Genomic DNA, 115,680 nt, shown 5'->3' with positions numbered 1-115,680 from the left:
AGGAGAGCAGAGTAATGAAGCCAATTCATAGATGGGGATTATTAGGAGGCCATGACTGGTAAGGGCCAATGGGAAATTTGGCCAGGACGCCAGGGTAACACCCCTACTCTTTTCGAGAAACACCCTGGGATTTTTATTGACCACAGAGAGTCAGGACCTCAGTTTTACGTCTCATCCAAAGGACGGCACCTGTTTACAGTATAGTATCCCCATCACTATACTGGGGCATTAGGACCCACACAGCCTACAGGGTGAGCGCCCCCTGCTGGCCCCACTAACACCTCTTCCAGCAGCAACCTTAGTTTTTCCCAGGAGTCTCCCATCCAGCTACTGACCAGGCTCACTCCTGCTGAGCTTCAGTGGGCTGCCAGTCGTGAGTTGCAGGGTGAGATGGCTGCTGGCCATATAAAGTATATATAGTAGTAAAACAAAATGTACTTCATGGGGTTACCTTACGTTACAAGTACAACATAAGTAGGTAAAAGTGATGCACCCAAATGTACATTAAAAGTAGCACATTTTTGTATGATTTCAAAATTATTAAACAGCCAGTTGTTTGCCACCGCCTGGAGAATCCTAAGACTGAGAAAGAACAAAGGGACAAGCAGAGCTGGTATCTCTCTGGAGGTTTTTCATGCATTTGCATGAGACGGGGGGAGCGATAGTTTCATTTAGGAGAAACTGCGGAAAGTTTTCGGAAGACATGGGATACCTGATATAATACATGAGATTTTAACCGGGGATTTTAACCTCGTCGCGTCCCAGGATGGATAACTCGCTGATGGACTCCTGGACTGTGCCCTGATCTGCCTTTGGACCCGTTTGGATTTGGATGTCATTCTTTGTCTCCCCAGTTCACCGTCTCACGGACTGTCACTATTATTCTGTGCACTATTAAACCCCTGTGTGTTTCCTTTTACCACGCCTCCTGTTTTCTCCAGCTCTTACTGCATCGCATAGGGTCTACTACAAGACCCGACACGGATCTCAGTCCGTGTTCGTGACAAAGACTGCCCCAAAACTAAAAACCAATGCAAGAGATAAACAGTTACAGGAAACATCTAGTTGAAGACAACCGACTGGCTCTTTATTACAGGACATCATATATTGGACTCATTATGACTCCTGCAGTGATGAACTGCCCATTTTAATGCCTCTTACTCTAACAAGCAAGAGGGAGAGACATTTGGACGTGAACCACTGATGGAGTTCACCTGTCGTAAATCCAGAGTAATCGTGAGTGAACACGCCGGAGCACCTGGGGAAAATCCACACGGACACAGGGACAACATGCAAACTCCACACAGACAGCTCCGCAGGTCCAGAATTGAACCCAGGACCCCTGCCCTGCGAGGCAACAATTTTGATCAGTGCTCCACCATTCCGCCCAAATTATGCTGTCATTTTAAAGAAATGTCTGAGAAAGATCAGTATTTAGTCACCTGTCCAACATATTGATGTCAAGCAATTGTATGTGAGAAAACTGTGAGACTGATTCATGCGCTTGGCCACAGAAACAAGTGTATAAGCCAATATATTTTAACACCATTTTTAGAATCCCTATAATTCCTGTATAATTGATCTGCCATTTGTGTGTACCATGGCCAAAGGATTCTTATGCATGCCCTATGTATTCACCCTTGTGGTGGTTTATTCTGCACGTTTTTTTTATTTCCAGTTTCTAATGGTTCAGGCGAATTAAAACCATCAAAAACACAATATGGGCTTAGTTCCAATCAGTATCCCAAGTGATTCTTTTCCTAGACATATACTTGAACTTGAACTTTATTGCCATATGTAACTGGTCCATGTACTGGTACAATGGAATTCTTACTGACAGAAAGTCTCTCGATTGTAAAACAAGTGTAAAAACTAAAACAAAGTGCAAACAGTGCATCAAGACAATATACAAAAAAACAATAGACAATGTGCAAGTAAACATGTAGACAGTTTGAATGTAAACAATACAGATGTGTAAACAGTGACTGGAGATGTGCAATAGACAAGAAATCATAATGAGGTAGATGGTGATGGTGTAGGTGTGGTCCGAGGGGGATGGCTAAATGTGTTCGCCAGTCTCACTGCTTGTGGATAGAAGCTATTGAAGAATCTAGTGGTAAGTGTCCGTATGCTCTTATATCTCTTGCCTGAGGGCAGTGGGGTGAAGAGCTCATGCCCGGGGTGGTGACTGTCCTCTGTGATGGCCAGAATTCTACCACGGCAGCGGTCCTCATAGAGCTGTTTAATCTCGGTGAGACCACAGCCGATGATCTTCTGGGCCACATTGACCATTCCCTGCAGTGCCTTTCTCTCTCGAGAAGAGGTGCTGCCGTACCACACGGTGATCCCGTTGGTGAGGACGCTCTCGATGGTGCAGCGATAGAAGTTCACCAACACAGGTACTGGCATCCCCCATCGCTTGAGGCACCTCAGGAAATAAAGGCGGATATAGAGGTATGACTGGAAATAATGCAAACACTGTATAAAAGCAGAAGGCTGTTTTACATTTCATCCTTTTTCTACCCAATTCAGGGTTGCGATGGAGTCAATCCCAGCATGCAACAGGCACAAAGTGTGTCCACGCCGGACACACACAAGCACAATCACACACTCACACCAGAGCCAGTTTTCACAGAAGCCAGTTAACCCACCAGCATATCTTTGGACTGTGAGAGCACATACAGTACGAACTCCCACACACACCCCAGGTCTGACTGAATAGGATGCATTTCCATGCTTATATACCATATTTCCATTGTATTATTGGTCATGTATACAGGGTTGGTGGTAGGATAAATAATAACAATGTAACTTTGTTTTGCCTCATTGTCAAGATGATCATTTAAACAGCAACTTCATTACTAACTGTATTGTTCTAATTATGTATCAAAAACACAAACCATACATCTACTGCGAGTTAGCAGGTGAACCAGGTGCCAGGATATTAATATTACTATATCATAATTTGTGAGATTCTACGTGGCTTCCTGGCTTTCAGTGTTCATTGTGCCAAACTGGCATTTTATTTCAGCTCAAACCAGCCTGTTTAATGTAAGATGAACTCTGTTGTCTTAATTCCTCACCTTCAGTCTGTACCCCAGCTAAAGGCATACAGAAACAACACAAATTTATTAATCTTAACATGTTTTAAACACTGTCCTCATATGCAATTCCAAACCTTTCTCTCTTAATCATTTTGTTTTAGCATAAGGTGTTTATAATATTAGGTGAAGTATTCAGTCAACTATATTGAAAGCCTGGTACAGTGGAGCCTTTGATAAATTGTACTGCGAGGAATATTTTTAACATCAGGATTTTGTTCTGGATATGTAATAAAGCTTATCCATTTTATGTTCTTTGCATTTTTAGTTATTATTTTTTTAACACACTGTGTTCATGTCTTTTGCCTCTTAATTTGAATGGTACTGATCCGTGAAGTACCTATTTTAATTTTCAACCTGATAAATTAAAATTTTCTTAACCTAGTAACACTGACAGCTTTTTACAGATACACTATATTCCTGAATACCCTCATGAGATATTGGTCTTTTTAATCTAGACCTGCATGTAAATGGCACACAGGTGAGATCGTATAAGCACACAATAATTTGAATTAGAAATGTGACCCATTGTCATATTTCGTTTTTATGACACGGCATATATGAATGTGCAGTTTTACACATATAAGCAGAGTATTTTCTGCTTCAACAAGACCCCCTTAGAATATCTTAATTGTTTCATCTCTGACTGTGGATTCTTGCTTGCTTGTCAGCCAAAAAAAACAACAGACAATTTGGCAAGAAAGCATGACCATACTGCAGGCTTCAGAGTAGTCCTGACTTAACTTGACTTAACTTAACTTAATGATTCCTTCAGCGATCAAAAACCTAAATTAGTTTTTTTTTTCTGAAGCAATGAATTTCACTGGTGATCTATAATGCCTGACAGTTTATGTGCTAAGCTGCAAAACACATCTTAGGTATTAAATATGGTTACTTGTTTCCTCACTTAAAATGCTTATGTTGCTATCCAGATAGCCTACAAGCATTGAGTCAGTAACAGCAGTAAACTGCTTCAGGTGCACTTCAGTTGTAGTTGGTGATGTACAGCATATATGGGTTGTATACCTGGTTGTTGATCTTGAATTGCTATAGTGCAGAGTGCCTATAGCAGTGGGGACTTCAGGAATGATGTCATTGAGATGTGCCAAGGCAGAATAAAGAGAGACTGAATGTGAACTGAATATAAACATGTGAAAAGCTGTATCACTCATGTTGCAGTTTTACAGGTTAAAGAGAACTAGTGGCAGCACAGGTCCTTGATTCATGGTAGTCTGTGATATTGGCTTTGGAAGAGCAGCAGTATCTGCTGAAGTAACAATGAAACTAAAAATAATAAAATCATTACTAAGGAGAAAGAACTGATATTTGGACATAAGTTCAAATCAACCACTTTCAGACTACAGCTTGTGCAATGGGAACTTTATCTATCCATACACTTTCACCTACACAACTATATCTCACACTGCCCACCTAAACAGTCAACGCGTGCCTGTCCGGCCATGGGAGATCTGCCTTTCAAAAAACTGTTTAAGCCTCAATGATGATGAAATCATCTTCAGAAGGAAACTTTAAAATTCCTCCTGTTTAACAAAAATTTGATCTTCAGTGTGTGAGAGGGGTGTGAGCCACCTGTGTTAGGAAGAGGACTATAGAGGAGGTGTGAGCTCTTCGACCCAGCCCTGCTGATCATCATGCAAATTTCAATCAGGCTACAGGTCGTGTAGAGAGACCCTCTGTATTTATACGGGCTGAGGGACGAGCCCGTGCTCAGACCTCACCAGCCACAGCAGTGAGACCGCCAGCCAGTTTCCCAGAGAGGCGACGCCAGCTCACCAGGTGAGTCTAACCTTTTTTCCCAGGAAAGAAAACTGAACAAGAAGACTGTTCAATTAATCGCATGGGACATTTTTAAAGAGGAGCAAGTAATGGGTTTATTCCCTGCTGAAAAGAGAAGAAAGAAAACACAACGTTTTGGCCGTGGAGCCTTCTTCAGGTGTGGCCGAAACGTTGTGTTTTCTTTCTTCTCTTTTCAGCAGGGAATAAACCCATTACTTGCAGCCCATGCATGCTGACGCAGCTACCCACCTGAACATTTTTAAAGAGGATGCAATCAGCAATCATTTATAAAAATACAAGTAATAGGTTTATTTCCTGATGAAATGAGAAGAAAGAAAACACAAGGTTTCGGCCAAAACGTTATGTTTGCATCCTACACATGCTTCCTTTGCAGCCTACACATGCTGATGCAGCTACCCACCTGAACTACATTTGTAAAAATTTATGGCTAACAATTTTACAATAGATTTTAATGCTCTTGTTGGTACACATAGCATAAACCTTCAAGTGTTTTACTTCCTACGTTTTTACGATTTACTTGACAGATCGTCACAAAGGTATAGATGCACTTCTCCAGTGTTACCTTCTCCTTAATTACGCTTTTCATTCAACATTTGAATGTTAATTACTACAGGTTAGCTTGGGTGAGTAGAAACCAAACGTATTACTGAGCAATATTTAATTCACATTGATCAGCTAATCCATCACATTTACCAATCAAATTTAATTCACTCGTTATTAGAAATTCCTTGTTTTTAACACCATTTTGTCCTCTGTACACCTCCACATAGTTAAAAAGCTACTGTTGTACCATCAATTTACAGATCAATTTACAGATTTATCACGATTAATCTTAGAACAAAATAGCACAAACATTTAAACAATATTTTTCTATAAAACTGTTTCTGTATAAAGAAGGAAAGCATAAAATGATGAAAAGCAAAACAAAGCAAAAAGCACAGCAGTACGCATGATAGTTGATCATATTTCAAGACTGTAAGTCTATTGTTATGTCATTTTATACAGATCACTGTTTCAGCTGGCATGTGCACAGGCAAAAATAAAATTAGCAGTTTTAATTTTAATGCATTTAAGAATTAATTATTCTATTAGGTGCCATTTGGAATTTAAAATATAAATATGTAAAGATAGGTCCTAATAAATTCAACAACAACAATTATTATTAATATAGTGGACATCGGGCCAACAACCCTACTCTTTTCAAGACACCCTGGGATTTTTAATGACCACATACAGTAGAGTCAGGACCTCAATTTTACATCTCATCCGAAGGGTGGTGCCTTTATACAGTTTAGTCCTGTCACTATATGGGGGCATTAGGATCCACCACAGGGTGAGCACCCCCTGCTGGCCCCACTAACACCTCTTCCAGCAGCAACTATAGTTTTTCCAGGAGTCTCCCATCCAGCTACTGACCAGGCTCACACCTGCTGAGCTCCAGCAGGCTGCCAGCTGTGAGCTTCAGGGTGATATGACTGCTGGCATTCACTGGCATACTTAGTTGTTTGTACATCGCATTACATTAGTCATTACAGTGACTAGAGAGCAGGAGGGGCCCAATTACGTCACACTCCGTGGGAACTCTCGCTCTTGCCCACAGCAAGACCAGGGTTTTTTGATAACACAGGAACTTACGGTACTTTCACAAAGTGCACCATTTTGTGCTAAATTCAGAAGTTTTCTATACCGTCAATTAATTTAATTTGTCACGGAAATCTCATAACTTGTCTGAGAAACTGGGACTGCAGTTCCCTTTTAGTGAAAGGTAAGTTTCTAACCCCAGTTAAATTCTTCTACCACCAGTTTCAATTCCTTGTTACCTTCAGCCCAGTGAAGCCCTTCGCAGACCAGGAGGAAATGATCATGAGACCCAAATCATCGATCATCTGGAGTCCCAAGAAAATCCCGCTGGATGTCTGCCTGCTCCTCTTGTGAGTATGAATGCTGCAAAAAGCTCTTCTTTTTGAGTCTGCACACTGAAGAACTGTATTAAGAATTGTGCTTCCACTTGGGATCAAAATCGTGTGCTTTATGCACCACATTAAACAGCTAGTGTGTACCCAGAAACCTTTCAAAATCGTATTCCAGGCTGAAAAGAAAGGAAAAGAGACACTACGTTTTGGCCATGGAGCCATCTTCAGTTGTGAAAATGTATTTTTGCCTCGTTCTGCTGACGCAGCTACTTGAACTTCTTTTAAAACCTTCATGATAATTCTGAAAATCATTTGCATCACAAAAGCAGGACTTAGGGGAATATTAAGCATCCTAACGTAAAGTCTTCTGATTTGCAAGGTTCAAGTGCCCCCAAAATATTTATTTCAACACCATGCAGATACAGTAGCTACCATTTTCATCTGTCGGAGAAATTTGTCATCAGGTAGCGTACATGTGGGTCAAGTCCACCAGTAGGTAGAAACTAGGACCCCAGGAACCTAGGGGTGGGAGTGAGGGGCTGAAGAGAGAGGGAGTATCCAGTAACCAAAATGGAGGGCAAAGATCCATTATCTTAAAGGTCAATTAGCACTGAAAGAACAAACGAAGAGACGAGTTGAGCTCTGCGAGTAATCCTCACTAGTGAGCATGGAGAGGTGTGATTGAAAGGCTTAACTAGGGAGGAAAGAGGAAAACGGTTGGATAATCGATTCATTCTGTGAGCAGTGCACATTGGAACAGGGCAGCGAGTGCGTGGTGACTCTGACAATGTGACAAACATTTAACTGAACTTTTTTAAGACTCTTAATTCATTTTGTGAAGAATGTAATGCAAAGATCAATATGACGACTCTTCAATGATAATTCCAAAATAAGTAAGGCATTCTGCTGTAGGAAACCTTCAACAGGGTATGACAAGATGTGGATAGATTAAGTTTTATGTTTGAAAAAATCTGGTAATTTGAGAATTTTCATGAAATAAGGTGCAACAATCCACAAAATTGCAAATAATAAATCTGTAAAAATGCATAATAATTAAAGGGTGCAATTTACTTCCAGACTCCTTGCCATCAATTGCTCTGGGAACAGGAACTTCTTTGATGACACAGAAGCACCTGAGTTTAACAATGAGGACTGGATGAAAGAGATTCCAGACAACACTCTTCTTTCGGCAGTCAATATCCCCGGCACCCATGACTCCCTGTCTTTATACTGCACACGGCTGGCTATATGCCAAAGCTGGACATTAGACAAACAGCTACAGGCAGGAATCCGTTTCCTGGATGTTAGAATACAGTGTTTTCCTCTATGTGGTGACCCAGTTATCTGCCATGGAATAACTCCCCAGTTCGACTGGTTTAGCAATGTGGTGAAAGTAGTCATGAACTTCTTGCAGGCTCATAAGAAAGAGACTGTTGTGATGAGGCTGAAGGCAGAGCTTTGTGAAACTGGTGTCAATACTCTTGTGAAGGTAAAGAACATGCTGAATAACAATGGGGCAGCAGGGGCTTTGTGGGAGAGCACAGATGTGCCGAAAATGAGACAAGTTAGAGGAAAGCTGGTGATACTGCAGGAGTTCAGCGGTGAGACACAGTGGATCAAGTATGACTCACTGGACATTGGCGATGACTACCAGGTGCAGAACATCAACGAGAAGTGGACAAGCGTCCAAAACCACCTAAACTCGGCCATTCAGGGGGACAAAGAAAAACTCTTCCTGACCTTCAGCAGCGGCACGGGCATTTCTGCTACACAGATAATCTGTGCACTGTGTCCCCACCATGTGGCACAAACAATTAATAACAAATTATTTGATTATTTGCCAACTTTAGCCAGTAACAAAAATCGTCTGGGGATAATCGCCATGGACTTCCCATCTGCCCAGCTGATCCAAAAGATCATCGAGCTGAACCAGCAGACAAACTGAGGCAGATCGAACAGCCTTCCCTCTTGAACTATTTCCTTTAAGCATGTTTCAGAAAGCCAGGTCTTCAGAGAGCTCTTCAAGCTTCTCCTTGTCAGCTTCAGACACAGCAGGTTATAAACACGCCAATGAGCTTTGAACCATCATTCAAGCTGAATCGCAAGCCTTAATTAATCTTAAAAAGAAAGCCTCTTTGTGTAGCCTCTAAAAGTGTGAAACGATTTCTCAAATTCAACAAAATTAAGCTTTTGCTATTATTATTTGATTAATAAAATGGGGGTGGGAAGAATCATAAAAATGCTATTGTTGCATGCCAAGCTGAATGTGCTACTTTTGAATGCTTACATGAAATAAAGATTTAAAGCATTCTTGTTTGAATCATTCTTCACTGCCAAGTATCTGGGTGGAGCTGTTCCTTTTTATACCAGAAGATGGAAGTGTGGGTCTCTCTTAATTGTAACACAGTAAGAGCAGTGCAGGAAGTCCAGTAAAAGCCCACACAATATTTACAGTACAGACAGCGCTGGACTCACCCGTAGCATGAGTACAGGACTGAAAATGAGATCGATCCAGTTTTTATGCTGTAGAGGAGCAGTGAAAATTTCCAGTTTCTCATTTGTATCATTGCTAGAAGCAATGTTGATATTGATATCAAATCAAAAGTAATGGGAAATCTATTGATCTAAACGTTATATACTGTATATACTGTACCTATATCTTTCTTTGACAGGAAACATGGCACATGTGAGGTCAGAGTTCAATTACTCCATGAAGGATAAATAGAGCATGTATAGTATACCACAGCATTTTATATAAAGTGGAGCCCATGGACATCAGAACTGCACACAATTTATGAAAACCAGGGACCTGATTTTATCCCTCCAAAATATTGTGAAAAGTGTTTTTTCATCACTTTATTCTTGGTGTCTTTTTATTTACTACCCATGCAAGAAATTATGCTGTAAGTCTACCACCAAATTAAATGTACACAACACACAAAACATTCTAGAGTTTTCTATCTAAGCATTACATCTTCTATATAAGGGGAAAACTAAGGCTGCTGCTGGAAGAGGTGTTAGTAGGGCCACCAGGGGGCGCTCACCCTGTGGGTCCTAATGCCCCAGTATAGTGATGGGGACACTATACTGTAAACAGGCGCCGTCCTTTGGATGAGACGTAAAACCGAGGTCCTGACTCTCTGTGGTCATTAAAAATCCCAGGATGTTTCTCGAAAAGAGTAGGGGTGTTACCCCGGCGTCCTGGCCAAATTTCCCATTGGCCCTTACCAATCATGGCCTCCTAATAATCCCCCTATATGAATTGGCTTCATTACTCTGCTCTCCTCCCCCACTGAGAGTTGATGTGTGGTGAGCGTTATGGCGCACTATGGCTGCCGTCGCATCATCCAGGTGGGGCTGCACACTGGTGGTGGTGGAGGGGAGACCCCATTACCTGTAAAGTGCTTTGAGTGGAGTGTCCAGAAAAGCACTATATAAGTGTAAGCAATTATTATTAATTATTCAGAAATGAGCTTTTTAGGGCATCTTTGCTCAGTGAAACACTTGATGGCCCTTTGCTCATTATTTCTTAAACTAAGCAACATTGTCCAATAATCCCGAAAAAACAGAATAGTATTAATCCTGCTTTAGAAATTAAGCTTGGATTATAAAACAGGTACACTGCACATTGATACTTGACACAAAAGCTTTTTCTCATGGGTGTGACAATTGTAGCAAACTTGGAAAAAATGTAGAAAGTTGTAGCACCTCCTAAACCACTGAAAAATGTTTGACATTTTGAATTATTACTGATTTACATGAGCCAAACTCTGTAAATGTTAGCCCAGTGTCCTTGTGGGTTTTCTCTGGTTTCCTCCCACAGTCCAGAGATGCTGTGGGTCGTTTTGTGGTTAGTGAAGGCCTAGGTTCAAATCCAGTCCAGAGACATGTTGGTGGGTTAATTGGTGGAAAATTAGCCCTGGTGTGAGTGTGTACCCCGCCTTGAGCCTGTGGCTTGGTGGGGGTAGACTCTAACTCCCCCGGGACCCTCAGCTGCATTAAGCAGTTAGAAAATGTTTAGATAAGCCAAATAATCTGTAAATTCAAAATAGTGCACGCACTAAACTGACAAAAACAAAAACACATTTTTACGCAAGACTTTTCTATCCGATGACAATTTCAAAGTGCACGAGGGAGGACCTGACTTAATTTTTAAAGTAAACCAAACTTCATTTTCGAGCTCCAGGTAAACTGATTTAAATTTCACCTACAATCAAAAACACACTGAATGCAAACATGGGTATATCAACATTTTACCACAGACTGCAAACACTGTTGTAGTGAGATTAGCCAGCTTCTGTATATTAGAGATATAAAATCAGGTCAAGGTGAAGCATGGTCTGTTCATGTTAAACACAGAGAAAAGGTATAGAATACAACAGCAGTACAACAGATAAAACAACAGATAAAATGTGTTATATTGTAGTAATACAAAAAGTGGTTAAGTATAATATTATGTAAAATATGTAAAACTCAATATATAGAATCTGCTTTTATGGTATTATTAGAATATTAATTGATAGAATATGTTGTCAAGATCTAAATTTGTTCACAAGTGACTCAATGGTGAAATCACACGCCGCGTTGCGGGCCGCTGCGGTCATCTGCAGCCGAGAAATGGGGTGACTCGCGCCCACAATCGGCAGCAGTTCTTGAGACCCTCACTTCCATTAAAGGTCTGTCTACATCTGGAATTTTAATATGGATGGAGAACTGAGAAGGAATTATGAGGGCTATATTCCCAGTTAAAAAAGTATTGAGCCAGTGAAGCATTCGTCTAGTGAGCGGTAAGATACTTTTTTTTGGACACCAAGTAGATTACAAATATAATGTACTGTATCTGGTATGTAAACGGATAAACCAGTAGCGGGGGAGGAAGACACTGAAATTCGCCTCTCTTTCACCCCGGCTCAGACCGCCCGGGCCGAGGGGCAGGTGCGGCCTTCAATGACGTCACCCAGCCCCGCCGGAGTGACGTCAGCAGTTCGGCTGCCATGTCGGACCTGGGTTCGGCGATCTCGGCGCTGGTGTTCGGGGCGGTTTTCCTCCTTTTCCTCGAGGTGCTCAGGCTCCGGTTCCCCAGGCACCGCAGGCCCCCCGGCCCCACGCCCTGCCCCTTCATCGGGAACCTGCCGCAGCTTCTCCTACAGCCGCTGGAGACTTTCACACAGGTAGGATCCGCGGACAGGACCTGTCGCCGGCTCGCACACGGACCGCACCTGCATGCTTCGCTGGAGGATTATGAACGATTCGCTGTAAACCACATCTAAAGCGACTACACGTGCGATTCCTAAAAATCTTCTTCTTGTACAGCAACACCTCGGTGAACACAGGGGTAGCGCAATTATACAAGAGCTGTCGGCGGTTTTAAGAGCTTTTCACAGTTTGTGCGGAACTCCGGATGATCGTGCGCTGTCCGATCCTGGTGTATTTACAGTCCAGGCTCCGGAGACTGAACAGGGGCTTAAATAAACCGAACTAAATGTGCCACTTAAGAGCTACAGCTCTGCTAAACTGCTGCTTAATTCCAGTGCGCAACCTGACAACGAGGTAATTCATCAGGAGTTATACTCCTGAGTGAATTATAGATTTCCAGTTTATTGCTAGGAATTCGTTCAGCTCTCTGACTCCTTCATGCAAGAGCACAAAGGTTATTTTAAAATTAAAATTTCTAACATAGTGCTTACTCCACAGTTCTCCGTACCTTTGACACTTGAAATCTCTTGAAAGTTGATTTCAGAGAGGAAAAACCCACTTCACACTGTTTTGTGGTTAAATGAAAACATGAACGGTATATTGAAAAACACAGATTTTCGTCTTTGTCTTTTTGTTAAAAGTGGATTTGCCAGTTATTTGTGTTAAACTCAACCTGTTTTGCTCGCTCGGTACGTGTTGACGCACGTCGGAGGGGGAGGCAGTAGGGGCGGAGTCCTATCCGAGCTGACTTTCAGCTCCGTACGGACGGGACAGTCCTGGACTGCAGGGTCGCGCCCGTCACCTGCAGCACAACAACCTGCAAGCGCACATGAGGCCACCAGGGGGCGCTGTGTCACCAGAACCCAAGAGATCTCTGGCCGACTAATCTTGACAGCGCTCTGCTAACTTATAATAATAATAAACTTTATTTTATATAGCGGCTTTAAAGGTGGCTTCTCAAAGCGCTTTACAGGATGACAATAACAATAAATAAGAATACTACAACAATAAATAAAAAGATTTCACAAGATAAGACACAATTACAATTACAACAATAACAATAGAGGAGACCGTGGATGGTGGTACTAAGAAGAGCAGAGGGGTGAAGAATGGAACCAGTTCAGTAAAGGCTTTTCTGAAGAAGAGGGTTTTGAGTCTGGATTTGAAGGAGTTTAGAGAAGGTGACTCTCGGATATCCTTGGGCAAAGAATTCCAGAGTTTGGGGGCATAACAGGAGAAGGCCCTGTCGCCCATACAATGTAGACGGGCTTGGGGGACAGTAAGGAGGGCAGAATTTGAAGAGCGAAGGTTGCGAGGTGGGGAGTAGGGCGATAAAAGTTCAGACAGGTATTGAGGTGCCAAGCCATGTAAAGCCTTATAGGTGAGCATGAGGATTTTAAAGTCTACGCGGAATTTGACCGGAAGCCAGTGCAAGGACTCCAGGATAGGTGTAATGTGAACACTTGCACTAGACCTGGTCAGGATTCTGGCTGCTGAATTTTGGACATACTGCAGTTTGATCAGAGTAGATTTAGATACCCCAGGGAGTAGAGCATTGCAGTAGTCAATTCGAGAGAATACAAATATGTTGATCAGCTTTTTAGCCACAGTTAATGATAGCATAGGGCGTAGTCTTGCGATATTTCTAAGGTGAAAAAAAGATGTTTTGACAGTATGCTGTACATGTGGGTCGAATGTTAAGCCAGAATCGAATATAACCCCAAAGTTTTTCAATTTTGATTGAAGCTCAAGTACAGAGCCATCTACAGACAGGGTTACAGGACTGGCTTTACGAAGTTGATGGGGGTACCAATAAGCATGACTTCAGTCTTGTCACAGTTAAGATGAAGGAAGTTTTGAGTCATCCAAATTTTTATGTCAGAGATGCAATTAGATAGAATAGAGACAGCCACATCAGTGTCAGGTTTGGTATGGATGTATATTTGAGTATCGTCAGCATAAAAATGAAAGCTGAGGCCATGTGATCTTAAAAGCTGACCAAGTGGGAACATGTAAATGCTGAAGAGCAAGGGGCCCAGTATTGAGCCCTGGGGGACACCAGACTTGACAAGACCAATTTCAGACCTGTACCCATTGAGAGAGACAAAGTGACAGCGATCAGTGAGGTAAGATTTAAACCATTTGAGGGCAGTGTCAGAGACTCCAAACACAGTCTCGAGACGAGAAAGTAAGATGTTATGGTCAACAGTGTCAATGGCAGCACTGAGATCAAGAAGGATGAGTATGGAAAGAGAACCAGAATCAGAAGCTATTAGGAGATCGTTGGTGACTTTGACCAGGGCGGTTTCTGTGCTGTGAAGTTGACGGAAGCCAGATTGGAGGGGTTTGAAAAGGTTGTTTGTTATGAGGTGGTTAACTGAACTGTAACTGAAGTGTGACAGCACGTTCTAGAATTTTAGAGAGAAAGGGTAAGCTGGAGATGGGAAATTCTCGTGTGGGGAGTCCCAGTCACAGCTAGTGAAAAGACCGGGGTTCGAACCTGAGACATCTTGATCAGAGAACTCAACTGATAAGACAGGGTAACTTTTCCATCATTTGCTTAATATATGCAGCAGATACAGGCTGCACACTTGCATTGTCTTGTGCTAATGCCAGATTTACTATATGAAGAGTTTGAATTGGGGTGACATGGTGGTGCTGTGGTTAGCATGTGGTCAGTGGGTCTCACCTGGGTGATCTGGTTTCCTCCCTCAGTCCAAAGACATACTGGGAGGTTAATTGGCTTCTGGGAAAACTGGCTCTTGTGTGAGTGTGTGTCTGTCTGTGTTTCCTGTGATGGACTGGTGTGCTGTCCAGGGTGTCTGTGTCCTGTGATGGACTAGCATGCTGTCCAGGGTGAGTGTCTGTGTCCTGTGATGGACTGGCGTGCTGTCCAGGGTGTGTGTGTGTGTGTGTGTGTGTGTGTGTGTGTGTCTGTGTGTGTGTCCTGTGATGGACTGGCGTGCTGTCCAGGGTGTGTGTGTCCTGTGATGGACTGGTGTGTCCTGTCTAGGGTGAGCGTGTGTGTCCTGTGATGGACTGGCGTCCTGTCCAGGGTGCCTTGTGCCCACTGCTTGCTGGGATACACTCTGGCTCCCCGCCTCCCTGCTGGGTAAAGCAGTTACAAAATGAATGGATGGAAGAGTATAAATAAACTTGGAGTTGCTCGCAATATTACTCAGAAATGCATGCATTTTAACTTTGTTTATTCAAATATGTTAATCTTTTTAACACTTATTCTTCCCAGCTATTAGAGATTAGGGGTCAGATTTAGAGAAGTGGAGGTCTGGATGGAAGACGGACTTCCTTCAAGTCTCCCAGGGTCCTGTGAGCGCAGTCCAGAGCGGACTCGGCCGGGCGGACACTCCGGCCGCTGTCCCGCGGTCTTTCCGACTCTCGGTGCTCTTGTCTGGGCAGATGAAGGACCGGTATGGAGACCTGAGCACGATCTACCTGGGCCGGACGCCCGCGGTCCTCCTCAACGGGATCGGCGTGACCAAGGAGGCGCTGGTGCACAGGGGGGCGGAGTTCGCCGGGAGGCCGAGTATCCCTGTGCTGGACTGGATCATCAACGGGCTGGGTGAGCCGCAGGCAGGGATCTGGAATAGCTGACACACGTCCGGGAGCTAGCGCGCGAGAGGGTGGGGTAAACACTCCCAAACACACATTTCACAATGCATCCTCTATTCCTTCCTTCCCCAGAGCCGGATTCTTTCAGGGTAAGATCTGGGTTGCAGATACCAAGGGGGTGTGTGTGTGTTTCCTGTGATGGACTGGCTGTAATGAACAGTTCTTTCCAGACCCTATGCGGACGACACAATCCGAAGAAGTGAGGAAACACTAGGAAAACGTCATGCAGGAATACGGGGCTGAAAACAGGGGGGCGTGTCCAAAGTGCGCTGGTGCACGGGGGAGGTGTGGCCGAGGCAAACAATCCAAAAGAGTAATCCATAGAGGGAATCCAAAAACACAAGAGTAAGTCCAGAGCCAGGAGATCCATCCAAACAAGGAATTAAAAACACGAACCGGGTCGGAACCGGCGGACTAGGAACGGGAACAGAGGTTAAAACCTTAAAGGGACCAGGCGCTTCCAGGTCCCGGACTCGCACGGTGCAGAAACCAGATGCAGAGCCAGGATGAGCGTCAGCGCCTGGCTTTTAAGGTGGGCTGGGAAAAGGGGTCAGGTGCACAGAATTAAATCTAAAGTGAAAGGGCTGGAGCACCCTTAAGGAGGGGGAACTATAATTGTGACACTGGCATCCTGTCCAGGGTGTGTGTGTGTCCTGTGATGCACTGGCACCCTGTCCAGGGTGTGTGTGTGTGTCCTGTGATGGACTGGCACCCTGTCCAGGGTGTGTGTGTGTCCTGTGATGCACTGGCACTCTGTCCAGGGTGTGTGTGTGTGTGTGTGTCCTGTGATGCACTGGCGCCCTGTCCAGGGTGTGTGTGTGTGTGTCCTGTGATGGACTGGCACCCTGTCCAGGGTGTGTGTGTGTGTCCTGTGATGGACTGGCACCCTGTCCAGGGTGTGTGTGTGTGTGTGTCCTGTGATGCACTGGCGCCCTGTCCAGGGTGTGTGTGTGTGTGTCCTGTGATGGACTGGCGCCCTGTCCAGGGTGAGTGTGTGTGTTCTGTGATGGACTGGTATCCCACCCTGTACCAAATGCTTCCTGGGTGAGATCTGGGATGGTTTCATGGTTTTGGATGCATTATGAAGTAACATTCAATGCAGATAGAGATTAAAATAAAACTAGAAGAAAAATAAAGAAGAAAAACATAAGTAATCATGGCTGTTTGTCTGTAGAATACCTATGAATCAATACAGCTATGCAGCATTCAAATGGTTCTCAGTTCCCACCCAGCTCTGAGAGAGACATTTTATAGATACAGGAAAACCCACAAGACTTTAGATGGGAAAACACTCAGCAGTCTGGGGTCCTACCCTGAGCGATACCATTCTGTGGGTCAATGGTATGGCTAGAGCCAATGGAAGACCCTTCACCGGCTGTGCAGCCACAGATCTTTCCCACACTGGAAGAGAGTGAGGATTGAGGTGGGCCGTGGTCACAGGGTTTCTCAGAGGCCTTGTGGGCTGGCTGGAGGGACAGAAGGACTGGCTGACATTGTGGGTGGAGGGGTAAATAAAGTCACATCTGTGATGGAGACGGTCAGGAGCAATCCGGACCCGTCTGTGCAATGCAGTATTACGTACGTATGAGCAAGTTGAAAATGGCCCGGCTGGTGTGTTTAAAGGTTTAGAAGAAGACCCATATTTCCCAAACTGCATCCCTCTTAGGTCTGCTCCCCAGGCATCTCCAGATCTCTGACTCATCTTGAGATTTTCCGATTGCTCAGGCTCTTCTCCAGGAAGAAATACCACCCATCATCTCATGCAAAAGTCAACTCTCCGGTTCCAACCCAGTACAGACTGGTACAGAATTCTTACCAGTACAGAATTCTTACCAGAGTGATTCTGGAATTCCAGTGCAATGCGATTAGTTACAACTGGTGAAATGAGAGGTCGTCAGTCTAAATTGCACAAGAGTGTTGGCCAACAGGTTCCCTTTCTCCACCCAAGGCATCCTCATGGCTCCCTATGGGGACTCCTGGAAGCAGCAGAGGAGGTTCTCCCTCGTCACACTGCGCAACTTCGGTCTGGGCAAGAGGTCCCTGGAGGAGCGGATTGCAGAAGAAGCCAAGTGCCTCATCCAGGAGCTCGAGGAGCAAGGAGGTAGGCTGTCGGCACAGGGGGGCTCATGTGGAAAGCAGAGGAGGTGGGTATAGACCTGAGGGAAGGACATGGCCCAGGGTCTGAGGGAACGGGGTGCAGTCTGGGAGGATGAGGAGACACAGGGAACAGGGTGCAGTCTGGGAGGATGGGGAGACACAGGGAACAGGGTGCAGTCTGGGAGGATGGGGAGACCCAGGGAACAGGGTGCAGTCTGGGAGGATGGGGAGACACAGGGAACAGGGTGCAGTCTGGGAGGATGGGGAGACCCAGGGAACAGGGTGCAGTCTGGGAGGATGGGGAGACACAGGGAACAGGGTGCAGTCTGGGAGGATGAGGAGACACAGGGAACAGGGTGCAGTCTGGGAGGATGGGGAGACACAGGGAACAGGGTGCAGTCTGGGAGGATGGGGAGACCCAGGGAACAGGGTGCAGTCTGGGAGGATGGGGGGACACAGGGAACAGGGTGCAGTCTGGGAGGATGAGGAGACACAGGGAACAGGGTGCAGTCTGGGAGGAAGGGGAGACACAGGGAACAGGGTGCAGTCTGGGAGGATGGGGAGACCCAGGGAACAGGGTGCAGTCTGGGAGGAAGGGGAGACCCAGGGAACGGGGTGCAGTCTGGGAGGAAGGGGAGACACAGGGAACGGGGTGCAGTCTGGGAGGATGGGGAGACTGAGAGAATGGGGTGCAGTCTGGGAGGTAGGGGAGACACAGGGAACGGGGTGCAGCCTGGGAGGATGAGGAGACACAGGGAACAGGGTGCAGTCTGGGAGGATGGGGAGACACAGGGAACGGGGTGCAGTCTGGGAGGAAGGGGAGACACAGGGAACGGGGTGCAGTCTGGGAGGATGGGGAGACTGAGAGAATGGGGTGCAGTCTGGGAGGTAGGGGAGACACAGGGAACGGGGTGCAGCCTGGGAGGATGAGGAGACACAGGGAACAGGGTGCAGTCTGGGAGGAAGGGGAGACCCAGGGAACGGGGTGCAGTCTGGGAGGAAGGGGAGACACAGGGAACAGGGTGCAGTCTGGGAGGATGGGGAGACCCAGGGAATGGGGTGCAGTCTGGGAGGATGGGGAGACACAGGGAACGGGGTGCAGTCTGGGAGGATGGGGAGACACAGGGAACGGGGTGCAGTCTGGGAGGATGGGGAGACTGAGAGAATGGGGTGCAGTCTGGGAGGTAGGGGAGACACAGGGAACGGGGTGCAGTCTGGGAGGAAGGGGAGACACAGGGAACAGGGTGCAGTCTGGGAGGAAGGGGAGACACAGGGAACGGGGTGCAGTCTGGGAGGATGGGGAGACTGAGAGAATGGGGTGCAGTCTGGGAGGTAGGGGAGACACAGGGAACGGGGTGCAGTCTGGGAGGATGGGGAGACACAGGGAACAGGGTGCAGTCTGGGAGGAAGGGGAGACACAGGGAACGGGGTGCAGTCTGGGAGGATGGGGAGACACAGGGAACAGGGTGCAGTCTGGGAGGAAGGGGAGACACAGGGAACGGGGTGCAGTCTGGGAGGATGGGGAGACTGAGAGAATGGGGTGCAGTCTGGGAGGTAGGGGAGACACAGGGAACGGGGTGCAGCCTGGGAGGATGAGGAGACACAGGGAACGGGGTGCAGTCTGGGAGGATGGGGAGACCCAGGGACTGGGGTGCAGTCTGGGAGGATGGGGAGACACAGGGAAAGGGGTACAGTTTGGGAGGATGGGGAGACTGAGAAAACGGGGTGCAGTCTGGGAGGATGGGGAGACCCGTGAGAATGGGGTGCAGGATGGAGAACAGAGCCCAGGGACCTTCAGGGCAGGATGTTGTGAGGGACTGAGTAAATCTGACCAGCTGGTATAGAGCTCAGTACGATGGGGCAGTGGTTAGGGATGAGCTGGTCCTAACCAATGCTTTCAGCCACAGCTGGCAAAGAATAAGAAGGGAATAGGAGACGCTAATCAAAGCGGAGTTTCGAGACCCTTCCAGAGCCTGTCGTATCTTCTCAGGACAGCCTTACAATCCCCAGTTCCTCTTCCACAACGCGGCCTCCAACATCATCTGCTCCATTGTGTTTGGCAACCGCTTCGATTACAGCGACGAGGCGTTTGTGCGTTTGCTGCGCATCATGAATAACAACGCCTACCTGACGGGATCACCCATAGCCCAGGTACAGTACACAGTAGTTACCTGTCCATAATCACAGGACCCTACACTGCGGTGTGGTTTCTAGTTGTCATACACCTACAGCTACTGCATAAATCAAGTTGTCTGTTTCGTGTATTTTTCTGTCTGTATAACCAAAATGAGGTTTTGAATCATGTCATAATCACATATGATATTTGTGTAAGATTCCAGTCTTGGGTTAGAATCTTTACACAAGACAACTACACTTCAACGCTGATATAAATAAAAGGTTCAGATCTTATTCACGCTTTGTTGAATAAACCAGAAAGTCTACTCAGATGTTCCTGTAGCGCTCTCCCCAGTTGTCTCCCTCTCTCTCTGTGACACATCCTTTAATACAAAGCAAACCTGAGCGGAAATCCACTCGCACTGCTGAGTCTTCATGGGTCTTCTGTATTCACCAGCTGAGCGCTGTGTGCAAATGCGTTGCTTGAGGCGGCCTCTAGTGGCAGCCCATGTGCATTGCAGTCACTATGCATGTAGCCTGGAAGTTTAAGTCAGAAATGGAGCAAGTAAAAGTTTTGCTTGAGTCAGTGTGTGAACTACCTGAGTCAGAAAGGTTTGACAAGGTTGCTGAACCAACATGACGCTGGTGCCGCCGTATGTCCCATGCTGTCATGCTCATGGACAGTGCATGGATTTGGTTCTTAGTGGTTTTCTGATGGGTGGATTCTGACCGGAGCCGTTTCTGTGTCCCAGCTCTTCAACTTGGCTCCCTTCATCAAGCACTTTCCCGGACCCCATCAGAAGATCCAGCAGAACGCCAGGGAGGTGCTGGAGTTCGTGGGGGAGGCTGTGAAGCAGCACCGTGACACCCTGGACAGGGACAACCTGCGAGACTTCATCGACGCCTACATCGTGGAGATGGAGAGGGTACAGGCTGGCTGGGGCTCTCTGACCAAATCAATAGCTTCACTTTTGTTTTTCTTAATTGCTGGGTCCTAGCAGCTCTTCCTGTAGCCTGATGGTTGACAATCAGGGGTCACGAGGGGCACCGGGCTTCTGTAGTCCACTGCAGGACTTGGGTTTATACTGATTGCATGAAGACCCGTAGCTGGTGCTGTGAATGTGACAGTCAGCTGTGGTGCATTGGTGCACCGAACACGTCCAGACAGCACATGGTGTTACTGGACAGACGTTCAGGTGGAGTCAGGGTCTAGTATCGCACTTCCACTTCTTCGTGCAGAAAAGCCCCCAGCTCAAACCCGCCTCAGCCACACTGCATCCTCTCGAGCACCCCTCCCTGCACCCCAAAATCACCATTGCAGCAGCTCCCCCTGGCTGAGACCCCCCTAAGTGGGTGGGGGATGTGAGGGCGCTGGTCTTTGCCCAGAGGAATCCAGGGCACTATGCATGTGGCTCTCTGTACCTTCAGCTCGATTGGTCACTACTAGAATTTGACAGAATAGCAGCAGTGGAACAGGGTGTGCAGGCAACCATCACATCTCACTGATACACTGCAACTTCTCCCAGTCCCTCGCCCACAAGGGAATGAAAAACACAGCCAGCACGGAATGACAGAGGAAGGGTTTAAAATGCGGGACACTCCAATGAAGAGGAACGGGACAGCCTTGATACAGAAAGCGAAACAGTGGTTTTTACAGATACTAACTCTAGATAAAGTGCTACACCGGCTGAGAAGTTGGGTGACTTTTTGCAGCAGCACAAATTAAACTAAAGGGCAAAGGGAGAAAACCACAAAAGCACTTGAAGCATCCTACACAGTTAAGTACCTAATAGCTAAATCTGAAGAGCCACTGTCAATCTGAGAAATGCTTGTTCTTCCTACAGAAGTAGCATTGTGTCCTATTTCACTTGGAGATCAATTTGCAGTGTTGCATGTTTCTTTGTGCACTCACTGGTTGCAGGAAGCATTGACATGATTTCTACTGATCTAAAGTCCGGCAGAGCCCCAGATCTGCTTTGCAAATGGACAGCTCCTCAGACATATCTGGTTCAGCTCCGGTGTTTGTTTGTAAGATTTGCAATGCGGGCAGAACTCCACCAGGATTTAGAATTGGGCAACGTGAGCCGTAGTTCAAGCGTCTCGCTTTTAAAAACCCGTTTCTGGACATTGCTTTCAACGCAGTTTTTTTTTAATCGAGCAGCAAAGGTCCAACCCAGAGTCCACGTTCTTCGAGGAGAACCTGATCATGACCATCGCGGACCTGTTCATCGCAGGAACGGACACCACGTCCACCACTCTGAGATGGGGCCTGGTGTACCTGATGGAGTTCCCTGATATTCAAGGTCCAGGCGCTTTCACTGTCTCGTCAGACACACAGCTCCTTCTTACATTGTTCTGGAACATTACTTCTGTGCTGGAACTGCTGTACTGGCTTCCACTTGAGATTCACATTAATTTAAAAAGTCTTCAGGGTGGACGTTGCTGCCTCCCAGCACTGGGGCACTTGGTTCAACTCTGGTCGTGGGGTGCTATCCGTGTGGAGTTTGTATGTTCCCCCTGTGTTCACAGGGGTTTTGTTTCCTCTGGGTGCACCAGTTTCCCACCACACTCCAAAGACATGCCGGCAGGTTATTTGGCTTCTGGGAAATCGGGCCCTGGTGTGCGTGTCTACACCTGTTCCCTGCAGTGGACTGGCGTCCCATTCAGGGTGTATCCTGCCTCGTGCCCACTGCTTGCTGGGATAGGTTCCGGCTCCCCCACGACCCTGCATTGACTGAAAATGGAGGGATGGATCGTTAGTTTAAATTAAAAAGACATTCAGAATTTCTGCATGTTTTCTGAGTATCTTTCCAATATCTGTGAATCATGATATATTGGTTATGGCACAGTTTGCTTAAAAATGATACAACTTGGAAGGAGTGGACCACCAAAGACTTCTATGGATTTAGGGGGTCCATGGCTGTAATGGGTGAGTGTCTTGAGTTGACATGCCCTTTCGCCTCCTGCCTCTGTGTAGAAAGATGCCACCAGGAGATTGTGAGGGTCGCTGGTTACGACAGGCTGCCCTCGGTGGAGGACAGAGCTAAGATGCCGTACGTGGAAGCCACCATCAGCGAGATCCAGCGCTGTGCCAACATCGCCGCCTTTGGCATGCCACACGCCGTCACCAGAGACACCAGCCTGCACGGGTACTTCCTCCCCAAGGTAACCACCAGCACACTGCACTGAGGAGCACCGAGCGGCACTGATGAGGAATGAGCAGGTATTGAGCGGTATTGATGAGGAATGAGTGGGTATTGAGCGGTATTGATGAGGAATGAGCAGGTATTGAGCAGCACTGATGAAGCATGAGGAGGTATTAAGCAGTATTGATGAGGAATGAGCAGGTATTGGGCAGTATTGATGAGGAATGAGCAGGTATTGAGCAGTACTGATGAGGAATGAGTGGGTATTGAGCAGTATTGATGAGGAATGAGCAGGTATTGAGCAGTATTGATGAGGAATGAGCAGGTATTGAGCAGCACTGATGAAGCATGAGGAGGTATTAAGCAGTATTGATGAGGAATGAGCAGGTATTGGGCAGTATTGATGAGGAATGAGCAGGTATTGAGCAGTACTGATGAGGAATGAGTGGGTATTGGGCAGTACTGATGAGGAATGAGGAGGTATTGAGCAGTATTGATGAGGAATGAGCGGTATTGGGCAGTATTGATGAGGAATGAGGAGGCATTGAGCAGTATTGATGAGGAATGAGCAGGTATTGAGCAGTATTGATGAGGAATGAGCAGGTATTGAGCAGTATGGATGAGGCATGAGGAGGTATTGAGCAGCATAGATGAGGAATGAGTGGGTATTGAGCAGTATTGATGAGGAATGAGTGGGTATTGAGCAGTATTGATGAGGAATGAGTGGGTAATGAGGAGTGTTGATGAGGAATGGACAGGTATTGAGGTGTGTTGAGTAAGTGCTGCCTCATTCCTCAGATCTGAACCTGAATCTGCAATGAGAGTAGAGAGTAGAGGAGTTTCTTTCCATATGTACATGAACACTGGAATTCATATTTGCGCTGATCTCTTGGAACAACAGTCCAGCAGACAACACCACACAATGTAGACAGTACATTACAACATAATAAATGATAATAACAACACAATACATGTGTTGTGGAGAATGATAAACATGAGAAAAAAAGTACATGGTAGATCGTGCAAAAAGTGCAGAGTGCAGATGTGCATTGAGTCTGAGGCTCTGCAGGTAGCTGTTGAGGATGTGTACTGCAGTGGGATAGAAGCTGTTCCTAAGTCTAGTGGTCTGTGCTTTAATAGTGCGGTAGAGAGCAGAGGGCAGGTGGGAGAACAGTTTGTGGCTGGGATGGTTGGGATCCTGAATGGGCTTTATGGGGACAGCGGATGGTGTAAATCTCACAGACTGATGGTCAAACACATCCTATAACCCTCTGTGCTGTTGCCACGAGCCTTTGTAGTGTGTCTCTGTCATGTGTGGTGGTATTGCTGTACCACACAGTGATGCCATTAGTGAGGACACTTTCTAAAGTGCTGCGGTAAAAGTTAATGAGGAGCTGCTTCCCTGAACTGTCTTTAAGCACCACAGAGAGGGCAGGCCTTTTTCAGACTGGCTACAGTGTTGTGCATGAGTGCCCCTTTCACAGATCACCCCTGAAATAAACTGGCCTTGATTTCAAACACGAAAAACCCATCACCAGGATCTCTCTGCCATGGGCAATATTGAAATGCTGAGGAATGCTTCATTCCGCATTCAGTAGCATCTCCTACGAACTTGCTCCTGCTCTGTGTGGTCTGACCTGTGCTGCTGTTTCTCCTCCCATAGGGTACCCATGTGATCCCCAACATGAGCTCCATCCTCAGCGACAAGGCGCAGTGGAAATTTCCCCATCACTTCAATCCGGACAACTTCCTGGATGCCGAAGGACATTTTGAACGACCAGAAGCCTTCATCCCCTTCTCTGCGGGTAAACAGACCACATGACCTCAAATAGTCTCTGGTGCGTTTCCCTGCGGGGCCCCAGGTGTATTTGAAAGGGGTTTTCAGAAGAACGTTAGAGCAGATTCAAAGAAGAGTTGGCCAGTTTGTTCCGGGAGCCGGGTCGCTCTCCCGTGGAGGGTGGTCTTTAGACCCTGTGCAAGGTGGCGAATCCAGAAACAGGACCACAGACAGGGTCCAGGGAAGACACACAAGGTTTATTGTGAAGGGGTTACAGTTCATGATCCGGTGGGCAGGGGAAAGTAGGGGAAAGTAGCCTTAGGCATCCAAGTCCAGACAGGTCCAGGCGGGTAGTCAGGGCATAGTCCAAGATCCAATAGGCCAGGTAATCCATCTGGGACAAACACAGGATAAAATCCCTGGAAGCGGGGAAGCAGGACACAGACACAGAACAGGAACGGGCCTGGGGACGCCGAGCCCCGGACTCAGTGGACGGGACGCCGTGTTGAAGCCTGTGCCGGCGGGCCACTCCTGGACCCGCTGGTAGGTGGGCTTCCAGGCGTCCGTCTTCCAAATGCTGAGCCCCAAAACGCCCGAGGCCCAGCGTTAAATAACACGAAAACAAGACACATCAGATGATAATAAAGTCCGAAGGCTAGTCTTCGAGAGTTAGAGCGCCCACTAGGGGAGGGATGCCGACCGTGACACATTTGGCCCATCTCGCCTGTTGGATAGGAGTTCATGAATACAAGGATCTCCTTCAGTGATTTCTTGAGAGAAGGCAGCGTATCGGCTTCAGGAGCATGGCTGTGCAGCTTGTTCCACACTCCCCTTTGCTGTGTAATTCCAAGCTCAAATGTATTAGATGTGAGCATAGCCTAAAATCCTTTGAGAGTTTGTGCTTCAAGCTTCAATGATTGACCAGCAATCACAATATTGTTCACAAATTAATTATTGTGTTTTAATGCAATGTTATCTTGCATAAGCGCAAAAAGTATCTCCTTTGAACGCAACACTATCTTGTTTAAATGCAAAAAATATTTTTTTCTCTGTTGTGCCGATAAGCTTCTGTACGGAACGTTATTTTGAGGCAATAAATCAGGTCTCTGTTCTTTGATCCTATTCTGAAGCAGCAGCTTAACTGTACTGTGGAGCCCTTCAGTGTTTTATACATCCTGCTCATTCAGTGGGCGTGTCTGTGACGGGCTGTGTCATTGGCCGGTCAGAGGGCGTGTCTGTGACGGGATGTGTCATTGGCCGGTCAGAGGGCGTGTCTGTGACGGGCTGTGTCATTGGCCGGTCAGAGGGCGTGTCTGTGACGGGATGTGTCATTGGCCGGTCAGAGGGCGTGTCTATGACGGGCTGTGTCATTGGCAGGTCAGAGGGCGTGTCTCGGCGAGAAGCTGGCCAGAATGGAGCTCTTCCTCTTCTTCACCTCTCTGCTGCAGCGCCTCAAGTTCATGTGGCCCCCTGGGGCCGGACCTGCGGATTTAAAGGGGACTGTGGGGTTTGTCCGCTCTCCACACCCCTTTCACATGATCTGCCAGAGTCGGGACCCCGCCAGCCCCTCCACCTGAGTCCTGTTTAGGCTTGTTTGAACAGCAGAGCAGAGTCTGTCAAAAATAAGAACATACGCACACAAGAACACAATGAAGTGCATAAAGAGCCAAAGAAAGTTTTAACAACCCTCATGTAATGTTCACGGTGCCATTATTATAGTTGATGAACATAAGAAACATTCTAAACAAGAGGAGGCTATTCTGGCCATTTGGTAATTAGTAGTTAATTGATCCATGGATCTTGTCCTGCCGTTCCCTAAAAGGTTTCAGTAACATGACTGGGTAGCTTGTTCCACACTCCCACAATACTTTGTGTAAAGAAGTCAGGTGAGTCTTGTCCAGCTGTTTCCTGAAAGACGCCACAGTTCGACAGCTTGTTCCACACCCCAGCAATAACATTTCCATGTACTGGGACAGTTTCTTGAGAGACTCCTGTAGCTTCCTTTCCATTTTTAACACGCTGGCAATTCATGTTTGTAGTGAAAGGCTCGTCCCATTCAGGGAGATTTGAGTTGTATTTGTTTCTCCTGGGACCACTGTTCAGGATCCTATTTGAAATCTTCTTGCCTCATCTCTAATGATGTTGACACTTCATAAACTTTATTACATCGGACATGATTATGCTGAATCAGGTGTTTTGTTCATTGATTGTTTTTTCAGTTGTTTTGGAAAATGAGTACCAGGATTAAAATAAATGGTATGCAGTTTATTACCCCGTGTGAAATCAATAGCTGTGATTTGAAATCAGGTATAGAATCAGGTCATTATGTGAGAAGGCTAACTCCACATTCAACACAAAATGAAGCCCCTGTCAACCTCTATCAATAAAACTTAATATTTTGGAAGAATCCAGTGTGCTTTCTAATATATACAGTTGCTCAGAAACGTTCCATTCACTGCAGGGCGGCTCAGTTGTTTTTCACTTCATCTAGAAAGCTGATTTGAAGTCTTATGTCTCCAGTCGTATCAAAGCAGGTCTTTCATGGTCAGCCCACACTGGAACAGACGTTCCACCACCACAAGCTTGAAGATCTTCTCTTGAACACCTGCAGCACAGAACCGAAACTCACAAGTGAGGCCAGATCAGTAAATCAAGATCTGTGAGATCTACTCAGATCAGTAAATCGAGATCCACCACAGACTGTAAATCTGGCACAGTCCTGTATGAGCTCCAGATTGAACCTCAGATACTCGTCTCTTTTAAATCTGGACTGGCACGCTAATGTTGAGAGAATCACTGGGATGTCTTGCGTAAGACACAGGTGACCTGATGCATGAGGTGATGGAGGGGTTCTCACCTGCAAGAACATGCCTGTAAACTACATTGACATTGTTAGGATGCCCCAGTGGAACAGTGTCAGGCAGCGTGTGGGTGAGCAGTCCCCAGGAGTAGATCCTGGTGAGAATGACGGAACTAGCAGGACGAGCAGTTCAGTCCCTCTGACCGGTACAATACCTTGGCTGAGTGTTTTCCTCCTGGAAGAATCTGGTGCAGCACAGCTCCTGTCCCTCTGTGTGTTATTGGTGCACAAATGATAAGAATCGTGTGAATGGGAAGAGCTCTTTTCAGCTGCCTCACATTTTCAGCAAGCGCTTCACAGGAAGGGTGGGGCCCAGTGCTGCCACCAGGGACTGGAGACCAGCCTGAGAGACACACAGCAGCCAAACAGGGGCACCAAGGGGAACGCGCCCACCCTTGCGATCAGTGCCAGTGAGATTTCTCACACCCACACAGTCAGTGTCTCAGCTTGATGTCTCAGCTGAGGATGTTCATTATATCTGGAGGTGAGGACAGCTTCTCTACCAGAGTATTTCCTCTCTCTCGGACCCGTGTCAAATTGCCCTGGAATTTGAGCTGTAAATTAAATAATCAGGTCAGTTTGGTTGTATAAAACACATTGGATTGTCACTAAATCTGATACCAGATTGCTCAGATTGATGTTTCAAGAGCCCATCATTGACATGAATCTGTTTCTGGTATGAGCACTACACATTAATGTTGCTCATGTCTCGTTAGCTGTGAGGAAAGATCTTTTTTTAAGGCGTTTGTTGTCATTGATGAGCTGTGGAGCTTAACCAGACTGTGTAAATACTGTCTGCAGCACAGCTCCCTGGATACAGATACAGGTGAGTACTGTGTGCGCAGGTGTGAGGATGTACATTTACCTTTACTGTTCAAAATGCTTAAATAATTTTAGATTAAACATGAGCTTTGCTGCCTCACAGTGCTGGGGCCCTGGGTTCAACTCTGGAGCTGTGGTCTGTGTGGAGTTTGCATGTTCTCCTGGTGTTTGTGTGGGTTTCCTCAAGGTGCTCCATTCCCACCCCCCACCCCCCCACAGACCTAAAACGTACAGGTAGGGTAATTGGCTTCTGGGAAAATTGTCTGTGACGTATTTGAGTGTGTGCGTGTCTCTGTGTGTGATTGTGAGTGTGTGTGTGTCTGTGAGTGTGTGTTTGAGGGTGTGTGTGTCTGTGTGTGATTGTGAGTGTGTGTTTGAGTGTGTGTGTCTCTGTGAGTGTGTGAGCGTGTGTGTGTCTGTGTGTGATTGTGAGTGTGTGTTTGAGTGTGTGTGTGTCTGTGAGTGTGTGTTTGAGCGTGTGCGTGTCTGTGATTGTGAGTGTGTCTGTGAGTGTGTTTGAGTGTGTGCGTGTCTGTATTTGATTGTGAGTGTGTGTTTGACTGTGTGCGTGTCTGTGTTTGTGTTTGTGTGAGTCTGCCCTGCAGTGGACTAGTGTCCTGTCCAGGGTGTATCCCGACAAGCATCTTGCTTGCTGGGACAGGTTCAAGCTCCCTGTGACCCTAATTTGGATTAAGTGAAAATGGACAGATGTTTCCATAATCAGAGTTTCCTAAAATAACGGAACTGCAAGCTCTCTTACAACATTGATATAACAAACAATCAAGTTTCTCAGCCACAATCTGGTCCCCAAAACTGATCAGGACAAAATCTACCTGCCTTTCACTGCTTCTCTCTGTCTGTCTTTGTTCTTCCGTTTGGTGTTTTACTCCCCTTTTCAGGTGCTTAAAGGGCTGTAGATGTTCGATCGAAGAGCTAACTTGGAGTCTCAGCTGATCAGCTCAGCAAACGACTCCATCGATACACTAAGAGCTCAGCAGGAATGAAAGCCTGTGACCAGGGTCCCCACTCCTGTGTGTCTGCAGGATTTCAGTCCAGCTGGACTTTCAGTGACCTCAATTAGCTCATTATTGACTTAATTGGACCAGTTTTACAGCTTCTTCCAGCTCTTCAGGAGCTGCTGCTTCGAAGACCCCTGGAAACCTCACCGACACCTTGTGTATCCAGGAGCAGGACTGGGGCTGAGCTACAGCAGGGCCCACCAGAAGCAGGCCTGGAGAGCCTCACCTGCAGCTCACAGTGTGAGGCTGGCCTCAGCTTCACTCACGGTCTCCTTCGCTTTGTCTCCAGATGCTTTTGCAGGGACTGGATATCGGTCTGATAGTGTTTGCGGATCTCCAGCTGCGTGTGACCGTCAGTGTGTCTGTTCTGGGCTTGAGGGCTCTGAGCCAGACCGAGGCCAAGTTAAGGAATCAGCCCAGCACACAGCTGCTCTGCTGCCAAACTCGAGTCACCACCCGTCCCACAGGAGACTCCGATCAGGACAGTCTGGGGGTGTCTCACAGAAACTGGGACCTAAACTGGCCACGATCTGGTTTCACCCCTGGGTTCTGGTAGGAGGTATCGCAGTGTCAGAACACTGACCAATAGATTCAAAAACAATTTCTTCCCCAGGGCAGTCCGCATCATAAACAGCTCAAATTAGCACCTGCACTTTAAGGTACTGCACTGTTTAAACTATGTCCTGTCTTGGCTGTGTTATAACGCCTATTGTCTTAATTTGTCATTTGTGCCAATTTTTTTCCTCCACTGTTACTGGGTACAGCTGAACGAGTAGGCATTCCAACACACTTGTTGTATATGGCCAATAAAAAATCTTGAATATTGAAAGTGATGCCTGCAGGAAAGCTTACTTTGCCTGTTCAGCAGTAGGTTAAACTGACGAATTCTGACAAAAATGCTCATTTTATGTGCAGCCGATTTTTGATACTACTCTTCTGGTGAAATGAATGTACTGAAAAGGAAAATTCTCAGAGTTCAGTTGGTTTTAGAAGCAGAAGGAAAATGATCACTTAGGAGAAACAAATGTTGCACATCCTGCTGTTAAACCTCCAGCCATTTGGGTTTCAATCAAATGAGGAAAAATACATTTAAACTTCATTTTTTTTCATTTCAAACAGAATGTCTTGGACCAGTGGTCATGAAGACAGGAAACAAGCTGTTTCACACAGAAATGGCTCCAGCTGAAATGAGGTGTATCTGACAAGCATTTTCACAGGCAACTGTTTAATTATTATATTAATTACTAGTATAAAATATTCCTACAGTAGCATTGTTTTCATTCAGGCCCCGCCCCCTGCTGATCGCGGCTTCTGATTGGCTGAGTCGCAGCCCCGAGCGCTCGGCGTCTCCGCCTCCTCCGGCTCCGGCTCGCGGCTGCCCGCTCCGCTGAGGGCGCGAGAGGAGCGCAGCCGTTATTTGTGAGCGGCTGTGTGTCGGAGGAGCGATCGTCTCCCTGCGGCTGATCCCTGTGGAGGCGTGTGGGGCTCCTGAGGCGCGGCTCTCTCTGCCTCCTGTCACTGCGGAGAAGAGCCGAGGGCAGACCTGCAGCCCCGCTCCGCCGCTATGAGAACCAGCGGGTCTGCAGGACCGTCAGTCTCGGACCTCCTGCGGCCCAGCGACGGGTCTCTGCTGCTCCCGGCCGCAGGGCTTCACACACCGTGGCGCTGCTGCAGGGCGCTGCAAGACGAGCTGCTTCAAGACCAGATGTGTCGCTGCGGACTGGTTAGAGCACAAGGTCTGTGCGTGAGCGAGCGGAGTGACCATGAGGAGGAGCCGGAGAGCAGATCTGCAGGGCGAGTCTGGGTCACAGGAGGACTAATGAGCAGGTAGGCCTGTGACCGATGATGGGCCTTTAGGTGTACAGGTTGTGGATTGCGAGGTCCGTTTCTTTTAGAAAATTGATTTTGATTCCTTAAATTGTTGATCCAAACAAGCACTAGTAGCACTTTCCCAGTGCCCCTTTGTCCACAAGCTCCAGTGATGTGCTGGTGAGGCCCAGTGCAGAAGAGGATTATGGTCTGTGGTGCCCCATGTGATTGTGGAAGGGTGTGAACAAGATGGATCTGCCAGGGGTAGAGTCCAGGGGAGGCGTTATCCTGCTCTGTCAGATTTTTGTGTGTGATCAAACTACCAAAATCCTAATGCTAACGTGTTATTGCATACACTGAGAGAGTGAGGCCTCTTGAGGAAGCAGCAGTGCCTCTCCAGATTGACTCCAACGTGCTCTTCTTTCAGAGTCTGAGTGTGCTTGTGGGGGCAGCAGTGCCGAAGGCCAGACCAGTGCTGGAATCCCAGCTGGAGCAGCTGCTGACCATGGTCCACGCCCAGGTAATGGGGACAGCAGCCCGCTCACCTGCACAGACAGACGTCACAGTAGCCAGTAAATGATTAATGTCTGTTTTGAGGAAGTGCCCGAAGTATTAGATATTGCCATGTCCAGTTACTGTCCCAACTGAAAGCACTTCTATATTAATAGTACCCAGTTTGTCAGCACGTGCAGAAGATGTGGCTGGGTTATATAGTAAATGTGCTTTGGAAATCCTCTGTCTCTCTCAGGTTTGTGCTTCTTTCAAATGTCCTGGGAAACCAGAGGAGGAGAGAAGCGCATCCTTAGTGCTGAGGTTCTGCGTCTTAGGTGAGGGCTAAGGGCTTTGTTTTTATGTGTCAGACATACAAAGATGATTCCTTCAGACCGGGACAAAGATAGCTTTACGTGAGGGTATTGTCTCCGTAAGAGAAATTCCCAGTTCATTAAAGGTGGAAACCTTTTCAACACCAGTGTGACTTGGATCACTAGATGCCACATCCAACAGTCACAAGCCAGGGAGCTCAGTTGTGTCCCTGTGGTAGAGCAGCTTCAGTCAGTGGCTCTACTCTTCTGTGCTCAAGATGTCCAAGATGAACCACTTCACTAAGAATGAAGGCACCAGTCGTTAAAGGGGAACTTTTTATATTTTAGGGTTAGAAGGAATCTACATTGATGGGTACATTTCAAACCCCAATGAATATAAAATGTATACAGTAACGTGTTATAGCTCCAATTGACATCACAAAAGAGATGGCATTTCCAGGTTTGCGCAGCGCCATGCAGGTGATATTGTCTGTGATTCCGAACGAGGCAACAGAACGTCCGGTGAGGTTAAGGGGCCCTGTTATATTGTGAACAGGCAGGCTTGTGAAGACTGTTAAATATTGCTCTTCATTTGGAGACAGTTGTGCCGACCAATACAATTTGCTTGCAGATTACGGTGGAACATTTCTGTGGTGAAATGTCTGCTGCACAACCTGAACTTAGTCGCTTGTACGTTGCATGACTTAGTCATTACAGTGTCTAGTGAGCAGGAAGGGCTGCTTCATGCGATGTCACCAGCTGATGAAATGTTGTTCTGTTTTGATGTGTGTCCTCCGAGCTGGGTGTACAGATGAGATGATGAAGATTATTTGTAGGAAGGGGCTGTAGGTTCTAGGTGCAGGTTGATGGGGAGAGTGTGTGCTGTCCTGAGTGCCATGATTTCCTTCTGCTCTGTTGCTTTTTTGTAGCTGGGGAGTTTCCAGGGAGGGTGCTGGAATTCTGCATGTCCCAGCTGGAAAATCTGGAGGAGCATAACCAACTAGGCAGCCTGACCATCCTTGCGAGGCTTGACTGTCTTTTCCCAAATTGGAAACTCATCCTTCCTAACAGGAGTGTCGATTTTATTTAGGAACGGTTGAGAATTATTCATCAGAGTTGATAGGGTGTGAGACTGTAGTCCTCCGTAGCCATGAGATGAACCCCGATTCCTTGTCACTTCTTAGTCCTCTTCATCTGCTGCGTCTGGTCAAGCTGCTTGGACCAGGGCTGCACTCACAGGGTTGTGTGTTTTTTCAGTCTGTGTCAAGGAGACCCTGAAGGAGTATGTCCTCATGAGCTTTGTGGCATCCCTTCACAACCCCAGCAATCAGGTACAGTCAGAGCTGCAGTGATCTGGCCTCGCTCTGCTGTCATGTGTCAGTGCTCTGTATTCTGCTGCGCCTGGGAATGTGTGAAGTACTCCTGAGGTGTGTGGAAGGTGTGAGGGTGTTTGTGTGTCTCAGCGTGTGCAGACTGGTCCTCTGTGACGATGTGCTGTGATTCCTGTCCTCAGGTGAAGTATCTGGAGTCGCAGGTCCTGATTGAAATGGGGCAGAAGGGCTACCTGGGGCTGGGGTGCAGAGTCTTAGCTCTGGAGTACACAGTAAAGAACTGTGCCCTTGCAGATGACACCACCCAGGTATGGAGCTGCAGTTTCCGGTTCTTTGTCAGTAATGTTCCTGAATGAACATGAAATAAAACCTTGGACTTCCTGTTGAGCAGCGCCCTGAGAACTGTCAGTTCATCCCAAGTGTTTGGCTTTACCTCTTCTTGCACAGGATGAGCATGTCCCTGCTCCACACCGAGTGGAATAATGTGTGTGTTTCTGTGTGTTCAGGCCGAGCAGAGTGTGAGCAGCAGCACTGTGAGGCAGAGCTTTGAGGCTGTGCTGGCCTGCTGGTGTGCCGATGAGAGTGTGACTGAAGTAAGTGCCTCTGTCTACAGTCTCTGCCACCTGAGACTGGAAACCTCTTCCAGCTCGATGCTCAGGCAGACTGTTGTCAAGCCTGTCTATTATCTCTTCCTGTATCCTTTCTTCCTCTTTCACTGTGTTTCTTTAGAAGGTGGTGCTGCTTTTTAGCAATTGTGTTGAGGAGCTGGAGGTTGGAGTGGCCTGTGTTTTGTTGTGCTCTTGCCAGATGCTGTGGCCTGTGTACCTGCTGAGGTTCCTCACCTGGAGGAGTTATAGCAACGCTCTGCCCACACTGTGCCAGAACCTCAGTGTGCTGCACAGGAGGCTGAGGGAGAACAGCCCCTCCTTCCTGTGCGACTTTGATGAGCTTGGTTAGTATCGAGGATCCGATGGAGTGTCTCAAATTTGTCATATTTGCTCCTTGGTTCTGGGACTGTGTGGAGCCACATGGGAGAGGGTGCCCCCACTGTATTGAATTCTAAAATTGATAGCAGAAAGGCCAAGTTAATGAAAAGCTTTAAGTATTTAAAAATTCCATGTTTTGAATTTTGACATCATTTTGCATAAGCATTTTCCATCCTTAACTGTGATTAAGGATATGGGAAACTGGGCCAGTGGGGGTGATTCCTTTCTTGATCCAGTGTGAACTGGGGGAAAAAGTGCATCAGTGAAGCCAGTGATTCAGTATTCAGTGTAGACAGCAGCTAGAGAGCCGTGCACACTAATACCCAGCAGTGATGTGCAGGCCCGAGCTGAAGTTCTGTGCTGACATCTGCTTGCCAGCTTGGAGCATCCCAGCCGCACAGAGGTGGGACTGAGTGCCTGAGCCTCCTGCAGTCCCTGGGCTCAGTGATCCATCCCCAGCTGCCCAGTGTCTGGGAGCCGCTCATCCCACCTCTGGCCAGGTGTACCTCACAGCACAACAGGACAGATCTGCAAAGAGATATGTCTGAGAGAGCACTCAGCTGCTCCCGAGAGTACACCACGATAAGTGTAGAAGTCTGTAGCAGAATTATATGATTTCTCTCTGGGAGTTTTAGGTGCGTTTTGAGGATTAATCAGATTTGGAATCTTTCAGTGTTGCATTAGAATCAGTGTCATATCTTCTGCTGAGCACAGGTTTTGTCCTTATGGCAGCATTACCTGAGCAGATCTCCATCCCACTGTCCAGAACTGTACAGGATACAGCATATCAGATGGGAGATTTACATTTATCGACACCACCATGTCCATAATGTCACTCATCTGTGTTTTCTTATGTTCAGTTACAGCTATTCTCCCTCAATAAGCTCTGAGCTGCTACAGGCCCTATCTAAGTGCTGAGTTTTTTGTGTGTTGTGTTTCAGAATTTCCAGCAGTGGCAGGATGGGCTGATTGTGGTATGTAGTGAGAGAGGGGATTGTTAACACACACAGTGAGAGGGAGGGGGCACACACAGGGAAAGTGATCTTCTTCCTCTGTTAGGTAATGTCATGTCATTCAAATGCAGTGACAGATGTCTTGAACTTCCTCTCCTGGCTTGCTGTGGATTCAAGAGAATAATCTATCTTCTCTTGTTTTGGATAATTTGCTAAATATTATTGTTAAACATTTAAAGGTAAATGTTAAATTTAGAGATTTTGATATTATTTTATATTTTGTTACACCTGATTTGGAAAGGTTTTTTTATTTAAATTCTAGTAATTTAAAGAATCAAAAGGCAAGACATACAATGGAAATATGTAAAAAGCACAATTGTTATTGTGAATTCCTCTGGCTGTGAAGTGTGTCTATTTCTGTATCTCTTTTAATATTTTGTCTCCTTTTTTGTATTTCTGATGTTTAAATAAAATCTTTAAAAAAAACATTCCTGGCTCCCGCTCGGCTCTGAAATGCGCTTCCCTGTAGCTTCCTGTAGTGTAGTGGTGTTTCTCTGTGCATCCTGAAGCAGCGCCCCGGGAGCAGCAGAGACCCGTCGCTGGGCTGCAGGAGGTCCGAGACTGACGGCCCTGCAGACCCGCTGGCTCAGCTGGTGCCATTTCTGTGTGAAACAGCTTGTTTCCAGCTCCTCCTGTCTGAACACTTACAGACTGAAGACAGGAAAGCGCTTCATACACTTCAGTGTTGGTTCAGCACCATTCATACATTCTGGAACGAAAACCAGCTTCTGTACACGTTGTGTAATTAATTTAAACACAAATGTGTGTGTGGAGGAGAGAGAGAGGTGTGCTGTGCGGTCCAGAGTGAGCTGGGGTGCCCAGGTGTCTCTGCAGTGGCTGGGGAGGGACGCCATCGTCATTCATACAGTCTGGAATGAGTTCCCGTGGTCTGGTGGTCTGTGTGACTGTCGCTTTCCTGGTGGTCTCCCTCACCAGTGTCCTGTTCAGTGGGGAGGAACAGTCCAGCCTAGGACTTACCTTCTAAAGTCTGTCTTAAAGATCAGCTTCACAGACACGAAGACATGCTTTGTACTCTTCTGATCAGCGCCTTCATACATACAAACCACTTAGGTCCTTGATATATGCACACATCTGTGCTTGAAATTCACTTCCTGACGCTGAGGGAGGAATATTAACTCTTATTATCAGTCATATACAATTTCTTGCATTAGGAATTTGTCTTTTTGTATTCTCCAACTTGCACTCCATGAGACATTTGCATGCAGAGAAGCTGGGGGTCAGCCATTTATACTGCACCCCTGGAGTAGTTGGGGTGAAGGGCCTTGCTCAGGGGCCCAACAGAGTAGGATTCCTCTGCCGGCCATGGGATTCGAACCGGCAACCTTATGGCCACAGGAGAAGATCCTGAGCCACAGAGCCATCCTGAGCTCCACTCTTATTGGGCACCGATTCGGCACTCGTTCTGTAATCTGTGTTGTATAGAATTCCCACAAGGGCTAGGCTTCTAAAATCATGACTTTTCCATTTTCAAAACGTAATTACTGGCAGTTTTAAAGCACTGATGACTGGAATGAAGGGAGAACTGCAAGTTGCCTGTCTATTTCCGTCAGGCACTGTACACAATCCAAACATTTTACCTCCCAGAATTAAAAACAAAGGACATGTCAGTGAATTGATTTTTTTTTTTTTTTGCGGTGGGGGGTGTTAATAAGGACAGCTCACTTTTTGATGTGCGGGAGGAAAGTCCCAATCATCGTCGCCAGACCGCTTCGGGGAAGGAAGGAGTTAAAGGTGAACCGTGAACTTCAGCCCAGCCCCGCCTCAGCGGAGCGGCCTGGTAGCCGTGCATCCGTAAACCGCGGACATCTCGCGTAGCAGCGCCCGTCCGCAGCCCGCTGTCCGGATACAGAGCGGAGACAGGCCAGTACTGCGTGCGAGTGACTGCTGAGGACACTGCAAACATTATTATTATAGTTCAGGTGGGTAGCTGCGTCAGCATGTGTAGTCTGCAAAGGAACAAGTAACAGGTTTATTCCCTGCTGGAAAGAGAAGAGAGAAAACAACGTGTCGGATGTGAAGCCTTCTTCAGGTGTGAGGAAGAATAATCATCATCTTTGTTGTTGTTATTATTATTATTATTATTATTATTATAGAATGCCTATTTACGGATCACAATGTTAACGTTTTTTATTTTTTCCCCAGCTGTGAATACTGTAGGAAGAAGTCGTATGGTTTAACACTGGTTCCCCGATACACTTCTACTTATAGCGATCTGTGTGGGGGGGAACCTCCGTTTAGCTCACCCGACTTACCGGGAGCCTCTCCCCGTTAGCCGGTGGAGCAGAGCAGGACAACGGGGCTGTTCAGTTCGACTGTGGCGCTGTGTGCCTCCGTTTTACCGCACAATCATTTTTTAATGCCTTTCCTCGCTGCCAATCGTTTTAACAGTGGCCTGAAGTGAATTCAAGCGACGTTTTAGACAATTCCGCGTATCCTGCTCTCGTTCACACGCTCCAGGGAAGTTCCTCTGGTCAATTTTAGCTGCGCTTGTTTTTACGTTCAGCATCTGCGTTACCGCTGGCGTTTCGCTTGTAACCGCAGAGCCCCCTGTGTTGCAATCCGTCGATGTAGCCAGACGCCCAGCTGTGAGAGTAATGATCAGACAGAGAACTGAGGAGCTGGTTGCGCTGAGATACGGGACTGCTAGGAGTTTTCAGACGTTTAGACGCACAGCATGGCCACCCTGAGTAGCGCTCGCATATCCCACCCTTCTACATGTTTAACGGCTGCATGTTTTATACAGTGTAAGCCAAAGTGAATTTGTGTGCAGACATCAGAAAGTACGACCTGCATGGTGAAAGCTAGCTGGGCAGTCTTCCTCCGAACTAGGGGGTTCTGATAAGCAGACGCCTTTCTTACTATCACATTTGGAATGGTTATCGGCCCACTCGGAAATCCGTAGATGTGCTTTCGTGGGACTAACTTTAGATTTCTGTGGGTATAAAGCGACGCGGTGCAGTTTTCACCCCTGTGGAATAAGGAGAGGGCGGGAAGTGGGAGATGGCCGCTGTTTGCTCTTCGGCAGGAGGGTATGAGCCCCTCCCCCAGGAGAACACGCAGACGCAAAGTGATTCTTTCAGTAAGATAAGGGGAGTTATAAATGTGTTTGTTCCACTACTAGCTTACTGAGCTGAAGATGTCACCCTGCTGTTTCCTGATGGGGAGTTTCCCAGTGAGATTACCGCATGCCTGGGTCATTTGGTTACACGCACCCACAGCTCTTTGTGTAAAAAGGCGCTTCCTGTTTTTGTAGTTGGCTGGTGACATGCCCTGGTCTCAAACCCGTGACAGCTGTGTGATGACGCTGGCGCGCTCGGCAAACACGACGCCTCCGATCTCCCATTTTAAGAGGACTGTCCATGTCTTTCAGCCCCCCTCTGGGACCCTAAATCTAACACGTTGGTTCCCTTCAAGGAAAGTCTGTGAAGTCGTCCTCGGTTGCTTTTGCAGGTGGTTCTGCTAAGAACTAGCCAAAGCTGATGATATTCCCAGCTACTCCCTGGAGTAACACTCCCTGGGAGTGTCTTATACACTTTAGCCTAACTCTTCAATCATCTGTCTCTTCTGCAGCAGCACTGAAGAACTCAGCTCCAGCACATTATCCACTGAAAGCATCATTAATGCACTAAAACTCAGCTTCACCCCTGACACTCAGTTCTCAAACTTCACTTCAATAAACACTGTAACATCTTTCTCACTTTTCACCAAGCGCCGGGTCGTTGTCAATGCCGAATTCTTCTGGTCACGGACTCTGGCGGCTGATCCTGTTTGGCCAGGCACTCGAGGGACTCGCGCCCCCGATACGGCGGCAGCCGGTTCGCCGTCTTCTCTCCCATCTCGCGCTCGGAGACCGCCGGTTTCTCTGCCGATGTTGAGACAAAGGGAGTGTACAGGACTCAACCACAGCTAGACTCCTCTCTCTGGTCTACGGGAGGAAAGTACCCAACACCAGACCCCCTTCTGTTCCTCCACAGCACTTTCTACCTCCCTGAGTCTGACAAATAATCGAGCCAATGGCCATCTATTCAGCTACTGTGACAACCCTCAAAAAGTGACAGAAGCTGTATTTTCTCAGGTACCCTTAACCTTGTCCTTAGAATGTCACTGGCTTGTAGGACAGCTCAAGCTGTTCCACACACACACACACACACACACACACACACACACACACACAGTACTGCTCTTGTTCGCCCTTTTATTGAAAGGTATAGACAGATTCAACCTAGTGGGCTTCTTCAGAATAAACATTGAAACAGAAATCTGATGGCACAGGTAGAAGCCAAGGGTAAGGACATTCCAAACCGAAGAAACTCTTTACACAAAAAGTGTTGGGCGTCTGGATCAAGCTACCCAGCCACGTTTTTAAGGTGTGACCCTTGCATCTTTCAAGGAAGGGCTGGATGAGATCCCCTGATCGATAAGTTAGTCGTTGTGAACTCTGGACTTTGCAGGCTACTTGCGATCTTGCAGCGGCGTCAGCTGAGAGATGAGTCTCTCCTCCAATCAGGGCTCTCCCGTAGGGTGTGGCTCTGCTGTGTGTGCTGCAGAGGTCGCCCTGGGGACGCGCTTGACAAACCACATCTTGGAGACACGGTCCCCAACCTGCGTGTGTTGATGAGAGGCTTAAGAGCACTGCTGTTCCAAATTCAAGGGGTGTGAAACGATACTCCCAGCTGTCGGAGTGCATCTGGATCTTACCTACAGTATCTGTTATTTCAGGCGGGTCTTTGAGGTGAGAGTTTCTGGGAATTTGTAAGTAATGTGATCCTGGACTTGACCATGCAGTTTAGACGCACAGTTTCTCATTGATGACGTCTAGCTTGCTGTGAATCTCCACAAGGTGCGAACTCTGTGAGTGGGTCTAATTGCAGCTTATAACAAGAGGCTTTTTAACATAAAACTTCAATGAGATGCGAGTCTTCATTCGTTGGATTAACCCTTGTGGAAAGATGCCCCACTGGGTTCTGTTTTACAAAAGCCAAACCCGGGACACTGTGGGCAAGGGCTGGTATTTGGTCTTGAAAATGTGTTGAATTGGCTCTCCTCTAATTTCAGTCAACGGTCTCCCATTTTGTGAATGTGCCCATTCGAGCATTTCATGTTGCATTTCTGGAAAATAATTGTTTAAAAACAAACAAACATCCCCCAACGTTCAAGAAACAGTGTTCAGAAACGGGGAATATAGTGCACCCAGGGTTGTGTGGCTACAGGGGTGTAGGCTGCATGAAATGTATTCATTTTTTCATGTTTGCTCTAGTTTCAGCTGAACCTCTGAAGGGGAAAAAATATCAAAACCCCGTTCTTTCTTCAGTTTTGTCCTGTGAGCTGAGCTATATTTCCAGGTGTAAGCTGAGGAGTGTAGATTCGAAACCTTACAGGGAAATCACCTTGGGCGAGTCTTAAGTAAAGCCTAGTAAAAGCCCAGCGCTGTTAATAATTCATAACTGCTTACACTTATATAGCGCTTTTCCGGACACTCCACTCAAAGCGCTTTACAGGTAATGGGGATCCCCTCCACCACCACCAGTGTGCAGCCCCACCTGGATGATGCGACGGCAGCCATAGGGCGCCAGAACGATCCCCACACACCAGCTCTCAGTGAGGAGGAGAGCAGAGTGTTGTAGCCAATTCATAGAGGGGGATTATTAGGAGGCCATGATTGGTGAGGGCCAAGGGGAAATTTGGCCAGGACGCCTGTTGTCTGGCTCTGTCAAGCACTAGCTAGTCTAAAGAAGATGGTAGATAATCCGATGGGTGTGATGATCTCTTTCCAGGCCCCCGAGCGAGCGGCGCTGGCAGCATGTCCATGTCCATGACTAGGGGCGAGGGGGTGACGGTGTTCACCCTGACCTCGGACACCAGCAGCAACTGGCCCCTGGTTTGCCAGCTCCTGCGGCAGCTGTGCTGCAGCCCGGTGTGCGTGGTGTCCCATCAGCTGAAGCAGCTCTTCACCGGCACACAGACAGCACTGGGGGTGAGCGAGCACGGCGCTCAGCACTGGGGGTGACCTTCACGAGCTGTTTACATCTCGATTTGGATCGATTCATGGTATTTGAAACAGCTCAGTAGGGTTACTAATGATAATTGCTAGGCGTTTTGGATCCCCAGTGGATCTCTTACTTGGGAATCTTGCTGAATAAAGAGGAGGCTTGTCCGTATTTCCCCTACGCCTCTTAGGACTTGACTGATTTGTCCCCTGACGACCTCACTGACCTGTTATCTCTCTACACACCTGTACGTTAAGGGTGCCAGACAGTGCAGGAGGTTTTACTTTAGAGCTTTTAATAGGTCTTTCAACAAAGAGGACTCTTGAACAGCCTATCCCAGACCGCTACTAAAATCTCACACCTCAGCAATCAGTGAAATAATCAGACCCTTCATAATGTTTAATTTTAACTTTTTATTTTCATACATTTAGTAATTATTTCCTAAACATATTGGAGGTCTGCCTTTAATCTGTTATGTTCCAGAAGTAATTTAAGGTCTCCAACCCTCCCAACTCCTAGCCCTCACTTCTTTATCTCCACTATGTGAAGTCTAACCGTAATCCACTAATAGAATTAACATACAACCAGTGAGATTATTTTCAATTGTCTCCTGAGGCTGCATGGTGTAGTGGTTAGCATTGGTAAGCACTGGGTTCAGTTCCTGTCTGTGTGGGGTTTGTATGTACTCCCCTTGCTTTCCAGAATAGGTGATCCTCAGTTGGATGAAACAGAAATAGAAACAGATACAGGCCTCCTATGATGCCCTCTAGTGTCAGTTTTATGGTCTGTGCTGTCCCTTCATAGAGTTGGCCTGCGACAGAATATCCTAACATCTGTGTCATCTGCTTGTTAGGAAATCTATTTGTTCGAATTTCTCCTTCACAAACTTGTGGTTTATTTATTTCAGACCATGCAGATTATAGTGGGGCTGTTCAACATCGCATTTGGTGTGATCCTTGGACGGACTTCATACTTCATAATGAACTCAGACGCACCCTTTTGGCTGGGAGGTCTAGTAAGTCTTCAGAGCTTAGAACAACAGTCCTTTTTTCTCAGTGAAAACTGAGAACTTTGAGTCTCCTGCTGAAGTGAAATGTTGCTTCTCACCTCAGGGTTAATCAAAAACAGAACTCGGAGTAGCAGAAACCACTTCCAAGAACATACAGTAGTTTTCACAGAAGAGAGGTTGTAGTCAGATCTGTAGCATTGAATAATGCCTGGTTTTGTTCCATGTTCATCCATCCAGTCCTAAGAGTCATGGCTGAAAAACAGCATGTAGAAAGTTGAATATCAGAAGTATATGCTTCCTCAGTGCTGGTTGAGTTTGGGCCATGTTACTAGCCCACTGTGACTGTGATTCCCCAAGGGGCTCAGCTGGAGGGAGGATGGGATTAGTCAGACGGGCGCTTGCAGGATCGCAGGGCTGTTGGTGAGAGACGCTGAACCTCCTGCGTGAGTGTCATGATCGTCATCCCTCCTCTAGGGGGCGCTCCGACCCTTTTTGTGTTTTAGTTTCAGTATCACGTACGCCACATCACTCTGCAACTCCCAGCTGGCAGCCCCACTGGAGCTCAGCAGGTGTGAGCCTGGTCAGTACCTGGATGAGAGACCTCCTGGGAAAAACTAAGGTTGCTGCTGGAAGAGGTGTTAGTGGGGCCAGCAGGGGGCGCTCACCCTGTGGTCCATGTGGGTCCTAATGCCCCAGTATAGTGACGGGGACCCTATACTGTAAACAGGCGCCGTCCTTTGGACGAGACGTAAAACTGAGGTCCTGACTCTCTGTGGTCATTAAAACCACCAGAGAAAGGGATAGCACATAGATCTTGTTATACCCTTCACAGCTGTTCCACAGAGTCCATTTTGTCATTTCTCCCGGAATAATAAGTATAAAGTTAGAGAGTGACGAGTTCCTGTGCTCTTATCTCCCAGTTCATCGCCGCTGGTGTGATGTGCATCCTTGGCGAGATGTTCCCCAGTCCCTGCTTGGTAAGTCGCCTGTTACTCCCTTGAGGTGAGGTGTCGGTGTTGGGCGGGTCCCCCCTGAGGGAGCTGGGAGACTGAGCGCTTGGCTCGGGGGAACGTGGCCCTGATGATGAGCCGTCTCTGGACCCGATGGGGAGGTGTGGGCTGGGTGCTCCTGAGAACTGGGGGCTGTGGTGCCTCTCTGCCCTTTGCCTTGAAACGCTTGTGATCATGTGTTTTCCTCTTATGGGAAACATGCACATTGGATTTCACCCAGGTTACTGCTATTATGTACAGTATTGTGTGTCGATTGATGGTAAAAAAGAATCAATTCAATTTGAAATAAGTCTACAGCACAACAAAGTGTGGAAAAATTAGAGGGGTCTGAACACTTTCTGAAGGCACTGTAATCCGCTTCTGTCTTTTCCTTGATTGCCACCAGGCTTGACTTTCAACAGGTAGAATCAATTCAATTCAATTTATTTTCATATAGCGCCTTTCACAACACGTTTGCCCCAAGGCGCTTGACAATACAATTGACGATACACGTTGTCAATACAGAACAGAAGACCAGAAGACAACGGAGGAGAGGACCCAAAAACTCCTTAGTAAGGAGGAAAAAAACCTCTAGGGGTCCAAGGTCAACTGGCTGTCCAGCACCTTTGGGCATGCTAACATTATATAATTAAAAAAAGGAAACGATTAGGGTATTAATCCATCCAGCCATCATGTCTTCTGTGTGCAGATCTCTGTAGACCAGTAAATTGCTCCTAAACAATAGCTATATCCACAATGTCCCCCTTGGATCCATGGCAGTGATGCAGGATCCAACTCGGATGGAACCCAGCCCGGGCGCCATCCGGACACGTGGGGAGGAGATCACCTCGTGATCTGTGACCAAGTTCTCTATGATAATGTGAATTTTGCCTTGTGCCAACAGTCCATCGGGGAATGAAACGTTAATCAAAACGTTGAATCGGTATCCATTAAACCAAGGATCTTTCTGCTTCTGCCCTGCAGGTGTTTCTCACCATCTGTATGAACCTGGTGAGCTCTGGGCTGGGACTCACAGCCATTGTGTTGTACTCGGTGGATGTGGCCCAGCTCACGCACAACTCCTGGATGTACTATTGCTCAGATGATAAATACAGGTCTTGGACGACAGCCCCTCCTGACCCGGAGAAACAGCGCATCATGCAGCACAACTTAGCTGAGTGCAGGAGCAGCCGCCGGGTCCTGGTGGTAGGTCTCCTTCATTCCTTACAGTAGGCGGAAGGTGGGGGGAAATATAGCTGGTCCCAGGCTGTGGTGAGGTGGGCAACACCGCACCCAAACAAACAAGGTAAGAAGAGCTCAAAAAGTAAAACCAACACTCAGTAAGGAACAGGGCAAGCACTGAAATAAGTAAACAAGCACACAAAGGTAGAGAAGAAAAGCAAACTGGCATAAAGAAACTACGAGGTAGCTAAGCTAATGAGCCCTGAGTGAAGGTCGCAGGAACTAGTTACGGGAAATGAAACTAATAAAGAAAGGATAATGAAATAATAGATGAATTGGCCGCCCACTGTGAAGGTCTGCCTGAGCGTGTTCTGACGTCTCCGGGAGGTGTGCTGTCCCACGAGTGCCTGCGGGATCGATTACCGTGAGGTTGAACTAGTCCGATACCAGGGACAGGATTGACATCGTTTACGCAAAAGACAATAAAATCTCTCAGTCATTTCCATCTTGTGAGATTGGTGCCTACAATGGAGCTTACTTACACTTGGGAGTTCGCAATGTCCAGTTTTCATCATCACAATGTTGCCAGTGTCGCCAGATGATCTGTGGCACGCGGTGTCGCATCAGCAACATGTACACGACTCTCGGTTACTCAGTCCACACTACGCTATGAATCTGAGCAAGGTATTGCACGAAACAGTTGTGAAATTAAGTGATGCCAGCAGCCATGTCACCCTGCAACTTACAATTGGCAACCCACTGGAGCTAAGCAAACCTCCTGGGAAAAACTAAGGCTTCTGCTGGAAGAGGTGTTAGTGGGGCCAGCAGGGGGCGCTCACCCTGCGGTCCATGTGGGTCCTAATGCCCCAGTATAGTGACGGGGACACTATACTGTAAACAGGCGTCGTCCTTCAGATGAGATGTAAAACCGAGGTCCTGACTCTCTGTGGTCATTAAAAATCCCAGGGCGTTTCTTGAAAAGAGTAGGGGTGTTACCCCGGTGTCTTGGCTAAATTTCCCATTGGCCCTTACCAATCATGGCCTCCTAATAATCCCCATCTATGAATTGGCTTCATTACTTTGTTCTCCCCCCCCCCCGACGGCAGGTGGAGCGATGCCAGTTGGAGTATTCTCGGTCGCATTTAATGGCAACGTCAGCTCAAAGATTTGGTTCAAACCACCAAATGGAGACGGGCATGCCGCCAAGCGGACCTTGTTGATGTGGGATTAACGCTAGGATGAGAGAGAGTTGTGATATTAAGTACAACGCATTGTGAGGCAATTAGAAGAAGTCAAGATTTCATTGTCTTCCTGGTCTGAGAGTACTCCCGGACATCATTGTGCCAAGTGACTTTGTCAGTCCCTCCGGAACAACAGGGTGCAGAGCTGTGAGTTAAACTGTGATCCGTTTGGTTAGGGGATATTCTTTCTAATTTAATTTAGTTGACATTTTTTTCCCCAGCTATAGCCAGGTCACATCTTTACCGGGCTTAAGACTTTAAAAAAGCCTTCACATACTGTATACTACTTGATTCATACCTATTCATATAAAAGTCAATACCCCAATAAAGGAAAACATTCTTTATGATGTTGATAATGATGATTCTTCATCTGCTCTTGTTCAGCTCATGCTTCTTCTCGTTGGCTAAATGCAGGGAACAATTTCATTCAGAGGCCTTCACTACCCTGTTCTTTCTTCTATTTTGTGTTGACCTGCTGCCAGGACTGCACACGGTGCTCCAGCTATTGTACGTGTATAAATTAGTGCTGCATGAAAAACAGGAAGTGCAACTACACAAGAGCTAAAGGATGAGCTCCACAGCAGAGCATGGGTATGCCCTCCCTCGCTGTTCTCCCTCCACCTGCAGAGCTGTGAGAGACAGAGTTGAACTGTGAGTTTGCCCTCCCTCACCGCTCTCCAGCGGAGCTTGTTGCAGTTTCAGCGGCCAGTGACACTTCCTCTGTGGTTTTGCTGGCGAGGGTGAAGGATTCGATGCCGGGCCCTCCTGCCTTCTGAGGTGGTAGTTAGTTGCGCAGTTAGTCGGGTTCTGACTCACTTTAACCAGACGAATGAAACCAGAGTTTGCCTTCGTGAAAGTGGAGCAAGCCTGAAGCCAGTTAGAACATTTGATTCAATCGGGCTGACTTGAGAAAGTCTTGGACTAGCTAAACCTGCTTCGTGAAACGGAGACATGTCAAACTGTCTCAGTCTCAGCTGATCAGCTCAGCAAACGGCTCCATCGATACACTAAGAGCTCAGCAGGAATGAAAACCTGTGACCAGGGTCCCCAGTCCTGTGTGTCTGCAGGATTTCAGTCCAGCTGGACTTTCAGTGACCTCAATTAGCTCATTATTGGCTTAATTGGACCAGTTTTACAGCTTCTTCCAGCTCTTCAGGAGCTGCTGCTTCGAAGACCCCTGGAAACCTCACCGACACCCTGGGTATCCAGGAGCAGGCCTGGAGAGCCTCACCTGCAGCTCCAAGTGTGTGAGGCTGGCCTCAGCTTCACTCACGGTCTCCTTTGCTTTGTCTCCAGATGCTTGCGCGGGGACTGGATATCAGTCTGATAGTGTTTGCGGTTCTCCAGCTGTGTGTGGCCCTCAGCGCGTCTGTTCTGGGCATCAAGGCATTGTGCAAGACCAAGGGAAAGGCAAAGGTAAGGAATGAGACCAGTAAAAGAGAAAAGGAATGCACACCCAAAAAATACTGAGGTACTTCCAGGAAAAATCGCGAAATCAACTGCGCACATACAGTCATCTCCAAAATAATGTCATTATTAGCACTGGTCAATGATTTGACAGAAGCCTTCTTCAGGAAATACTGTACATCTTTGGCTGGGCAACTTATACAAGCCTGTATTCTTTAGTTGTTTATTATTTAACTGTTGGTTTGAGAGGAGGCCCTTGGTCTTGGAATCAATGCATCTGTTTGGCCATACACATACTTAATTATCTGGAGACCTATATGTATCAGAAAATGCATGTTTTTCCTAAATGTTCAGCTTCTTGGGAGTGGTCTTCGATGTCTGTGGCCAAAAAAGAAAATTAAACTGAACATCAGGAACTAGAAGGATTTCATGCAGCATGACAGCAGTCAAGATCTCCCTCTCTCCTGTTGCTCTGACTGCTAATTCTCTGTGATGTCACTTCCTGAAAGCTACACAAGCCATAGAGCACCTCTCTTGCTCACATTTGACTTTCTGCCTCCCTTCTCCACCCCATCTCCAGCTGACCAGTTGCCCCTTGGTTAACCTCTCTCTGTAGGGGGTCTGACTTCCTCATCCTACAGGTGTTCACCCCCCCGCCCAGCAGGTTCAGCGAAAACTTCACCTATGTCCGTGAACGTTGCTATACACATTTTCTCAGGGCATGATGTTGTGTTGTAATGTTGTTTCTCTACGTACCTAATCCTTTGCCTCCCAGATGGGCTGAAGAGCAGGACTCTAGTTGATTCTAAGCGCTAAGGGGCAGAATGAGAAGAAGAGAGGCCCAGCAGATCTGTGGCACAGCAGCTGCCTGGCCTCTGGGATGCAGGTATGGACCTTGTCATTGTTTTTTTTCATCTGCACTGCCGCTGTTTTGCAGCCAGAGCCTGAGCCTGACACCAGCATTCCCCTCCTGGAAGAGGGCCCAGTGGTGTGATGAAAGAGGACCTCACTGTCACACGAGGATCAAGCCGATCAGATTGTCTACGAGCAATCAATTTCTTTGTCAAATACAGCCTTTTTAATTTCATGCTCCTATCCCGATTTAGTGCCTTAGGATGTGAAAAGATTTAAGACTTAAGCAGTGCAGGATTCAGGCAATTGAAATCTCTCTAAAAATGTTTTAGCTCTTGTGACTACCTGGGGGGATGGGAAGGGCTATTGATCAGCTCCCCCTGTGTTCTGCGACCACATTGCTGTTAATATGTAGCCCACCTTGAGAAAACCAACACACAGACGAAGTAAAAATAAACAGGGAGGACACAGCCCAAGGGTGGTGCAGTGGTCAGCACTGCTGTCTCGCACCCTGGGGTGCTGACTGCATGGAGTGTGTTTGTGTGAGTTTCCTCCAGGTGCTCCAGTTTGTCTTCTGCGAAACCTGGCTCTGGTGTGTGTCTCTGTGTGTCTCCCCTGCACTGTACAAGTGTCCCATCCAGGATGTATCCCACCTTGTGGCTGTTGCTTGCTGGGATAGGCTCCAGCTCCCCTGTGACCCTGAGCTGGATCAAGCCCCATCGCCCCTGACAAACAATCGCCTGTCTGGAGTTCCAATACAGACCGAAACCGTTTTCTTCCTCACTGTATTTACAAGCTCTAATTACTCAGTTATACCAGGTGTGCCTCACTCCACAGGTGTTTTACATTAACATTTTGTTTAATTAACAGGTGGAAAGGCAGAAAGTCTTGCATTATGTATTGGATATTAGCATTTTGCAACTGCATCAGAATGTAGTCATGCTTTTTCACACGTTTTTTTAACACTGTAACACTCAATAAAGAGATGATGCACTGAGCTGGTGTGATCTTCAGGGATGTAACGAAGTACTAAGCAGACACACTACTGTGACTGAACACATTTTTAGATGGCCAGCGGATCCCTTATTTGTTCAGCCTTATAAACAAAATATTACGTTTCACATGATTCAGTTTTGCATTTTATACGGCACCATTTGGAAAAGGGAATAATTTCCTTCTCAGGATGTGAAATTCTACTTGGTTGACTGTGAACACAAACTTCAAGTAATTTGACTGCTGTTCTGTGATTCCACCTTTTTCTTAATGGCACGCAAACCCACATTCTACTGGTTTAAAGCTTTATTTAAGCATAAAACACAACAATAGCATTTACAGTGTTTTGCATGTTAAAGATTTACCTTAACACTTACAAGCCTGGTCCTTGCCTGGCACACTAAAGCAAATTTAACTGTGGAATTAGATTTATGTTTCATACTTAAACATTTGATTTTATGGTATATTTAAAGTCTGACAGCGGTAAGACTGTCTATTAGTCCAACTTTGCTCAAGTTGATTATCACAAGGTAATTGATGTCAGTTTAAAATTTCCAAACACTGCATTACAGTGTTATTTCCACCTGTGTCTGTTCTTCAGAAATTCGTCACCTTCCAAGAGCTGTTTGGTCAGGAGTAAGAATCAGTCATTTGAGGACAGTCTGCCTTAAGTGCTGAAGTATTTTGTAAAGAATCCCCTTGAAGTTGGATAGTGTTGAACCTGTGATCAAAACAAGTGGTGCATAAGCAGTAATTAGTACGGGCAATTTAGAACTCAATTGTAATGGAAAACGTTTTGTAGCTTTTTGTAAGTAGCTTTTTGTAAGGCATGTTCTGCTTGCTTCTACCTGCCATGAGTACTAGATTTGTGACGAAGAGGCGTAGTCTTGCCCTACGTCGTGTCACAGAGTAAATGGACCGCACAGCTCTGCGTATCACCGAGGTAAATACGAACAGGAAATTCAATCTCGTCGAGAAGCCAGGCATTGTAAGCATCCGGTTATCCGCTAGGGGGCGACAGGCGACCACCTGAGTAAAAGACTGGCTAGTGACGCTGACGGCTGACACCAGCGAAGAGCAAAATACGCAGATCAGAGAATCTGCATTTTGACGGCGATTGTATTTGACAAGAGTGTTCTGGTCAGAGAATGATGAACCTTGAGCTAGGTCAGTCTGTATTATGCAAGCGTAGGACGGCTCCACCATAAGCCTCCTTCTTTTGAAAAAGATAACAATAAATTCGAAAATGATCATCTGCCAGTGGCACCGGACTGAAAGGTGTCATTTTTTAATCCACAACCCCCTGGTTTGCCAGGAAAAAAAAGACTCGAATGAGTTCATCACAAATTACGCAGAGATTGAACCCAACGTGCAATCCGGTATCGCTTTGATGTGTGAAAGTATTTGTGTATGTGTGAAATCTGTATTTTTATTAGGCCGTGGCTGCGCGGAGCCGCAGACTCGGACAGTGACGCGGCGCCTATTGCCACACACCCACACGCCCTTACACCCTTCACGGCCCGACACCCCGGCTTGTCCGTCCCTGAACCACCTGAAACCGGCGCCCGGTCTGCTCGCAACCCTCCTGTGCCGTAGCGGGAGGTTGGCAGCCGAGAAGACGAAAACTCGCAAGAAAAAAACCAACACGGGTTCAGTCGGTTCCACATTCCTGTTCATTTGCACGTTGTAATTAAGTCGACGCGGCGAGTACTTCGGTAAAATCCAGTCTGACCGGAAAAGGCACGCGAAGGAAAAAAAAAGGCATCACAGTATCCACGGAAGCTAGCCACTTTCACGCATAAAACAGTAGTGACGGAATATAACATTTTCTTGACTTTATTGCAAGATAGGATGATAATAATTGCTTACACTTATATAGCGCTTTTCTGGACACTCCACTCAAAGCGCTTTACGGGTAATGAGGACTCCCCTCCACCGCCTCCAATATGCAGCAACCACCTGGATCTGCGTAAATGCATCAGTTAGCATCAGTGTATTGATATTTGGACTGCACATATACAGTACGCCCGATTGCCTTAACATTATGCGCAGGCTCGTACAACATACACTTATAAAACAACCCCAGAGAGCCGTTGAAAACACAGGAAAATGTGTAGAATACTACACTTTATACGCTGTGTATAACGTTTGTAATGCAGTGCACAAATTCTGACCTCTACTGAACACCGCGCATTCATTCACTAACCACCCCGCAGGGAGGCAAGAAAGCCCCTTGATTAACACGGGGCGCTTTTCATCTTCTTTAACCGCCGTCAGTCACCCTGCGATCTCCACACCTCACAACCCCAGAAACCGCATTCCAACACACCCGCGCTGTGAAAGAGAAGACAATCCGGATTTTTAGAATGTTTGCTGTTTTTTTTTTTGTTACTTAGAAGCGGAAACCGTATTTCCAGGGAACGCGATGTCGAGCGGCTGCACCCGTGGAACTGACCGTGCTCGTGTGTGGGTTTAAAATGGATTGTGTCGGGCAGCACGGTGGCGCTGCCAGCGCGGAGTGATGTGTTAGAGCAGTCCAAGGCGATGTAACGCCGTGTGTCAAACATTTAACAGATAAATACAGCCAATCATACATGTACCGTAGGTCATCGTTAAATATTCTTCTCTGTACACGTCTTTAAAAAAACCAAAACGAAACCGAGCATCAGTTTTATTAATGCATTAGCTATTTTTCTTCAGTAGGTTACTCGTTTGGCAAGTGGAGTCTTAACACGGTGAACTTTTTAAAGCTGGTCACATTCCTGGCTTGAGATCAGATGATATTGTAACGCAACGGGGGCTCAAGCGGGCGCCCTTGCCGCATCTGGTCGGCCCAAAGTATAGGTGGCTCGAACCCGGGACTTCCGCGTCTCTCTGCAGCGACCTAGCCCCGTGAGCTAAAGAGAGATCTCTCCACAGCCCAGTAGCTGTGGTCCTGCTATCACAGGGAAGGGCGGTGACGTCACCCGCTCTGGTACGCCGGCTCTTACACACAGTGCTTGTCGGCCGTAAGCGTTACAATATGAAGAGCTCACACGCCGTTCCTGAACGACTTTATAACTCCTGAAGTTCAGGACGGTCCTCATGCGGACCGGTTTGCCCAGACGTCACCAGCCAGGCCTCTGCGGACGGAAACCCAGTTGATTCCGGGCTTGTCCGATACTCCGCCAGCCCCTCCGGTGTCTGTTCACCCTGTCGAGTGCTGCTTTATCCGAACGGACGGTTAACCAAGCTGGCGAAAGGCGATGTATAGTTTAGGGTGCAGAAGCTGTTGGAAACAATGCAGGAACAGCTTCAACAAATCTCTAAACAACCATTAAAGTAAGCAATTAGCCCTGGAGACGTACGATAGAGCTCGGATTGAAAACATATATATTGTATATTGTAACGCAACGGGGGTTCAGGCGGGCGCCCTTGCCGCAGTAGGTCAGCCCCCCACCGTCGGGGGCTCGAACCCGGGACTCCCGCGTCACTCAGCAAGGACCCAGCCGTGGTAACTCGGCTCTTACACACCCTGATGGCCGTATGCGTTACAATATATTATGCTACTGTATATCTTTTTTAAACCATGCAGTGATTTTAAACGCGATATTGAGGAGTGTTTCTCAATACGTTGCGACAATATTGTGGTAGCAACAGAGGTGCAGGATCACGGATATATATACTGTATACATCTTTATCAAGCTGTAATGAAGTGCTCGATTAAAGAAGAATGCGCTTTAAACTGAAGCACGTACAGGTGAAGAACAATAAAACGATGCTATCTTCATTTCAACCCGTAGAGGGGGTGGTTTGAAATGGCAGGGTTGTACTTCAAAATTTCACATTTCCAATCGCCCCCTCCCCTCACACACCCAGAAGCACGCTGTAGTCTCACAAAGCGCTTGGACTGTGGTCCACAGTATGTCAAACACTTCCAGGATTCGCAGGTGTCGTATCCCATTCGTTACTGATGGAAATCTGTGTCCGACACAGTGGGCTCCGGGCTCAGCGTCACTCAAGCGGGACAGTAAATTTACATTCCAGGCTGTACTGTAGCTCTGTACTTCGCATGTGGGAGTTTCTCTATCTGCTGATAATTAGTGGCTCTGACTACACGGAGCGTTGTGTGTTTTCGGGGGAAAAAGGCAGGATTTCTAAGGTCAGAAACGGGATGATACTGCAAAGCCGCAAATCAGAAATGTCCACATTTGAATCCACCCTCGGTACACATGATCCCACTGTCACGATGTCCCGCGGGGTTGGCTGGAAAAGGGCGTTGTTGTGTTACTTTTTAAATATATCTCAAGTGTTGTCATAAGGAGGCCTCAATGACTGCTTTATTTTCAGACATACGACAAAGAGGTCCCCGCGGCCACACCAATACCGGAACCAGACCTCGAACAATCGCTCTCCGTGGACGTTTCCCACGGAGCCGGGCAGGGCCGAGGGGCGTGAGAACCAAGTCACGTCACCCGGACCTGCCACGTCAGCGAAGATCGGCAGAGCTCGGGAGTCCGGGTAGAAATAAAGGGATGTCAGACAAGCTAAAAAAAAAAACAGGTCTGTCGCACTTCCTGTAATTTCCTTTTGAGCAGAAGTCTTTTTTTTTCTTCACAAAACATGTGTTGTTTTTTCATTTTGAACTTCGGGCTTCAGTGCCTGCTGCGTCCAAAGTGTCCAAACGGCTGCCGGGAACACGCAAGCTCAAATATCCCTCCCTCGTGGTGTTGACCCAAGTCACGGCTTGCCCACACAAAGTGTACCTTTAATTCAACCAGCGGGCGCTTCAACGCGTGTCCTCCAAAAATTCCTGCTTTTGAAGGTCATACCTATAAAAAGCCCCTCTTACCAAGATAAGGGAGGGAATTTAGTTTTCAAATAAATCGTCTGAAACAAATGGTTCTCAGTTGCTCCTTGAAGGAATGTGAGGATCCCAACCTAAGATGCATCTAAGACATTTTATTGTGCTATTAATAATTAAAATTAATAATAATAATTGCTTACACTTATATAGTGCTTTTCTGGACACTCCACTCAAAGCACTTTACAGGTAATGGGGATCCCCTCCACTACCACCAGTGTGCAGCCCCACCTGGATCTGTGTAAATGTGTGCCAGAACGCTCACCACAGTGGGGAGGAGAGCAGAGTAATGAAGCCAATTTACAGAAGGGGACTGTTAGGAGGCCATGATTGGTAAGGGCCAATGGGAAATTTGGCCAGGATGCTGGGGTTACACCCCTACTCTTTTCAAGAAACACCCTGGCATTTTTAATGACCACAGAAAGTCAGGACCTCAGTTTTACATCTCATCCGAAGGACGGCGCCTATTTACAGTATAGTGTCCCTGTCACTATACTGGGGCATTAGGACCCACATGGACTGCAGGGTGAGCGCCCCCTGCTGGCCCCACTAACACCTCTTCCAGCAGCAACCTTAGTTTTTCCCAGGTGGTCTCTCATCCAGGTACTGACCAGGCTCACAGCGGCTGAGCTTCAGTGGGGCTGCCAGCTAGGAGTTGCAGGGTGAGATGGCTGCTGGCAAACGTGATCTGATTCGCACGTGACCTGTCCAGAGGACTGGGGCTGTACTGTAGACGCAGTGGTGAAGGTAATGCGTTCACTGCCAGGCTGGCCTGACTCTGTGAGGGTCAGAGTCACAGTGAGGAGCTGCCGTTTGTATGGGATGCGGAGGAGTTTCGGTATCGCGTTGCCAAAATCAGAAGGTGGACGACAGAATGCGATCTAAGATGGAGGGCTTGTTTAATTGGACCGTGTTCGCCATTTCCCGGTCCTGGCAGCTGTGGTTCGTGCCGAGTCTCACCAGTTTCTGGAGACCTGGAGCAAATTGTTTTTGATGAGCAAATCATTTGTTCAACGCAAGGATCTCGTGATCGAAGGGAATGAAAGTATTGAAACTCTCCTGCTTTCTTAAACCAGAAAGAGCCCCCCTTAAAAATGAAAAAAAATTCTGGGAAAAGATATGGCAGTGTGCGGACCAGCTCCACCAGACTCTGTAACAGCTTCTTCCTGCAGGCTGTCAGGCTGCTCAACACCCTGGAATCTACTTGCACCCACTCCAGTCCCAGAAACAGGGTTTAAATCCCCCCAGTGTGTTGTGTATATTGTATTATGTATTGCCTTGTCATTTGCACTATCTGCACTTTGCACTATGTGTATCCCGTCTACAATGTCTATGTCCGTGTCCTGTCTGTATTTGCACTGTGGCCCAGGAGGAACGATATTTCATTCCACTGTATACTTGTATATGGCTGGAATGACAAATAAACGTGAACTTGAACTTAAACTATTTACTTTTCAAAAGGATTTTATTTTGGCTCCGGATAGTCTCCCCTGTGACCCCGATTTGGAAGAAGATTAAGAGGAGGGGTGGAGGGATGTATAAGGATGGGTAAGGATCAGAAATATGGAGAAATGTGGTATGCTCCACGATTCCTGAGGCCTATAAAGTAGTAGCAGACCTGGCCTGTTCCTCAGTGTGCCGTGCTATGGGAAATAAAGCTGACGTTACCAAAAGGTAGGCCCTTGCATGCAGAGCTGCTCTGAGTGCTACGGGTAGCGTGTCTGCTCCGTCACTTCTGTACATGCAGGGCAGGGCTGGACACACTGGGGCAATTTCCTTTCGACCACTCAAGCTAGTGACCAGCCCTGATTGAACCTGCAACAATTGCTTTCATCAAATCTTGTCTTTTCGAATTGAAGAGTTATGGAAGAGCCTTGGAGATGCAGTTACTGCTGGACAGTGGGCCAGCCTGGTGGTACTCTGACCAGATGCATTCCAGTGAGCAGTGCATATAAATGTAACATTTTCCCCCTTTCCTTTCAAAACAGTGCTTTTAAAAACGAACCCAGACAGCACAGCTGTTTCATGCATGGCTGATCATGCACTACCTGGGCTCCTACAGCCAGAGACATTACTGTCGTACATCAAGGGCAGGACAGCGGTGTTTGATGCCCTGGGCCCTGCCTTGCCAGGTGATGTACTGTCTAGTCTGTACACCTGGATGCTTGGCTGAGCTTTATTCTTCACGAGAAGAGCTGGCAAGCAGCCTGTCTGAAGGCTGAAGCTCTGGAAGCCTACAGGAGCAGCGGGAGCTGCTTCTTCACACACAGGCGGGGAGAGAACTCCAATCTGAACGTGACCTGACCATACGTACTGAACACGGCTGCCCGCTGTGGGACACATCTTGGCTCGGCTTAAGCCTGAGATGGAATTACGGTGCAGCAAAGCGGACGAGAAGAACAGCAGATCATCAGACTGAGCGAAGCTAACAGAGCTGTAGGAGCTACACTTGGAAAACAGAGCCGCAGCAGCCAAACGGGTTCCAGAGATTTTATAAGCAAATCTTGTGCTGTTGTCTGTTTAGATCCTTTGCTGCTCAAAGATTTTTTCAAAGCTTATTTCAAGTGGCGTCTGACTTTGTAAGCTCAATGTGCTAAAATCTCGCAAATGTGTCGAATCCACATAAAACCGCACCACAGGCCGATGAGGTTTCAGAGCTCAATCCCCAGCCGTCTCGCTTGGTTCACTCCGACACCATGTGATCGGTCTCGATGTGCCTTTTAGGGCGTCACCTGACAATATCAGTGGTTATTTCAGTAACATAAAATGATTTCCACAGAAACGCCACCAGTGCCAGCAGCTGGGTTAATGCTGGCCTGATAAAAGAGCTAAAGAGCTTTCCTGCATGCCGAGCGTGTTTCTCTGTGAGGGCCGCGTGATGTTTGCCTGCGTTCCTGCAGTCACCTGATGACAGGGCTCAATGGAGGACTGTTTGGGCAAATCATATTTAGGAGAGGTCAGTTTTTTACCTGATTAAATAGTGCTGTTGGGTGAGATCCCTTGAGCTGTGCATGCTGGGTTGAGTGTGCCTTTGAAGACTGAATCCAAGTTATTTGATAGTCTTGGTGGAGTTCTTCAGCTCAGCGCAGACCAGGCTGTCAAGCTTCTGGTTGATCTTGAGAAAATCAAGATCATATGGAAAGACCGTAAGATGTGCAGCTGGCCACCAAATATTAAACAGCTCTGGGTATGCATGTGGTGACCTGTGATAAACCTACTGAAGAGATGCTCCATTGATCAGTGCACTGATGCTTTAAGGGTCAATGTTTTGCACTGTGATAGAATGTCAAGGTAAATTCCAAGCCTCACAGTCCTTTCCAGCAGGACAGAACAGAGCCCTGAAGTCAGGGCCAGTCAGAGCTGCATGGATCCAATGTGTCTCTCCTAACTCTTCTAAAGGGAAAAGGAGAGCCAGTCTTAAGTGTGGTTTAATCATTCAGTTTGTTAAAATACGTTCTACTCGATACCAATCCACTAGTGGACTGGTGTCATTCAGGAGTGTGAGCTAAAATATAACCAGCTGGACTGCAGCAGAAGATAACACTGACTCACTGATACAGGGTCATACCCTCCTGTGTATGTTCAGTAATTGATAACCTATTAAGAGCTGTTTAGTCAGAAATAAGAGCAAATTCATGCCTTCAGGGGAGACATCATAGAGTTCTGTGTGCTGGAGTTTTATAAGTAAGAACTGAGTGCAAAGAAAAAGTCTAAAGCAGTTACCAGCCACTGGCACAAGTTAACACTGAAGATTAAGGCACTACCTGGATCAAACTGACCAGCAGAACCAAAGATCCTCTAGACCAGGATTCAGAAATAAAGTTCCAGTGTCCACTTTACAGTACTGTACGGTACTGTATTAAGAACCTAATACTCAGTACACATCAGTTACAGTTATTCTAGTTAATGTAGGGCAGTTAATCTGAGTTTGGATACCGTAGCCAGGAAATGAGATGTACTGTATACAGGCTGCTGCAGAACAGCTGTTCACTGCAGTATATGAGATCACAGCCTCTGGGGTGAGATCTTTGCCCTTTACACAGAAAAAAAACTATGGAGTAAGCAACTCTGAGGAAGAGATTAACACAACAGGGGCAGAGAGGGCAGCCAAGCACAAAAACAAATACATACGAAGCCTGCAAACCAAGCACAAAGGAACTGCAGATACACATGGTACAAGGAGCACAGACAGAGGAATAGACAGAAACAGGTAATGCAAATGCAAACTGCAGCAAGTATCTCCAAACATCAAGGCCTTGTGCTGTGGTGGGGTCCCCTGCTAGTTAATTTGTGAGTTTTTCAGTCAAAGAACAGCTCTGTCTTTAAGAATAATTGCCAATTAGTTTTCCTAATGTGGTCCCCCAGTTTGGAACTGTGTTGGCTGATTTTACACCATTTTCTAAACAGACAGGCTGAAGGAACTGAAAGTATTTAGTCTTGAACAGAGAAGACTATGACACAGTCAGCCCAGTGGACTTCTTCAGATTCAACGGTGAAACACACCTTACAGGGCACAGTGTGAAACTAGGGTGGCACGGTGGCACAGTGGTTGGCATTGCTGCCTTGCCGCTACCTCCTGGGATACTGTCTGTGTGGAGTTTGCATGGTCTCCCCAAGTCCACGTGTCCACCAAAGGTCAAAGACGTGCTGAGGGGTTGCCTTCTGGGAAAACTGGCCCTGATGAGTGTGTGTGTCTGTCTGCCCTGCAATGGACTGGCGTCCTGTCCGGGGTGTATCCTGCCTCGCTTGCTGGAACAGACTCTGGCTCCCCTTGATCCTGCATTAGATCAAGCAGTTAGAAAATGAATGGATAGAGATGGAAACTACAGAAGTGCATTTAAATTTGAGAACATGGAGGCACTTCATTACCTAAATTGCTGTTTGGTTAGGAACAAGCTACAATACCTAAGCCATGTTGATTAAGTCGTTTACTTCTTTCCAGAAACCCAACCCTAGGTAGGGCTGAGAATGTGGTAATGATTTCGTTGGATCTCCTGAAATTTTTTTTCCAAAACTTAGCTCATGTTCTCTCAATCAGAGAATCTATGAGGACATTTTCCAAAAGAACTGAGTGTGTTTGCTCAGAGTCTGAGACACTGAAGTCAGGGGCAGTCAGAGCTGAATGGATGCCCTCTGACGTGTCTTCTAGGAGGAAAGAAAAGCTGGTCTTAAGTGTGGTTTAATCATAAGGTATGTCCTACTAAATAACAGTCAACTAATGGACTGCCATCATTCAGGAGTGTGAGCTGACATATATCCAACTGGACTGAAGCAGAAGAAAACACACTGTCTCACTGTGGGCAGGTCTGACAGTGTCCTTCCCACCTGTGTGTCTTCAACACCAGCTGATCACCTATAAAGAGCCATTTAGCCAGATATCTGTGATAAACAAGATCCATCACGAAAGCTTTGAGACCAAGATAGACATGTTGAAGAAAGGCCTTGAAGCAGTAGGGCAGTTAAAGGGAGACAGCATAAATATCTGTGTGCAGCAGTTGCTGGAAACAATGCACATTAACTGGGACATTTTATAAGTACGGACTGAATGCAGTCAAAAAGTCTAAACAAGCAAGCAGATCAGTTAGTGGCGCCACTTAGCACAGATGATTAAGAGCTCAACTGGACCAAAAACCAGTAGAGACAAGGCAGAAAGACAAAGACAGAAAGGAGCATTTCTATGAGCTACTGTACCTGCAGTCCATGTATAGTGCACTCAACCAGCCCACCTACAAAGCTCTGGACCGGCTCATCAACTGAAGATGCTCAATCACAGTGCAAATTGATCCAGATGTTAGCTCATCTTCCACTCTGATCCAGATGCTAAATCATGTCACTAGCGGACTGTGACCAAGCCGACCAGTAGGCTGAGCAGTGGTAGTGTTGGGTTGGGATTAGTCATTCAGGGCAGTCTTGGCTTCCTGGTTTCCGCAGGATTGTGGTGACATCCTGCACTCGGGGCTGTGTAGAGCCTGCAGTGTGTCATGTGAAGTGACCAGGGGCACTGCAGGAAAGTGCACTGGAGAGGCATCTCTCCTAATGGTAGAAGAATCTTAAAACAACTGGGAGTTCTAAATTGGTTGGGTACATCAAAAACAGTTCCATTTCAATTTGATGTGTTATTTCGTTTCAGATTTCTGCAGAGTTATTTGAAGGGGAATAACGCATGATGAAAATGTCCCGTGGCTCAGAATTTTTGAGTGTCTGAAAATTTGTTGGCCATTGATCTGATGATTATCAGAGGGTGATCTACATCCACAGTGGTAAAAAGTATAAAACACTAGTAATGTAGAATGTGGCTTTTGAAGAACATATTTTCATTATTCAAGTCAGAGGGAGCATGTTTAAAGCTTTTACAAGTACAGATGTTTTCATACCCACCCAATGAAGCAGGAAAAGCAAACTTTATACAACTAAATTACTTGTTAGATAACATGTTGTGCTTAAAATACTAAAAATGTTATACTGTTATTGTACCAGCAAAGTATGGAACAACTGAATTCCAGAGAATATAAGGGTCAGATTTAGTCACACCATCTAAAAATGTATCCAACAAATACAAATCTGTAATAACATTCTGCTCTTTGGAAGAACATCTGTTAATGTGGAGGCCAGAGCAGGTTTAGCCGAAGTATGAAAGGAGGTCAGCAGCATCTCAGTGGTGGGTATTGTCATGTTTAAGGCCAGAGAGCTCTGCTAAGACTGCAGGTACAGTAAATGGTCCACAAGCTGGGGTGTGGCCATAAAATAAATCCCCAAGAAGCTCAATTTACCACTTTCCACTGGTGTGTCCATTTTTTAGAACTCAAAGGTTATGGTTATTGGGGCCATCCTGCTAGGAAGAGGATGCAAGAGCATCTTGTGAAACAAGTGGTTTGGGGGGCGACCGTAAGGCCAAAGGCAACAGCTGGAGATCTCCTCCACAAACTGGCGTCTTTAGGATATAAAGGGCTGAATCTAGGATTTGCCTTTGTCCGCATGAATGTGGACACCAAGAAGAAGCCTCTTCTGAGGGTGAACGACAGGAAGAGGTGACTTGAGTGTAATCTTAATTTGCCAAGATTAAGGCGATGAAACAGCTTCTCCAGAATCAGATTTTGGAAATTCACTCCCAAACAGAATCAACTGGAAAACACTGTGGGCGTTTCTCTGGATTTGGAGTGCGATCTATCAACGACTTCCTGCGTCAGGACAAAATATTCTCCAAACAATTAAGAGTTAGCAACAAGAGCCAGTATTGGCACATAAAATGAATCGATTTTTCCAGTAGAACATATGATTGTCAACGGATTTTATTTAGAGTTACAAAATCAAGACTGTTTCCCACTGGAGCAAATTAGATTGCAACACCTTTTAATCATCAGGATTAAGGGGGGTGTTAGAAATATACTGAGTTACGCGGCAGTGAAAGTTCCACATGTATCTGGCAGCATTCCTTGAAAAATTCAGTAGAAACAGAAACATTCAGGAAAAAAAAAGATTGAAAAGACTCATAATCTCATTTATTATGATCTTAAACTATAATGTCTGGTACTGATCTACAGAAATATTTCTGTTTCTTGAAATAGCTTCACATGTACACTGTCTGGCCACTAGAACTGTGAGAGGTATACAGAATGAACCATCACTCTAAGCCAGGTGATGAATTTTAAAGTGCACAGGACCCCTTGTCTGCTGCCTAGTCTGAGAGTTTTACCCCAAAGGTATGACAGTAGGAATGTGCACTGTAAGATGTTTACGGGCATGGGATGTACAACTGTCGTTTTAAGTTGCCTGCTACACTGATCACTGTGTATCTACAATGGCTGGTTCCCCATTTTGTGCCATATGCTTTGACTGTGTTACAATCAAGGATGGTGACTCAGGCTTTCCTTCAAAAAGATGATAACTGTCTTTGAAAAACCGTTCTTCTCTAAAGGGCTCCCCGCCACATGGATTCATCATGAAAGCTTTGAGACCGAGACAGCGGTAAACATGCTGAACAAAGGCCTTGATTGAAGTAGCGGGACAGTGTACTGTACTCACTGGAGTCTGTTCATCTCTTTACAGAAAGCCCTTCAGTCTGTCTTCAATAGAAGGGACAAACAACGGGACAGTCAAACACTGTGCTCTTTTCACTTCTTTCAGTGCTTGTTAAGGAGCAGCATCTTAATACTGTCAACAGTGAATAAATCAAAGAGCACATCTGATTCCTCCGAGTCTGCTAATATTCAAACATTGTGCTACTATCGTGCAGACTGGCAAGGAGACAAGCTGATTTTCTCACAATGAGAAAAACTGAACCTAAATATAAGATTGCTTTTTGCGTTGTCACTCATTAAAATCATGTCTTAAGCTCAAGCCTGGGCCATGTTACTAGCCAACTGTAACTGGGATTCCCCAAATAGTTGTGGACATTCTCAAGAGCTCCTCTGGCTCTCAGTGATCTACTTCCGGTGTATAGGCTTTCAGTGATGTCACTGAGAGACACACCACTCCTCCAATTGGGTGCTAACTCTCCTGCCAGGCGCTGTGGGGCTCGCAGAATGTCAAAAAGATCCGCAGCTGTAAGGGTGGGGCAAGCAGAGTGTAACGAACAGTTCTTTTCGGACCCTATGCGGACGACACAATCCGAAGAAGTGGGGAAACACTAGGAAAACGTCATGCAGGAATACGGGGCTGAAAACAGGGGGGCGTGTCCAAAGTGCGCTGGTGCACAGGGGAGGTGTGGCCGAGGCAAACAATCCAAAAGTTATCCACAGAGCGAATCCAAAACACAAGAATAAGTCCATAGCCAGGTGATCCATCCAAACAGGAATTAAAAACACGAACCGGGTCAGAACCGGCGGACAAGGAACGGGAACAGAGATTAAAACCTTAACGGGACCAGGCGCTTCCAGGTCCCGGACTCGCACAGTGCGGAAACCAGATGCAGAGCCAGGATGAGCTGGGAAAACGGATCAGGTGCACAGAATAAGTCTAAAGTGAAGGGCTGGAGGACCCTTAAGGAGGGGGGGACTATAATCGTGACACAGAGGAGCCTGTCTACTCTTCCTCATTCTCCCTGTGCAGCACAAGAGTAGTGTCTGAGAGCCAAGATGTTAAGAAATGTTTGGTGATTCTAAATGACATGAGTATAAAAATAGAAACAGAAAAAAAATATTTGAGCAATAGTGCCATATTACATTATTTCTCCCCATTCATGAAATGATAACATATTACTACTGTATAAAAATAACTATTGCTTCTAGTTTTGTAATCTGAAGCAACTTTCAACAATACAGGCTGAACCACAAGCAATAACCCTCAGCTTCATCTCCGTCTGGAGACACAGACTGCTTTTCCATTAAAATCTTTAGAACAACAGCCATGAACTTCTCTCTTCACTCACACCAGCGCCAAGTATAGACAGATTTGCAGTTCCATGATATGACCCTCGAAACACTTCGTATTCTTACAATACACTACACAATACAACACACAGTAGTATCAATTCACTTACAGTTTGGAATTTGGAAATAATCCTCATTGATTCCCTATCACCTTTCAGTTTATGAATTCCAGAGACGAAACAGATAAGACTGTGGCAGACTGAATTCTTTAATTTCCTCAACTGTAAAATGTTTATTGTCAGTTTAAATTTACATGTCTATTAATCAGAGATGAGTAAGAAGCATGAAGGAACCCACAACCCCATGTTACAGTAGCTTATACACAAGAGCCTGCTGTTTTAAAAGCCGGAAATAGGACAAATTATCACCTTTTTTGCATCCCTGCAGCTGCAGCATTTAGGGGGCAGAGCAGCACAGTGGGTATGTTTCTACATTCATAACTGATGGGTTTGAGTCTCTCCTTGAGACACACAGCCCAGTGGCTCCAGTCCACCCAGTAGTATAAATAGGAACCAGCATTGCTGCTCCTGTGATGGACTGGCATCCTGTCCAGGGGGGAGTCATGTGCTCTCTGATTGCTTCACACCTAGAAACCAGGAAACTTCTGTCTTGGTGAACCACTGTGTGCATCTCAAATGGAATCAGCTACCCAGCTGCAGCACAGTGTCTTGATCTAATGTTACAGATTCCTGCATGTGATTTTCATCTGGTGTGTTTCCTACAGATAAAACTCAAAGCAAGGCCAAGGATTAGAGGCCACTGCTGCAACATGAATCCCAAGAGAGAGACTCTGCAGCCCCATATGATACAATTCAGGAATGGAAAGGTTTTGGGGCTCAGATTTGTTGTGTTAATGTTCTCCATTTTCAGCCTCACAGAAAGCTTACTGAGCAAAGTGAATAAACCTCTGTCTACACTGAGGTTTCCTACTGTAATTATGCCTTGCCACACAGCACCCACAGTGCAATAAAGTAAAGCAATGAACTGTATCTTGAAATAATCCAGGAGAGGTCATGACACTGATAACGCTTGCCTTACAAATCAAAGGCAATTGATCATTTTTACTGCAAGGGCAATAGACAGTAACTGCCAAGCCCTGGCAGCAGGTATTTTCAACCCAACAGTTCAAAGGGATTCAGCGAGCAGAAGGCGAGCTATCTTTCGCCTCTGTTTCACAACACAACAGATGCACATCACTGTGGTTACTGTGACGCATCTGACTAAACAGGGAATTTTTCCTGGTAAAACACTGAGTGTGTGGCTACCTGCCAGATGTGCCTGATCATGTCTGGGCAAGTCCTTTCTTGAACATCTGGATTCATTTTATAAAGCTGCAATTCCTGACTGGAGGGAACCACAAGCAGCATTGTTCAGCTCTGTTCGTCCCGTGGATGTGATCCCCTAAAATACGGCAATCTGCAGTGTCAGTTCAACACAAATGTATCGTACTGCTCGTTTAAGTTTGAAAAGATCTGCAACACAATCTAACGCATTCCTGAAGCAGCCAATTAGACAGTAAAACTGCTGTGTAGTGGCACAGATTTTTTAAACAGTCGTTTCACTGGGCAAAGGGGTTTACAATTTCAAGCACTTGAGGGAGGTGTTCCTAAGTTGATTTTTAGTTCTATTACCCAATCACCCGATTCGACAGGTTTTCCTTATGATTTGATCCTTAAGGCACATGCGGTGTTTGTCTGTTTCAGCCTCCTCTGGCTCAGTGCGCCCCCCCAACTACGCCGAGTGCACGCAGACGGCGAAGTTCTTGTGTTGCTCCCAGTAGTGCAGCTCCTCGGAGAAGCTCCAGGAGACGCCGAGGTCTTTGGTCGGCTTGACGGCGTGGACGACGCAGGCGGGCAGCCGGTCGAAGAGCAGCTCGGCCACCGACACCACGCTGGCCTTCTTCTGCTGCTCGATCAGCTGCTGGATGTCGCTCTTGTCGACGGGCTCCGGCGAGGCGCTGTAGGAAACCACCACGTTGAACTTGCTGTCGCCTTCCGGCAACTGGAACCGGCTCCTCCCGGTGCAGCACTGGTACTCCTTGGAAAACATGTTGCTGAACACGCCCGAGGGGGAGTTGAAGACCCGCACGGACCAGCTGACCCAGTCGTACTTCTTCTTGAGGAAGTCCACCAGGTGGTCGGCCAGCTGCTGGTTCGTTCTGGCTTCCCTGTCCCTCACCAGTTTGCGGGCGTCCATCTTGGCCTGCTCGGGGAAGCTGCTGATGCAGTCCTCGATGACGGCGTTCATCTTCCCCTGCACCGCCTTCATCTTCTCCCCCCAGTCCTTCAGCAGAGCTTCCTCGTCGTCTCCCTTGAGGGCGGCGTGCCCCATCAGGGCGATCAGGCCCACGCAAAACAACTTCTTCAGCCGGGCGCAGAACTCCTCCATGGGACGCCGGCTCTTCTCCTCGTAGTTGAGCGTGATCTCCAGGATTGACTCCCCGGAGAAGTTGTCCCCCGTCACGGCGTTGTACAGAGTGTGGAGGTTCTTGTCGCCCCCCGTCTTGCTGAAGTGCTCCAGGAAGAGCTTCTTCTTGACTTCCTTGAACTTGGGCTTGGCGTTCAGGATGTCCATGTACTTGCGGAACTGGTTGGTCAGGTTCTCCTCCACGGAGAAGTACTCCGCGTCCACCTGGCTCTTCTTGATCTCCTCGTTGATGCGCTTGATCTCCTCCGAGAGGACCTCCAGCCGCTCCCTCACCTTCTGGAACTGCTCCTTCATGTACGCCGCCTCCTCGCTCTCCACGTTGTCCAGGGCCAGCTTGACGATGGGCGCGGCGATCTGGAAGATGGGGAAGAGGTCCCCTGCCATGCTGGCCACCACCTCGGCGCCTTGCTCGAACACCTCCATCACTGTCTCCACCACGTCCTTCTTCTCCGCCACCATTTTCTGCAGCTGGTTTGTCATGGTTGCTGCCCGGGAGATCTCCACAGGGGACAGAACTGGGTGAGAAAATTAGCTGTAACAAATTGAGATAAGGATAGTACGTGAAATTTAATCATTACAAAAACAAGTTTAAAACTACAACCTCAAGCAGGGCAACAAGAAAACCTGTCTTCATTCTTATCTAATAGATCAGGGCTTCCCAAACATCTTCTGCTTCCAACATACGTTTATTGTCCTCAGCTTTCTGTGGCACATTAGAAGATTTCAAATTAAGCGCTACTACAGTGAGAAATTACGCTTCCTTCAAACTGCAACGGATTACAATTTGAAAGGATTTGAATAAGAAATATTAAATTTGACATTATTTACCTACAACTTTCAAAGTGAAATTTGAGACATTTTTCAGTGAACAAAGGTGACATGTGGGTTTGGTCTGGGACGCCCTGAAATACACGACTCACAGGGGATTTTGGCCCAACCTCTCAGACATGTGGAATTGCTGAAAGTCTAGGTAAAAGGCTGTAATCAGATGTCATACCCAGTAATCCATTTATGAACTTACACTTCCAGACACAACAATAATACCCACAGGTGATCACACTGTTGGCACAATCCTTAGAAACCTCAGTCTTGATTGAGGTTATTGAGGCTCATAACCGGTAACAATTTCCACACTTTAAACATGTTACATTACAGCCAAGGTGCGATGATACAAATGTAAAAGGTGGAATTTCAGGAGTTCTGTTCCATTACATTTTGTTGCTCTCCAGAAAACTTTAAAAATGTCATTCATCGTGGAATTACAGCTATTTACTTACACAACTAACACACCCTAAGTTGTGAAATATTCAAAAGGCCGCCTTGCCTTGTCCCATTCTCTGTTGGTAGTTTTTCTATTTCTTTACAGTGTGATGTGGAAGAACCGGTTACGTTTGCATTCACTGAATAATTTTTAACATGAATTTGAATTTAAAAGCGCACTATGAAAAAAACTCAGAAAGACCACAGACACATCTTACAGCTGCCCTGTAGCAAACATAAGAAAATGAAACATGGTTGCATTAATTTTGCGGGTTACAGTGCGCAAATGTGACAGATATATTTGTGCATTTTCTAATAATTGGGTGTATTGTAAACTTCTAAAGGTTCATGCTTCATAAATGTAAGTGGATGTTTAAATTGTATTCGTTCCGTTATGCAGTAAATATGACAACTAGAACAACTTCAGAATTGTGTTTTTCTTGTATTGCAATATAACCCTGAAATTTGAAAAAAAAAGGGTATTTGGGTAAAAACAGAACAGTTTGGAGAACAAATGTTCTCGTCTACTGAGGTAACAATGGTCATAAAATCTCGTCTATCAGGTGACACCTGTTGGCTCGGGCATCAGGAAATATTGGTTTCACATTCCTTTTCCTGTGCATTATTGCCATTAAAGGGCATTTCATTTGGGAATACACAACTGCTTTCGTCCACCTACACTGCCTCTTTTATATGCACTCATCAGTACTAGTGCCAAACTGGCTGGTTGGGAAAACAAAACTCTTGAGTGAATTCTTCTGGGTGGCTTGAAAACAAAAACAAAAAGGAATGACAGTAACATTCCTATAGTGAACGTGCTGACTATTTCAGACAAACATTTCATACTCAACTCTAACTGAAGCCTACAAGTACAAGTAGTTATTATTAGCTAGAAATCAAAACCCGAAAATGCACAGCATCAGACCTGCTGTTAACACTTGTGGAGCACATCTGTCTCGTGTTGATTTTACACACTTCGAACCTGGGGGGGGAGTTAGGCTTTGTCCCCCTGAACAGCCCGCTGACCCCTGACAGAACCTGATACTCCCAGCTCAGGCCTGCCTGTTTTTCAGCACAACTTCGGAGAACTCGTTCCAGCACTGCTTCATCAGGAAGCTCTTGTGGAAAGACGACTGGGCTGGAGGTGGATAGTGTGTGCAACAGCAGGCAGCCGGCCGCAGAGCAGGGCCGCACCGGGGGCAGCAACACCCTGCTTGACGGCATGTGGACATGCAGACTCCCCACGCACAGCCAAGCGGAGACTCCGCTCGAGGTTGTCAAGCACCTGCTGGTCTCCTTACCCACTTGAGTACACAAACATACTCTAATCACAGAGCTCGGGCCAGCGCTCAGTGTTATCAAGTTGTCTTGTTCTGTCTGTGGTCTGAAAGCCGCACATGGGTGTAGATACAGTATCCACAGACATACTGTAGCTGGCCATTTTTAATTATGAATTTAAAATTCATTATTAAGTGGCAGGGAACTTAATTGCCAAAAGCACTAAATCTATCAATCTGGAAGCACTTTCACTGAGCTCTGCGTTCTTGTTAAAGGTAGAAATATTCTTAGTGGGTGAAAATTTAGAATAAGGGTCTATTTGTGTTTAATTCGTGGGGAATGGGACAAGTCATACAAACAGCCCCTGAATACATTGTGACTTACAGTTCATTTAACTCCAGATGAAATTAGATCTCACTTCACTTGTAATTGCATTAAATATACAGACACCAATGGCAGAGTTACTCCTGCAAATCACAGGCCTATAAACACTTCTTAACTCCTTCTAAAACACCCTTCTATCTCAACACACTGCTGTTCCAATCTCTGAACATGTGCCTGCAGCCTTCATCCTGGCAATATAATGTACCACAGTTCTGTGCTTCCTGCACACCCTGTATTAAAATTAATTACAGACCATTCTAACCTCATCTCACAGGGGCTTTGAAAGATATGATCTCCCTGAGACGGTGTGCGCATCCGCGCGCTGTGTTTTTATAGAAACTGGCTCGGTAACCAAGGTAACAGGAGTGCCGAACCATCACGTCAGCTCCTCTCCTGCTGCGCACCACCCAGGAGTTTACATTCCAGCATGCACTCTCTGCTTTTTTGTCAGGTTGAGTCTAGATATCTCCCCGAGACAGCAGTGTGACTGCAATCACTGTGCAGTGCATGCTGGGTTCTGTAGTCCTGGAGAAAACAGCAACCAGGAAGTGACCCAACTCTGAAGAGCTGAGGGACTGGTGTGACTGCAGGATCTCTAGGACTCTGTCAATCAACAGCACCTGAACAGTTGCGAGCAGCTGGCCAGATTAAAGTCAGTACCAAGATGATTTAGGTCATTAATCCTTGCTTGTAGGCCTGGTCAATCCGATACATTTTTCTTGAAGAATTCAATGCTTCTGCACGACTTGTGACTTCAGATCTCTTTGTTCGAGGGCTGTATCACAGGGTTAAAGGCTAAGTGGGAATGAAAACCTGCACTGGCACCTCAGGACCAGAGCTGGACTACCCAGGCATAACTGAATCTGCGGACGAATGACATTATGTGGAATCCTGCTACGTGGATTCCTAACTGACTGGTGAAATGTCAAGTATCTGCTTTGGACACTGTGAGAAAAGTGACCTAAGATACCATTCTTGTGTTCTGTGAATTGAACAGCCTGGACTTTCTGTCAGAGACACTGTACCAGTGACTCCAGCACTGAAAAACCAAGTATGGATCTATTTTCAAATCCTCTGTACTCCCAATTTCATAATCAGCCTAAGTATTTGATCATATGGCTGGCTGCTCCTTAATTAAACTATAGGAAACATGCAGGGGTGTACACCACTAATGAAATTGTGCACGATCTGTACCATCTCGGAAATCATCACTGGGTGATCTGATAAAAACACAAATCAATGATGGGCCAGGCAGCTTAGTGCTGAGAGGCGATATGTTTGTACAGCCTGAACACAACACATTTCAGACCATTTAAGGTGGACTGCTCTGTCCTCAGCGTGATGGATGTTGTAGTCTCCAGTGAAGTGCTTACTGTACAGCTAAGACTAACTTAGCTATCTGTTCAGCGCAGAGCACTGGAGCGTCTAACGTTTGGCGCATTTAGGTTTTGGATCAATAAAAAGTACACAGCAGCAACATTAATAAGAAAATGCATGCATTAGAAACACACATCCTCATTCAATTTGGGAATGCACCACTCCTCCCAGCGAAATTAAGCACAACCCATTCGGATAAGCACTCCATCTAAAGAGCAGCGTCCCCTGGGCCTCTGCACAAGGCTCTGGCTGAATGGGCTCCACTATCAGAACAATAAAAGCATAATGCAGTCTATATATAAACTGACCTCCAAGATGGTTTCATATCCTGCTCTGTGGAAATTAACAACCTGCTTTAAACAAGCTCTGCTGAATAATAATACAAGCACAGAGATCGACACTGACAGGAAATCACAAGGTCGGTCCATTTTTGTATGAGGTGCTGCTTCCCACACCAATACCACAACCCTTTGTGTTTGGCATTGCAATTAATTAAGCTCCTAGGAAAATATAATTTAATGGCGCTGTCTGGCGTGGGCACAGAGACAGAAGGTTGTGTGGCAGTTGTTAGTAACAAGTAGCCAGACAGCCCTTACTGTACTAGATGATCTGTTTTTGTTAGAAGCACATTAACCTTCGAACGTAACAACATTTCCTTTCAGATCGGGGCTGTTGTTGCCAATAGTTTAGACGTATTAAAACTACACGGATCCTGCTGCACTGGTGTAATCTCCTGTACACACTCTCCCTGCGAGATTACCGAATGGGCTAACATCTGAATTCTTCACTTCCTATGTGCGTTTCTTCTTAACCTGTACTTTCCCGGCTTTTACAATACACTATGTAAGGCTTTTACACTTGTTGTAATTAGTACCGTAAACCCCAACATGGCCTAAAACCAGGATGATAAAAAGCTGGTAAACATCTGCTTAAAATGGGTGGGTACTTTGTCATCGGTTTCGCATGTCCGTCACTTTCAGGCCTACATTAAAGTTAATAACAGGATTCTGCGGATACGCAAAAAATGCGTGAAATAGCATCATGACATTACAATTACTATGTATTTTTTGCTTTTGTTTGTGGGTGACTGTGACATTCTCCGTTTGGAAAGTTCGGCAACTTTCACTCGGAGTCCATTCCCGTGTTCGAGTTTAAACTAGCTTTTTTAAAGTAAAAAAATGAATTTATTTACTGGATCTCAAAAGAAACGATTCTGCTTCAACCCAATCAACTGTTAACCTACTATGGTCGATCTCAAAACAAAACTGCGAGTACAATTCTGTAACAACTAAAGGAGAAATATCGTTTTTCGTGCTTGGCGTTTTTTGGGAGATAATGAATTGTAAATCTCCGGGATTATGACCAAAAATGGAACCTTCGTTTAGCAACAGATGCGTTTAGATAGCGTGAACATACATCATTTTTAAAATATATACCACTTACCTTGTAAAACAAAAAGTTAAAGTTTCAAACACAGCCCTGAACACAACACGGAACTTCCAGTTTCTACCACTTTTTTTTTTCTGTCAGGGAGGTATCGGGTTTCAGGAGCAAAAAGCGCCACACCCGGTCATAAAACACAGGCCAACATTTCACCAGCGGGCTGTGCCGCTTGTACAAGAGAAACCTTCCTCTACAGTTGGTTAAAACAGCACAGCCTTAGACCAAACACTCTCCTTTTGACGGACCCGTGCACTATATTATATGTTGGATAGTTACATATAGAAATTGGCTGTAAGAGTTTGAGATTCCTGGACACAGAAAAATCATACTTTAACGCAGTACATAATTAGTAGAAACCATAATTGTTTTTTTTTTCGGTCTGCCCTCTGTTCCGGCCCTCATTTCCTGTATAACCGACCGTAAAAGTCATGGTTGATATTTGTGTGGTACTGGTTATCTTAATGTATATTTGTGTCACCGCCCTTCCTTTTAAAAGACCGAAAACAAATCTCAAGGTCGACTGAATTTAGGGGGTTTGAAACTCGGAATCTGCCCTATTTCTTAATACTGATGCGAGCCGTTGAAAGCAACGTCTCTTCTCCAATGGCGTCTTCGGAGGCAGAGGTGGGCCGAGTACTCGCCCAGTACCTGCTGCCCTGTGACTGTGGGGCACATACTGAAGAAGACTACGGGGCGAATAGTCCATTTTTGTCAATTCTGAAGCTGTGAGATTGATCTCCGATGACGAGTACCAGACACATGAAATGTCGTTCATATTTTAATCCGCCCACGTACGCTTAACAAGGAGTGCGGACCACAGCTAACTCCTGTACCGTAGGAGGCGTTAAGATCCCCAGCGACACGAAATGGAGCGAGTCCGAGTGTCGCTGCCGCAGGTCTCAAAGCACCGCGTCTTGAGGAAACCTGCTGCTCTGTACGTTCGAGTTTAAACATCGACAGCCCGTTCATAGGCTGCAGTAAAAAACAAAAAATCAAGTACAATTATGCCCGGAATCCAGTTCTGAAAACCGCAGGTTCTGTTATTTGCCATAGTAACGTCTGTTCAAATAATGCAAACTTTTTCCATGTCTGATAAAAAAAAAACCCAATTCAAAACAAATCTGTATAGAAGTGCATTTTTATTCCCACTGATCACCAACCATCTTAACAGCCATAAAAGCCAGGAATGTAAACAACGAAAATCAACATAGTCCATCTTGCTTTGGTTTATAATGGTAAATTCATAATGAAACGACGAAAGAATCAAAGCGTTTTGTGGGGGGATTTACAAATGTATATGTCCTCCATTCATTTTTATATACAGTATATTTATATAGTGCATGATGTTTTTTTTTATTTAAACCTACCCACTGAGGTTAATTGACAAGTCATATTTAAAAAATAAAGCACACATTTTCATATATTTTACATAACACGTTCTTTTTTTGTTCTCTCGCCACCAGACTAAACGTGTTTCTTGACTGTTGCAGAGACGGGACGTTCCCGGTTTGAGATGAGCCTTTAAATCATAAAAATGTTGAGTGTATGTAGCTCAGAGCTTGTAAGAAAAAAAAAACAGGCTAATATACAATCTGTTGCACAATTTAGTCCCTCGTACGAGAACCGCGATCCAGCATGAGAGCGTAATTTCAGATCTGCTGAAGTTTTACGAAAACACTGCGTTGTGTTGTTGTGTTGTTGTGTGCGAGAAGCTTCTATTTGAAAGCTTGTGTGTGATCCAAGCTGTAGACGCCCAATGTAGGTCCACATGTCTGTGGATTATTCGGAATGGATGCACAGATAGGCTTTTTTGTGCTTTGTATAGTAATAGCAATCTTCGGGAAAGTTGTTGGATTCCACCACGTCCTTGTAGCGGCTGATGGCGTGCACGATGCACTTGGGCACGCCGTTGTAGATAGACTGGGCCAAGTCCACCATGTTGCTCGTCATTTTCTGCCTCTCGATCAGCTCCTGGATTTTGCTTTTGTTTATGGGCGTGGGGCCCACGCTGTAGGACACCACGACCTTGACGTTGTGTTTAGTCACGACATCGAAGAAGTTTCCACCCCCGCTGCCCTGGTACTTCTTACCAGCCAGCCAGTTCCAGAACCACAGCCCGGAGTGGCTGAACACCCGCACCGACCAGAAGACCCAGTCGTACTTCTTCCCCAAGAAGTCCAGGAGCGGCTGGACGAACTCCTGGTCCAGTTTGGCCTGTTTGTCCCGCACCTGGTTCTCCATGTCGGTTCTGGCCTGGGCGGCGAAGTTGTTGGTGCAGTCGTCCACGGCCGCCTTCATGCGCCTCTCCACCTCCTCCATCCTCTGACCCCACTCCCTCATGAGCGCCTCCCCCACCGCCCCCTCCTTCAGGGAGGCGTGGCCCATGACGGCGATCAGCCCCACCAGGAAGAGCTTCTTCAGCTGGGCGCAGAACTCCTCCACCGCTCTGCGGCTCCTCTCCTCCGTGACCAGCACGGTCTCCAGCACCGACTCCCCAGACAGGTTTTCCCCAATCACCGCGTTGTACAGGGCGTCCAGGTTCATGTCCCCATCCGTGGCTTGGAAGTGGTTCATGAATTTGTCCTTCCTGACCTCCTTGAACTTGGGTTTGGCGCTGACGAACTCCAGGTACTTCTCGTACTGGCTGATCATCTGCACCTCCAGGTCGAAGTTCTGCTTGTTCATGGAGATCTTCTGCCGTTCTCTCTGAATGGACTCGATATCATCCTGAATGCCTTCCAGCCTCTGGTTGACCTTCTCAAACTGCTCGGTCAAGTACTTTGCTTCTTTGCTCTCTGGGTTGCAGAGAATCTCTTTGGAAGCCACGAACACGGCCTCCAGGATGGGGTGAAGCTGCCCGACTGTAGCGGCGAGGATCTCGCACCCTTTCCCCATGATCTCCACTCCCTGCTCGATCTTCTCCTTGTTTTCCATCACCCATTCTTCCACGCGCTCCATGATTGGTGCTTTAACAGAGCAACAAGCTCTTCCAGCCTTCAGAACGAGCAGGCGATCGTGCTGAAAGAGAAGCAGGAAATGAATCTGAGATCAACTGTTGGTTTTGGTTCGTGGGCGTATAGATACAAAAATATGGACCAGGAATTTAGGATTTTAAGTGCAAGACCTCAAATGTTTGGAATTGCTCTGAATCCTGACACATACTTCAGCACAGAAAGAACGATTGTGTGTATTAGTGTGTATGCCTCAGTCAAACGTCACCAAAAACCCTTTGATTTGCACACATTAAATGAAAATGTATCATCCTATTGTTGTACCATTGACATACAGTGGCTCCAGAGGCTGTGATATTAATAAACGATTTTATGTCGAATTAGTAGTAACAGCAGTAACAATGCAAAGTCTGGGCAAAAGTGTAACAAATTCTATAAACGTGTATCTACAGGGTATTTAAAAACCTGCCAGTGTCTAATTTCAATTATAAGCCTGTACAATCAACAGTTCTTTGTTGCACAAAAACATCCAGGACACGTATTCAACCCAGCAACTCGGAACAATGCTCACACTAGTGTATCACGGAGGACGTCACAGTCTAACTCTATGCCACGCCTTCTGACTCTGAACACAACTGCAACCCAGACTTCAGTGGTATTGAGTCATTCTACGCAATGCAGAAATATGAAAGGGGGGCTAATTTGATTTGTTTCACACACACACACACACACAACAACGAATGCTCAAAAGCAGAAATTGGGATTTCTTGTATCGGAAGATCTTGACGATTCTTTAAAACATGAAACGTGTGCTCACACATTGATCCCCAAAGTCAAATCAGGCACAGATGTTCAAAACAGGCAATGTCATGAAAAACAATGGATATTTATGTTAATGGACAAAACAAATGCCGTCCTTTTAGTACTCAGTAGGAAAGGACTCTGGTGAAAACCACATACCCCAGACCAAGAGCCAGTCAGCACTGCAGAAGAGGCACGCCCTGTTCTTTAACTCTTAAAAGCTTATTGCTATTGCATTTATTAAAAAACAGTTTGAAAATTCCAATATTCACTGTATGTTCTGGCATTTCAAAGTTAGCCCACTTCAGTGTTTGTTTCTTCTGTTGTAAAATCAAGCCTCATCTAGTTCCCAACCAATTTTGTGGTGTACAGGACATTAAACATCTATTTTCAGAATCTATACAACAACCAGTACTTTACACAGTAACAAAACAGCCCTGTGTACAGTGCATTCTTTATTCCTTATTCTTTATTCTTCCAGTTCCCAAGGCACACTGCTGAAAAGGATTGTAGACTAAATATTCCCTCTAACATTGTCACACAAAGAGCACTGTTTATCAAGGTCTGTTGAATCAGACAACTGAGTCAACATGAAATCTCCATTTAACCAGTTTTGTTAAAACAACCAGCATATTAGACTCAAGACAATGGAATCACCACCTTACATATTTCTTTAGCAAATTAATTTTAAATTAATTTCTCAAATGAAAATCCTGGATTTAGTCAACAAATCCTTCATAGGGTTCCTTGTATCCAGAATGCATTTTTTTATCTTCATCTTGATCTAAAACAGCTTTGATAATTTTGCTATCAAACTAGTGCCTGCCTAGGTGTCTGGTTTCCCTGTGACGAACTGGATTCCAGGAATGTGCTTTTCTTGAAAGCAAAAAGAATGCGTTTCCCCAGCAAATCCCATGAAATATGTTCTTTTAAACACAACGGACAGAATCAGGAATTTAAGAGGGTCTCAGCCAAATGCTGCAAGTTGGAGAAAAGAGAAATGTGTGCCCAACCACCCAGATTCTGGATTTTATCTTCATGAAAAATTAAGAAGAAATCATCTAATTTCTTGACCAGTAAAAAAAACAGCCCCAGATAATGAATCCAATAACCCCTACATTTCTAATCTGCACAGACCCACAAAGACGGCCAGCAAAGTCAATATTTGTTTAACAACAACATCCTTGTCCTGTTTATTCTTCTATCTTTAAAATTCAGGAGCTGGTGAAAGTCTTATCATGGCACTGATCCAAGCCCCTATTTTTTTCCCATTACTCAAATCAATAATGCCAGAGCAGAACGTATTTTTGTCATAAATGAGAATTACCTCTAGGTGTGCTCAAGTGTAGCCAGGTCTTCAGCGCAGACCATCTGTTTCTCTACAGCAGCTTTCCTAAACCTGGGTATATATAGGCTCTGTCACAGGGCACTCCCCTTGGATCATCTCCATAGCCACTTTGCATTCAGAGCACCCATCCTTGGGAGCAATTGGCTGGGATGTGTTAACAGATAACATCCTGGAAACATTTCTGCAAAAGGAAATGAATACGCACAGAATTCTAGCGGAAAAAGACAGAAGAAAACTGAAGGATTTAGGGAACAGAACTGCTTCTTGTTTCCCGCAGCAATGAAAGTTGCCGTATTTAGGACCTCGTCACGTAACAGAATGTCAGCAATGTGAGTGATCATGCCTGTTTTTTCTCGTTTGTGTTTTGTTTTTTTGCGACCTCATTAAAATAAATTTATTTTTTTAAAGATGTGAATTGGTCCACCAGGACTTTGTAACAGCAGGGGATTTCCAAAGTTGTTTTTTTTTTTTGTCCCACAGCAAATCCTGCTTCTGGTTTTGTAAAAGTGGACATTTTCCAAGTGGGCCCATACAGTACATGACGTGTGTGAAAGAGAAATTGTGTATTAATTCCCTTTTTTCACACTTTTTGGACTTTTGTTATGCAGAATATCCGGAGATTGAAAAGGCGGAACTAATTTTGCCTTAGAGCAGAAAAAGCTTTTGAGAGTGAGCCCTCACTAAGCAACACTGACACTTTGTCAAAAGATCCCAGAGTGTTAACCTCTATGATGCAGTGAGGGTCATTCATTCTGCACATTAGTACGGCTCTGTCTGAAGAACCAAAGAGTTTGTTGTGTTTCCAAGGTTGGGAGGGAGAAATGCAGGCAGAGTTTGCAAGCAGTCTTACCAACGGCAGTGAAATCACTGTTCAATTTGTTACCAGAACACCATAGAGCCCAGACACCCAGGCAGGGAGGCAAAGAGCTGTGAGATGTATTGTATCTACACATGCTTGATCCACAGCAAGGGAGTGAGACTCACTGTATTTCTTGTGTTCACATTAATTCTTTGTTTTCTTTTTCCTAGTTATGATAAATAACAATCTGTTTTCTAACCACTTCATCCAATTGAGGGTTGTGGGGTAGCCAGAGTCTATCCCAGCAAGCAACAGGCACAAGGCAGGGTACACCCTGGATGGGACACCTATCCATCACAGGACAGACGCAAACACAGAGACACAGACACTCCCACAAGGGCCAGTTTTCCCAGTTAACTTCCCAGTATGTCTTTAGACTGTGGGAGGAAACCGGAGCACCTGGAAACACAGGGAGAACATGCAAACTCCATGCAGAAAGCACCCCAGAAATTGAACCCAGGTCCCCAGCTCTGTGAAGCAGTCTTCATGCACAGCTCTGAACGGTGGAGTGGGGAAGACATCTGAGAGAGGCCGGTGACCAGGGGAGATCTTTCCTTGACAACCTCGTTGGACTCTCCCTCTCTCGAGCCCTCTGCAGCCCGGAGAGATCAGCCTGGATCTCAGCCAGAGCATCCCGGCAGTCCAGCTCAGTTTTCCACCAGGCTCGGTATCGAGCATCGAGACCAGTGCTGCCTGAACACATTCCAACACCCCAGAGGACCGAGGAGATAAACCCAACGCAAGGAGAAAGAGTCAACCAGGAGGAAACTGCTATTAAACAGATACTGCCGGGTGCCAGACTCTGTCCGCTGTACTCCCACTAGCACATCTGTTGAGTGCAGCTGCATTGATCTGCTGTGTGTCCACTTGATCCATTCGTTCCAGCCCCCTGGTGTGTTTCTGGAGGCTCTGATGCTCTGAATTGCGCACAATAGAAAAAAAAAACCTAAAAAGTAAGGAACATTTACATTCCTGCTTTATCCACTTAGTGTGGGGTTATGGATGTTTCCCCTTTGTTGACCTTCATGTTTCCACCACTTCTCAGTTTCCTAAGTTTTATTTTTTATTGCTCAGTGCCACAGAAGATTAGTGGGCCATGCAGGTTTCAAGCAGTTAGCAGTTAAAAATGGGCAAAGTGCCTCACTGACAGCACAGCACAGCGTAGAGGGTGAATGTTTGGATTTGTAGCTAACAGGGTGTCATATCCTCATCGTCGCCTCTGCTGTTATATGGTCAGTGAGGTTCTTCACCCCAGTTTCTCTAGTCCAGCCAGCTGTATAATTGGGGACCAGCGGTACTGTGGGTTACCCTGTGATTGACTGGTGTTTTCAGTCCACTTAACGCTGCGGTAACCAGGACGAGATCTGGCCGAACGAGGCATCGGGCTGTAGTGTGGACTTGTGTGTTTGCACTTACAGCGCAAGCTTCTTTGCTGAGGACAATTGGGAGATGGTGGTAAAACAGAGGAAACCAAAATACTCACAGCTGACAGCACCCACTTCATTCACTGTGCTGTTCAGACTGCACCTGAGATGAAACCCCACAAACTGGTAGGAGCAGTACACTGCTGCTGCACCCCCAAATCCAGAGGATGTGATGATGAGCAGCTTGAATTCAGCTCTTCACTAAGATCCTTGTTTTTTAGAAGTGAAGCAGTTCGCAAAACCACTTGGCTGTTAAATGTCATTGTAATGCTCGTCACATTGGTTTTCAATGTCGTCTGGCAATATCCACATTCCAGATCGGCACACCTCATCTACAGTAGTTAACACAATTATCATTTAATTCGCTCCTAGATTGCTTCTGTTGTCGAGAGGCTCTACCTGTTGTGGCCCAAACCCCACTTTATATCTTCAAATTGTCTTTGTAATCTGCCTCTAAAAGAGATGCCCGTTAGGTCCAGTGTTTTGCGTTTTCTGAGTTATAGTTGATTCTCAGCAGAATTTCTATGTGGCTCAAGTTAAATAGGTAAAAAAGCCCATGTTAAAATATCAAGCGCTCAGTGAGTTCAATCGCTTGCAAGTTAATCAAGTTAAGAAAAAAATCTTACAAAAAGGCAGGTGTTTTGTTCCAGTGACTTCAGCACATCTGAAACATAAAAGTTCCAAACGGGATTGATGTTATCCTGCATCCTTGCTGTTTAACCTTAGCTTAATTCTGTCCATCTTTTAGTTTGATTGCCTCAATGCACTTTGCAGTGTGTAACTCATCCCTTTATTAAGACTTAGAACTTGCACACAGTGCCAGTCATGCCCAAGTGAGCACACAGTGAGCACAAGGACCAGAGCCAGTCTGAACCCACAACCTGCAGTCTCCCAGATGCAGAAGAAATTATAGTATGTGGAGATTTTTAAATTATTTAAGGATTGTTGCCTGTTTGCACAGTTTCTTCCTTATTTGGCTGTTTGTCCAAGTTTTTATTATTAAAAACTCAGTTCTTACATCTGCATTCACAAAGAAAACCCATTTTCTATGTTGTGTTACTGTCTCCCCCAGATTTCCTACCAATATTTGTACCTCCAAAACTTTATATATTGTACCTCAAAAATATATATTTTGTACCACAAAACTTTTTAATGTAGTCTCCTGTATGAGGGCGGCATCGTTTCTGAGGCTGGTTTTAACCTCAAGCTAGAGTCACACTGATACATAAGGAGACAAAAGCCCACTTAATTCTTAGCACTGTGGCATGACTGGGCCCAATACTACAGACATTTATTTTCACACCATGTGGTGCTGTAAGTCACCTGTTCTGCTGAATTTCAAACAAATTCTGAATTAGTGAAGGGTTAACTGAGGAGATGTTAACTCTCGATGTCTCAGGCTTTACAGAATAGCTTTACGGGTTTTAACAAATGATAAAAACACATTCTAATTTGGCTATAACACTTTGTACTGAGAATAGACCAAAAGTGATGAAAAAGTGTGCAGAGTTGCACATTGTCAGCTTCAGTGTGAAAAGGCATTTTGAAATCATTTATTTGAGAAACAAAGTATTCTACAGTGTTGTGAAATTTCCAAGATAACACCAAATCACTTTTGACAAATCTTCCTGTGCTTCCTGTGCACACTGTGGAAGTACCTAATCTCAAGATGATTTAGGTCAAGCTGGTTCAGAGACCTGAAATGACACACGATGACCCTTTGACACAAATGTAAGCTCTAAATGTCCAGGAAAATTCTTCGCTTTATTAACAGGTTGGAAATTGACAAAATCAAATGTTTCTTAAACAAAAAACATGAAATTAAATGTGGCCACCAGCCACATTGCTTTGTCTACTGAACTTATCCTACCAAACACTTTGCTTAATATTAGTAACAGCAACCAAACACACCATCTACTGACAGCAGTGAGGGACAAAGATAAACATATACAAGAGAAACACAGGCCATATTCATGCCATCAAATACTACACTTGGTCTGCAAGTTACAAACGTTAGAGATATGAACTTTCTGTACATAGAAATTGGTATCAATAAGACATTTCATAAGGTGAAATATATGAACTGTGAACTGAGATTCACTCACTCAAGGCTACCACGACACTGAGTCACATTTGCTCTGTGATTTCGTAGATTTTTCCAGTGTTAAAAATGTCAGAGGAAAGGAAAAGTGACAAAGATGAAATCCTCTAAAAAGAAGGTTTCTATTGTCTGAGATGAAAGTGGAAACCGCTCTCAGTCTAATTATTTTGACGTATCGACTTCAGTTATGATCGGGGCTCAAGGACCGAGATCTTTCTCTTATATACTGAGCGAGAAGCCAGTGGCAGTGTGTTGACCCATCACACGACACTAGCATACAATATTACCCATCCAGCCATTGTCCAACTGCTTCATCCAATTCAGGGTCACAGGGCCTTCAGTATCAAAGTTGTTTAATTACACAATCAAAACAAACAGTGCCCCCACTGTTGCTGGTTAGCGCTGCTATCCCAGAGCTGCTAGGGTTTTGTGTAGTCTCCCTCATGAGAGACGCATAACATCTGAGACTGATTTGAAAAGCAAGCTAGAGACGTCCCACCGACACTCAATGACACCAGAGTAAAATTAATAATACACACTGTGTCTTAAATGTGTCAAATAAATGGTGTTTGGGAGGGATGACAAACTCCAAGCTCAATCAGACTCTGCTGTCGGTGATTAGCAATCACTCCTGACAATCCATTCCTCTCCCAAACGCTATAAATACCTACGAGATCCCCATCTCTCTATCTTGCATGTCTCTTGCATCCCACCTCCACCCCATCTCCTCCTCTGCAGCTGCCCCTTGGGGGTCCTGGTCTCCTTGTCCGATGGCCAGGAGGGTCAGCCCTCAGGCAAGTGGGTTAAGCCACAGTTTCGCTCCATGGCGCCTTCATCTTGTGGTGTTGTCATTCCTTGTGAAAAGAAAATATTCTATCTTTCTAATTTTTAAAAAAAACCTTTGCGCACTTTATGTATTAAGCTCATTTGGCGGCTGTTCTGATTGTTTCACAATTAGTAAAAAGTCTAAAAGCCGCCTCGCCTGAAACAAAAGTTAGACTCTAAGCGTTGATATTATTAGCTCGAGCCCCCATGTGCCGTTGTCATGGAGACACAGCTCCTCCCCTGCTCCTTCAGGCTCTTTTAAATCTGTAAAGATCAGCCAGAGCCCAGAGCTCATCCCACAGGTGCTCGACTGGGATCAGATCTAACGATATGGGCCAGAGCACGATGCAGCTTTCAGGAAAAACTGCTCAGCATTCAACTGTTTGCAGGAAGTCCACTGTGATCATTCTTGTGGTCTTTCTGGCAGAGAGGTGGCTCTGGGGCTAAGGCTCTGTGCCTCTGGCTGGAAGGTTGCTGGTTCAAAACCCCTGGCTGGCTGAGAAATCCTACTCCATTGGGTCCCTGAGCAAGGCCCTTTGCCCCAACTGTTCCAGGGGTGCTGTGTAAATGGCTGACCCTGTGCTCTGACTCCAAGCTTCTCTCCCTGTGTGTCTCTTGGAGAGCATGCTAGGGTATGCCGAAAGACAATTTCCTAGTCTAAGAAATTGTATATAGCTAAAAAGTGATCTCATCTTCTCTTTTTGTTCCTAGTGTCATCTTGCAGTTTCAAAGCATTGTGCTTTTTAACTGCAGTACTCCACACAACGCCACATAGGGCCAGAGGTTATTCTATGCTCAAAGGACTGGCCTGCCTGCTTTTTATCAGACTTCAGCAAATGAAAAGGAGTGTCATCTAACAGAAGATAACACTGATGCTAGCCAGTGAACTCGGCGGACAGTTAGTTCAGTCCAGCAGCAGATAAAGCCTGCTGTATGTCAGTATGACACTGCACAGCATAGCACCGGCCAGTGCTCAAGATTTAACGAGCAGTGACAAGAAAATTACAGATTGCTTTTCAGGAGACATCAGAGGGGTCATCTCTTAAATGTCAGATCTTTGTAATTACTGCGCAGGAACCAGGAAATGCTCATTTGTTTTTTTGTTTGGGAGTGTAGAATCCAGGGAAATTGTATTTGGTGCCTGAGTTATCAGCACGGTTCTGTAGCCGATGGATCTGTGATGGTCTGTGAATGGTGTGGCAGTGGAACCAAAATGACCTAATCCCATCTTGGTTATTGCTTTATCTTGGTTAGTGGTTATTTCAAACTGTTACATTGTGTGCTCTGACGTAGTATGCAAATGGCTTCTGAGGTAGAAATTCATGGATTTCCCCTCAAACAGTGGCTCATCGTTGCTTTGAATTTGCACATCAGTAAAAAATCCCATGTGCAAACGTGTCTTTTAAAACCCCCCTCACAATTTCTAACGGATTACTTCCATCTGGTTATTCCAGCCTGCTTATGTCATTGCAGATAACCAGATCACCAGCTCCTGCTGGCACTTCCCCAAGTAGGGGGCATGATGAGCCCTGAGACCTGAGACCTGAGACCTAAGACCTGAGACCCCAGACCTGAGACCTGAGACCTGAGACCTGGGACCTGAGCCCTGAGCCCTGAGACCCGAGCCCTGGGACCTGAGCCCTGAGCCCTGAGACCCGAGACCTGAGCCCTGAGTCCTGAGTCTCTCTCAGTTTTCCAGTGAAAAGCAACTCCTGTGGCTTGTAGTGGCTCCAGCAGGGTTGCAATAATGATGCCACTGAGAGACGCCTCATTCCGCCAGCTGGCGCCAACTCTCCTGTCAGGCGCCCGAGCCCTCTCCAATGACGCACCGTTCAGCGGGCGCTGGTGTTGACGCCATCATGATCTCGCTGGGATCAGTTCCACTGGTGCTGTCTGTGTGGAGTTTGTATGTTCTCCTCATGCTCACGTGGGTTCCCTCCCTCAGTCCAAAGACATGCTGGTGGGTTAATTGGCTTCTGGGAAAATTAGCCCTGGTGGATGTGTGTGGATGTGTCTACCCTGAGACAGATAGGTCCCGTTCAGGATATACTCTACCTGTCACGATATTAGTCCCCCCTCCTTAAGGGTGCTCCAGCCCTTTCACTTAAGACTTTATTCTCTGCACCTGTTTCCCATTCCCAGCCCACCTTAAAAGCCAGGCGCTGACGCTCATCCGGGCTCTGCATCTGGTTTCCGCACCGTGCGAGTCCGGGACCTGGAAGCGCCTGGTCCCGTTAAGGTTTTAATCTCGGTTCCCGTTCCTGTTCCCTGTCTGCCGGTTCCGACCCGGCCTTCGTGTTTTTAATTCCTTGTTCTGATGGATCTCCTGGTTTTGGACTTACCCTTGTGTTTTGGATATTCTCTAAGGACTACTCTTTTGAATTGTTCGCCTCGGCCACGCCTCCCCCGTGCACCAGCGCACCTTGGACACGCCCCCCTGTCTTCAGCCCCGTATTCCTGCATGACGTTTCCCCAGTGTTCCCCCCACTTCGTCGGATTGTGTCGTCCGCATAGGGTCCGGAAAGAACTGTTCGTTACACTACCCTGCACTGGGTTTTTGTTAACACTTCCACTATTTCAGTAACAGGGGTAGCACGCTACGTACAAGTAACAATTATAACACCATGCATTTCATTTCTATGTGGCCCTTAATTGTGGCTAAGTTTGGATGTTCCCGTAGTTGTCTGTGAGTTTCTATGTGTTTCAGCCCCAACACTAACACTGACCCAAACATTAATCACTAACTAGCCAGACATTTACACGAAAGAGCAGCCTGTGTGCTTTGTGCTGTCTACCCGCCCTCAGTGCTCCAGGGCCATGCTGATGGTATCTCAGAGCCGCCATGAGGCTTTCAGATTTTCTCCAACGATACATCATGTCTCAGCAGTTTTTTTGCCTAGAAACCACAAGAAAGAAGAAGGCAAACTGTCGCGTCAGCTCTTCTCTCTGAGTGCTTGCCAGACAGGGTTGTTGTACTCCAGCAGACCCACATTCACCCGTTTGTTCAGCAGTAAACAGCTCGACTGACCCTGTTCTGGGGCGGAGTGGTGGCTCTGGGGCTAAGGATCTGCACCTGCGCCTGTGGTGCTTGTGGTGAAACTGTGCCTGTGGCTGGAAGGTTGCTGGTTCAAATCCTGGAGCTGACAGAGGAATCCTACTCTGTTGGGCCCCTGAGCAAGGCCCTTAACTCCAGGGGCGCTTGCTCAGGGGTTGACCCTGCACTCTGACCCCAAGCTTCTCTCCCTGTCTGTGTCTCATGGAGAGCAAACTGGGGTATATGAAAAGACAAATTCCTAATGCAAGAAATTGTGTAGGGCTAATAAAGTGATGTTATGTTCTGCACTGCATGTCTGCTCATCTGCCATAGAAGGTAAGCAATGCACTCTGGGTGCTGAAGTCCTAAAGAGTGCTGTATGAGAATGCTGAGATGAGGGTTGAGATCATGATCATGAGATCATCTTGTGTAAGGGCGCCGTGTTGTACACAAGTGGCCAATTTCAGTCAATTAGTTCCACGGTGCTGCAGGTCGTCTTGCTCACAGCCTGGATGGTAATGACATGGGCCTTTTGAATTATGTAGTGTGATTTAAGAAACAGAAAAAGCTCTGAGCTCTCGATCAGAGGATTTAGTCATTCTCAGCCTAGCATTAACTTGGTGTGGGTACGTGGTTAATGCAGATTGAGTTTTCCTCTTACAGTGTGTGTGCTCTTGATTTCTTAAACAAGTTAATTGATTTAAAAAATCCCCCTGAACCTCATCACCTCCCTCCAAAACACTTGAGCAATTCAGGAATAAAAGATCAGTGGGAAACGAGCAGGGGAGTTATCTTGAAGACAGAAATTCAGGAGCTTTTGTTGAAAAACACATGGAATCCAACTGTGCTCTGTATGACCTCATCGTCATGTTGAGTTTTAGCAGTGTTACTCAATACTTTTTAGAGCAGGGGATTTTGGCGCAGGGGAGCCAAGGGGATTCTCACAAACGTAACCGTTTAAAAATCAACACTCACGCGGTGCCTCTGTACAGAGCTTGTGGTGAAACTGCTGGCCTGCATTACTATTTATACTTTTTTATACAGGGGTTTCTTTAAAGGTGACCCTGAACACACTGAAACGCTCTGGGAATGATATAGACATGAAGCACAAACAGCCCATCTGCAGTGACCTGTCAGGATCATAGGAAGGCGTCTCCCTGCTAATAGCAAAGCTTTCACTGAAGGGCTTTTCCGTATGAAAAGTACATGATCAGGCTCATCAGTGTCGCACAGGCTGGAAAGACACATTACAAAGTAACTAGAACAGAGTGCTTACAAATAAGACATTGAAGGGTTTCGCTCAAGGTTATTGTAAGAATGCTAGCCCCCGGCTCATACCGAATCACCCCAGCTTGATCACATGAGGGAGGTTTCCAGCAGCACTACTTTCATGTGAGCTCTGATCATCCCCTCCAGGATCACGGCTCTCCCGCTGACACCGCCTCAGAGGCACGAGCAGATCCTTTCCCTTTCCGGTCTCTGCTTTCCTCCTCTCAGACCCAGGAGTCTCTGCTTTGTCAGCCCATCACGCCCTCCCAATCTCCTGCACCCCAGCCCTGCTCATGGACGCCCTTTGACCTAACGCATCGGAGATTCCGTTCCCTCTTATCACAAAGCGTGGATCAGGAACCTATGCAGGCGGTAGAATCCGGGAGGGAGTGAAACAGACACGAGGGGGAGACGACTGGGAACTGGGCAGGTTGACGAACAGGGGGGCGTGACGACGGTGCACTGGTGCTCGGGGGGGGCGTGGTCCAGGCATACAAGTCCAAGGGAGTCCGAAGGGAAAATCCAGGGTGTACAGCAAGAGTCCAGAGCCAGGTAATCCAAACGAGACAAAGACAAAACAAAGTTTAAAAACCAGAGCGGGATCCGGTGCAGGGATGGGGAATAAACTTGGGTTAACAGGACCAGGAGCTCCGAGCCCCGGACCCAGATGGTCAGGATACCGTCGTGAAGCCGATGGGTCTCTCCTGGACCCGCTAGTAGGCGGGCTTCCGGGCGTCCATCATCCAAAGGCGAGTGAGCATCTGGCTTAAATAGGGAGGGGCTGGATAGGAGGCAGGTGCACAAAATCAATTAAAACGGGAAAGAGCCGGAGCGCCCTTAGAGGAGGGACTTACGATCGTGACACCTCTCTGCTCCTCAGCTCGAGGTTCCTCCTTTGTCATGTTCTCCTTGCTGAGCACCACCTCTCAAAACACGTCCCTTCTTTCCCGCCCCTCAGTCTGCAGCTGTTCCTTCGTGAAGTCTGAACCTGATTTCTGTCACCTGTGCTGGGACGGGGCTGTGCGCTGTTGTATTGCCAGGCGGTGCCTTGTTTGAGGTGCCGATCCCCTTGGCTGCCCGAGATCTCCTGTTCCTCTGCAGCGCGGCTCTTCACAAATGAGCTACCACACCACCCACGAGCCCAACACCCACGACGCCCTTCAGCGCCCTTCGAAAAAGGCCTCTCGAGCTCCTACACCGTCCCCCAGACAATCACAGGCCTCTCTGTCCCGACACTGGCGCCCCTGATGTCAGCAGGGTGCTTCTGCTCTTTCTGAAAAGAAAGATTTATCTGGTAAACACGGCAAGCTCCATCATTTGACCTGTCGTCAATAAACACACTTACCGTTTCTTTCGGCTGCAGAGCACGCTAGCAGTTAGAGCTCTGGACCCGTACTGGGTGCTTGTGGGTTTAAGTCTCCACTGTGGACACTGATGCGGTACGAGTTGGCCTAGTCGAGCCAGCTGTGCAGTTCAGTGAACATCCAGGGTGAAGTCAGCTTCAGGCAGAACTCAGGCAGGCAGCCCAGTTGTTTCACTCTGACAGCCGGGTGATGGAATATGCAATCTGTGACTGAAGTTATACCATGTATCTACTGTATGCCCTTTCACATTCTGTGAGTAAATATGTGTTTTGTGTGTATCGTGACTTTTGTGGTAGCTCAAGGGACTGGGTGGGGCCGTATTCAGATCGTGAAAGGCTTTAGAGAATGATTTTATGTAGAGCATAGCAGGAGAAGATACATTTTGTATCCCTGTTTTTTTCATTGCTCTTCCTGTAAGAATAAACTTGCTCCAAAACTTCACTGAGCTGTGCGGTTAGTTATTACGAAACCACCCGGTCTGGTTTGAGCTTTTCTTGAAAAAGCTTACACGGAGAAATGCCCTTATTAATGTCTGCTGTGCAATTCTGGTGCAAAGCTGAGATTCTTACACAGTTCAGCATCCGGCACTGAAGCTGAGACTGTTGATTAGCATTTTAAACATCACCATAGTGATGACTGGATGTGTGAGAAAGGATTCAGGTATGGTAGTCGAAAAGAAAATGAGCTTCTCCTAATCTCAGTATGCCTGCATATTACACTGGGGGTAACATACATAAGCTAAAGGGTTGTCCTTTTTCACAGACACAAGATATCACCTTGAGTGATAGAAAACAACCTGTACAATTAATCAAAAGAATATCTCAAACACTATTATGATCAGTCCTTGCCAGGGGTCTGTGAGTAGATCTTATTGATCACTTCTATAGTATGTGGGAGAGTAGTGCTGTCTGTATGCAAACCAACTTCAGAATCCACACCCGGATCAAACTGAACTCCCTCCCCCGAATAATGAAGACTAGTTGTCATACTGTCCGCTAGCTGTTTCGTTGGGAAATGGATATTTCATGATTGCATCACATCAGATCTGACTTGAAGGCAGTGAAAACTGTGTCTGCTATTAATTTTTTACAGTAAAAGACCTTATGTTAGTGACATAATGGAGAGCAGAAGGCAAATATGTTAAAAAAAACAGGGAAAACCAACAAATAGTTAAGTGCATTATTTTTCTGTTTTAGGGCTCTGTTTTGAAGGTGCTTGTGTTTTTGGCACTAAAAGCAAAAGCAACACATTATGAAGGTCAGTAGATTTTTCTAATCTTGTTTAACAAGGACAGAAAGTACTGTAAGGATGTGTCCATTAGTGAAAGAGGGATGTGAGAGTGACATTGGGCAGCTGGTGGACACGGATATTTAAGAATTCGCATTCCCAACGCCAGCAAACCTGCGTGACCAAGTAATGTAACATAGGGACTACCAAGGGACCAGTCCTTGTGCTACCAGTCCAGCTTGCAGGTTCACATCCAGGATGTACAGTAAAAAAGCAGATCCAGCTGGATGCACACTCCACGCTCCAAAATATATTTGATTGAACACACTGTCAACGGTCCAGCACAAAAGCCTCCATCCGGACAAACACATTTGGCTTGGTTTGTTTTAAAATCGTCTCAATATAAATTACTATCAATATTACAAGCAATCAATTTCGGCTCTAATTTACAGTATTAGACGGGTCTGTTTCTTCAGCTATGGTTCTTCTAATTTAAAAAAGAAGGGGATGTCTCCTTTCATAATGAAGGCACGCTTACACATAGTGGAATTCCTCAAAGACCAAGACGTTTTATGAAGGATTTCGATGACATTGCATTTTTGGAGTATAGAGTGTGTGGCCAGCAGACTCTACTTCTCTTCTTGATTTTGTGCGGTCAGCTCCTTGGCGAGGTCTGGTGCCTCCTCACATGCCGGACATGCCAGCAGGCGGGTGCAGCAGGGTGCCCCCAGGGGCAGCGTGTGGCTGCCCCAGCCCTCTGTACGCCGGCGTGGAGGGAGCCTGCTGGCTGTCCCCTCGTTCCCACACAGCAGCAGACTCTCTCCCCGGTGGGACGACCGGGTGCTAGGCAGTGCTACCTGCGTGCGCTTGTCCTGCCTCGGACACGGTCTCTCCACCATTTACACTGCTGGGTCTGCACTGAAGGAGCAGAGCTGGGAGGTGCCATGATGTGGTGGGAAGTCTTCATCTCTCCCTCACTGGATGAGAAGGTTTCAGAGGTGAGTTGGTTTGGATCCTGCACACCGGTGTGCACACAAAAGGCAAGAAGATTGGAAAAAATCCATCCAGAAGGCCAGCTTATCACTGTATTCACTCCTGATTCAGGCATTAGCTGAAAAACTGAAATAGCAGACTCACAGTCTGGCAGACTTCTTTACGAGTAGTTTTGAAAAGTTAATATGCAGAAACCTGGAAAAATGTCAGGTTATTGTCTTGCGTTTAAATGGTCAAACCAGTTCATTTAGAGCTCAAGAAGGACAGGAAAACTGTTTCATTCTAGGCTCCGGGTAGCAAATCCCTTAGTGAGCACATTTCCACTTCATCCTCACAGCCGTGTAAAGTTACAGGAAAGAGAACTTTTCTGCTAGAAATGTGCTGTTTTGGTGCCTCCTGAGTCACAGGTCCTGTACGAGCACCATGGCTTCAGCTGTGCAGAGAGCCCCACTGCCGGACAAGCCCGGAGAAGCTGCAGCAGGGAGTCCCGTGGAATTATTTGGAGCTGTCCGGCTCCCACCAGGACTGGGTGGAGGACAGAACACTTGATCCTCAGCGGAAGATCCTCAGCACTTCCCAAAACTGTGCTCTCTGCCGCAGAGCCTGAAGGACCGGGTGGGGTCAGTGGAAGGTGGATCAGAGCTCCAGCCTGATTTCGGGTTCGCCCCTGTGTTAGCTGTCCGAAAGCTTGACGTGTCCCGCAGGACGGACGCAGGACTGTCTGCAGTTCCTCCCCGGAGCTCGACTCTGAGCCCTCAGTGTCGGGGCTCGGAGGGGGGAGCAGGTGGTTCGAAATCACATTGGTCCGAAGGAGACAGAAAAACGCCCCTGTGATTCCACTGGGGAGCAAAACAAAGGAGTGACTGTCTCCGAAGGGATATGACTAAACATCCCGCTGGTCCAGATTACAGGTTGGTCCCGTGGGAAAACTAGTGTGGGCTGGGCAGCCCGTTCCTTGAAAGGATCTGTTCCGTCGAGACGGATGCGTGACAGCGCCGTGTGGGAAAGCTGTGAGACGTGGGAATTGGCCGCGGGCTTGAAACTGTGTACTCTGTGGCAAGACCTGTAGCTGTTACTGATGACACCTCGCAGTGTGAGAGCCAGAAATCAGAATCCCTGATCACGCCTGGATCTCACTTTACACAGATGTGTCATGGGGATAATTAGACATCCTCCGAGACTCACTTGTTACCAACACAATAATGAGTCTGAAACAGGAATATTATTTACTGTTCTTTTTTTAATTTTTTATGAATGGGGTGCACACCAAAGCACCCCATTGGCTCTGAGAGCTGGGCTGAGGTCAATCCAGCCCCAGTGGTGTGGCCTTCTGGCCTACAGTAACACACATGCTGTGGAAGCGACATGCTCATATCCCCTCCCTAAGAGATCAGAGCTCCTGATCTGTGATGCTATGGCACCAGCCGTGTTTATGAAACATAGTCCATTCACTGGGACAGGGTCCGTAATTTGGGGCCTCCACAGTGGTAGACCCTGTATATTGCCACAGGTTATTCCCTCCAGCCTGGAAATGATTATAAACAAGAATTTCGTGTAATTGTCCTTTTCTTGGCGTTAAATTGACTCCCCCACAGTTCACACTGGTGTCCTCTGGTTTGTGTTGGATTAACTGGTATGGACCGGCATTGCCTCCGACCTCCATGTGCAGGCTGTGCCGTGAAGGACTCAGTACAGCTGCTTTGCCACTAGAGGGCACTGGTTAGGCCCTTACAGATTTGCAACCTACTGTAGTTCACCTGGGGTAACCACTAATTGAATAACTGCTGCACTGTAATGCATGTTCTCACATGGGGTGCCATCAGTTTACAGTGTGATCTAAGGGTCTCTCAGAGCTCTGTGACTGGGCTCTTGTATACTTACCCTGTATCATAGCTGTATATGTGTATAGCTGCTTAGATTCCCTGCAATAAGACTCCTCCAAGCCATGTAAGTTTTTAACATGTTCAGATTTGGGTAATTATAATACTAATAATTGCTTACACTTATATAGCGAGTGTTCCATACACTCACCACCCTTTGTGTAAAGACCTGCCCCCTGCTATTGATTTTAAATACACTTCTTCATAGATTCCACTTTTAATAATAATAATAATTGCTTACACTTATATAGCGCTTTTCTGGACACTCCACTCAAAGCGCTTTACAGGTAATGGGGATCCCCTCCACCACCACCAGTGTGCAGCCCCACCTGGATGATGCGACGGCAGCCATAGTGCGCCAGAACGCTCCCCACACACCAGCTCTCAGTGGGGAGGAGAGCAGAGTAATTAAGCCAATTCATAGATGGGGATTATTAGGAGGCCATGATTGGTAAGGGCCAATGGGAATTTGGCCAGGCCAGGAATTTACACCCCTGCTCTTTTCGAGAAACACCCTGGGATTTTGACAGTTGGTCTGTGTCTCGCAGTGTGGCCTTTGCTGGTGACCCTTGGTTTCTCACAGACAGCGACACACTCTGTCACACTAGTGTCTGTGGGGGCTGTGTCTGTCGCACGGCTGGCCTGTCAAATGTGCTGACAGACAGGCCACAGGCCAACAGCACAGCTCCTCAAAGGACAGGACCTGGTTGAGCTGCAGGTGGAGTCTGGGTAAGTGACTGGGGCTCCCAGTCAGGAGAGCCCAGAGAGTTAAACACGCGTTTAAATGTGTTTGTTACTAGAACACTTGTTCCGTTGGGTTTGAAATAGCCATTGGCCCTGAAAAGATGTGACACTTCTCTCTTTATACACAGTGTGGGGTGTTTAATGAGCACCACAAATGGCTTCTCTACTGAGACTTGTTTATTTTGTTTGACAGAATTCAGCAGCTTAACTCGCCGATGCAAACAGCGGACGAAAATGGGTTTTTGAAGCACAGTGGCCCAGAAGAGAGTTATTTTAGATCTGTGAATTCGAGTTTGCACACAACCAAGTAATGTTTCACATAGAAGGAACCCCATCATATCCAGCAGACGTGCCTTCTGATTAATAACCGTTAGAATTCACCTGCAGGAGATAAGGCGAGCTTACTGAAGTATCTGTGCTGTGTTGCGGCCGTGTCTCACTAGGGGGAGCTGCTGTGCAGCTTGTGCCAGTTCCTGCCGGGCTCGGCACTGTCCCAGCCGCTCCTGAAGGTTTCGCGTTGATCGCCGTCAGCACAGCGCGCTGCTCCCCCAGAGACAGCCGGCCGACTCCCTCCGAGCCCCGCTGTGGGATCGATCACTCCGCCGATCTAAAGGAAAAACAAAAACATCGATTCCGCTAATCTTCTGAATCTCTTCAAGTACTCGTCGATCTCCCGCTTAGGAAGCCAAGCAGTCACTCTAACACACATTGTGTTACCGAGCGCAGGAGGGGTCTGTAGAGCGAGGTTCGAGTGGGAACACGTAGACGTTAATACTAACCTAAAAAGTAGAAAAATAAAATGCGACCTTTCTGCCTTTTAGCCTTCTTCAGATGAGGAAGCATAACACCTACAGTAAATGGAAGTTTTTTTGCTGTTAGCCCACTACTGGATTCTTTTTAAACGAAAAAAAGGTGAACAAAATGACAGGACGTATAATTTAAAGCGAGGGGATTTAACACAACAGGTGTTACAGTACGTTAAAATTGTGTATCGTATGTATTGTACTGTATACTGTATATACAACAGCAAAGCTCATTTAAAATATTGTCTGCAACCGTGGTCGCCATGTAATAGTTAAAACTGTTCAGGAGGGAGCTGCGTCAGCATGCGTAGACCGCAAAGGAACAAGTTAAAGGTTTCTTCCCTGCTGGAAAGAGAAGAACGATTTTTTTTTTTTGTGGAGCCTCCTTCAGGTGTGAGAAAGACAGGGGAATCAGCAGAGATTATATAGCAGAACAAACGCCGGGAGTGTGGAGGAGGCGGGAGCCGGGGGGGCTGAGTGGGCACTCAGGTGGTGTGAAGTCGAGAGAGGTGAAGAGAGAGGATAAGAAGAAAAACTAGTATCACTGAGAGAAGGGGGAAGGTGTGAAACATGTTTCAGGATCATTTTAGTTTCTGATGCCCTTCTTCCATGGGAGTTAAGAAGACCCTTCTTTGAGAAGGCAGACAGAGAGATCAGTGCGATCGTGGCCGTCAGAGGTGAAATGAGAAACTATGGGCTTGGAGAAATCTTTGATCCTCACAGCCCTGACATGTCCTCTGAAGCGGTCTCCGGGTCTCCTTCCTGTTTCCCCAATGTACAGTAGATGGCTGGGTGTTTACTGCAAGAGATGCAGTAAACGAGGCTGCTGGAGGTACAAGATGTTTAAAGTTAAAAACGGTGCTACTCTGGAATCTGTTCAGGGAGGAGCAATCCCATCCATCTGAACTGAACACTGTGTCATCGACAGAGTATAAGGGGACTTAATCTCGGTATTCAGACTCCTCAGTGTCGGCCCAAGGCAATGGCAAAGTTAATTGGGTGGCCTTTTTCACAATGAACATGGACCAGAGAACAAAAGCCAGCAGCCATCTCACCCTGCAGCTCCCAGCTGGCAGCCCCACTGGAGCTCAGCAGGTGTGAGCTTGGTCAGTACCTGGAGGGGAGACTCCTGGGAAAAACTAAGGTTGCTGCTGGAATGCTGGAAGAGGTGTTAGTGGGGCCAGTAGGGGGCACTCACCCTGTGGTCCATGTGGGTCCTAATGCCCCACTATAGTGATGGGGACACTATACTGTAAACAGGCGCCGTCCTTCGGATGAGACGTTAAACTGAGGTCCTGACTCTCTGTGGTCATTAAAAATCCCAGGGCGCTTCTCGAAAAGAGTAGGGGTGTAACCCCGGCGTCCTGGCCAAATTTACCAATCATGGCCTCCTAATAATCCCCCTCTCTGAACTGGCTTCATCACTCTGCTCTCCTCCCCACTGAGAGCTGATGTGTGGGGAGCGTTCTGGCGCACTATGGCTGCTGTCGCATCATCCAGGTGGGGCTGCACACTGGTGGTGGTGGAGGGGATCCCCATTACCTGTGAAGCGCTTTGAGTGGAGTGTCCAGAAAAGCGCAATATAAGTGTAAGGAATTATTATTATTATTAAAATTGGAATCTATGAGGAAGTGTATTTAAAACCAATAGCAGGGGGCAGGTCTTTACACAAAGGGTGGTGAGTGTATGAAACAAGCTACCCACTCATGTTGTTGCAACTAACTACCGTGACTTAAAACATTAAATGGATCAATCTAACCTTCTCCCATTATTACTCAAGGATACATAAAAACTGCTTTTTGGAGATTTAGTACAAGAAACAAAGGAGGTGACGTATTATAAAATGAACAAATACTCACCGCTGCTGGGAAACTCTGGTTTACACTGCACATGACATAATCAATTACTTTCCCAAGATGCATTTGTTACATTTTCATACATGTCCCCACTGAGAGCTGGTGTGTGGGGAGTGTTCTGGCGCACTATGGCTGCCGTCACATCATCCAGGTGGGGCTACACACTGGTGGTGGTGGAGGGGATCCCCATTACCTGTAAAGCACTTTGAGTGTAGTGTCCAGAAAAGCGCTATATAAGTGTACACACAATTTCAATTTCTCAGCTCTCGTGTTGTTGGTGTTGCTGTCACAGTGTTTCCTTGCTCTGAATTCAGCATCTGAATCAACTATTCACAGGCAAGTGCAACACACAGATGAAAAATAAAAGATGCAGCTCTGAACAGCCCCCAGGAAAATCAAACAAGCACGGACTCCTTCACCTTCACCCTAGTCCTTTATGAAGACAGACACACTCTTCTCCATTAATGAGCTCAATACAGACATCAAAAGAGCAGACAGAATGCTGATCAACATATTAGTTCCAGTTTTAATTTGCTAATGGCCTTGTGGATGCTCATGTTGATTGAGGCAGGAAGAGACTATTACGAGTCAATTGTAAATGCCTCCTCATTGACTGCATTGGTGTGGAATCCACTCATGGTTAAGTGAGCTATTGGTCATTCACTGATGCAGATGCTGAGTTCTGGAGTCCTTTCCAAATTTGATCAGACAGTAATAGAAGCAGAACTGTCCATTCATTGTGAGCACTGTCAGCTCCATTGTGTGAAAGTGCTGGTTTATCACAATGGGGTTCAGGACCTGGGTGAAGAGTTTCTCTTTTGCATCTGGGGACTCTGGACAAGATCTCAGGACACCCAGGGGTCCCCTGGCCACAGGCTGGATCTCCACAAAACCAACACTATCAGCAATGTTTTGTCACATAAATAGTTATGGGATTGTTTTTTACAGTAGATGTAAAAATAGAAAATACCATTAATACTATAAATAAAGTGCAAAATGTTGTTTCTAAATGTGTCATTGCTTTGCACCTGCTAGGTAACATGCAGTTTTTTATCCTTATTTTTTAACTTTAGCTAAAACCAGGCTAATTTCAGCATCAGAAATCTTTTGAGAAAGGTCTTGTAGACAAAACTGGACTTGTCGTCTTGTGTTTTGAGTATGCCAGAGATTCCAGTTAATTTAATTTATGTTTTTGTGTGTCACAGATTTTATGGTCTCTATTTCCCTATTCTATGGTTCTTCTCTATTTTATGGTTTCTATTTCTATTTCTCTCTTCTTGAGAATTACAGTTCCTAATAATGAATAATTCCTTCCACTTCTAATCACAAAAACTTTGGGATGGCCTTGAATTTGATACTTGGGGATTTTCATCTCAGAATTGATCTGCGTTTTCTCACCACTAAGAAATGTCCAAGTATAAGACAATGTTATAATCTGCACTTATAATGCAATGAAGTACCACTACTGAAGTAAACTCAAGAGAGATAGAAACATTTTAACCACAGGGAGCTGCTGCTATCCTACATGAGACAATATCTGATCATGTCTGTTACCTTTTATTGTTTAATTGTGCAGTTTCCAGCCAGCTCATTATCATCCATTTTAACTATCAGGACAGGCAGGTGTGGGAGTGATCTGCGGAGCATTCCCACAGATCTTAATTAGAGGGAACAGGTTTGATCTGTTGTCAGCTGCAGCCCATCACAGGAATGCTGCCTATGTTCTTACAGAGGTTAAATGATTGTGTGGTTTTGATTTTAATCGAGTGGGTGGTGTAGTGGTCATCATTGCTGTCTCACAGTGCTTCTGAGAAAATTGACGCTGTTGTGGGTCTGAGCCAGTTCATCACAGGTCAGACAGACACAGACACACACTCACGCCAGGGCCAATTTTCCCAGATGCCAATTTACCTACCAGTATATCTTTGGACTGTGGGAGGAAACTGGGGCACCTTGAGGAAACACCCGTGAATGCAGAGAGAACATGCAAACTCCACACAGACAGCACCCCAGGTCTGGAATTTGAGCCCAGAGCCCCAGCGCTGTGAGGCAGCAATACTGTGCCAACATGCTGCTCTATATGATAATAGCAGTCAAAACTAATGTCACGTTATAATAATAATAATAATAATAATAATAATATTAATAATTACTTACACTTATATAGCGCTTTTCCGGACACTCCACTCAAAGCGCTTTACAGGTAATGGGGATCCCCTCCACCACCACCAGTGTCCAGCCCCACCTGGATGATGCGATGGCAGCCATAGTGCGCCAGAACGCTCCCCACACACCAGCTATCTGTGGGGGGGAGGAGCAGAGTAATGAAGCCAGTTCAAAGATGAGGATTATTAGGAGGCCATGACTGGTAAGGGCCAATGGGAAATTTGGACGCAGGGGTTATGACAAATGGTCTTTCATAAGAAGAAAAATAAAAAAAAGTCTTAATTCATTTCCATTCTGCAACCCCTCTTGACTGAAGGTACAGAAGGACCTCTTTTTAATCAAATGCTACTTTTTTCTTATTTTCTTATATTTACTTTTTTTTTTAAACTAAAAGCAAAAAAAGGAGGTGATGTCTTTTTAAATGAGAAAAACAGTCCTCTAACAGGCAGGCAGTCAGAGGACTGCCATTTATAATCAATTGGATCATGTGCAGTCTTTACTGTATCAGGAGGATAATTTTCTTCGTTTTCCAGCAGCCTGTGTCTTCTGGTAAATAATTCAAGCTGACGGGGAGACAGGAGGAGCCGACGAGCCCCTCTGAGGACGTGAGAGAGGCACAAAGCCTGTACTGTGAGGATCTTGTTCTGGAGGCATGTGAACAAACATCCTTTCAAAGAGTCAGGGAGTCCTTCACTGACAGGCATTACCCAAGAGTGACACCCAATTATCCCTGTGTTCTGTGAAAGCCATTTCACAAAACTATGGTGTTTGACATTAAAAAAATGTTTTAAGGTTTTTTTTTTTATTGGACTAGGCCACCTTCACAGCAGACGCCTGATCAATGAGCCTCTCTGACTGATGGCTAATCCTATCACTGGAAGCCTTGCTGGCTTATGAGAGCAGGCAGGGGGTGTCTGTCATTGAGGGAGAGACTGCCGGGGAGTTTGATGTCCAGCTTTGCAAAACTGTGCATTTAATACTAATGCTCATTGTGCATCTCTCTAATCTCTCTAAAGATCTTTACAGATGAGCCACAGTAATGACACCTAGTGTTTACTCGATAATGCAAAAAAGCCATTAAAAACCCCAGGGAAGGAGACAAGTGTCCCCAGTACGTAAGATGTTAAGATGAATATTAACAGCTACAAAATGAAAGGAAGTCTTTTAGCCCAGCTGACCCATTTGGGAATGAACAGCTCACTGATCCCAGAATCTCATCCAGCCAGGGTATTTGTTGTGCGTTTTCTTGAAAGATGCCAAGGCAGGTTCTTCAACAACATAGCTGGGTAGCCTGTTCTAGACTCTCCCACCACCCATTCTAAAGACCTGCCTCCTGCTCGTTCCATGCAGCAGGGGAATTCTGAAATCAGATAAGTTTTAGTGGAGAATTTTTCCAATCCCAGAGTATTCATTGCAATACAACAGAAAGGGCATCTCTTACTCTGCTTATCTCAAATGGCAGTGGGAGCACAGCCTGTCCATTCTGGGCAGCAAGGTCTGTCTGTGTTGCCCAGTTCCTATTATCCTGTACCCGGGCTGTGGTCTCTGAGCCTGTCCTGTCTGAGTATCCAAGTCTGTCTGTGTCCAGTTTCTATGGCCGGGCTGTGGTCTCTGAGCCTGTCCTCTCTGGGCAGCCAAGTCTGTCAGTGTCCAGTTTCTATGGCCAGGCTGTGGTCTCTGAGCCTGTCCTCTCTGGACAGCCAGGTCTGTCTGTGTCCAGTTTCTATGGCCGGGCTGTGGTCTCTGAGCCTGTCCTCTCTGGACAGCCAGGTCTGTCTGTGTCCAGTTTCCATGGCCTGGCTGTGGTCTCTGAGCCTGTGCTCTCTGGGCAGCCAGGTCTGTCTGTGTCCAGTTTCTATGGCCAGGCTGTGGTCTCTGAGCCTGTCCTCTCTGGGCAGCCGGGTCTGTCTGTGTCCAGTTTCTATGGCCGGGCTGTGGTCTCTGAGCCTGTCCTCTCTGAATATCCAAGTCTGTCTGTGTCCAGTTTCTATGGCCGGGCTGTGGTCTCTGAGCCTGTCCTCTCTGAATATCCAAGTCTGTCTGTGTCCAGTTTCTATGGCCGGGCTGTGGTCTCTGAGCCTGTCCTCTCTGGGCAGCCGGGTCTGTCTGTGTCCAGTTTCTATGGCCAGGCTGTGGTCTCTGAGCCTGTCCTCTCTGGGCAGCCGGGTCTGTCTGTGTCCAGTTTCTATGGCCTGGCTGTGGTCTCTGAGCCTGTGCTCTCTGGGCAGCCAGGTCTGTCTGTGTCCAGTTTCTATGGCCGGGCTGTGGTCTCTGAGCCTGTGCTCTCTGGGCAGCCAGGTCTGTCTGTGTCCAGTTTCTATGGCCTGGCTGTGGTCTCTGAGCCTGTCCTCTCTGGGCAGCCAGGTCTGTCTGTGTCCAGTTTCTATGGCCGGGCTGTGGTCTCTGAGCCTGTCCTCTCTGGGCAGCCAGGTCTGTCTGTGTCCAGTTTCTATGGCCGGGCTGTGGTCTCTGAGCCTGTCCTCTCTGGGCAGCCGGGTCTGTCTGTGTCCAGTTTCTATGGCCTGGCTGTGGTCTCTGAGCCTGTCCTCTCTGAATATCCAAGTCTGTCTGTGTCCAGTTTCTATGGCCGGGCTGTGGTCTCTGAGCCTGTGCTCTCTGGGCAGCCAGGTCTGTCTGTGTCCAGTTTCTATGGCCAGGCTGTGGTCTCTGAGCCTGTCCTCTCTGGGCAGCCAGGTCTGTCTGTGTCCAGTTTCTATGGCCGGGCTGTGGTCTCTGAGCCTGTGCTCTCTGGGCAGCCAGGTCTGTCTGTGTCCAGTTTCTATGGCCAGGCTGTGGTCTCTGAGCCTGTCCTCTCTGGGCAGCCGGGTCTGTCTGTGTCCAGTTTCTATGGCCGGGCTGTGGTCTCTGAGCCTGTCCTCTCTGGGCAGCCGGGTCTGTCTGTGTCCAGTTTCTATGGCCTGGCTGTGGTCTCTGAGCCTGTCCTCTCTGGGCAGCCAGGTCTGTCTGTGTCCAGTTTCTATGGCCGGGCTGTGGTCTCTGAGCCTGTCCTCTCTGGGCAGCCAGGTCTGTCTGTGTCCAGTTTCTATGGCCGGGCTGTGGTCTCTGAGCCTGTCCTCTCTGGGCAGCCGGGTCTGTCTGTGTCCAGTTTCTATGGCCTGGCTGTGGTCTCTGAGCCTGTCCTCTCTGAATATCCAAGTCTGTCTGTGTCCAGTTTCTATGGCCGGGCTGTGGTCTCTGAGCCTGTCCTCTCTGGGCAGCCGGGTCTGTCTGTGTCCAGTTTCTATGGCCTGGCTGTGGTCTCTGAGCCTGTGCTCTCTGGGCAGCCGGGTCTGTCTGTGTCCAGTTTCTATGGCCTGGCTGTGGTCTCTGAGCCTGTGCTCTCTGGGCAGCCAGGTCTGTCTGTGTCCAGTTTCTATGGCCAGGCTGTGGTCTCTGAGCCTGTCCTCTCTGGGCAGCCGGGTCTGTCTGTGTCCAGTTTCTATGGCCGGGCTGTGGTCTCTGAGCCTGTCCTCTCTGGGCAGCCAGGTCTGTTTGTGTCCAGTTTCTATGGCCGGGCTGTGGTCTCTGAGCCGGTGCTTTGTCAGGGTCTTGTTCTCCTTGTGTTTCCTCACCTTGCTGAGATATTGGGCCAATGTTATCTCTGTCTGGAGTACTGCAGCTGCGAGACTGCAAAAGAACTGGAGTCACTGAAGGTTAAATCCACCGACTCCGGCCCCCTCCCTCACTGAGCTCCTCCCCACTTGTCATCCTGTTTCCCTGCCTGAGTGCTCTGTGTAAGTATCTTTACTGAACGCTCAAGGGAAGCGCTGCAGCTTCTCATTAATCAGCCAGACTCCCCCCCATTCCTGGAGACAGCTCAGGGCCCCAGGGAGGCGATCGATACCATGTCATTCAGGAGCACTCTACATTTTCCTTCTCTGAACTTAATCATGAATAAATCGGAGGCGCAGAAAGACAGGGAGGTCACCTGATCTTCTGCCCTTGCTTGCAAAGCGCTGTTTGACATTAAAAGCTTGTTTAACAAGGCAAGATGCTTATTCTCTCTTATTCCCCCAAAGGACTGACTGCTATCAAAATGTTTTGAGAGATAAATACTGGTACATTTAGAGCTACAGAATGTGAACCGAATATGAAATCATTTAAAACGAGAGTGCTCCCAGGCGAAGTATTTTAATATTTATCCCTGTGTCTGATGTACAGTATATTGTTGTCAGATCCCGATTTGCTGCAAACTGAAGTCCTAATTCTACAGGTTAATGTCAAACACATTAACACATTAATTTCAGGACACCTTTGTAACAAAATAACCTCCTAAACGTATTTTTTTTGGTTAACATTTATCATCAAGGAGGTGGCATGGTGACACAGTGGTGAGCATTGCTGCCTGGGTTCAATTCCAGACCTGGGCTGCTGTCTGTGTGGAGTTTGCATGTTCTCCCTCTGTTTGCATGGGTTTTTTTCCAGGTGCTCCTCTTTCCTCCTACAGTCAAAAGACATGCTGGTAGTTTGCCTGGCTTCTGTATAAACTGGCCCTGGTGTGAGTGAGTGTGTGTGTTTTTGTGTTTGTCTGCCCTGCATTGAACTGGCGTCCTGTCCGGGCTGTACTCTGCCTCCCACCTGTTGCTTCCTGGGATAGACTCCGGCTCTGCTGCAGCCCGGATTTAGATAAAGCTGTTAGAAAATGGATGGAGGCATCATCAAGGAAAAACGACAACATAGGCAGTGTCACTGAGGTTTTGATGTTTTTTAGAGACCGTACAATCAGGCTGAAGTAACATTGTGCTCACAAAGTGGTTAAACCTAATAACCTCTCCTGAGGCAGTGAGCTTGGTACAGTAATTATTTTAATAAGTCATAAACCTCTTATGGGGAGATGAAAGGTACAAAGATCAATAGCTATTATTGCCAAGGAAAAACCCACAGAACCACTAATGAATATAAAAGCACTGTAAATACCATTTTTTTCCCCATGTATTAATTGGAAAATGGTGTCTTAGGTCTGAAGGGGACAGGCAATACCACAAGTTAAGGCACGGGGGATGAAAAGATATCTCATTCTGGAAAGAATTGCTGGGTAATGCTGTCAAATATGCAAATGTCCATGAAGCCACAAACTTTGATACATTTTGATCAGGCTGGGAGAAGGAAGATGTGTTCTGGAGGCCTGGCAGTGAGTAACAGTGTAGATGGGTAATTGGGGATCTGGGGGTTATTGGTAAATTGATAGTTTGTTCTTATCTGATCAGATATTACACATTTGTGTATCTGTTTTGTATATTCTCTACAAATTTGGTGTCCTTAAAAAAAAAGAGAGTGAAAGATAGCTTATTTGATCTTATAAGATCACTCTATTGGCCATATACAGTTTCTCACATTAGGAATTTATCTTTTCGCAGACCCCAGCTTGCTCTCCATGAGACACACAGGGAGGCAGAGAGAAGCTTGGGATCAGAGCGGAGGGTCAGACATTTACACAGCACCCCTGGAGCAGCAGGGGTTAAGGGCCTTGCTCAGGAGCCCAATGGAGTACGATTCCTCTGCCGGCCACGGGATTCAAACCTGCAACCTTCCAGCCACAGGCGCAGATAGCTTATAATCAGCTAATGTACTTTTCTGTGTAATATATATACAGTATGCTTTACAATTCGATGGTTTGAAAGAGAGAAGACACTTTTCTTGTGACTCATTATTGTACTGAAAAAGTAACAGAAAAGAGGCGAATATTTTAAAGAGAAAAACAGTCCTTTCCAAGGGGGGTGGCGGCTGAGCAGAAACAAACTGTCCTGAAGCAGACGCCATTTGTGTTCAGTAGTTTTATGAAGAGTGAAATCGGAAAAACACATTTTTATTTTATGTGGGTGAAAGGATAACAATAATGCTTTGCACTCATATAGCACTTTTCTGGACACTCCACTCAAAGCGCTTTACAGGTAATGGGGATCCCCTCCACCACCACCAATGTGCAGCCCCACCTGGATGATGCGACGGCAGCCATAGTGCGTCAGAACGCTCCCCACACACCAGCTCTCAGTGGGGAGGAGAGCAGAGTAATTAAGCCAGTTCAGAGATGGGGATTATTAGGAGGCCATGATGGGTAAGGGGGGGAATTTGGCCAGGACACCGGGGTAACACCCCTACTCTTTTCACAAAATGACCTTGATTTTACAGCTCATCCACAGGACGGCACCTTCTTACAGCAGAGTGTCCCCATCCCTACACTTGGATAGTAGCACCCTCCCAGACCACAGAGTGAGCGCCCCCTACTGATCCTACTAACACCTCTCCCAGCAGCAACCTTTGTTTTTTTCCAGGAGTCTCCCATCCAGGTACTGACCAGCCTCACACCTGCTGAGCTTCAGTGGGTTGCCAGCTGTGAGCTGCAGGCTATGATTTATATAGAATAAATATATAGAAATAAATATATAGAATATATTTAGATATATATTATTTTTTATCTAAGAATATAGCTAAAATATATTCATATATATATAATAGAATTTTTGTCCACCCAAACTGTACTAAAATGTCATACTGTAACAAGGGCAGAACAGGTCCACCTTCACTTCACATTATTTTAATAAACATTTACTTTCTCTCCCTAGGCAGCCTGTTTCCTGACAGGAAAGGCACTGGCTGTGAGTGTAGTGTAGTGTAGGCTGTGAGTGTAGATTGCTCTCCACAGTCTGGCTGTAGCCAGGAGCTGCCGGGGGGCCAGGGTGAGCTGGGTGGGCTCACACAGTGACATCCGCGACCCCAGTGAAGACGCCCTGATGGTTTCTGGGCTGGTCAGAGGAGCAGATCTGCGACTCCTCATTCTCTCCAAGCAGCACAGGAACCATTGCTGTGAGCTGTGAGGTTGCGGAACAATTCGCCATGCCACATAGGGTGCTTATAAAATAAAGTCTTTCATTAAAAATGAAAAACAGCTTCTGGATAGCTGGAGGCCTGGCCTGATTCATTTTTGCACCCTTTTCAAGCAGGGCCTGCTGGATTTCACTCCAGCTGAGCAAAGTGATTCCTGAAGTGGAACCTTTAGCCAAACTAATATCCCCAAAATATTAAAAACCCAGCACATTTCTGTCGAGTCATAATATTTAAATATATGATAGCAAATTATTTAATTGTGCAACTATTTCAATGCCTGATGTTTCTCAAATGTTCTAAGTAGCACATTTAATTTGATTAAGTGTGATTTGATCAATAGTGTATCTAATTAGTATATTCACAATGAAAACTATAAGATACCTCTGGGATCTCAAGAGCCTGGGTTGGAAAGCCCTGATTTAGAGTATATTCACCATCTTGTCGCTTTTTAACTACTCATTTTGGGATCTGGTTTGAGATCAGTAATTTTTTTATAGATCATTAAAATGTCCTTGAATTATTATGGAGCAAAACAGATTTAGCAGAATTACAATGACCAACTATGGTGTTATTTTTTGCAGGTCTGGGGCAATTTTAAAAACCTGCAATGTCTCGGATGTCCTGGATATCCGACTAGGTGACCAGGTGAATTAGTACAGGAGACTCTCTTGATTTCTATCCACCCCTTAATCACAAATGACAGAGTCTGAATTGAATTGAAAACTGCCCTGATGTATTTTGCAGTTGGTAGCTCTGATTTTAACTGGGCGTGGGACCCATTATTCAGAATGTATTCTTCTGAGTCACTAGCTACAATTTGTACAGTGAATGGAAATCATGGCTGCATACAGCTGTTGGGATTAACATACAGATCCCAGTAATTTGATACAGTTCTCTTTTACAATGAACTATCCCCAAATGACTTACAATAAACCCCGGCTAACAGTTCAGATTTCAGCTGCATGCCACAGAATCCATACATTTTAACTATTATACTTTCAAAATATTGATAAATGCAATTATTTCATCCTGATTGGACTGCAGTATTGCCTTACTTATCGGGGTATTGATACTAAGTAAGTTACATTATGTCCAGAAGTCTGTGGTTCAAGTGCTGAAAATACTCTGCATCAGTCCATAACCCCCTGTCCTCAGTAACTGCACTGGCTACCAGTGAAATTCAGAGGGAAATGTAGGGTTTCCTGCATAAATGTAAGGCAATGAATAGTCTAGCTCTACTCTGCAGGAGTCTAGTCTAGTTCTTAATTTGCTATCTGCTGATTCGGGTCTTTTTACTACATCAGACCAGGCTCCAAAAAAGAGACTACCAATTATTTCAAATGTCCTTTAAAGACCTACAGTATATTTCATTCAAACTTATAATGTATAATTTATTTTTGTTCCTGGCTTCACTCTTCACTATGCTTATTTCCTGTGCTTTTAATTTATTATTTTTTTCCCTTCCTTTTCAAGCTATTGTACAGAGCTGAATTTGTCAAAAAGCACTTTTAATGTTCCCATTTTAACAATGATAGAAGACCACACAAGTTGCATCTTCACCTTCATGCAATTCACACTAGTTCAATTTAAAAAGCAGGAAGAAGTGGTTGATATTTAACATTGATACCCATTTGGAAAATCCCAACAATTCCATCCATCCATTTTCTAATGGCTTGATCCAGGACAGGAATGTGGGGGACACTAGTGAGCAACAGGCACAGGGCAGGACACACTCTGGACGCGACGCCTATCCATTGCAGGGGACACACAGACACAAACACACGCACACACAGTCACACCAAGACCAATTTTCCCAGAGGCCAACTAACCGACCAGTGTGTCTTTGGACTGTGGGAAACTGGAGCACCTTCAGGAAACCCATGTGAACACGGGGAGAACATGCAGACTCCACACAGACAGCAGCCCAGAAATTGAACCAAGGTCCCCAGCGCTGTGAGGCAGCAATGTGGACAAACAACTCCTTCCTATATGTTTTAATGTTTTCTATTTCTGATGCACATGATAAAGTACAGTAGCAGAAAAGTCATGCTGTTACTTCCTGTTTTTCTCAAATGTATTTTTGTTGAATTGGATCGGGCTTCAGACTTCAACCTATACTCCCCATGTGTCTCCAGCGTCTTCAATAATGTTCAGGAAACAACTAAACTTAAAACTTTAATACAAAAAGGATGCAGAAACAAGTCAAGAGATTAAATGATCCTCCCGCAGAAAATGCTTGCAGTAAGAAATGGCTTTGAAGTACGTTTGAGCTGAGTGGGCAGAGTCCTGACACAGCTGTTCTGTTACCAATAAAATATGCAGTAATTTCAGCTCCACTCCACCATGACACCCTGCAGTGATTGATTTCAGACTGCTGAGAGAAGCACTTTCCAGCTCATTCCCACTGTATTAATGGAGCTACAAGCTCACAGAGGTTATTCACAGGCAATTAAATGAAATGTCCTGAATTCGAAAGCGCTGACACTTGTGCTTATGACAGTTATAAACCGGGGACCAAGATCCAGCTATATTTTAAAAACACATTGAGATATAACTTATGGCCTCATGCACAGGAGCTGGTGGATTGATGTCAAATGCAATGTGCTGATTACACAGCGATTAGGAGTGGATCTGTCACTTCCTTTTTAAAATATTAAAACTTGGAGCTAAAAGGATTGCTAATGCAGGAGAGCAGTGCGTGTGCTCTGTTGCCATTACTGGGCTTTGAAACCGAAGATTCTCCCAGCAACACATTTAAAACGTTGAAGAAAAAACAAAAAATATGGTTTTAAAATCACTTGTAGAAATCAGTAATAACTGAAATGGGACAGTTTATTTCCTTTGTACTATGGGTTACAACTTGGGTATTTTTCATGTGGAAAACATCATGGTCTTTTTATCACAGAGCCCCTTTGGATACTTTAATGTTATCCACTCATAATATCAATAATTACTTATATATTGTAATTTCGAACCTGTAGTGTAATAAAACTCATTTCCATGGCCCTCATTAGGAAAAGTGGATAGATATCAAGACTCCTTGTGACAGCAAGAGATCAGAAGTCAGAATGTGTGTTTTCATCAACTTTATTACACTGAAGGACTGTGTCAGTCCTTTAAACATAAACCCACAGTCTATACCCACATTTATACAGCTGTTGGGCTTGCTTAAGTATACTGTAGTTTACGGCTGTGGTCCACTTTCGAATGCCAGGGTTCAATTGTGATACAAAGTCACAGGGCTGTAGGAGAATTCAAAGCCGTCGAGTCTCCGAACGGGTGAAGCCAACTTTTCTAACAGTTTCCACTGGGCTACACCGATAAAGCCTTAATTCAACTTCAGTTTTGAAGATTTCTCGCGTCACCTACTTTCTTCTGTTGTCTAAATGTGCTCAACCCAACAAATGTATGTACAAATAGAGAAAGAAAAAACACTGAGCCTAATGTTCACAAATGCACTAAGAGTTACAGCAGAAGAACTCACCCAGTTTCCCTTTTTAACTGTGCAAATGTGCATCTCAGAATCGCCAGGCGTCTGTTCAGATCGGGACTTGTGAACAGGCTTGGGGAGGAGGAGGAGGAGGAAGCACAGACGGAGATGGAGTCACTCGTCTGTGTGCAGGCTCCCCCGCTGACGTCAGTGCAAATATGGAACAGTGCTCAGGGATTGGCCGGAATCACCCAGAGGCCCCTGGGCAACTCATCCCAAGCCCGGGCCAGAGCTGCGCTGCCAGTTACAGTATGTTGCACAGCGCGGGGTATTCTACTAGTGACACGACCCTGGTTCGAACCCATGACATTTGGGATATAGAGTGAAACTGTCGCTAGGGGCGAGAGTCTTTACTAGGGAGCCCCACTGGCTGCGAACATTACTGAGCAACTAGTTACTTTCAAAGGGACTGGAGCAGCAGTAACAGCAGCTCAGATCTCCCACTCCTCACACCTCCCATCCTCCCAGATAGAGCCACAGAGGTGGACTGAAGAATCCAAGACATTAGACAGACATCGAAGTACATATCAAGACATCATGCGGAATGACAAGGATGAATGCAGATACAGCCCCCCCAGTTTGGAGCCCACGAGACCTCAGACTGGCTGAGTGTGATCAAGGTGCACATTTACAGGACATGCAGGCAGGCGTCCGACAAGTGGTCGTGTCACATGAGCTCTGTCCACCTCACAGCAGCGCTGTGGTAATTGAAATGTTTTGTACACAAGAACGAGAAGTAGAGAGGAGGAGAAATAAATGAGGCTGGACAGGCACGCCCCCGGAGAACTCACCGCCCTCAATCAGCTCGTTCCCATCCCAGTGCAGTTAGTCCAATTAACTAATCAGACACACCTTCTTCCACCTGCCTACTTAAACCAGCCTGACACGGCACTCCTTGCTCAGTGTTGGGTTTTTACCCAGCTAGAGCTGCATTGTTTCCTGTTCTCTTGTTGCAGGATTTCTAGGTTTTTGGTTTGGACCCCTGGCTTGTTTCTGACTTTGTCTTCTGGCTCTCAACTTGGTGATTCTGGTTTGGACTCTGCTTCCTTTGTCAACATACAGCTCTGTCTCTGTCTCTGTCTCTGTCTCTGTCTCTGTCTCTGTCTCTGTCTCTGTCTCTGTCTCTGTCTCTGTCTCTGTCTCTGTCTCTGTCTCTGTCTCTGTCTCCGTGGATTTACTGGTTTTTGACCCTGGCCTCAGCTCCTCACTGTCACGGATCTTAGAAGGGATGAACCGTGGAATGGCAGGAGATCGGAAAAAGACCCTATGTGAAGTGGCAGAACAGGGAGTTAGCCCGAGCTCAGCAGTGCAGGAGTTCTGGAGTGCCGTATAGAAACCTACGCCCTCAGGCCATGGACGGAGCAGCGGCCTGGTGCCAGGGAGGGGGGGGTCTCAGGACATCTGAACATAAATGCTGAGCGAAGCAGAATAAGTGATTCGGAAATATATAGCCCCACAGAGAGAGACACCGGAAGAAGAGCAAAGCACAGGAAACTAGGGACAGGACAGAAGAAGGAGCGCCCTCTGGCTGCAGAGGGTGTGACACTGACCCACGTTTCTGGATAAACTTCTACTTTTACTTTCGAGTTCTAAGGATTCTGCATAGGGTCCTTCTGGATCGTAATGGGCAGCAATCCTCATTATCCATTAAGGAGCAGATAAATGAGAATTCAGTATCGTACTAATGACAAGAAAGATAGACATAAGCCCGTTTGCTGTCTTCTGCCTGTCCTGTGTTCTATGCATGCAAGTTCTCCAACTTCCTGACTAGTATGAATTACAGGTGGCCAGCTGTGGTCCACAATCCTGCAGGTTTATAGGCTGCCTGTATGATCACGTTGTAATAATATTAAGCACATCTAAAACTCCTTTAGAGCTGCTGGGATATTGGGAGTGCAACGGGGTATTAGTGAAATACAAGTGTTCTCTAAATTAATTAACTGAGAAAATTGTTTTCGTAACCAATGGTACAGCGATTTACTTTTTCCAAACCCTTGAGAAATGAATGGCTGAAGGAGAGGCTGCTCGACTAGAGGCTCTGTCAAACTCCTCCATCCCTGAGGTCTCGACATTTTTAACATGTCCATCATCAAGCATCTCCTTCGTTAATGATGGACCAAGGAATCATTACAAGTGAGACATGTCATTATCGATAGCGATCAGGACCAACGATGTATTACGGCAATACAAGTGTGAGGACTGCACCGGTCGTGTGTTGATGTTTCATAACCTGCAACAGCTGGTTTCTGCCCGTTCAACACCAGAGCCCAGAGCCGGCCATCTCCTTCTGGGTGATCTGTGACACTGGCTTCTACTCTTTTTTTTTTTTCAGAACGTCTTCGATCTTGGAAGAGAGATCATCTAGACGAGCAGAGAGCAAAACGCAGGGCAACGACAACATCACGTTCACCACGGCGCCCTGGCTTGTGAACCCGCGGTTATTCCGAATGGACGCACAGGAAGACGTTCCTGTGCTTCTCCCAGTAGTGGCAGTCGTCCGGGAAGCTCCAGGAGGCCCAGGTCTCCTTGTGGCGGCTGATCGCGTGAACGACGTAGCCGGGGGTCTCCTGAGCGATGGCCTCTGCCACCGCCCTGGCGTCGCCCCTGCGGCACGGCCCCTCCATCGCCCGCCGGATGCCCTCCGTGGGCACGGCGCGGGGCTGGCCGCTGTAGGACACCACCACGTCGGTGTCGCTCGCCTGCGTCAGGTCGAACCAGTTGCCGCCCGCCACGCAGTGGAAGTTCTCGCCCGCCCGCCAGGCGCGGAAGCCGCCGCCGGAGCGCTTGAACACCCTCACCGACCACTTCACCCAGTCGTACTTCCTGGCCAGGAAGTCCCGGAGGGCCCTGGCCACCCCCTCGTGGCCCCGCCCCTCGTCCTCCTTGACCAGGCGCTCCGCGTCCAGCCGGGCCTGCTCCGGGAAGGCCGCCACGCACTCGTCGACGGCCGCCTTCATCCTCCTCTCCACCTCCAGCGTCTTCCCCCCCCACTCGCGGATCAGCTCCTCTTCCTCGTCCTCCCCCAGGGAGAGGGCCGAGTGGCCCAGCAGGGCGATCAGCCCCAGGCAGAAGAGCTCCTTCAGGCGGACGCAGAAGTCTTCCAGCAGCCGCCGGTTCCTCGCCTCGTATCTCAGCACCACCTCCAGGACGGACTCCCCGAAGGTGCTGCAGCCCATCACGGCGTCGTAGAGCACGTGGAGGTTCTTGTCGCCCCCCGTCCTGCTGAAGTGCTCCAGGAAGAGCTTCTTCTTGACCTCCTGGAACTCCGGCTTGGCGTTCAGGATGTCCATGTACTTGCGGAACTGGTTCCGCAGGTTCTCCTCCACGGAGAAGTACTGGGTGTCCACCAGGCTCTTCCTGATCTCCCGGTCGATGTCCTCCAGCTCCTCCGAGATGACGTCCAGCTTGTTGCGCACCGCCTGGAACTGCTCCCTCACGTAGAAGACCTCCTTGCTCTGCACGTTGTCCAGGGCCAGCCGGAGGACGGGGGCGGCCGCCTCGCACAGGGGGAAGAGCTCCCCCACGGCGCTGGCCAAGACTTCGGCCCCCCTCTCGAACATCTCCATCACCGCCTCGATGGCCTCCTTCTTCTGGGCCACTGCTTTTTCCAGAGGGCTGGGCATCATCGGGGGCTGCACTGCGCAGAAGGGACGTGGAAGACAAGTAGTGTTTAAGGGCTATATCAGGTAAGCAAGAGGATTTAAAGAACTACAAGTTAGTGCGTTTTTGTAGAGCCGCCATTTTGTATCCTTCTCCCCCCCCAGACTGATGGTCTTTATGTCCGCAGTGCTCCTGTCATGAGAGATGACTACCGGGCACCACCCTGTTTCCGGAGCTGCTGGACGGCTTGCTTTTCAATCAATAACAGTCTTCTGACCGCTTTCTGAACGATGCAGCACAACGTCAGTTAAAAATCAACTTCATGTTCTACAACATGCGAAAAATGCACGTACTGTAACACAGCTCCGTATTTAACGCAGGAACCTCCTTATTTAGAGGGTAGTTCGTTGCCCGTAGACCAGATTTAAGAAAACTGGGTTAATCCTGTAATTAGGTAACGTTTAAGCTTTGGAATCTGGAAATGCCTGATTCAGGGTCATTTCTCAGCCCCAGCAAAGAGTGCAAACACCTCTCCCGGCTCCAGCGGGGCTGGGAGAGAGGCGCTCGGCCGGCAGTGCGCGGAATCCGACCTGTCTTGGCGCAGTACACCTGCCTCGGGCGCCCAGGCGCTTAACGGGATGCAGAACAGCGCGGTGCAATCGGGCTGATTAAAAGCTCCGAAAAGCACCAGCTGAAGTTAGTTTGGGGGCTCTGCGAACGTTCCAGGCCAACAGAGGGGAAACTGTTACTCAGGGGGTGTTTTAGCCGAAATCAAGGACACCGAGAGACTTCCCCAAAGATGCTTTGTCACGAACCTCTTCCCTGACGCGGGCGGCTTCTTCAGGCTCCTGCGCCGCGAAATGGCGCGTCGGTGTGTTAACTATCCTCTCCTGTCTAGCCTCTGCCACAGTCTCCCACTCCTAAACCCTGCCTGCAACGGCGCAGGTTCTCCGTAGGTGAGCTTTTCTACCTATAGTGGCAGATTCTAGGGAACACAGCCGTTCATATTTTGAAAAACAAAATCCTCATGAAGGGGAAAAAAACGCTTCTCAACAGCTTTGCAGGAAAAAAAAATTAAAATGGTTTAAAACCTAAATGGCAAATGCGCAAATACCCTCTTATAAAACTAGCTCAGACACACCTTCGGAACAGCTAGTCTTCTTGAGAACACGTTCACCTCTCTCGGGAGGTCTTCACGGGTTTTAAAGACAAGGACAGAGGCGCTGCGTACTGTACCTGCGCTCACCGGCTTGTCTCGTCCTCCACGCCGAGCGCGGGTATCCAGCGGCGGCGAGTTGGACTTGTTCTGGGTCTGGACAGTGATGCTGCTTCTCCCGGGGCTGTCGGGCTGGAGATGTTGCGCATCTGTTCAGAGACTGGGAGGCTAACAGGCGAGCCGAATTAGGGGGGAGGAGGAGGGGGGTCTTGCACGCCGAGCGGCCAGCCAGACCTTTGAGTTTCGCGTGGATTTGGAACGTCTGTCCACGCAGCCTTTCCACTAAGTGGTCTCACACCTGCGGGGAAGGGGTTTGGACACCGCGCAGAGCTGTTGTGTCAGATTGGACTGTTGTTTGATCGGAAATAAGGAAATAAATACGTTGCGATAAGAGTGCCGGGGAACCGTGAGAGAAATGCGCTCAGATGAAGGCAGAAGCGAGGAAAACTGCGCACTTACCAGGGGACACCCTTCACAAGAGCCTCTAGGTCCACAGCCAGTCCGGTAAGAGCTTTTGCCTGGTTATACGTGTTAGAAGGTAAACATGACTTTTTCATTTAACGTGTTCTTTGAAGTTGAATGAAAGGAAACCGTGTTTTTAAGGGCACCGTGGCCTCTCCTTAAATCATGAAAGGGTTAATGGTGTCGAATGAGCCCTGAATGACATGAAATACGCTCCATTTTCAGTTTTTTATTTTTAAAATTCACTTTATTTATTAATTAACTTTATCTGCTCTAATACTACAATTATACATTATTTACTGTGACACATGGAGTGGCCATTAGCCCTTTCTTTTCAGGGTATACATCTCGAAATGAGCGAGGCTTTGAACGTCATATCTAATTATACGTGTATATCGTGTGAATGGCAGGAAATAACAGATTTTTGTTTAAAAAGTCTTCATATCTGTCGGTCAGTTACCACTGTTACAGATATAATGAATGTCTTGTGTTGCTTCTTTTTGAAAACATTTTGCTAAATGGGATCCGTTAAAACAAAATGGAGCGGTGCCCCCATAAACTCTACTCTAGAATTGCTACGAATGTGCTTAGAAATGCAACGGTCGTGTTGTTGTACTCTTGTAAATAATTGTTAATATTAAAGAAGATGTTTTTTTTTAAATAAGTGAATCGGGAACCGCTACTCAGCGCGAGGGTGTGTGTGCGTTTTAATTGATGTTCAGAGGATTAAAAAAAACAGGAAAAGCAGTCATCGCTGCGAGTGAACTCCACGCGAATGTGTCCCTCCGGTGTCCCAGCAGACAGACCTCCAGTGTCTCCCCTTCCAGCGTCTGTGTCCCGTGCGGGCCGCGATTTGACACATTCCGGCTGCTTTTGTTGTCTTGAAGAGGTTACGAACGTGTCCTTCCTCACCTTCGCATTGAGCATTTAATTATTTAGTGAGAGGCAGATGGGGCGGCACGCTTCCGCAGTGGTTAGTGGTGCCTTGCAGTGCTGGGGCCCTGGGTTCAATTCCCAGAGTGCTGTCTGTGTGGAGTCTGCATGTTCTTCCCGTGTTCACGTAGGTTTCCTGAAGGTGCTCCAGTTTCCCACAGTCCAAAGACGCACTGGTGGGAAAATTTGTTTTTGGTGTGTTTCCTTTAGGTGGTTTCCTTCCACAGTTCAAGGACATACTGGTACAGTAGGTTAATTGGCTTCTGGAAAATATTGGCTCTGTTGTGATTGTGTGTAGGCTGTGATGGACTGAAGTCCTGTCCAGGGTGTGCCCTCCCTTGTGTCAATTGCTTGCTGGGATAGACTTGAGCCCCCTGTGACCATGATCTGGATGAATTGTTTATCAGGGAGCTCTATCACCCTGCAACTGACAACCTGCTGAAGCTCGGCAGGTGTGAGCCTGGTCAGCACCTGGATGGGAGACTCCTGGGAAAGCTGAGGCTGCTGCTGGAAGAGGTGTTAGTGGGACCAGCAGGGGGTGCTAACCCTCTAGTCTGTGTGGGTCCTAATGCCCCAGTATAGTGACGGGGACACTATACTGCAAAAAGGCACTGTCCTTCGGATGAGACATAAAACCGAGGTCCTGACTCTCTGTGGTCATTAAAAATCCCAGGGCGTTTCTCAAAAAGAGTAGGGGTGTAACCCTGGTGTCCTGGCCAAATTTCCCATTGGCCTTTACTAGTCATGGCCTCCTTATAACCCCCATCTCTGAACTGGCTTCATCACTCTGGTCTCCTGCCCACTGAGAGCTGGTGTGTGGGGAGCGGACAGGCTCACTTTGGCTGCAGTCGCATCATCCAGGTGGGGCTGCACACTGCTGGTGGTGGAGGGGATCCCCATTACCTGTAAAGCGCTTTGAGTGGAGTGTCCAGAAAAGTGCTATATAAGTGTGAAGAGTTATTAATTATTATTAAAATGAGTGGATGTGTACATACGGCAGAGTACATACGTCTGATTGGGCTGGGGATGCTGTATCAATCTTACCCTCTTTGGAGATGGAGTTATTTGCCCTTGTGCTTAGGTTTGTTGTTATGCTGAAATGGGAGGCTAGAGCCTACAGCTACCAGGTGAGATATGAGTCCAGAGCAGTTCTTTGCTAAAAGCAATTTTTTTTTTCAGTCACACATTTTTGACAGTACAGCCTATGTATTGTCCCTGCTTTCAACCCATTGGATGTTGTCAGAGAACTTACCAGGCTCGTTGATGTGCGTTTTGAAATGCTAGACTCTATTAATTCTGAGTATTTTCCTGAGGAGACCACTAGGCTGATTCAGATATCGTTTCTGATGAACTTGTGGTTGTGGGCTAGTGCTGTACTCTATTCTGTCATATCTGTGGGTGTTGGCTTGAGATTTGTCACCCTTGTCACACCTGCTGTGGGAGGTCTGGGTCTTGCTGGTGTGTAACTCTTTGTAAGGTTGAGTACGTGCTCCGTCTCTGATTCTGGGAACACCATCGTGGAACTGTGTGACCTGGGTTAACGTTTCTCAAGGCACGCTCTTTATCTTTTTTAAAAAGACAAAAACACCCCCCAAATGATCAAGGTGCTGTCCAGTAAAAAACAGTGAAAGCAGTAAGACGCATACTGAATGTCCACTTCCTTTTTTCCCACAAAATATTTATCAAAACATTCGTTTTTTTCATACACATAGATATGACATCTTATCGTTTTCTCACATTCTTTATTCTTGCCAGCTGTGAAAGTTGGCTTTCTCTGCCGTTTGCCTGAAAAATCAGATCAGAGACAATCTTTCACTACATTACATTTAATAGGAAAGTTTGGTCCAATTGATCACTGTTCCAGTTACATTTGCTGACCAAAATATTGGTGTTCAGGGCTCTGTGAGTGACAGAGACCACTGAACTTGCATCTGGCACACTTTCTATGGCCTGTTTGAAATATTTACAGCTCGGCGGCACCAAGCCCTGCAACATGCTTATGTTTTAACATC

At 46.6% G+C, this 115,680-nt stretch overlaps 6 protein-coding genes across 10 annotated transcripts; 3 read left to right on the top strand and 3 right to left on the bottom strand.

The window, feature by feature from the left end:
- The first annotated feature begins 4,830 nt into the window (after window positions 1–4,830).
- LOC102696153 (1-phosphatidylinositol phosphodiesterase-like) lies at window positions 4,831–9,103 on the top strand. Its single transcript, XM_069185012.1, has 3 exons — window positions 4,831–4,898; window positions 6,746–6,850; window positions 7,910–9,103. The coding sequence occupies exons 2-3, from the start codon at window positions 6,777–6,779 to the stop codon at window positions 8,775–8,777; spliced, it is 942 nt and encodes a 313-aa protein (XP_069041113.1). The 5' UTR covers window positions 4,831–4,898; window positions 6,746–6,776; the 3' UTR covers window positions 8,778–9,103.
- A 2,644-nt stretch (window positions 9,104–11,747) lies between these two features.
- Window positions 11,748–27,200, top strand: LOC102696351 (cytochrome P450 2B4-like). 2 transcript variants are annotated; one of them, XM_069185032.1, is made up of 9 exons: window positions 11,748–12,003; window positions 15,446–15,608; window positions 17,607–17,759; window positions 19,746–19,906; window positions 20,623–20,796; window positions 22,032–22,173; window positions 22,848–23,035; window positions 24,680–24,854; window positions 26,171–26,254. In XM_069185032.1, the coding sequence occupies exons 1-8, from the start codon at window positions 11,827–11,829 to the stop codon at window positions 24,836–24,838; spliced, it is 1,317 nt and encodes a 438-aa protein (XP_069041133.1). In that variant the 5' UTR covers window positions 11,748–11,826; the 3' UTR covers window positions 24,839–24,854; window positions 26,171–26,254. The 2 variants fall into 2 exon arrangements, with proteins under 2 accessions (XP_069041133.1, XP_069041132.1); XM_069185031.1 differs by having other exon boundaries at window positions 11,749–12,003; window positions 24,680–24,821; window positions 26,171–27,200.
- A 10,011-nt stretch (window positions 27,201–37,211) lies between these two features.
- LOC102696541 (membrane-spanning 4-domains subfamily A member 5-like) lies at window positions 37,212–49,121 on the top strand. Of its 2 annotated transcripts, none has more exons than XM_006641844.3 (7): window positions 37,212–37,376; window positions 41,232–41,431; window positions 42,352–42,459; window positions 43,374–43,430; window positions 44,427–44,648; window positions 47,162–47,281; window positions 48,210–49,121. In XM_006641844.3, exons 2-7 carry the CDS (start codon window positions 41,258–41,260, stop codon window positions 48,264–48,266), a joined length of 738 nt encoding a protein of 245 aa, XP_006641907.2. In that variant the 5' UTR covers window positions 37,212–37,376; window positions 41,232–41,257; the 3' UTR covers window positions 48,267–49,121. The 2 variants fall into 2 exon arrangements, with proteins under 2 accessions (XP_006641907.2, XP_069041554.1); XM_069185453.1 differs by lacking the exon at window positions 37,212–37,376 and adding an exon at window positions 37,384–37,486.
- On the bottom strand, window positions 42,583–76,688 carry LOC138216014 (protein rapunzel-like). 2 transcript variants are annotated; one of them, XR_011183874.1, is made up of 3 exons: window positions 76,577–76,688; window positions 72,997–74,515; window positions 42,583–42,593 (listed from the first exon to the last, which is right to left on the bottom strand). XR_011183874.1 is itself a non-coding variant. In XM_006641774.3 (2 exons), the coding sequence occupies exon 2, from the start codon at window positions 74,453–74,455 to the stop codon at window positions 73,277–73,279; it is 1,179 nt and encodes a 392-aa protein (XP_006641837.1). In that variant the 5' UTR covers window positions 74,456–74,515; window positions 76,577–76,688; the 3' UTR covers window positions 72,618–73,276. The 2 variants fall into 2 exon arrangements, 1 of the variants encoding a protein (XP_006641837.1); XM_006641774.3 differs by lacking the exon at window positions 42,583–42,593 and having other exon boundaries at window positions 72,618–74,515.
- Window positions 61,234–72,464, bottom strand: rpz4 (rapunzel 4). Of its 2 annotated transcripts, none has more exons than XM_015336715.2 (2): window positions 72,331–72,464; window positions 61,234–66,287 (listed from the first exon to the last, which is right to left on the bottom strand). In XM_015336715.2, exon 2 carries the CDS (start codon window positions 66,233–66,235, stop codon window positions 65,060–65,062), a length of 1,176 nt encoding a protein of 391 aa, XP_015192201.1. In that variant the 5' UTR covers window positions 66,236–66,287; window positions 72,331–72,464; the 3' UTR covers window positions 61,234–65,059. The 2 variants fall into 2 exon arrangements, with proteins under 2 accessions (XP_015192201.1, XP_015192199.1); XM_015336713.2 differs by lacking the exon at window positions 72,331–72,464 and adding an exon at window positions 71,498–71,698.
- A 31,207-nt stretch (window positions 76,689–107,895) lies between the features above and the next one.
- LOC102698988 (protein rapunzel-like) lies at window positions 107,896–112,377 on the bottom strand. The gene is made up of 2 exons (XM_015336607.2): window positions 112,294–112,377; window positions 107,896–111,094 (listed from the first exon to the last, which is right to left on the bottom strand). The coding sequence occupies exon 2, from the start codon at window positions 111,081–111,083 to the stop codon at window positions 109,896–109,898; it is 1,188 nt and encodes a 395-aa protein (XP_015192093.2). The 5' UTR covers window positions 111,084–111,094; window positions 112,294–112,377; the 3' UTR covers window positions 107,896–109,895.
- Between the last annotated feature and the right edge of the window lie 3,303 nt (window positions 112,378–115,680).

This window comes from Lepisosteus oculatus, chromosome 27 (genome assembly GCF_040954835.1).
Source record: "Lepisosteus oculatus isolate fLepOcu1 chromosome 27, fLepOcu1.hap2, whole genome shotgun sequence".
Lineage (NCBI taxonomy): Eukaryota > Metazoa > Chordata > Actinopteri > Semionotiformes > Lepisosteidae > Lepisosteus > Lepisosteus oculatus.
This window is presented reverse-complemented; position numbering and strand designations above follow the sequence as displayed.

What these genes read in the sequence shown, in the direction of transcription:
- LOC102696351 (XM_069185031.1), top strand. Translation starts at nt 11,827, where the DNA reads ATGTCGGACCTGGGTTCGGCGATCTCGGCGCTGGTGTTCGGGGCGGTT. An exon ending in GGAGTTCCCTGATATTCAAG is followed by an intron (nt 22,174 to 22,847) that starts GTCCAGGCGCTT and finishes GCCTCTGTGTAG; the next exon opens with AAAGATGCCACCAGGAGATT. An exon ending in CTTCATCCCCTTCTCTGCGG is followed by an intron (nt 24,822 to 26,170) that starts GTAAACAGACCA and finishes TGTCATTGGCAG; the next exon opens with GTCAGAGGGCGTGTCTCGGC.
- LOC102696541 (XM_006641844.3), top strand. Translation starts at nt 41,258, where the DNA reads ATGTCCATGTCCATGACTAGGGGCGAGGGGGTGACGGTGTTCACCCTG. An exon ending in CCTTTTGGCTGGGAGGTCTA is followed by an intron (nt 42,460 to 43,373) that starts GTAAGTCTTCAG and finishes CTTATCTCCCAG; the next exon opens with TTCATCGCCGCTGGTGTGAT. An exon ending in AGACCAAGGGAAAGGCAAAG is followed by an intron (nt 47,282 to 48,209) that starts GTAAGGAATGAG and finishes GCTGTTTTGCAG; the next exon opens with CCAGAGCCTGAGCCTGACAC.
- rpz4 (XM_015336715.2), bottom strand. Translation starts at nt 66,235, where the DNA reads ATGACAAACCAGCTGCAGAAAATGGTGGCGGAGAAGAAGGACGTGGTG.
- LOC138216014 (XM_006641774.3), bottom strand. Translation starts at nt 74,455, where the DNA reads ATGGAGCGCGTGGAAGAATGGGTGATGGAAAACAAGGAGAAGATCGAG.
- LOC102698988 (XM_015336607.2), bottom strand. Translation starts at nt 111,083, where the DNA reads ATGATGCCCAGCCCTCTGGAAAAAGCAGTGGCCCAGAAGAAGGAGGCC.
- LOC102696153 (XM_069185012.1), top strand. Translation starts at nt 6,777, where the DNA reads ATGATCATGAGACCCAAATCATCGATCATCTGGAGTCCCAAGAAAATC. An exon ending in GATGTCTGCCTGCTCCTCTT is followed by an intron (nt 6,851 to 7,909) that starts GTGAGTATGAAT and finishes ATTTACTTCCAG; the next exon opens with ACTCCTTGCCATCAATTGCT.